The sequence below is a fragment of the Maylandia zebra genome, linkage group LG1 (assembly GCF_041146795.1).
Source record: "Maylandia zebra isolate NMK-2024a linkage group LG1, Mzebra_GT3a, whole genome shotgun sequence".
NCBI classification, from domain to species: Eukaryota; Metazoa; Chordata; class Actinopteri; order Cichliformes; family Cichlidae; genus Maylandia; species Maylandia zebra.
The window spans coordinates 8,141,961-8,263,856 of NC_135167.1; the positions used below are offsets into that span (position 1 = coordinate 8,141,961).

General features: G+C 40.4%; 7 protein-coding genes across 10 annotated transcripts in view; 5 read left to right on the forward strand and 2 right to left on the reverse strand.

The window, feature by feature from the left end:
• Window positions 1–28,674, forward strand: part of cskl (c-src tyrosine kinase-like) — a 51,164-nt gene extending 22,490 nt beyond the window's left edge. Inside the window, exons 1-13 of one of the 2 annotated variants that reach the window (XM_004539729.6) lie at window positions 6,931–6,951; window positions 7,381–7,464; window positions 12,482–12,595; window positions 13,334–13,446; window positions 16,801–17,020; window positions 23,304–23,397; window positions 23,896–23,961; window positions 24,075–24,174; window positions 24,368–24,458; window positions 24,993–25,066; window positions 25,606–25,801; window positions 26,791–26,877; window positions 27,206–28,674. In XM_004539729.6, coding sequence (XP_004539786.1) covers window positions 7,450–7,464; window positions 12,482–12,595; window positions 13,334–13,446; window positions 16,801–17,020; window positions 23,304–23,397; window positions 23,896–23,961; window positions 24,075–24,174; window positions 24,368–24,458; window positions 24,993–25,066; window positions 25,606–25,801; window positions 26,791–26,877; window positions 27,206–27,388 — 1,353 coding nt within the window. In that variant the 5' untranslated portion in view covers window positions 6,931–6,951; window positions 7,381–7,449 and the 3' untranslated portion in view covers window positions 27,389–28,674. Of the gene's footprint in view, window positions 1–6,930; window positions 6,952–7,380; window positions 7,465–12,481; window positions 12,596–13,333; window positions 13,447–16,800; window positions 17,021–23,303; window positions 23,398–23,895; window positions 23,962–24,074; window positions 24,175–24,367; window positions 24,459–24,992; window positions 25,067–25,605; window positions 25,802–26,790; window positions 26,878–27,205 lie in introns of those variants that run through there. The other variant, XM_004539728.3, reaches the window with a different exon arrangement.
• A 28,120-nt stretch (window positions 28,675–56,794) lies between these two features.
• Window positions 56,795–63,048, forward strand: cplx3b (complexin 3b). The gene is made up of 3 exons (XM_004539727.5): window positions 56,795–57,333; window positions 59,983–60,070; window positions 60,419–63,048. The coding sequence occupies exons 1-3, from the start codon at window positions 57,176–57,178 to the stop codon at window positions 60,641–60,643; spliced, it is 471 nt and encodes a 156-aa protein (XP_004539784.1). The 5' UTR covers window positions 56,795–57,175; the 3' UTR covers window positions 60,644–63,048.
• Window positions 63,049–66,949: 3,901 nt separating this feature from the next.
• LOC101463571 (growth arrest-specific protein 1) lies at window positions 66,950–70,384 on the forward strand. The gene has a single exon (XM_004539726.3). The coding sequence runs from the start codon at window positions 67,692–67,694 to the stop codon at window positions 68,439–68,441; it is 750 nt and encodes a 249-aa protein (XP_004539783.1). The 5' UTR covers window positions 66,950–67,691; the 3' UTR covers window positions 68,442–70,384.
• Window positions 70,385–73,513: 3,129 nt separating this feature from the next.
• Window positions 73,514–88,249, reverse strand: ulk3 (unc-51 like kinase 3). 3 transcript variants are annotated; one of them, XR_013093295.1, is made up of 18 exons: window positions 88,143–88,249; window positions 87,433–87,575; window positions 86,276–86,416; window positions 85,547–85,667; window positions 85,225–85,320; window positions 84,960–85,103; window positions 84,166–84,248; window positions 82,708–82,863; window positions 82,435–82,540; window positions 82,253–82,293; window positions 81,954–82,056; window positions 81,154–81,218; window positions 80,754–80,832; window positions 79,245–79,285; window positions 76,975–77,022; window positions 76,780–76,843; window positions 74,490–74,644; window positions 73,514–74,379 (listed from the first exon to the last, which is right to left on the reverse strand). XR_013093295.1 is itself a non-coding variant. In XM_004539725.4 (17 exons), exons 2-17 carry the CDS (start codon window positions 87,535–87,537, stop codon window positions 74,628–74,630), a joined length of 1,410 nt encoding a protein of 469 aa, XP_004539782.3. In that variant the 5' UTR covers window positions 87,538–87,575; window positions 88,143–88,249; the 3' UTR covers window positions 73,514–74,627. The 3 variants fall into 3 exon arrangements, 2 of the variants coding, with proteins under 2 accessions (XP_004539782.3, XP_076730610.1); XM_004539725.4 differs by having other exon boundaries at window positions 73,514–74,644; XM_076874495.1 differs by having other exon boundaries at window positions 73,514–74,644; window positions 87,433–87,617; window positions 88,143–88,184.
• Window positions 88,250–88,593: 344 nt separating this feature from the next.
• On the forward strand, window positions 88,594–101,316 carry tars3 (threonyl-tRNA synthetase 3). Its single transcript, XM_004539724.4, has 19 exons — window positions 88,594–88,924; window positions 89,194–89,280; window positions 89,390–89,577; window positions 89,768–89,891; window positions 90,137–90,261; window positions 91,485–91,602; window positions 91,687–91,751; window positions 91,875–91,953; window positions 92,668–92,814; window positions 94,029–94,127; window positions 96,551–96,717; window positions 96,848–97,010; window positions 97,162–97,299; window positions 97,714–97,791; window positions 97,906–98,006; window positions 98,472–98,576; window positions 99,230–99,302; window positions 99,431–99,545; window positions 100,817–101,316. Exons 1-19 carry the CDS (start codon window positions 88,601–88,603, stop codon window positions 100,963–100,965), a joined length of 2,445 nt encoding a protein of 814 aa, XP_004539781.2. The 5' UTR covers window positions 88,594–88,600; the 3' UTR covers window positions 100,966–101,316.
• Window positions 101,317–102,738: 1,422 nt separating this feature from the next.
• Window positions 102,739–107,405, forward strand: tm2d3 (TM2 domain containing 3). The gene is made up of 6 exons (XM_004539723.3): window positions 102,739–102,900; window positions 103,320–103,406; window positions 104,820–104,974; window positions 105,108–105,282; window positions 105,911–105,986; window positions 106,104–107,405. The coding sequence occupies exons 1-6, from the start codon at window positions 102,795–102,797 to the stop codon at window positions 106,267–106,269; spliced, it is 765 nt and encodes a 254-aa protein (XP_004539780.1). The 5' UTR covers window positions 102,739–102,794; the 3' UTR covers window positions 106,270–107,405.
• A 3,330-nt stretch (window positions 107,406–110,735) lies between these two features.
• larp6a (La ribonucleoprotein 6, translational regulator a) lies at window positions 110,736–116,417 on the reverse strand. Its single transcript, XM_004539722.5, has 3 exons — window positions 115,542–116,417; window positions 113,665–113,863; window positions 110,736–112,240 (listed from the first exon to the last, which is right to left on the reverse strand). Exons 1-3 carry the CDS (start codon window positions 116,375–116,377, stop codon window positions 111,146–111,148), a joined length of 2,130 nt encoding a protein of 709 aa, XP_004539779.1. The 5' UTR covers window positions 116,378–116,417; the 3' UTR covers window positions 110,736–111,145.
• Between the last annotated feature and the right edge of the window lie 5,479 nt (window positions 116,418–121,896).

The following is a 121,896-nucleotide window of genomic DNA, read 5'->3' on the forward strand; positions in this document are numbered from 1 at the left end:
CCTTTTAGTAAGACTACTAAGTAAAAAGCTGTTTTTGCAAAATATAGATTTTGTTTGGAGTCCTGCCAAAAGACGCAGAGTTTGCGCAGAGTTTGCGCAGCGTCGAAAACTAGCAGTTCCCAAGAACCAACACACAGCTGGAATTTAAAACATGCAATGCACTGAAAACACTTTGTGTTGTGAATGGAGCTTTCTTGGCACCAGATTGAATAGCATTACCTGACTAACCAGTCTTGGAATTCTTTGGGAATGTTGTTTACAAGTTTTATGTATAATGCTCTTCTTTGTTGAGTGTGATGGGAGCTGTGGCATAATGCTGTCTAAGTAAATAAAATTTCCCTCAGGATAGTTATTGGCTGTTTAACAGACAGAAATCTAGGTCAAGCTAAGTTGCCACCCCCAAGTCAAAAAAAAAAAAGAAGGGAAAAAAAAGACTTTAATAAGTTCCTGTAGAAGCATTACTGTTAGATTGTAATCTGTGGATGGCCTTGGGCCTGCTGTGGACTTGAGCTTGCATAACCCAAGGCTTTGTCACTGTAATTTTAGAAATCAACAACAGCAATCTCAGTTAAACACCAGCCTTCTCTGGTGATTTCTGTTTAAGCTCTTATTTATCCAGGAAAACTGACATGGCAGCAATCAGTTGAACATTCTCATAGTTGCAGGCAAATGATAGGTGTCTAGTAAACCAGTGCTGCATTTCTTGGACTGAGTCAAATAATAAGAGCTGGACTAGAACCATAAGCTTAATAGAGGTGGGAATCACCATACATCCCACGATACGATATTATCACAATACTTAACGCACGATACGATATTATTGCAATTTTTTAAAATATTTTGCGATATTCAGATTCTGTACATAAAGGTAAACTTTATCAATATTCATTTTATCTAATAACAAAGTCTCACACTCAGTCTTTCTCTCATTTCAGTTTTATTGTTGACAAACTGAACGGTTTGTATTACAGTCTAGTCCAACTTAACTGAATGCAACCATGTGGTACAATTATAGCTATTCTGAACTATGCAATTTATGAAAACTATGCAGCCCATTCAGCAACTGAAGAATTTGAAAGTAAATTAAAACAAAATATAATTTTACATTAAATAAAAAAGTTTTAAACTTAATTAAAATAAAACATGTTTTAAATTAAAATAAGTAAACTGTCATGTTTATTGCTGCCAAAAAACAAGTTAAACACATTTGGACAGTGAAGGAATGTCAGGATTCTTGCTCAGAAAAAGGAGCTGATCAACATGCTCTGAAGTCAGAGCATGTTCCAGTCCACAAAAACTTTTTTTGTAACAAAATATCGATTTCTGCTGTCCTTGTATCGATACATTATTAGCAAACAAAATATCACGATACTACACAGTATCGATTTTTTTCCCCCACCCCTAAAGCTTAATGGACAAGATTTTAGCTTGCGACCAAAGCAAAAATATGCTCTTGTAGCTTCCATGTTGGCACTGCCCAAAGAGGTTTTGGTCTTCCCCAAAAAGAAAATGACCAGGACTATATTTGTTTTTCAAGTTGGATATCAATTGTTCAAGCATAAAATATATTTTTGTTTATTAAATAATGAACAGTAACACAGACTCTGTATCTTAACTAAATGCCATCTAATTGTGCTTGCATACATACTTTTGCCTGGCCAGCTCATCCAAGAGACTCTATTGAATTCCCAGTACAGGATAGGCAATACACACAATCACTCCAATGTATCCTGGGTCTGCTATGGGATGTCCAGTAGGAAATGCCCAAAACACCCCACCTAGGAGGTCTTCAGGAGACATTGTTGTCAGATGCTTCAACATTGTCAGTTGGCTACTTTAGATGTTGTCTAATAGCAGTTCTACTCAGAGCCCCTTCTGAATGAGTGAACTGCTCACTATATTTCTAAAACCAAGCCAAGACACCTCTCAGAGGAATCTCATTTGTGCCCAGTTTTTTATATCCACTCTTTAGCCAAAGATCATAGCTATACAGTTTATATACATTTGGACAGGAACATTTTAGATTCTGTACATTATCAAAATAAATTTTAAATAAAACCACTCAGATGCAGTTGAAGTGCAGACGTTTAGCTTTAGTTCAGTGAGCTGAACAAAAAGATTGCATAAAAATATGAGAAACAAAATCATTTTTGAACACAATCCCATCAGGGGGCTATAATTAGAACAATTGGACAAATAAAATAACTGAAAATAAAATGTTAATTTTTTAAATACTTGGTTGAAAACTCTTTGCTGGCAATGACAGCCTGATGTCTTGAACTAATGGACATCACCAGATGCTGGGTTTCCTCCTTTTTAATGCTCTGTCAGGTCTTTACTGCAGCAGTTTGTTTGTGGTCTTTCTTTCTGATGTTTATTCTTAAACCAGTGAAATCATGCTTGGTTGGGTTAAAATCGGGTGACCTATTTCGCCATTCAAAAATATTCCACTTCTTTGCTTTAATAAACTCCCAGGTTGCTTTGGCTGTTGTTTTGGGTCATTGCCCATCTTTATTATAAAACTCCGCCCAATCAGTGTGACCGCACGTAGCTGATTTGATAAGACAATATGTCTCTGAACATGTCAGAATATCATCATTAAACACTAGTGTCTTCAGTGCCACTGGCCATGCACGCCCAAGCCATCACATTACCTCTGCTGTGCCTTACAGATGTGGTATGCTTTGGATCACAACTGATACAACTTAACTGATAATTAATGACATAACGTAGGAATTACCCACACCTGCCCATAAAATAGCCTTTGAGTCAATTGTCCAAATACTTTTGGTTCTTTAAAAAAAAAAAAATGGTGGCACATGTTAAGGAGCTCAAACTCCTAAAGCCTTCATCGGGTTTGAATGTGGATACCCTCAATTGAAAGCTGAGAGTCTACACATTATGTCCATGTCCATTAAATAACTCTAATTGAAATATCTTTCAGTAAATGGGTAAAAAAAGAAAAGAAAACTTGTGTCAGTGGTTAAATCAGTTCAAGTACCCTGAGGTTTTGCTCTCTGCAATCACTAAATAGTGATTTTAATCTTTTATATCTAGATGACACAAATTTCCCAGTATTCTAAGAACTGTGAATTCGAAAATGCACTTTAACTCCAACATTATTTTATGTCAGAATCAGTCTCTTGCATTTCACTTCTTATGAAATTATGCAATAGGAAAATTTCTATATTGGAACAAATTACAACTTCTTAAAGCAAATGAACCAAAAATGTGTTAAAATGAACCAATAACACAATTAGAGACCCTACGTCAGTGTTACATTTGTTTCAAAGGAAACATTTGTTAATTCTGTTTTGACATTTTTGGTCTTTTTCTCTCTCTTTTTTCTTTTTAATAAAATGAAGCAATAGATTATTTTGCAGTAACTGTCCTGTCCGCTGACGTGGGGGTGTATGAATCATCTTTTGTTACCGCTATCTCAGTTGTCTTTTTTTCAGAGCTGATTTGTGAAGTATAGACACCATATAATAAAAACCCAGTCCTGTCATAGTTTTTGATAGTTCTTTGTATCTGTGTTCTGTGGTGCGCTGAGCAACAGCTCTTCAGGAATCAGGTTGGGGGTGTATAGTACAGAAACAAGAGTTAACATCGCTGTATTCTCTGAGGTCATGGAAAATGCAGAAAGTTGTCTAAGAGCTTCGATGCACTGAAATATTAATGTGGTGAAACAAGATCATACAGGCATATTGTAGATGGGAGGCGAGCACTTAATTTCTTTAATCTACATCCACCAAAGTGCAGTAGGTTGCAGGAGCTGATATGAATCACAAAGGTTTAAAAAGAACAGGATGGCACACACAATGCAGGTTAGAATACAAACGACACATAAAATAAAACCATAACATTATTACTGGCATCTGGCACAGCAGAGAGAAAAGCAGCGCTGCATCAAAGCCTACTGTTACATCACTTGGTGTGTTGCCATAACACTCAGCTCCTGTCACACAACAGAAGACAATTAGGAGGAGGGGCGTGGAGAAAGAAGTGATTTGCATTCATGTGTGGTACATGTGGTACTTGGGGGGGTTGTGAGCCTGAATTAAAAATGTACTCTTTGATGTGATATTTGAACAGCCATACACTTGAACCATTTCTCTTTACAAGATTTTGTTGTTTGTGCTTATTGCTCATCTGGCCAGGATCATGGTTCATATTTACATCAGGCTAAAGGAAAACTGAAGGTTCACATTCCTAGGCTAGTCTGTTATGGATAAACATTTTAAGCAAAAATAAAAGCAAGGAAAAAAAAAAAAGTAATATTCACCGGGAATTGTTTAACTCACTTAAACTTTAAATTTATAAATGTATTGTGTATACTGTCTTGCTAAATTAATTTAACACAAATTTCAAGTGTGTTTGGTTTTTGGTTTTGGATTGGCTTTCTCTGGTTCCACAGCACATGAACACATTGGCTTTTTATCCAGTCCACTCTATACAAGGGCACGCACCAGGTAGAATTTCTTGCACAAAGTAATACTATGTTAATCAAAAATCCTGTTTCAGAGGAATCGAAGATGTTCCGTGTCTTGACATCTGATAAATCGTCACACTGTGCCAGAAATTGTAGCTGCTTACTCAAGCACACTTACCTATGTTTTTGTTTTTGTCTTGTTTTTAAATCGGATGCCATTGTCAGACTGAGCACAGTCTTGGGCTTTTACACAGATACTCAGCAAGAATACTGTACAGTATAATTGCACTCTCTGGACTGCCTTTCCCAGTATCAAACATGTATGTTGATGCAGGTATGTGTGTTAGAAATCTATAGTCTGCTCTGTGGGACAAAGTGTTGGTGTTATTGCTCAAATGTTTTCAGTAGAAAATTGAATTGACAAAGACAGAGGCCCTTATTGAGGACCACTTGATGAACTTATGGAGAGTGATGTGATCAGTGAAATGTTGAAGCTCTTGAATAGCTTGCAGCTATTCCTCAGCGCTGGAGCAAGATAAGAATAGCACTCACTTGTCTCCTTTCCATTGACTAGCAAGTGTGGCTGCTCTGTTCCAGCAGGGTTGCTTTAGATGTAAAGAATGGTAAAGGGAAAAGAAGTACCCTCTGGGTTCACAGGAGCAGCCTGGCCTTGGATATATTTGGCTCTGTCAGTTTGCATACTGCTCTGCAGTGGTCTGCAATTAGGCTGTTTCCTGTTTCAACACAGGATATGGTAGGGCTGTGAAGCTTTGCTATAGATGCTCTTAGGGAGAATGCCAGGCTCTTTGAAGGAGATGCATCATATTCATGGATCTAAAATTACACAGAGCTCTGTTATTTCACAAGTTGGGGGAATCGCCTGCTTATGCTCAGTGAAATATAATCCAAGTGAAAGCTGTAGGTTGTTTTTCATCAAGTCCATCTACAATACATAGAACAAGTCACAGTCCAATTTGAAGTGTTTTTTGTTGTTGTTGTTGTTTTTCCCCCAGTACTGACCTCTTTTAAATTGATTTTATTTTAAAGTTAGGTTTAGACCATTTAAAATTAGTCTAAAGATCAGCAGTGTAGACATGTTCACATTGGTATCCAAATACAGCCCTTTCCTGCCTCCATAAGAACCACTGGAAACTGTTCGTCAGCAACTTCCTCCTACTTACGCTCCACCCTCCCTGTTTCAACTTGCTGTTTTCTGGACTGGACGGAAGTAAGATGCTTGAATGGAGCCTACCGTGAGAGACCTGCACCTAGTGTTACTTCTGCTTCATTATAACAACGCTGTGTTGTGTAAGACTTTGTGCAGTAGAAAATTAAAAAAGTAATCTTTTAAAATGCAATGTGGCAGTTAGGGCTGGGCCATATCATACCTTTCACGGTAATACCGGTATAATGTTCGGCAACGATAAGAAAATGAAATATCGCGATAGGATATGGGTAAAACGCACATGCACAGTGCCTTTGTTTTCATATGCACATGGTGGAAAAAGCATGGCGGAGAATGAGAAGGGCGAAAGCGGATCGTTGAATGAAACGGATGAATCAGAATTGGTTTTTAAAAATGCTGCAACTTCAGTGGTGTGGAACTGGTTTGGCCAGCACTATTTTTGGTAGAGCATGCTAGCGGGCCGTCGTTATTACAGTGTTTTTTGGAAAATACGGCACACTTAAAATCAATCCTTTGATTTTTCTGAAAATCGACAGTGCCCTTTATAATCCCGTGTGCCTTATGTATGAATTCTGGTTGTGTTTACTGACCTCGAAACGATTTTATGTGGTACACGGCACTCGAAAATCTGTCAAATCTTTTAGTACGACTTTGCTAAACTACGAACCCGCACAGCTTGATGGATTGTCGGAGCATTACGGCTATATTAGGCAGGAGCCTCGCAGAGTGATACATACTGTGCTTCAACATATTACCGTGTTGTGCGTGTATAACCTCTTTTTAAGTTCTGTGGATATTATACATGGTTATGCTGAGGATATGTCGGCCAATTTCAACTGGAAATGCCTTTTGGTTAAACTGTCAGCAAGGAATTTGCATTTGCACTGTTAAATTTTTATTTAACTTTAATGCACATAAAAAACACCTGCTCGTTTAAGTGAAAATACTTTGATCGTTTTTTGGGGGTTTTTTTGCACTAATAAAGTTGAGGAGTTGTAAAGTATTTTGTCTAGTGTCAATTATATTGTCAGTTATATCGTTATCGCAAATTTTCAAATGTATATCGTGATAAATATTTTTGGTCATATCGCCCTGCTCTAGTGGCAGTTAAGCACTTTAATAAAATGCTTTCTTTTTTTTAGACAGTAAGTAAATTTATGATTGCTACTGTGCAATGATTGCATTTGGTTATTGTCTTAAAGCGGCAGTGGGTTCTGGGTTTGAATTAACCGAAGCCTTTGTGTGTTGACTTTGCATGTCCTCTCCATGTTTACAAGAGTTCTCCCCAGATACTCTGACTTCCTCCAACAGTCCAAAGGCATCCATGGGTTAGGTAAATTGGCATTTCTAAGTTGGTCAGACGTGAGCATGAGTGGTTGTCTGTTCATATTAACCCTGCGATGGATTGATGACCTGTCCAGTGTGTCCTGTTCTCTATAAGAGAATGGATAGATTGGCGTTTTACGTTATTTTAATCCTTTTTTTTTAATTTAAATCACATTCGCCCTAATCTCTACTAACACTTTGTAGCAGACACCATCCACTAATCTGTCAGCCATGCTAGCTGTAGAGTGATCAGATCAGTGCTAGAGTTGTTGGAACTGTTTCATTTGGGCTGATTAACCAGCCAGTGAGATATGCTTGTGACTTGCTTTTGTGGCTGTTTGTGTTCTTATTGTTATGACATACACTGTGATCATTCAGCAGTTTTTATATAATACATTTGTTGTCTTTCTAATGCCTTTATCTTTATGTCTTACAGCTCTCATGGTACTAGCTGAACAGTGACCGCTACCTGCCTGAGGACACCTGCTGCCAAATTCCCTTCATCATGTCTGGGATCCATGTAAGTGAAGAACATATTGCTTTTTTCCACCTTTGCTTGCACACTTTTTGTGTCCACGTGTAATAGAATTAAAAATCCTCTTCCTCTCTATATTTCAAAGAATCTGTTTGAAATGAAAACTCAAGATTCTCTCATTAGCATGTTTTAGTTGTTCTGGATGGTTACAAAGTCTATAAAAGCTTTAGATCTAACTCTTTTCCCAGTTATGAATCTAATACATTTGTTTTGGGTATCTGCTGGTATCACCCCAATACCAGTTTTACATTAATACACTGTACACTCCTGAGGAAGAGACCTTTTTTTATTTTATGTATCGGGCATATCAGGTTTCAGTTAAAACTGCTTTCCTAACTTTATCCAATTTAATGAATTGGTATTTTTCTTTAGTAAATTTTAGGTGAATAAAAATGAGAAACAATGGTTGACCCCATTTATTTGCTCTACTCTCAGTTCAGTGCAGCGAGTCTTCACTGCGTACTACTGTCATTTATGATTGCCATAGTTTCTTTTTACCCTGCTCTCACTGAGTGCACCTGCGCTCACTCACACGTGCATCACATGTGGAGTGGAGCTGACAAGATAGATGAAGTGAAATAATATTAATCACGCTGACAAGAGCACATTATGTAACTGAGTGCAGTAAAGGCTTCCCAACAAGTCTTAAAGTGAACATAACGATGACACATCATAATCGTCTGAGCTTTTCTGTCACATCAAGCAGCTGGCCCACAGGTTACAGTTCAGTCAAAAAACTAATGTAACCACACAAAAAAAAGCTGCTAATAATAATAATAATAATGGATACTTTATTGATCCCCATGGGGAAATTACTTGTTTTTCTCTGCATTTGACCCATTCACTCAGTGAAGCAGTGGGCAGCCCACTAAGCAGGCGCCCGGGGAGCAGTGTGTAGGGATGGTACCTTGCTCAGGGGTACCTCAGGGTAGCCGTTAAGTGGATTCGAACCGCCGACCTTCCGATCATGGGGCGACCACTTTACCTACTGAGCTATCCCTGCCCCTGCTAGCATAACATTGTGAAATACCACCAATACAGACATCTGATCTTCCAACAGCACTATTCTTACTTTAGATATAAATACATGTGCAACTCTTCCAAATAAGTTCCCGTGGTTTTGTTTACAAATCATTAAATTAATAATGCCTTTCTGTAAAGATAGAAAAGTTTCCTCACGTCTTCAGTTGCTGCATTACGTTTGCCCTCTGGAGGTTAATATGTCCAAGCAACAGTTGTCTGGTTTTGTTAATGTTGTTTAATGTGGATGACAAGCATCTCTCTCTCTAGATTAAGACAACACTGTAGCATACTCCTCCTTGATCTGCCAGAGGTTTCTTGATGCTGTGATCACAGCACTTTTTAAAACTTCAAGACTTTAACTTTTGTTTGATCCTTCTTCTATATTCTGTCTAATCGTAAACTGAAGCTTCCTATTAGCACAAAGCTGGAAGTTCAAATTGCACGTATCTGAGTTATACTGACAACTACTTTTAACTTCTCTTTTTCTTGTCAATATTTAAATAGTAGAATTTTATTTAGGAAGATTAAGAATTGCATTTTGCTTAACGCTTTAAATATGTAACCATCTTGTGAAATATAATTGCATCAGATGAATGAAATCTAGCTGATTATGCTTTTTTGCACTTATTAGCTTTTTTTAATGTTTTCTCAATCAGTCCAAGTTGTAGCTAATAATAGTTTCATTATTCTAGATATTTAAGCATCAAAATTCAAAGCTTTGCAGAAGTATAAATGTAAAGTCCTCTGTAAAGATTGACAATGTAAGGATGGGGGTGGAGACTGTAGAGGTGGAGTAAGCAAATACAATAAACTGACTTGTATATCGCCCAAGAGGTGAATTCGAGGTGGATGATCTACATCCTCTTCTCGAGCGCTTCCCTCTTAGGAAACAACACAAGGAAAACATGCTGCTGTTAAAAATATATGAACGCAACTTGGTGTTAAATTTAGCCGTAGTTTTCTTCCCCAGCTGTTTTGTGTGTTGCATGAGGCTATGTCTTAAATTACTTAAGAGCCGCAAGGAAATTTCCCCCAATGACACATTAGGTCTAGCAGAGCCTCAGTTTAATAAAGTTCTTTTCTTGATGTGACCACATGGAAATGAAGGCTATGGGAGATGCAATGGTTTTTGGGGGTTTTTCTGTGTCACGGCAGCCATCAAACTCGTAACGCTCTATTGACTGCGATAGACACATTCACAGCCTCCACTGCAAATAAAGCAGCTTGTTCAAGGGCTCTACTCGCTCACTCACACCTGCTGCTTTGTTCTCTGGCTTTGTCATTTCACGTTATTGAGGCATGATAGTGATCATACCGCTTTGCTGATCTAACAGTGCGAGCTGAATGCTCTGTTTTCCTTTCTTTTCTGTCATTTATATGTGATTCTTGCAGCTGTGGCTTTTAGACAAGTCAAGATTGATAGTGAGTGCAACTATATGGCAGAGCTTTAGCTGAGGTTCAAAGTCACTGCAGTGGAGTGAACAGGCAATAATTCTCACTGAAAGCACATTGTTTTGGGTACACACATACACAGGTATTTATTTTTTTCTCTCAGGGTTATTTTATCTCTAAGCAGGTACAGGTTTGGCAGGGCTATGCTGGGAATAAGCTGAGGTCAGCAGATTTAATAAACCTACTGTTTGGTATCTAGGAAGGAGATCTGCCTCATCCGGTTTTTGTTTTACAAGCATAAACAAAATTAACCCATGGAGTGGTAACTGAACTCTAAATGTCTGAAAATGGAAAAATATCAAGTTTGAAATGAGATTCTTGAATTTAAATGTCCTCCATGCTTGTTTGAGTAGCTTGAAACGGTCAACAACTCCCATCTCAACACTAGTTAAATTTATGCGATTAAATGGTGAAATTTCCTTTAAATTACACATTTAAATGCTTTTTAATGGTAGACATGTTTATCAAGCTGATGTCAATTGGCAATCTAAAAGAGAAATGTATTTAGAGAAGATCTGTTTTCATTTTTCATATATAATTTTTATATATGAAAGGCTGCAGTGAGGCCCAGTGTAATGTAAACATGGACTGATCATCCAAAGCTACTTTTGATTCCAAGAATTCAAATTTGGAGCTCGAAATGAGTGTCATAGGTCCCTTTTATTTCCTTTTAGCAGATCATCCAGAAAAATGCTTATTTGGATATCAAAGCAGAAAAACATTTTGGCTTTAGACACTTAGGTGTTATATAGGGTTTTATGCCCGTGATTCATGGGGAGGGTACTACCATTACACAAATAAAGTTGCTGCTTTATACAGTTACTGCTTCTATCTGATATGTTATTGCAGTCTTAACATTTTTGTCAAGATTCAAATAACTACCTTGGGGTGCATTATCTCTGCCTTTCAAGTGTGCAATATCGAGCACAGCTCAGCCCAGACAAATTATTGCTTACTATCTATGCCACACCTTTTGTTCATGCACAACATTTAACGTTTAATTTTTAGATTAATAAACTCTTTTAATGACTGAACAGTGGCTCAGTGTTTAGCACAGTAATCTCCCAAGTAGGGATGGGTATCGTTTAGGTTTTATCTGATACCGGTGCCAAATCGGTACTTTTGAAACGGTGCCGGTGCTCAAACCGGTGCTTAAAGAATGGAGAACACAAAATTGGTCCAAAAACCTCTCATGTTCAGCTGTTTTTTTTGTAAAAAGATAACAATGTTAGCCTTTTCTGCAGCTATGGGGCATATATGGCATCACTCTTGGCTGGAAGCAGTGCTTAAACAATGGAAAAAACACAAACTTTGTCCAAAAACCTCTCATGTTTAACTGTTTTCCACTTTTTCTTTGGTCATTTTAGCCTTTTTGGCCAGGGTGAAGGGAGTATCTGCCATCAAACAAGAAGACAGCTGCATGTAGCTATGATGATGTTTGCTAGTTCACCTTACATGCATTAATGTAATAACGTGGTTAGCCTACTCAACGTAAATTACACACGAACAACATTTAGCTACTCACGCAGAGAAGAACGGCTGCTGCTGCCATCATCATCCGTCATCATTTCTGCTACACTGGCAGGGCTAGGGGCCAGGACTCTATTCTTCGTGTTTTTGGGGGATGTTGCATAACAGGCAACCCACCCGCAGTAGATGCGCTCGTGTGAGGTCTCGCAGCAAGATATCAAATACGGCGCATTTCTGGGCTTTTAAAAAAACGCTATGCATCACCAGGTGTTTCATCGGATTTGAGGTGTTACCTCCTTTGACAGTATCACAGTATCAGCTTAAAGCACTTGTTGCAGGCTGCTGAGTTTGCATATTTTGCTGTGAAGTACAGCCAGACTTTTGACCGCTTCGGCTTGGACATTTTTAATCTGTAGCTCTGCTCTAAAAGAACGTACGTACCTGGGCCCGCCTACTATTCTCGGAAACGTAAAATGATTGGCTAGAAGTGTATCACAGCTCAGGAAAAAAAAGCACCGAAATAAAGCACCGAAATGTGCGCTGCTTTTCGGTCTGGTTACTACCGTTTATGTCAGAACCGGTGCCATCATGGCACCGGACACCGGTACCCATCCCTACTCCCAAGTTTCCATGAAAGCTCCAGTTTCTCTAAACATGGGGAAGAAAATTACTTGCTAGGTTAATGTTCATACTTCCTGTACTGCACCAGGAAACTACTGCAAAAAGTGTTACTTACGATTTTATTTGTTGAGGCCTTATTGGATTTGAACAGATTTAACACGGTCCTGAAAGATTTGAAAAGGGAAAACAAACAACATAAGAAGAAGAGTAAACTCTCTAAAGAAACATTCAGAATAAGGACTGTAATGCTGGCAGGCTTTGGTTTTAATAAGTGGATCCTAGTCTCATAACACTGTGATTAGGACTTGTTCTCTCCCTCCCCAATTGCCTCTCCACCTCTAAACTCTTTTATTGTGTTCTGTAATTTGTTTCATTTAGCTCCTTATGAGTTACACCTCTAGATAATGTTGGTTCCTCTGTGTTTTCTATAATCTAGGTACCATGGTCGACTGGCACAGAGTGTGTAGCCAAGTATAACTTTCAGACTGCCAATGAACAGGACTTACCCTTCTGTAAAGGAGACGTACTGACCATCATCGGAGTCACCAGGGTAAGAAAACAAGTGCCTTGAATATGGTTGTTCTAACTAAACCCACAGAGCTGCCATCCTAGCAATTATTATTCAGTGAATAAGTTACTGTTTAAGCTGTTTCTGTTTCTTCATGGGTTTTCACAGTTAATAGGGTTGGGGTTTTTTTGGATTGTTCACCAATGATTGGACTTGTAAAATGTTCTCTGTATGTTAAAAACAATATACAGATGTATGCAGAGATGTAAAAGGACATGGATTTGTCTTCATTCTTGAAATGTCAGCAACAGTACCTATAACAGGATTTGTGCAGTATTTCATGAGACAATCCTAGTTTTTTGTACTTTAAGTCAGAAGACAAGACAACCAAAAGTTTTGTCCCTAACAAAGTAGTTAGTTTATTCATTTGTATGACAAATGACAAGACAAATAAAGAGCTACATTTAAAAAAAAAAGTGTATCAGCTTTTAAAAAGGTGCAATGAACTTAATCCTATCAAACAGCTTTATTGCTTCAGTTGGTGGGTTTCCTTTTAGCTAGAGGCACTCGCTGGTTTCTGTTGATGCAACAGCTTGTGCCCACAAATATCTGATGGGGCTGAAGTGGATTTTGGCTTTTATTCTCTACTGTGTCTTTCTGTGTTGTGTTATCTCTAAGGTACAGAAGTGTTCCTTACCCACAAAATGACTTGGTATAAAAATGGTACCCCGCCTTAGTTATGGTATTTCAGCTGTGTTGTGGTGTGTTCGACTGTTTCAGGATCCAAACTGGTACAGAGCAAGGAACCAGGTGGGCAGAGAGGGCACCATCCCAGCTAACTATGTCCAGAAAAGGGAAGGCGTCAAGTCAGGAGGGAAACTCAGTCTTATGCCGTGAGTACTAGAATGGATAATCCCAGTTAAACTGTCATGTCTGTGTGTTTGTGGTGTTTTGCATTTATTTTTAAGACCATACAAACATTTTTTTAATGCAATGTAAGAGGATAAAATACTTTTTTTTTTTTTTTTTTTTTTTTTGTAGGATTGCAGAACTGTTTCATTCTGAAATAACATTTTAGGAAACTACCAAAGTTCTCCAGGATTGCGACAGAATACAGTTATAATCAAAATACTAATGGTCTGTGTCTTGTATCTCAGACATCTTTATGTATGAACAAGTTGTTATAGCCCGATTCACTTTTGTCTCCTGCTGTGAGAGGGAGAAATTAGTCTTGACTTCAAAAGATGAAAATTCCCTGTCTTCTGTTGTCTGTGTCAGACACCCATAGAGGCTACAGCCAGCTGTGCACTAGATTTGAGTGACATTTCGGGCTCTTTGAAAATGCAGCTATTCAAAACGAGGAAAACATAACGAGAGGCATATTCAAATGAAAGGAGACAGGAAAGCTGAGCTGCTGCAACCGAGCTATGAGCTATAAGATGTTGAAAGCTGTGAGAGCTGTCAGACCATTTGTGTTTACTCTTGAGATGGTAATAAACAAGTCTTAAAACTTTGCAAAGCAGAAGAAAGTTCTTAATTTCAGTAGGAAGTACATGAATTGCAAGAAGAGAATGGTAAGTTGGACCTCAAAGTTGTGGTTTTTTGTAATGGGCATAGTTAAGTTAATTAAGTCAAAGATAAAGTACAGATTGTATTTCAGTTTCTCAGTGTTTCCAGTATTGGAAGTATCTAATTTTCTTTGACAGTAAGGAGTTATATACATAAGCTGCTCATTTATTTCCTTGTACCTTTCAAACCTCGTGCAGCAACAATGAACTCTTCTCGTGCTCCTAGAAGGAAATCATTAACACAATAAAGGTGTCAGCTGCGGATAGAAAGTGAAATGCAGTCTTGTCAGCATTGCATGTGTAGCTCAAACTATTCTTAGTGATATGTTCTTAAAATGTTGGCAGGAAACATTTATATAGACTTTTGACCCTCTTTGTCTCCCTTCATCAACTGCTGCTGAAAGCGTTGACCTCTCTATTTGCCACCTCATACCGTCTGTTCACACCATTTTAAATTCGGTTACTGTGTCATTCAGCTCAGGCATGTTTTGTGTGTGATATTAGGAGGCCCGGTGGTGCAGTAACTTAAAATGAGCCTTGTGCAGCTACAAGGGATTTGTGTGCACACAACAACACTGATTATTAAAGGCTAACGTGGGGAACAGCTGTAATTAATCTGTAGCTCAGAATGAATTTAATGAAACTTGTTTTCAGCCATAACCAAATGTCCTTCTCAGAGTTGCTTTTCTAAAAGAAAGGAGGAAAGAAGAAGAGGGTGCTATGAAACTAACTCACTGCTCTTTGACTCCCAAATATTCAGCATGCTTTCACATCCTGACCTTCTGCTCTAATTGCTGCCTTTGAGATCACTGCATAGTTCAGTGTTTTAACTCAAGTCATCAGAAGTCGTTTCTCTGTATCCTGCAGGGACTTTTGGATTTTTTTATGAATCATCAGCAAATGTCTCGGAGAGGACCTCTCCCTCTCTTCTGGGTTACGTAAGGGTTCATCTGTGGTTTTCTGCTTTAACGTTCACCCGTATCGGTTGATACTCGGCTGTAGATACAGCGCTTGCCTCCTTTACTTGACTCTGCTCCATCTACTGCCCTCATGTGGCAGATATCTGACCCATGTAACCAAACCACCCTAAAGAAAGCTGGCGTATTCATCTGCGCTGTCCTACTCATTCCTTCCAAGTTGTGCTGAACATGTTGTTCACTTTTATTTCAATATGATGTCATTTCTGAAAACTGCGGTTAATTTCTGGAGACAAAGCAGCAAGTGTGTGTCTACCACTGGGCTTTGTGTTACTGGGGCCATCCACTCTTGGCGCCTGCTCTCGGATTATTGGGAGTTAAAGAGCTTCTCTCCATCGGAGAAGCTCCCTATTCTGATCTAATCAACTCGAGCCATGTTAAGCAGCTTTACCACAAGGGCCTCTGCTGTCTGAGGAGACCAAGTGGAGTGATTGAAGAGGAGGAGGGCGTGACAGAGGCAGCCACAGGAAAGTGGGCTAAATCATTCATAGTTGTTAATTACCACCCATTGACCAGCCAGTGCCGATAAGGAGACTTTGTCCTTTGCAATTCTTGGTGGCTAATGTGACCTTTCATACAAATAGTGGCAGAAATCAGCAGGGTACATGGGATACCCCCCTGTGTTTATGCTTAATACCACAGATCAATAGCCATGAATGGAAGGAAATTCAGAATACTGAAATAGGGTGTTAGCTTTTGTTGTAGGAAACTGAAATGTATCTAACAAAGATTAAAAAACATTTACCATTTAAGCTCGATGGAGGATGCATTATCATTTAAAAGCAACAGCAGTGTGAAAAAATTCTGTTTTTGTAACAGATGATTGTAAAGATGGTGGTTGAGTAGATCAAAGTGTGTGATCTTGCTGTCTAATCCGTCCTTCAGTAGCATATAGATGCCTCCTATCAAGCCATATGGCGAGGTTGATGCTCGTTGTGTAACAGTTAGCTTCTAAATCAGGAAGCAAGCGTTTCTTTGTTGCCACAACCAACAGAATTGTGATCGGCTTTTTAACTTAACAGGAGGTGGAGTTGGTTTTTGATCTCCCTCCTTTTCGCTACAGCGGGTGGTGAAAGTTCAATCCGTCTCTTGGTCTCTCTGACCGCAGTCGGGAATGGGTGACTTGGTTTTATCCTGCTCCCCGCCTTGTCTGAGCAGCTTTTGCATTTTCCTGTTATTGCAGTGCCTGTATGTCAGTTTCCGACTCTGCCCCAGGCTTTGTGTATGTGTGTGTGCGCATGCATGCGTGCGTGCGTTTTAGCACCATGTTTCCTGTTGTTTGGGTTCAGGTACTTTTTCACTGACTCCCCAAGATCAGACAGCCTCGCCCCTTCACCATTCAAGCTGAACAGGGTGGAAGTGCTGCTGTCGGCTTCCCATTACTGCCCCCCTCTTGTTTTTCACTTCTCATTTCAGAGGAATGCTGTGGGCCATGATACATGGAATTTGGTACCTCTGTATGGTTGAAATTTAGTTGTTTTCTTCTCTCTCTCTTTTTGGAGATATATTCTTAAAAAACGGCACAAGTTGAGTTTCTGTACATAGATCAAACAACGTCATTGTTACATAAACACTCTGTGTGCGGCCATAAAACACTTCCAGTCAATCCTGTGTGTCCTTTTTGTCTGACATAATCTCTCTCCCTCTTCCCTCTTTGTCTCCTCACGTCCTTCATTCCCACCCCTCTCTTCACTCTCTCCAGCTGGTTTCATGGGAAGATAACTCGGGAGCAGGCCGAGCGGCTCCTCTACCCTCCAGAGACGGGTTTATTCCTGGTGAGGGAAAGCACCAACTATCCTGGAGATTACACCCTGTGTGTCAGCTGTGATGGCAAGGTGGAGCACTACCGCATCATCTACCACAACGGCAAACTCACCATCGACGAGGAAGAGTATTTTGAGAACCTCATGCAGCTGGTGGAGGTGAGGAAGGATGGAGAGCATATAGCTGTTATTTGTAGTCTAATTTTGTTGACAGAACACCTTTAATAGTACTACTGGCATTCAGTTTGGCAGTAAAAAAACGATGAATGCCTTCTCATAATCATCATCATCATTTCCAGCTGGTTTTTGTTTTTAAGAGCCGAAAGACTTGAGGCATTTAACTGAACGTCAAAGAGAGCGATTTGTAAGAAAATGAAACTTTAAATGTCACCTTGTTTTAATGTTCCAGTGCATACTTCCTCTATCCTGAAGGTCACAGAGAGTTACGCTACATTTTATTTAGGTAGCTCAAATTAAGTAGTATCGATCCTTAAAATAACTGTTACAGTAAAAAAGTTGGTGATTTTACAAAGTTTATTCCATCTTAGGTTTTCTTCAGAAAGGGTGGCGCCATAGTTTAGCAACTAACACATGTGCCTGACACATGAAAGATCCCAGTTTGAGACCAGGAGAGGAACTAAATCTCCTCCTGTGGGAGGGTTGCGTTAGGAAGGTCATCTGGTGGAAAAAATCTGCCAAATCAAACATGTGCTACATCTGCTGTGGTGACCCCTTGTGAATAAGGGAGCAGCCGAAACAAGCAGAGTTTCTTCAGTAAAACTGAAGAGCAGCAGGAAAACAAACCTACTTGTTTTGTTTTGGTTTTTTTTGTTTTCCCCTTAAAAGGTTGTTATATAATTCCTATGAGAATTTATATTTCTGTTTGTTTCAGGCCAACTGTTTATCCTCTCAGATATGCTTCGTCTGTCTATCAAAGGTGTTTTAGATCTTAACACAGTTAACACTGTACGAGAGACTTGTTTCTAGTCTATTACAGAGCTAAAAGCCTCTTATATCACGTATTTTCTACAGTTAAATATTGTATCTCATTGTCCATTAGGCCACACTAGGGCTGCTCGATTATGGCAAAAATGATAATCACAATTATTTTCACTGAAATTGAGATCTCGATTATTTGACGATATTTATTTAACCCTTTAAGACCTACTATAGAACCAAGTCCGCCAGAGCTTATATATATATATATATATATATATATATATATATTTTTTTTTTTTTTTTTTTTTTTTTATACATGCTGTAGTGCCATTTCTGGGAGCATTTCAAGTTACTATACATCAATACAACTGTTATAGCCCATAATTTAATAATATGTATGCATTAAGTCCATAGTAACTACATTAATTGCATAAAAGTGCAATAAACTACAAAAAAAATAAATTGAAAATCGTTTTTGTTACATATATTTCTACTTGGAGAAATTTAAGAGGCTTATCCCTCAAAACTTTAAATACAAAAAAGTTGCAAAAAATAGTTTACAACAACAGGAAATTTATTTTGAGTGTCTTCATAGTTTTATTTTTGAGATACACCAATTTTTATATACTGCAGGAAAAACGAAAAACAATCCCATGATGCAAATTTGCAAAGAAAACAGCAGGTGCATCAAAATAAACTATTTCCAGCAGTGTAATTCGAGTTCTAAGCATCCCAGCAACTATTCAGAAAAGTCAAACATGACTTATAAAAACACCAGTATAGGCTTTTAAGGCCTACAAGTAAAAAACTACATTTTCCGCGAAAATGACATCACGTCCGGTTTAGGGCAGGAAATGGCGGACATGCGACAGTTCGTGCTGACGTCTGTTTCACTGTGGGAAGTGGCAACGCGTGTTTCTGTAATATTATGACCGAGGACAAGCTGATGGCATAAGATGTAAGTACTACAACTCCGGTTTCATATACAAAACAAATTATTGCGCTAGCTTACACGGTTCAGGTTCTACAGGGATTTAAAAATAGTTAAACAAAACTGAACGTGCGGCTCTTTAAAGGGTTAACAATAAGAATGTATTGAATAATGACTTTAAAAAATAATATAAAATAGTGTGCAACACCACTGAAGTCTTTTTTTTACCTCTCTTTTCAACCAACAGCAGTCACTCTCCTCTCCAAATAACTTCTGCTTAGCTTTCCGAGCTTCCCTCGGGTCCTCTTAATCAGCGGTCTCCAACCTTTTTTGCGCCACGGACCGGTTTATGCCCGACAATATTTTCACGGACCGGCCTTTAAGGTGTCGCGGATAAATGCAACAAAATAAAACTAGTACCGGTACCGAAAAAAAGAAGAGTTATTCATAACACACGTGAAAAGACCAAGGAAAACCGAGTTAACGATCAAAACGATAACAAAATAACGCTGAAAACCGATAAAAACCCTGAAACCATACATTTCACACCTGAGCCTCAACTCTCACGGCCCGGTACCAAACGACTCACGGACCAAGGCCCAGGGGTTGGGGACCGCTGCTCTTAATTGTTGTGACGCATGTTCGAAATGCAGAGAGGTGCGCTGGATTTGCCACACGGAGCAGCGTGAGAGTAAAGCACGAGGGAGGGGCTAATAATCGGCTCAGTCATTTTTAATGATCGTTGAAAGCCCAGATCGTAATCGTGATTAAAATTCGATTAATTGAGCAGCCCTAGGTCACCCAATGATCCCATCACATTCCCCTAGCATTTGTGACAGTCAGTCAGTTGCATTAAAAGCTGATTATCTTACATTACACCTGCAGTCTTTGGTTATTGATTATTTTTTATTTGTTTGGTAAAAAGGAAAATGTAAACCTGTTTGAATCAACAAAAAAGTTGTTTTGTTTTTTTATTAGGAGTAAACAATTGGAATCCATCTTCTAAACTGCATGGCACGACAGCTAATAGAAATAAGTTGTGGTAGTTATATGGTGATAAATGATGCAGCAGTTTGATTACATAACTCTGTAAAGGACACACATGCTGAATATCTCTGTGGACTTCTCCCAAAACTCTGACTCAAGTACGTATCCTTCAAAAAGCTGTCTGATCCTCTCACTCCCTGACTGCTCTCTGTAAGCTGGTTCAGAGGAAGGACGGAGTGTGGAAAGGGGAAGACGGGGAGACATGATGATAGAAACGGAGAGGGAGCGAGATAATGGCCTTTCATCCTCTTAGATAAAGAGAAGAGCTGGATTGGCGGCTATCACACTTTTAATTGGGCCTCATCTTTTTTGCCTTGTGGGGCGTTGGAAGTGGACAGGCAGGAATGTGCCAGCTGGCAACGAGACCATCTACATCCCCAGCGCATTCTTGTTATCAGCCACCCACAATCTCTCTCTCTCACACACACTCTCCAACACACACTCACCCTCCGGGCTCAGTTCAGCCTCTACTTCCTTTCTCCACCTCCCTCCCTCCTCCTTTCTTTCTGTCTTTGTGTTCCCTGGTGGATACCTGGCATATTGCTTTCTGTCCTCCTCCTCCTCTCATCTCCGTATCTTCCTTTCGCCCTCCACTGTCTCCGTCTCCCTGCTTTACCCTGCTATGTTTTTTTCTTTCGGTATCTCTTTACATCTTTATTCTGTAGCCTGTCTGCATTCCCTTGTCTCTTCTTTCTCTATAATTGCGCATGATAGAATTCCTTACATTCTTGTGTGTTTTTCCGGCTCGCTCGGTGTTCCTCTGCTCTGTTATTCTTCATATAGACCTACACATCAAATGCTGGCAGACCTCTGTCTTCAGTCAGCGCATCCTCTGATGCACGTGGTTTTTAAAAATAACAAAACAAAACAAAAACAAAAGCAAAGCTCGCTCCATATGGTATTTTTAGGGGTGTAATTGCACAGTCAAAGTATTGTCTGTTAGGGTGCTCACTGGCTGTTTCAACTCTGTGATCACACCTTTCTCTGCTAATTACACATGGGAAGATTGTGATTTAGCCACTTGTGCTCTAAAAACACATTGTCATGCATTCTAAGATTGCATTTCAGTGATTATTTGTTACATAAGCAATGCTAATTAAGGTCCGTTCAGGGCTGTCTTTTTCAAGATCATATAGGCAACGCTTCAGAAATGATAAATAATGACCTGATAAATGCTATACATAATCTAAATGCATCATTTGTGTATAACTGTGGCTATTTTACATGTGCAGTTAATTTGTCTTCAGCCTTCCTTCACCATGCTGCCCCCTGGTGGTTATAATCATATCTTACAGTCTATAGTCATCACATCAGTCCACAGTTGTGTAACAGTGGTCACAAAGAGGTTTCATGATTTATGTAACTTCTGCTATCACTTAAGGAGGCACTGATTTCTTTTCACATGATTTTTTTTTTTGCCTTTGCAATTCAACGCAGATGGTCTTTATTTCTTTACTTGCCGTGACAAACAGGGTCCTTGCCTTTGTAATACTATCCTAAATTGATAAGCAGATATGGACTGGGATTAGATTATTTTGTTGTCTTTATAAGGATGAACTGTAAAGTGTAATATGGTCCCACAAATGTGTCTGCATACACGTTTCCATTTGGACAGACAGCAGAGAGGCGTTTTCACCCATGTCAGGTCTGCTGCCATGCAGTCTTCCAAAACCTATCTGCACATCGCTGGAAGCAGATGATGTATGCGTCTGCTGAAAGGCGATTGGTTGACAAGTGGGCCAGAATAGGGAAGGGAGTGACAGAAGAGTTCATCTTGAATGAGAGGACTGTGGAAAAAAATCTTAAAAGATCAGAAATACAGTATAAAAAGTAGAGACAGCAGCTGCAGTGGACACTTGTCACTGTCATTGTCACTTCAGCTGTTTATATGTTATAACCTCACTCTTCTCCGTGGCTGGCAGACAGACCAACCATGCCAGAGTGGCCCAAAGACCGGTTGTACCACATACTTTGCACGCTGCCTCCATCTGACAGCAGAGCTCTCTGTAGGTAGACGAGTCATCCCTGTATTGTCAGCTTGGTGCAAATGCACCAGCCCTCTCACCCTCCTCCTTGTTCCCACAGTAAATGCTCCCCAGGAACCTCACCTTTACACTAATACTGACAGTGTCCAGCAGAGGTTTAAACATTTCCCAAGTGTGATCTTTTCATCACAGTGTGTCTGACTTTAAAGTGTAGATTTTTATTCCTTTGTGTTTTTTGTTTGTTTGTTTTTTAACTGACTTCTGTTGATAGTTACTTTTCTGTAGTGTAGTGATTATTTAAGCATTTTATATAGTAGCCAAAGCTGCAGGGGATGTAATTTTATAAGTGACTTGCCCTCCGTATTGTTGTCCCTTGATCTGTCCACATCTGAAGTAGCTTAAAGAGACTACACCTTATGCTTTTTCTTATTTTGTTTTACAATGGTGGATGCTCATATCATATTAAACATGTTCAAAGTTTCCAGTAACAAACAAGTCTACTAATGGGTCTGCATGATGTCAGTAAGGGCTGATATCCATAATTTGGTCATCTCAGACACGCAACTCAGGCTGTGAGCATAGGAGACCCACCCACAAACTTTACCAAAGGACAGCCAATCAAAAGAAATCTGTCTTAAAGGGAAGGAAGCTAAAATGTTTTACACAGTGGATGAGTCTCTGTGTAACATGAGTAGGAATCGTTTCAAATGGAAATGCAGTGAAAGACACATAAAAGACCTTTAGTAAGTTTAGACATAGTGGATCATCTGTCTCTTCAACTACACGAATTTAAAGAAAAAAAATAGAGCTTTTAAAGTAATAAAACTTTATTCTGGTGGATTTTTTTGGTTTGTTTTAGAGCTGGAAAAAGGGCAAATCTGAAAATGTACTCATGTCTTTTGTAACTGGAGCTGATTAGAAACACACACTGCTTTAATAGAGTACTTCTGACTGGAGCTGGAGTTAAATTTTACAGAGCAGCAGAAGCAGCCCTTAAACTTCAGGCGAACACCTTACTGTGTTTTCTCGCTTTGTACTCTGCTGTAAATCCTCCCAACTTTGCTGCTCCTGTTTTATTCCATCTTTCATATGGAAATGAGGCCGGGATTCTGTCGTCCCTCAAGACGAGCCTCCTCGTCTTTAACAAAGATGCATGTTGATAAAAGGTAAACCTGTCATGCTGTACCTGTTTGGTGGATGGAGCCTCCTCTCATAAAATCTGACAACACAGCTTGAATCTTCTTTTCATCGCTACCGTCACATTTTTCTGCAGAGGGTGGCCCCGAACATCAGCCTCTCTTTTGTTTTGCATATCAAAAGCTTGTATATAGACTCAACAGTATGAAGTAATCCAAGAACATCCGTATCGGATCATTCAGCTAGGTACAGTGGCACAGTACAGTATATACTGCTGACCTAAATTCAGGGAAAACCTTTTGAGAGAGTATTTTCTTTGTAACTTTTAACACTTGAAGCATACATACTTTTTTTTTCTTTATGCATGGAGATTGTATTTAATTCTCAAACTTTCTCTCTCCAGCACTACACCAAAGACGCTGATGGCCTTTGTACCAGGCTGATTAAACCGAAGTTGATGGAGGGAACAGTGGCAGCGCAAGACGAATTCTCTAGGAGTAAGAGCACACAGAGCTCATTACACAGCCCTACAGGGACACTGGCACCAATACACACAGGGACACTTTGTTATGCTTGTCTTTATATGCCACATTAACCTCACAGTATCAGATGCATGAACACACACACACAGTGTACAGAGAAATCCTGCGTCTCCTACGAGCTTTAATAGCATTAATCAACTGAGGGTGGTTAATCTTTGTGTGGCTGGGAACGACTGCTGGGCTTCACCGGCTCTCAAGGTCAATCTCCAGCTCTGTCTGTCTTTATTTACCCTCACATACCCATCTGACCCAGCTAATTCTTACACTAGAGAAATGCAAAGATTAATTCTCCTGCTTAAAGGATATACATCATTGTCAAAGTTATTTTAACAAGAAAATAGCTGCTGTAACTGCAAAGTCATGAACAGAGGATTTTTTTCATAACGCCTTTTTGGAATAATATTATTACTTACATTATGATTGCAGAGTGTCATTAACGTCCTCTTTTGGCAGGTGGCTGGGCCTTGAACAGAAAAGAGTTGAAACTCCTCCAGACCATTGGCAAAGGGGAGTTTGGGGGTAAGAACCAAATTTAAACAGGATATTTTCATATTTCATTTTCATTTCTCACATCAGGCCAAGGTCACCTTGGAGAATGTACTAAAACTTTGTCCCCTCTGTGTCCTTGTCAGATGTGATGGTAGGAGACTACAGAGGGACCAAGGTGGCGGTCAAGTGCATCAAAAATGACGCTACAGCACAGGCTTTCATCGCTGAGGCTTCTGTCATGACGTAAGATCCGCAGCTATTGCTTTTTGTACTTCACACCACCACAGATGTTTCTGTCTGCAGACATGTTTCTTCATCAAATATTAGGTCATCCTTTGTCATTTTTGTGGGTAGAAGTTGACCATGATTTTTAAAAAATATTTTACTGCATGCTTACCGCATATTTTTTTCCCCCTCTGTTTCTGTGTTTCGACAGGCAACTGAGGCACAACAACCTGGTGCAGTTGCTAGGGGTAATCGTGGAGGAGAGGGGCAGTCTCTACATCGTCACAGAATACATGGCTAAGGTCAGCCCAAGTGCTCTTTTATGACAAGTTCTAAAACTGGAAATGGTACATGCTCGCATTAACCCTCTGCGATTTAAACGCTAGTTCAGTACATTAGGAGAATAAAACACAGTCAAAACCACGCTAATGAAACAGTTGTTAGCCTTGCTTAGCATAAAGACAGGAGACACTGGAAAACACCTGACCTGACCCCATTCAGCGGGTACAAAAAGATTTATATCTTGTTTGTTTCATCTGCAGAGGGGGTTACAGGTTGTGCACTAGAGGAGGCATTTGCTTCTAAGCCAAGAAATGATGACGACTGTGACCTCATGTAAAACAGCAAATGGATTTTTAAAACACTTGTTATTGTACAGATGAAACAAATGTTTCCCCTTATTAAAAAAAAATACTTTGACATGTTTTCTTTTTTCGCACGGGGTCGTCGATTTGGTTTTTACTCAGGCTATTCATGCTAAAAAATGTACCTACACAGTTTTCTGTGAGACTTTCTTGAATGTAAGCATTGTGTTAATAATCCAAACTGCACCACAGGGCAGCCTAGTGGACTACCTGCGCTCTCGAGGGCGGACTGTTCTCGGTGGAGACTGCTTACTCAAGTTCTCACTGTGAGTCTCTTTCAAGCAATTATTTAAAGAATTATTTAAAAGAACATTTTTAAACTGCTCTTTTCGGGATCTGAAACTAAATCACTGCCACTTTAACCCTCTGCGTTCTTACTGAACTTCAGGAGAAAAGTGTCATAGCAGTAACATGAACGTTGTTTGCTGCAACTCATACATCCTTATTTATTTTAATTTAATAATTATCTAGCTAATATTGTTATCTAAAGCAAGCTAAGTCCATTGTGATCAGTACAAAGAATGAGTGTAAGCTTTCAGATGAGCATTATTATATGTTTGTCTCAAATTAATCAGTTGAAGTTTCATTTTTCTGTGCCAGCCTTGTAAGTTTTGAAATAACTTACAGTAGTGAAAAAACATTTTGGAGCATTTACATCTGAAACTAAATTGAAAATCATAATGGCTTAGTTTTCCCTCTAGCCAAGCTAATTTTCCTGACAAGGGCAGGTGATAAAAGTAAAATCCTCAACCACCTATTGCCCTATATTAGTTAGCCAGTTCTCACTCATCCTCTTTCCTGGCAGTGACGTGTGTGAAGCTATGGAGTACCTGGAGGCCAATAACTTCGTCCACAGAGACCTGGCGGCTCGCAATGTGCTGGTTTCTGACGATAACATCGCCAAGGTCAGCGACTTCGGCCTCACCAAGGAGGCATCCTCCATACAGGACACTGCCAAGCTGCCCGTCAAATGGACATCCCCAGAAGCACTAAGAGAGAAGGTGATGGGATGAGACAGGGTTGATGTTGCTGACTCGACTCTTAATTGATCTGAATAAGGGCGGTTTATTTAAAATGGATTAAAAAGGGGAGGCTGCAGGATATCAGTTTATTTGAATGAGAGTGCCAGTCCAAGACAGTCTTTTAAATAGTGGTATAATCTTGATCCCGGGTCTAGCAAGTTCATTAATAGTGTGTTTGTCTGCCCTAAAAGTATTTAAAGAGGCCAGTTTAACAAAGAGTGGTGTTTAGTGGCTCATAAACAGTTTTCCTGCTGGAGAGTAAAAGCAAGCCCAAAGGTTTTCTCAACATCTTAATCGAATCATCTGTCAAGCTGCCCAGAATTTCTGCCCAGATAAAGTAACTCTGGGCACCCAGAGCCTGACAGCAAAGAGTGTATGACTGTTGAACAAGCTGCAAATATGGGGGGGAAAAATAATTATTCAGCTCTATTTCCAACAAAGTTAGGACAATGTGTAAACAAATTCACTGAAATGTTAATGAATTAAGGCCTGAGTTTAACTGAAAATGTTGAGAATGAGAAATGTTTCTGAATTTGATGCCAACATCTTAATGTTGGTTTAAAAAAACACAGACGGTGTGTGTGTGTGTGTGTGTGTGTGTGTGTGTGTGTGTGTGTATATGCGAGGGTCAAGGCAGCAGACCAAAATATAATGGCTGTGGCAGCAGTGCAGTGGAAATGGACAGTTATAGAGTGGAAATCTTTATATTTAAAATGAAAATGAGGGACTGTCTATAAAAATGTCAGCAATTCCTTAAGTTTAAGCAGTCCTTTTGTTAATGCCCTTGAATTAAAGTTGAAAGTGTGCACTTCAGTCACATCTTGATTGTTTGGTTTAAAATCCACCGTGGGGGTGCATGTACTGTACGACCTGGTTTTGTTGGTCTGGAGGGAGGCGCAAGCCTGATCTGCTTTCTGAATGCCTTTATGTATAATGTATGAATTTCGGCTTCTCTCTTAATCCAACAGAGGTTTTCCACTAAGTCAGACGTTTGGAGTTATGGGATCCTACTGTGGGAGATCTACTCCTTTGGGCGTGTGCCTTATCCTAGAATTGTAAGTACCTTTATGGGATTTTCTGTGGCTCGCTGACGTCTGACATACACCAGCAGATGGCAGGCTTTATTGCCTGAACCATTTATTTATTTTTGTGCAAGATCAGTGTAACTGCTGGTTCTCTGTGTTGGCCTCATTCATGCCATGAAACAACTGAAGCAGGTGATGTGTCACCGGTTGATACGTTCGCATTTTTAGTTATTTTTAGTTATTCTTGTTATGTAGTTACCTTTGCCTGGAATATTGCATCACCTTTGAGTCCATTGCATCAGTTTGACTGATCAAAATGTTGAGCTAATGTCAGCATTTCTTTGTCTGTGTCTCTCAGCCGTTGAAAGAAGTGGTGCCTCGGGTAGAGAAAGGGTACAAGATGGATGCCCCAGACGGCTGCCCCGCCGTGGTGTACGACCTGATGAAGCAGTGCTGGACCTTGGATCCCGTGATGCGGCCCTCCTTCCGCATGCTGAGGGAGAAGCTCCAGCATATCAGAGCCAAGGAGCTCTACCTGTGAAGAGGAGGTGCTTGTGGGGGGTACCGGGGGAAGAGGACGGGGGCGAGATGCAGCCCAGCACAGCTGTAAAGTGGGAGGAGGAGAAGGAGAAGAGGGACCACAGCACTTTCCTCCTACCTGCCAAGCCTCTTGACCTGTGGGACTGCTACGCTGTGCCCCCTCCCCCGACCTCCACCGTCCACCAGCCGTCCTCTGCTTTCACACTAGGACTGTTTTCCTGTTTGTGTTGTATAGCTTTTGCCAGACAATTTCCTCTTCTCGCGATGGGCCGCTTCTCTTTCCTCCTCCTACACCTGCCACTGCTCACTCACTCTCCCTTCTCTTTGTCACTTGGTCCAAATTGCTCTTCTTCTATGTGAAAGTTCCCTTTTGTTTCTTTGTATTTCCTCCCCTCCTCCTCCTCTCCTGAACATGGCATTAACTGGAGGGGAGGCTGGCCTTTTCCTCCACGTTTGTCAGGTGCTCTTTTCTTCTCCAGTCCACCCCACTCGATCATTCCCAGATTCCCATATCACCATGTGGCTTTGCATGCCTTTCAGCCCAACTCTGTCATTCCTTCCTTGCATCCCTCCTTGCTTTCCCTCGGCCTTGTTGTCAGGTGTGGGGCCTTCGCTCTGTGCCAAAGTGCCTCCAGTCTACAGAGCTCCAGACTTCCCTCCAACACTTCTTTTGATTGGACTGTTATGGTTTCAATTTTTATTTTTTAAACAAAATCTTTTTTTATTGCTTTCTATGTTCCAGAGGTTATGAAACTGTTTGGTTTTTTTTTAAGTGGCATCTCCTTCACCTCCACCATCTTTACATCAGACTTTTTTTTTTTTTTTTTTGGTTTTTGCTTTGTTAATCCAAGCGTCCATGAAGCGCACGAGAATAGGAAGTGAGGAGACTTGGAGGGGGCCAGTGTCATGTTCATCCTTCCTTAAAGACCGCCCAGAGGAGCGGTAGGTGGGTGGTTGGGTGGCAGGGCAATAACAGGAGAAGAAGGGGGAGAGGCAGTTCACAAACATGGTTGATTCATCATACGTGGGCTTGTTTTTATATCAAAATATATTTAAAGGATTAAAAAAAAAAAAGAACAAGGAAAAACTGACTTGGACAGAGTTAAAAAAGGACGCTTTTCAGAAGCCAGGAGCAACTTGCCGTTAGGGATGTTCAGTGTCTCTGTGAATGCTAGGGTCGGGGTGGTGCATGCCGTGTGTGAGAGGCCTTGGGTTCAACTGTCAGTGCTTTCAATGTTCATTGTTTTATTATGCTATCATAATTATGAATAAATCATTCCATCTGAACAGTGTGGAAACACCTGCATAATTATATCTAAGTGTGTGTGTGTGTGTGAGAGAGAGAGAGAGCATATTTTAGAAGGAGGAGTGCTGTCTTACTGTACAAGCACCTCCCCACCTCTATGAATGTGTGGTTTTTGGATTTGACAAGCGCCAAATTTCAGGGTTGAAAATAAAGCAAATGCTAAAATGCCCCAAAAAAAACTGCAATTCCTCTGTTGGCCACTAGAGGCTGGCTCCAAAGTAAATTCCACCAGACAAAATTAACATGTTTACATCCCGGTACAATAAAGCCACATGGGCACTGCGCTATTAATGGTTCTAAAAAAAGAAGGGGGGGGTTTCCACATCATGATCACAGTCCTTAGTGGAAATATTACTAAATCCTGTTTTCGTTTTCTCGACTTTCGTGGTTTATTCTCCAGGGAGTATGAGCTGTGTGAATCTATATTTAAATTACTTTTGGTTGCTGTTTTGCCATTTTCCTTTTGTCTCTGCCGATAACGAGGAAATCCCTTGATCCCAATTAAAGAGACATTTAAATCCACACTCGGCTTTCTGCATTGTAATGCCCTTCAGTGAGTTGCAAAGTAAATGTGAAGGGTTAAAGATGTCTAACAGGATGAAAAATGCTTATTTTCCCTTGTAAAAGGAATAATATCAAAACACAACAATAGAAAAGAGTTCTTTGATATAACCGTTCAACTCTTTACCTTTTTTGTGATGCAGATCAGAAAGCAAAACGACTGATCTAGAGGAGTGTTTTATACCTGCAGCTATAAATAATCCTCATGTGATCATTCTTTGATAGTACTGCTACAAACAGATGGGGTTTGTCATCAAGGTGTGAAGGAGTGTCAGCTGAGTTGTTCCCAGTGCTGCCTTCACTGTGCCTCCTCTGCTCTTTGGAGAGGGCCCAGTTGTCCCCAGTACAGTGACCTATAGGCTGAAACGGGACCAAGAGTTCAGTGGACTGGCCATCTGTGTGGTGCTTTCACTTTTAGCTCATTTGAATCTCATCCATCCGCCTGCTTCTCAATCTTCCGCTGCAGGAGCAGACAGTTGTTTGGGTCGCATTTTCATGTGAATCCTATGAATTTTAATGGCAGTGACAGGGCGGTAACAATAGGCTGGTTACGTAAGCACGGCAGTTTGTGCTCGTGGCCAAGACTGTACTGCTGTCAGGACTCATCGCGCCAGCTCCAATTTACCATCCTGCCATGGCTGCACAAGACTGGCCTTTTTCAGAAGCCAACCCTGCAAAAAAAAAAAAAAAATCCTAAAGTAGCTCTGCTATTGGTGAAAATTACAGCTCATTAGGGAATTGGGGGAGGATTTCTAGATGTCATCTGACTGCCAGAAGTCACCACCAGGAGGCATCCTACAGTCTGAGATCCCAAGGGAGCTGAAAAGGAGCAGCGCAGAGCTTTCAGCTCAGATTTAATTGCAGTGCTGAAGGAGGCACTCAAGATATCAAACGAGAGATTTTCTCAATCCATGTCAAAGGTCAGAAGCAGCTGCATCCTTTAATGACGTTTGGATTCTTAATGAGACGCCATTTGCTGTCGCAGCTCATCTGCTTCCACCTCATTATACCCTATTTGTTTTTTTTTCTTTAATATTACAGTAAACTATTGTGCGATTATTAAAGTATATTTTAAAATGTAAAGCCCAGCTTGAAGTGTCACAGTGACAGGAGCTTGTGGTTATAGCAGTGACGGTTAATGCACTGCTCTCACATCTGGAAGCCTCAGTCTTTGGTTCACACTTAAGTAATCCTGACAACCGCACAGCTCCTCGTTCTTAGCAGGCACAAGCACGGGGGTTGATGTGTTAATCAGCTTTCGATAAGTTATGGATCTGTGCTACTGGCAGCAGCCAGGCACAACTCTACTGACAGTGTAATCTGATTACACCAACACAGTTTTTGGGAGGGAAGGATGAGGAAGATGCTCAGGGCTCTGCACATGTTTTTGTGCAGTTGGCATGTGCATTGTGTGGTCCCTCCCCCACACGTCAAGCTGGACCTGACAGACTTACATGCGTGACAGAATGAGGGTGAGGTGGGGGGTGTAACTTCACATACAGGCAGCACATAAACATTAAGCTTGTATCATGTGCTGTTTATGGGTTTCACGATGGAAGGGTTCTTCAAGCCCCCGGTTCGGTTGCATAGCTTGGATTACTCTGCAGTTTTTTAATGAGTACTTTCGCAGGGCCTGTATGCAGATGGGCCACCTCCGCTGTAGTTAACCTTTAATACCCTGAAGCAGCTGGAGGTTGCAAAATTTGCACTTCAGTAGGCTACACCATGACAGAAGTGAGTCATCGGACTTTTCCCCTGCCAAACACATGACATTACTTTAATTTAAAAAAAAACAAGCTAAACTTGGTCTGAACCAGACGTTAATGATGCAGGTGTGTTTTGTTAACTTTGGAGTGAGCCAGGCTAAATTGAAGTAGCTGACTGATGCCTTAGGCTTTGTATTGGCACCCAGACATGACTGCTGTACAATTTTCTCATCTTAACTCTCAGCAAGAAAGTGTCTTAACCTAAATGTTGAACTGTTCTATTAAAGATTGTTGTCAGTGATGCAGCAGACTGTAGGGGGGGACATTTGGATGCCCCTTAATTACTGACTCTAGGACTCAAGGGGGTTTATTGTGCAGCTCAAGCACTGTCACCAAGTGTGGGAGTTCTTTATTTTCACACTGTTTTAGTGACAAGGAGCGGGCATTGAGCTGACAGCTGATGAAGGAAATGATATTGACATTATCAGGCCAACATGTGGCTGGCTGTGTCAAATGTGGCCTCAGTGACAGAAATCTTTTCACATGGACACATCCCTTGGTCACATCACATGTCTTTTTCTGTCTGGCTTTGTGCCCCTCACCACTTCGCTAAAAAGCCTAAAAACACGCTGCTTCCTGCTGCAATTAGCTTCTATTTAGGGACTGACAAGGATGTTAACATTTCAAACACTGATAGCACTTTTCTGTCCTTGTGTGTGATGCTGTATTCTGGACCTTGTTCTGTATCACTGCAGAGTAGGGTCACGGTTGTTTTTAGCAGTCTGAATCACTCCCCTCTTGGCCATATGCAACATATGTTCTTTACTCCACTGCATGCTCTGTTTGCTGTGAGATCAGCAGTCATGTCTGCATTGTAAATGTTGACATTCTTCTTTGCATCTTTCGGTTTGTGTTAAGTGTGGCACTGAAGCTTCATTTAACTCTGTCACATCAAGAGCTCATTGAATTATTCGTGTCTGAGTGCAGCAGGCATGACATCAGAAACGGAACTACTCATGAGCACAGCCAGCGAAAGCTCATGTACACCATGACAGAAGGGAGCGTGATCTCAGATGTCAGAGAGTGTCATCAGGACATCCTCTGCTGAAAAGGGAGCTCTTTAGCTATGAATTAACCCAGGCATAAAAAGAATTTGGTACAGAACGATGAGCAGACACATCAATTAAGCACTTTAATCTTTAGTTTTATGTTTATTTTCCCATCAATTTGAAATGTATATTAATAGATATCCATGAGTGTTCATTGGCCTCTATGTAAGATGTAATGGTTTTTGGTAAAAGATCCCATTCAAAAACATTTTTGATACTATATGGGTGGAAAAATTCACAGTTCTTGTTCTGTGTTTAAAAACACTCCATCAGTGTGTGTTGCAATGGTAGATACCTTTATAAAAGTACCATAAGTTACAGGTCCAAAGCACAAAGGGGTCCAAATCTTGCATATTTTAATTCACATTACTTATTTTTCTAGCACTATGATGCTCCATAATTTCAGTAGTATTCTTTAAAAAACATCATATTTTCTTTTATGAGGATCATTATCACGGGGCGTACTTTCATGTGAAAAAGAGTTTTAACAGGGCTCTATGCAGACCTGTGAAAAATTAAGCACACCCTTGCTGAATTAAGAGGGTAAAGAAGCAGTCAGGCAGTGCTAATCAAATGCACTTGATTCATTAATCATTAGCAAGTGTGATCACCTTTTTGGCAATTTGCTGGTCTGGCTCATTCCGGTGTGTGCTTAAAGAGTGGCACGGGGATGGACATCCCAGCAAATTCACCATAAGATAAAACTGAGCAAAGCACAAAGAAATATCGGGAGAAGTGCAGGGTTCAGTATGAGCACGGCAGTGGAGGGGTGATGATTTATGGATGATTTCAACCACAGGACCTGGCCACCTTGAGCAGAATTTTGGTCCCAGGCTAATTTTTCTAGTGACAAATCTTGTCCACATAATGACATAAAATCAATATATTCAAACTTAAATATTATGAATATAATAGAAACAGCATTGATGATTACCTTTTAACTGATCAGGCAGCTTTAAGTCCTTTAAACAGTCGGATGCAATAAAAATGTAGTGAAAAGCTGGCTATCAAGGAGGGGCAGCAGATGAGGCACATAAGGCTCATAGTCTCAATCCATACTGGCAGGAATTGACAGTAATCTCTGCCATGTTCCTTATCTTAGCATAGAGTTTTGGGCTGATATGAACATCTTTATTTGGATAGTAATGATAGAGGTCCAATATAAGAGTCTGAATCTTAGTGTGACAGGCTGTTCAGTCGTTGTTATAGTTTTGTCAGTTGAAAACCCCTAAAATGTCAACCTGCTGGTGGTGCTAGAGGAAAAGTCAGGATTTTAACCAGGATTAATTCCACTTCCCCGGAACTGTCCATCCAGTGGTTGCTGAGATATTTCAGTTTGGACCAAAGTGCATCTAAGACTGACAGCGACATTCACAGAGCCACGCTTCTTCTATCATAGTGATGCAAAAGACATGAGGTACAAGTGCCGTCCAGATCACATTTTCACAGTAGACTCTGATATCATATTTATAAAGTCATCGGTTCCAAAGCATCCAGACTCTGATCTTTATTTTTTCAGTTTATAATGCAGCCTGGATGAAGGGGGTTTGAGTCCTGGTGCTGTCCTGCTGCTAATCATAGCTCAGGCTGTGGGCCACATGATGTTCTGGGGAGCTTGGTGTATTGGGACAGATAACGCGCAGGATCTGGGTCCAACAGCGGACCTGGTGGGTGAGAGCGAAGCAGTTTTGTAATGACGGTCCAACGTGAACCACTGTGTGTCCTCTTGTGTCTCATCGTCATTGTATCTCACTGTGGGACTCGGTGATGGCTCACAGGCGGAGCGAGACTGTGGAAGGAGGATAACAACCACAATCAGAGGAGAGCTTTGCCTGCTGAGCTACATGAAAAACAGTCCCTCCTGCATGTAACGTAACACCGGCCTGCTTTCTGAGCCTCCTCTTTAAATAACCCAATGGTTGCCCTGCAGTGTTGGCTGACATGTTCATTTGACTTTGTGAAATATCAAGGTTCCCTGAGTCGCAGAGAACATGTTTTCTGCATCGCTTGTCAGCATGAATTTACATTTTGCTCTTGACATTTCACCTCCTCGTGCCCTGGGCCTGCGGCCTGCTGGTTACCAGCCATGGGGGGGAATGTGCCAACACACATCCCAACAAGAAGAGGGTGAAGGGCCTTCTGGCCCTTGTGAGGAGTCATCATATAATCTGTGGTAACGTTCCTACCTGTATTATTCTCTCTTCTGCTGTAAATCTGCAGCGAATAAATGAGGAAAAGCATTAAATCTGGACAAAGATGAAAACACTATGCTACAATCAAAACTGATAGGTGGAGAAAAGGTTACATTTAACAATTTTAATGCTCTTTTTAAAGCTGCTCCAATCAGTGTTTTCATACTAACAATCCATCAAATGAATGTAAGATATTTTACTCACCAAAACAATATGAAATTATCACTCAGCTTTGCAGTGGTCTCTCAGCCCCTGGAGCTTTTTAATCAATTTAAAGTCTCTGCATCTTTTCAAAGCATTTAAATTCATTGTAAAGTTTTGTCTTTTGTGTTTCACTGGCATTTTCTTTGCAAAAGTCAACCAACTAGTCAAGACTGCTAAACATGTAGATATAGTGAATTTCAAGCAGACTACACTGAGCTGTAAATACAGAACTGTTAAGTCCTTAAAGTGAGTGAGTGAATTGAACTTTTTTTATACTCGGCCTTGGTTTATCTGCCTGTTCTGGATTATTGGAACTTTTCACCTGCGTATTTGTTCAATTTTATTTTAATTAGATTTTTCTAATGCATACGTTTAAATAATTAACTTAGTTTTATTGGGATCATTACTTTAAATATGCTGTGTCAGGGCTTTGATTGTTGTGGATGTGTGATCTCCAAGTTTAGCTAGCAACAGGTCGCCATGCCAAAGAGTCGTGTAGCGATTAATCACTTCCAGAAATTAAAAAAAATAAAAAATACAAAAAATACAAAAGAACAAACAAGTATTTCCATGTCTGTGAAGTTCTTTGAGCACAGGTTAAAAAATTAAAATGAAAAAAAGGCATTTTACAGTCTTAAAGAAAATACTAATTTTGTTTCTTTTCAATCAGCTCAAGCTAAAATTAAGTAATGCTGACTTACCTTGACAGTTCACGTAACTCATCCTGTATGCGTTCCTAATTAAATTAAGGTGCGACCCTCAAAAAAGAAAGTTATTAAACTCATCATCTCTAATTTTACTAAAAAATTTTAAGTATCATAACCATTTTTGTACGTAAACTAATTATATTTTAAAGTGTAAAGTCCACAGTCGCTCATTTACATAAATTTATCTGGCACCACTTTTGATAATTGATAATACATTTGACTTTAATCAATCAGGGGTGTTCAGAGGGGGAGAGGGGCAGGTCTCACTGTGAAAGCGCATGCTCATTGGCGAATTTAATTTTTCAGACCTGGAAGCAATGTCCGTGTAGTAGTCCTGCTCACCATTAATGCGGTAGTACAAGAGCTGCTGGAAACTGGAGTTATGGCTAGTTTGCTTAGTGATTTGCACAAATAAGAAAAGGTCCTATTTGAGATGTAATGTATTGAAATATTAGTGGGACTGCAGAACCAAAACAAATCAAGGCCTCACAATAATCACTATATCGCGTCAACATAAACATACTGCAAAATGTTTCAACTCCTGCAAGAGAAAGAGGAGACATACTAAAATTAGACCTTTTCTCATCCCAGTGTGCCGGCTCAGTCGGTAAACATGAACAAACGGAGTCTAGTTTGCTTGACGTCACCTCACAGGATTTATGGGTTTTGAAGTTCAAATAGTTTCCACGGACGGCTCGTTGCCATTTGGAGACGCTAGTGTGCAAAGTTTGCTGGTTCAGCTTGAAAGACTCTTCTCTCCTGACAGCCTGGCGCCTGGCAGATGATGTGAGGTTTGATGAATCCTCACAGAGTGAGTCAGAGCTATAGTCTGACATTTGCTGTCATTCAGAAGTAGGAGTTTGTTATCACTTTTTATAGACGAGGAGCAGGCTGGGTGGCAGGCTGCCTGAGCAGATGACGTCTTTGTCTACCATTTGCAGTGGGTGTACTTGACAAACAAGGCACAGCACCTTTCTATACAAAAAAAAAAACCCTGTAAGGAACACACAGGATCTACGAGGCACTAATAGGTGCACACTAGTTTCCAAACAGGATTTACAAATAGAATTATTGACTTGTAAATATTAAGCCAGCCATAAAAACATAACTATATATAGCCTAATAGCCTATGTTGACATGCCTGGTGTGACAGTTGCAGAGATGTAATGGATAAACTGAAAAGGAGACGTCTGAACATTTCCTGTCTCGAAAATGAATGCTGTGTCTTTCGGGTTTTCCACCCTCACAAATGACCCAGGCTTTGTTTCTGTGACTTTGTGAGCACCCACAGAAGACAAACTATAAACTATTGTGACACATGAGGATCTGCAGCCAACCGCAAGTAATGTTAAGGTTCACAAAATGCCTGGGAGACTGCAAATAAAACCGTCCAGTCAAAGGCTTGTCACAACTGTATGTTCACAGTTATATTACTGGATTTCTTGGGTGGATGTTTGTAATTTAAGGCCTGCCTTTAGGTCAGGGAGGACATCGGCTCAGTCCTGCAGCAATGTGTATGAAATACCCTCCACTGTTTTCTTCCAAAGCTTGAAAAATGTTAGCGTTTAGGGGAAAAAACCTTTGGCAACTAGACTGATTTTCCTTTGTTTGTGATTACAAATGCATGCTTTTCAACATTTTAAGAAGAGGCCAATTGCCATGTGCGCTCTCAGAGCTCCCACCTTGTCTCACCATTTATCCACGAGGGTGACCACACACACCGTCTGAATTTTACTCCTGCAGCCTGGCAAGGAGGGAAGGGGGAGGAGAGACACAGATGAGGACTGAAAGCCTGTGCAGTGCTGTTAGCCAGATCCTCCTAGAAGCACAGGAGCTAATGAATGCAGCCAGAAGTCAGTGTGTGGCTCAGCAGCTGCAGCTCTACAGCACACACTACCTCACAGAAATGGCTCTGAAAATGAAAATAAAAGAGGAAAATGAGGAATGGCTCACCAAGTAAAACAAATGACCAGAGATGTGTGTTGGATACAAGGAGAACATTCTTCCACGTTTATAGGCAGGAAAATGTCTGTAAATAACTCTCTCTCTGTGTTTGTGTGTGTGTTTCCTGCTCTGTGTGTGAGTGACATAACAGCCCCTCTACGGTGGGCACGAATGACTCCGGGCTGCTCCAAGCACATTCACATTAATTAAATTGATGCATTGTGGCAACTCACATGTGAACAGACATGTATAATCACGTAGCCGCGTCAAAGCAAGCTGCTAGCAAGCTCATATGTTCTCCATGTTTTGGGTTGTTTTTTTTAAAACAAGTAAAAGATGGTATGCAGGAGCCTTTTTCTCAAGAGATCATATGGATAATTTGCCTGCTCTGTTCTCTTGTATACTTTACCTCAAATATAAAGTGCACTCGGGGCAGCGCTTGACCCTCCCACTTTGCCCCGTTGTGTTCTTCATTTAATGGATCACTGCTTCAGTGGTATTGCTGTTGTATTCCTGTGCCGATTTGTGGGTCTCACACTGTAGTTTTCTGCGGCTTTATTTAAGGATGTGTTGTGTGGACACTGTAATAATGTGAGCATTAGAAAGCATCTATTTATTATCATGCTGTTGATCATCATAGCATGCTGCTACCTCTGCCTTTTTCTATCTGTGTGTGTGTGTGTGTGTGTGTGTGTGTGTGTGTGTGTGTGTGTGTGTGTGTGTGTGTGTGTGTGTGTGTGTGTGTGTGTGCGCATCTACATTATCTGTCTGGTAGCTTTTGCATAATTGTATGATTATAGCCACCCTCATCACTTTGTGAACTGCAGTAATTATGATTGCAATTATTGTGCAGCATTTTGGGAATCTTCTATGCACATCCTCATTATTGAGAACCAAAACAAACAATAAATACCCAACATTTTCTCTTCTCTAGGGCTGAAACTGACAGTTTAACAAAATAAAGGACAATTTTCATTATCAATGACTCTGTAGGCTGCCTTCTTGATTAGCAGACTGATTGTTTAATTTATAAAACATCATAAAATTGTGCAAAATGCCCTCGACAAACACCAAGAATTCCACCATTAAAAAATCAGCCAAATCCCTAAATCCATCCATCCATCTTCATCCGCTTTATCCGGGGCCGGGTCGTGGGGGCAGCAGCAGCCTAAGCAGAGAAGCCCAGACCTCCCTCTCCCCAGCCACCTCCTCCAGCTTATCCGGTGAGACATGCCCGGAACACCAACCCCAGGAGGCGCCCAGGAGGCATCCTTGTCAGATGCCTGAACCACCTCAGCTGGCTCCTTTCGATGTGGAGGAGCAGCGGCTCTACTCTGAGCCCCTCCCAGATGGCCGAACTTCTCGCCCTATCTCTAAGGGAGAGGCCAGCCACCCTTCGGAGGAAGCTCATTTCTGCCGCTTGTATCCACGATCTCGTTCTTTCGGTCACTACCCACAGCTCGTGGCCATAGGTGAGGGTAGGGACGTAGATCGACCGGTAAATTGAGAGCTTCGCTTTTACACTCAGCTCCCTCTTCACCACGACGGACCGGTGCAGCGTCCGCATCACTGCAGCTGCAGCCCCAATCCGTCTGTCGATCTCCGGCTCCCTTCTACCATCACTTGCGAACAAGACCCCGAGATACTTGAACTCCTCCACTTGGGGAAGGAACTCATCCCCGACCCGGAGTGGGCACTCCACCCTTTTCCGGCTGAGAACCATGGCCTCAGATTTGGAGGTGCTGATCCTCATTCCTGCTGCTTCACACTCGGCTGCGAACCGCTCCAGTGCGAGCTGAAGGCCCTCACCCGATGAAGCCAACAGAACCACATCATCCATGAAAAGCAGAGATGAGATTCTGAGGCCACCGAAGTGAAAGCCCTCTGCCACTTGGCTGCGCCTAGAAATTCTGTCCATAAAAATTATGAACAGAATCGGTGACAAAGGGCAGACACCCCATACTCCCGCAGCACCTCCCACAGGACACCCCGAGGGACACTGTCAAATGCCTCCTCCAAGTCCACAAAACACATGTAGACTGGTTGGGCAAACTCCCATGCACCCTCAAGTATCCTGGAGAGGATAAAGAGCTGGTCCAGTGTTCCGCGACCAGGACGAAAACCGCATTGTTCCTCCTGTATCTGAGGTTCGACTAGCGGACGAACTCTCCTTTCCAGCACCCTGGCATAGACTTTCCCAGGGAGGCTGAGGAGTGTGATCCCCCTGTAGTTGGAACACACCCTCCGGTCCCCCTTCTTGAAGATGGGGACCACCACCCCGGTCTGCCAGTCCAGGTGTACTGCCCCTGATCTCCACGCAACATTGTAGAGGTGTGTCAACCAGGACAGCCCTACAACGTCCAGAGCCTTCAGGAACTCGGGGCGGACCTCATCAACACCAGGGGCTCTGCCACCAAGGAGTTGTTTAACTGCCTCAGTGACCTCGCCCTCGGAAATTGGCGGGTCATTCCCCTCATCCCCAGACTCTGCTTCCTCCTCGGAAGACGTGTTAGTGGGATTAAGGAGGTCCTCGAAGTATTCCTTCCACTGCCAGACAATTTTCTCAGTCGAAGTCAGCAGCGCTCCGCCAGCACTATACACAGTGCAGGTAGAGCGCCGCTTTCCCCTCCTGAGACACCTGACGGTTTGCCAGAATCTCTTCGAGGCAGTCCGAAAGTCTTTTTCCATGGCCTCTCCGAACTCCTCCCACACCCGAGTTTTTGCTTCAGCCACTGCCCGAGCCGCATTCCGTTTGGCCTGTCGATACCTGTCGGCTGCCTCCGGAGTCCCACAGGCTAACCAAGCCTGATAGGACTCCTTCTTCAGCCTGGTGGCTCCCTTCACCTCTGGTGTCCACCATTTGGTTCAGGGCAGGCACCACGGCAGGCACCAACCACCCTGCGGCCACAGCTCAATGCAGCAGCTTCGGCAATGGAGACGCTGAACATGGTCCATTCGGACTCAATGTCCCCAGTCTCCCTCGGAATGCTGTTGAAGCTCTGCCGGAGGTGTGCGTTGAAGATCTCGTGGACTGGGGCCTCTGCTAGACGTTCCCAGCACACCCTCACTACGCGTTTAGGTGCACCAGGTCTGTCCAGCGTCCTCCCCCGCCACCTGATCCAACTCACCACCAGGTGGTGATCAGTTGACAGCTCAGCCCCTCTCTTTACCCGAGTGTCCAGAACATATGGTCACAGGTCTGGTGATACGATTACAAAATCGATCATCGACCTGCGGCCTAGAGCGTCTTGGTGCCACATGCACTTATGGACACTCTTATGTTCGAACAAGGTGTTTGTTATGGCCAAACTGTGATTTGCACAGAAGTCCAATAAAAAAACACACCACTCGGGTTCAGATCAGGGAGGCCGTTCCTCCCAATCACGCCCCTCCAGGTCTCGCTGTCATTACACATGAGCACTGAAGTCTCCCAGCAGGACAACAGAGTCTCCAGGTGGAGCACCTTCCAGCACCCCACCCAGGGACTCTAAGAAGGCTGGGTACTCTGAACTGCCACTCGGCGCATAAGCGCAGATGACAGTCAGGACCCGTTCCCCGACCATAAGGCGCAGGGAACAAACCCTCTCATCCACCGGGAAAAACCCCAACGTACCGGCAGCAAGCCGAGGGGATATTAAAATACCCACCCCAGACCGCCGCCTCTCACCAGGGGCAACTCCAGACTGAGACAGAGTCCAGCCCCTCTCCAGGAGACTGGTTCCAGAGCCAAAGCCATGCGTAGAGGTGAGCCCGACTATATCTAGCCGGTACCTCTCAACCTCACGCACTAATTCAGGCTCCTTCCCCACCAGAGAGGTGACATTCCATGTCCCAATTGCCAGTCTTAGCAGCCGGGGATCAGTCCGCCAGGGCCTCCGCTCCTGGCTGCCGCCCGGCACGCAATGCACCCGACCCCTATGGCGCCTCCTGCGGGTGGTGGGCCTGCGGGAGGATGGGCCAATTTCCCCTTTTCGGGCTGTGCCCGGCCAGGCCCCATGGACTAAGGCCCGGCCACCAGACGCTCGCCCTCGGGCACCCTCCCCGGGCCTGGCTCCCGGTAACCCTATCCTGGGCAGGGTAAACTGTTCCCTCGATGTTTTCTTCTGAATCGCTCTTTGTCTGGTCCCTCACCCAGGATCAATTTGCCATGGGAGACCCTACCAGGGGCAAAAGCCCCCAGACAACCCCTGGGTAGCCCCTGGGATCCCTGGGACACACAAAACCCTCCACCACGATAAGGTAGCGATTCACGGAGAGGGAATCCCTAAATATTAAACAAAATTGTGAAAAAAAATAAATGAGGCCATAATCAAAATTATTTCAGATTTGTTGTAATGTCAGTCACTAATTAATTAATTGCTAATTGTTTCAGCTCACTAAGTACTGATTGCTCTCCCGGTCTTGGTGTGATTACTGTGACTCTCTGCCATTCGACCCCTGTGACCTCGGTCGACGAGTACATTTTACCTAAGATTTACACTCAACCACTGCTGCTCCTGAAACCTGATCCCAGTTTTACATCATCACTTTTGTGTTGAGTGACATTTTGGTCACGTGACTCAAGAGTTTATTCCTGTCCAGCTATCTGTAATATTATCCTATTATGACATTATGTGAGTCGCGCAGTGAGACGTGATACTCCAAATGTGATCAAATCCATGTTGTACATTCAAATTTTATTCAAGGTCGCTCACTGACTCCTTTACTCTCATTAGTGTTGCATTAGCAGTGTGTTTACCCTGGTCTGTGCTTTAATATTTCCCCACTCCACTGAGATTTGGCTTCAAAAGCTCGCCTTCTGCCTGAGTCCAAACTAGATTACTCATCAGCCCCCCCACACAGACGTAGGCAGTGATGTCTTGCGTGACTCACGTGGCTCCCAAGAATGTTCATTTTAACCCTACGCTGGCTAAAGGAGGGGGGAGTGTTAGTTGTGACCTCAGTGTAAGTTGGAAGGAGCGAGATGAAAAAGGTTCACAAGGTTGGAAGTGATGCACTTTACCTGAAAACCCATTATTAATGATTAAAGTGAACCAATTACTACTTCCATATTCATACATTGACACTTAGAGCTGCCAAGTCCTCGTCTCATGGCCACTTTCCAACTACATTAGAGAGCACTCATAAGGATTAAAGGGGAATTCATACATGTTTCCCAGTTGAGGTTTTTTCACAATCTACCTGTGAAAATATTTTTTCATGGAGTCCACAGGGCTTCGTGAGTCTAAAAATCTGTGAATCCTTTTTTCACAGTCCAGCCCTCGTGTCAGCTACAAACTGTTGCTTTTACTCCACCATGATCCTCTTAAAACAGATCATGTCATCTTTTACCTCTTCTCCTAGCTCATATCCTTTCTTGACAGGTTGAATCACCACCCTGGCACATCAGCAGCCAAAATAGATCCTTACTCACTGGAAGCTGTTGCAGAAACATTACTTCAGCCATCAAATTTTGTGCTTTTGGATACAAGAACAATTTGTATCCTGAAGGAGGATGGCAGGAGATTGGTCAAATGTTTATCTTTAGACTTGGGGATGAATTTGGAGAAAAATGTCAAGAAAGAGACACACAAAGCGCTTCCATCATCTCTCATAACATGTGACAAGAAAAGCTGTGAAAGCACGGCTGTCAATCATGTTACATATAGCAGCTCTGTGCATACATGCCTCAGAATCCCTTTTTTTTAGCATACAAATGACACATATCTATCAATCAAAAAATGACAACTTTTAAGCCTGAAATGCTGCTTCTGCAAAAAACTAAAATTAAAGATACTTAAAAAGGTTTATGGGTATCCAGTGTGCCTCGTAGCTGTCTGTTCAAGCTGACCAATCTAAAGTTCAAAATGCAGCCATGTCAAGTTCCCTGTGCTGTACTGCAAGTATACAATGCCTATATTAGATGCGGCCCTGCTCCTTGGTGAATCACAGAGACGTTATGTTAGACATCTGTGATGCACAGTGCAAAACTACAAACCTGCCCTTTATATCAAGAAAGAAACTTTTGAAATCTCTTCAGATTTCAAAGCAGCATCTTATAATTTTACCGGGGAATAATCTCCTGCTCCTTTTTAGCCATCTTCTTACTTTGTTTACATGATTTGTGTGTTTGTTGTCATGAAAAGTGTTTTGTTCACTTTTGTATTATTCACTGATACAGTCGGTGTTAATAAAGCATTTTCTTTTTTCCCTGTTGTTTATATAACTGCTGTGTGATGCATCAGCCAGGTGTGCACTGGAGTGCATGGACTGTGACAGGTCTCGTGGTTAGCGGGGACAAGTCGTGACGGACACCACTGGCTTGGAGAGAAATCTATGCAGCCTACCTATGCAGTCACTTGGCATGGAGGCCATAGCTTTGGTGGGATCCATGACACCCAGAAATGCTAACGTCTTCAGGCAGCCTGTCACATAAATCCAACGTTCGGCCCTGACTCCTGAGATGTCAGCGGCCTACTTCAGCAACTAACCTTACCTTCACCTTCAGCTGTGATGGGTGCAGTGACGCTCTGATTGAGCTGGAGTTGATTGAATTCAGCTGAGGTTTCACAGGAGGAGAGGGTGAGACGTTAGTGCTCCAGCAGCGATGGAGATGATGAGTTTGCCTTTGGGGTGAGGGCTTGATTCAGTAGAGCATGTGAGCTGTTTTCAGTGGGTTTCATCAAAGCCAGCCTCATGTTGTTGGAGTGGAGGGGTGGAGGATTGGGCAGATTCATTTACCAATAGACGGGATCTTATGTAACTATTCCTTGTGCTGTTCTGGGTGAGCTGTTATAGAGAAACCTTGCTCGGATGTCAGAGGAGGGCAAAATTCAGTGCTAGAATAACTTTTCTATGAGCAACATTTTAGAGGGTCACATGAACGACTGGTTGGTGGAGTTTTTTTTTTTAACCCACTAGAAAGCACATCACCTAACATAACATATGGTTATCAACTTTCTCTGTTAAGCTGACTTTCTGCTTTGGGTTCTGTGCACACTCACGTAAAAAATGATGATTCATGCATCGCATGACTCTTCTTGTACACAGGATGGTCCCTAGGAGTCCAGCCCATTGGTGCAGCCTGCTCCAATCAGAGGCGTTATCAGATGTTGATAAAAATGTTGAAACAAATAAAAACTGACGAAGAGCATGAAAAATGTAACAGAAAAATGCAAATGGTCCATGTTGTTACCATGGTGATTTAACAAAGTCTCTTCATGATACAGAAAACTTTAAGCTCAGCAAAGCTCACTAAGCCATCAAGATTCTGTGAATTCCCCCCCCCCCCCGAAAAGAATACACAAACAAAAAAAGCAAGGCAGGATTTAAGCTATGTACAGTCCTTTGAGATGTAAGTTTATTTCTGAGACAGCTGCAAAGGTATATTCTTTAATAAATGAATGACAGACAAGACAGGTGTTTAATAAACCTCCTTAGGGCCCACATTCACTTAAAATAGTGTGTTTTATCAAAATACCCCACAGGAAATGCAGGATTTAAATATTTAAATTTCTCCTTGTAAGGGAACAGCCTTGAATAAAACAGTTGACAATAAATCACTTACTCTGGTCTGTGGACATTCAATAATAACTCTGACATTGCAAAGATTACTCATAGTGAAAGTATTTTAATGACCATAGTTATGTTCACTACTGAGGGACTGGCAGAGGAAGAGGACTCTGTGGTCTCTCTATCCTCTTCATTTCTGCTCTCTTTGCCATCATCCCTTGACCGGTAGTAACAGATGGCTACCCTTCTCTGAGCCTGCTTCTCCCAGAGGTCTCTTCCTGTTAGAAGTGAGTTTTTCTTTACAGCTGTCGCCAAGTGCTTCTCATAGGGGATCATTTGATGTTTGGGGCGTTTCTCTAATATTGTGGGGTCTTTACCTCACTATATACTATATAAACTGTTGTAATGAACTGGCACTACATAAATTGAACTAAAATGAAACTGATTTATAATTGCACTGGTCACTAAATGATGTCACAATGGACCAAAAATAGAGTACATAGAAAAGTGCAGCATAACCTAGCAGGACAATTCATGCCCCATTATTGATGCAAGCTACTACATGGTACTTAAAAGCAAGCAAAGCAAACTGACTGCACTTTATGTAACAGTGTCACTGATATCAAACTTTTGCAGAAAGCAAATTTTCCAAAATTCATGTAGAAGACTCACTTGAAAGTGTGCTGCATTTGATATTCAAGAAAATCAGTTTCAAGATAATAGAAAAATAATGGTCTTCCTACTCTATTTGTACTTCTTCTAATTATAGGTCAAAATAACACAAGTCTAATTATCACACTTATTGTGGTGCAAGTCAAAGCAATTATATCTGCTGTACTTTCCTGAAAGTCTGGTCTTTTGGCACATCTAGCAAATCTTTTTGAAAAACAACAGCAGCTGATTAATTTGTCAGCAGGTCTATAACCTATGTATATAGTCTGTTGTTTATCTGTACAGTCGTCCAAGAACCTTTGCAGACAGAGGAACAGAGGAAGTGACAGGATGAGGACGATTTAGCTCCACCTCCGCCCACCATAGTGCATGTGCACACAGACACGCACACTGACTCATACTCCCTCCTCACATGGGGAACAACATAGCTTCTCATTAAATCACTGCGTGTGCGTATTTCGTGTTTACAGATATGAGGCCTCTACGGATAACTAGGATTCAGAAGCAGCGATGTGTGAGGGCCGAGATCAGATGAGGTCATCAGGGATGGCGAGCTTAGAGGGGTCTGTCCTGAGCTGTGTGAGGAAGTCAGTGGTGTTTGTTTATTAGAGGAGCAGAGAGGGAGGGGGAGAGGATGCTCTTAGTTGGAGCATATATTAGGATGGCGACATTTTACATTTGACTGCTGATAGAAAAGAAAATGTTTAGGGTCACAATTCTGCAAAGTGATGACAAAATTTCCTTTTTTTTTCCTCCGTAGAAACAAACTATTTATAGCACATACAGTAAGACAGAGAGCTGTTATCGTGTGAATACACATGTCATCACATATAGGCATTTTCCGCCTCCACTCTTATCTGTCCTAACTCCATCATTGCAGTGGTTCAGATGCTCATAGATTGGCCATGTCCACTGGGAGCATGTAAACATGAGCACTTGAAAGCTTCCAGTGAATGGACAGACAGAGGCTACACGCAAAGGCAAACAATCATACGCACTTGGGCAGTGAGGATGTATTAGTGGAAGCTGGGTCAGTGTGGCAGACAGTGTGAGCTGTAGAGGCTCTGAGCATTGAATCTTTGCCATAAGGATCTCAAAAAGTCCAGAAAATTGCTTTCTTTCCCGAGGCAGATGCTTTGTCCTCTGCCTCGCTCTTCTTCTTTTTTTCTGTCTGAATCCTAAAATTTTGTGTGAGCCTAAGTAACACCAGACCTGAGTGCAGGTTTTCTGAGGTTGAACTGTAAGAGTTGTTGATCTCTCTGTAAACACACCGAGACTGTGTTTATTTGAATATAAAAACAGTTCCACTGTGGCTCTTGTGCATGTGACTCTGGCTGGGAAACGTCATCATGTCAGTGACAGCAAAGCCTTCATGTATGTGTGAGCGTGTGTTTGCGAGAGAAATAGCAGAGAGAGACATGTGTTACAGACTTGGGGGTCATAACTCCTGTCATAACTTCTCATTGTGTGGGTTGGGGAGGGGTGTTATGTAACGGAGAGAAATGGATGCATGTAGCCGTCATGGCAGCGCATGCGGGGACTGGGTAAATTTATGTGTCTGTGTGTACATCGGAATACTAACACCTCCCTCATAGCTGCTGCAGCTAGATGATGTTGTTGAGAAGTGTTTGCCTCTGTGACTACTTTGAAGTCTGCCTGTCTGTCAGTGTATGTGTGAGAGAAAGAGAAACAAAGCTGGAACTGTGCAGCACACTGAAAACACATGGAGTGCTTCAGGGAGACCTCAGGGTCACAACAAGATGACAAGATGTATGGAAAAGCTACGGCACGATGCATCACAGGGGATATAAAGTATGCACACAGCAGGCTATATAATGTGTAATGAGTCTGCTGAGGATTGTACTGTGGGTTTGTAGAACCTTTTTGCAGACGGAAACCACACTAATGACATGAAATCAAGGAACACCAAGTTTTAATGGTTAATATTAGGTAGAAAATTAATGCAAATAGGTAGAAATGAAAGAAAGTTTAATCAGATGACATTGGTGTTTCATTTGCACCTGGAATTAACATGCAATCTGTAATTGCTAATACAGTGTCGTGAATATTGTTTGTGCTATTATGCAAAATTTGCTTTGTTTTGTGTTTTTTTTTTTTTCACCCCAGTGTCAGTCAACGTTATTCCTACTACCTGTAGCTTTATGAGGAAAAAGTGCCGATTAAGTGATTGTGAGACTGATTCTGTGCCGTCTGACAACTTGTCTGGCAATTGCATCCCAGTACATTTGCATGCATTTACACCTTCTAGATCCAGATGTATTGTCTGAGTTCGGAAAGCTTTATTTCCCAGAATTTGCCAGTAACAGAGAAACTTGTAGTACATAAGACTTATGATGCATACTAATTATATATATAAATATTTCCACAATACTAAGAGAGTAATAAGGTAATAGTTAGCTACAAAGCTGTCTCCATTCCTGTGTGTCATCAGTCTCTTCTCATGTTTTAGCATTCTTCAATGAGCCAAAGCCACAACAGTGATTTTGTGTTTATTTAAGGCTGTTGTTCCCTTTTTTCCCAGCTGTAATTTTCTTTGATGCTTCCTAGATTTTTCCATCACACAATTTGAGGGGGTTTTTTTTATAAGTGTTTGGGAATCACAATAATTTTTCATACATAACCCTGCCCCTCAATTGTTGGCAGCTCAAAATTAATTCGACAACTAATTGACAAGCAGTTTCATGCCCAGGTAAGGACTGTTTCTTGTAATTTCATGACAAATGATGCAAACATGATATCTGAAATTGGTTCAAAGTGTTGAATTTGTATTTGTCTTTGTTTACCCAAAGTGATGTTAGTGGAAGTGAGAGAGACTAACTGAATAAACTAAATAAATCTGTCAGAGAGAGAATGCAAACACTTCAGGAGTGGCCAAATCAATAATGTGTTACATTCTTAAAAAGAAGAAATGCACTGGCAAACTCAGCAACACCAAAGATAAGAAAATCTGCCCTCCAGCTTTAAACTGGACCTCGTATGCTTTGCTATGTTTCAGAGACATTTATACCCAACACAGTAGAGTGATGGAGTCCACAAACTGACTGTTCCTTTGTTAACAGCTCGGCCAACCTTGGGAAGGAGGCAACTCCTCATGTTGAACAGTCAGACTGTTCAGAAGTCTATGAAAAATTTCCTAAAACTCCCTTGACCTTTGATCTCAGTAAACACTTTCCTGACAGATTTATGGTCTCAATTCTTAGTTTTAAATCTTAGTGACTGAAACACACTGCTCACTTTGGGAGTTATGGTTCATATTAAAGTCAAAAGGAAACAACAAAGCACGGCGTCCTTTATCCTTCAGGGGTCCATTTTGCAATTGACAAGTTGCTATTGTATGGTTGTGAGTCTCTTAATTAAATCTGGTAACAGCATAAATTAATCCCAGACAAACTCCACTGACACAGAAGAACATTTATCACATATAAGATAATTCAACTGGGTTTTAGCGCTTTAACACTGCTAACTGGCATCTAACTAATACTTTTGGAAAGTTATTAAGTACGTTTCAATTAAAGAAGTAAATATATTTGAAGATTATTGACTTCCTTACTAAGACACTAAGAAGAAAATCCTTTCAAAGCTTTAAAACCTCAAACTCAACATGAAATGTTGATAGCTTATGTGTACTTTGAGGACCTTTCCCCTAAAAATACCATTTACACAAACACAAGATTATGTGCAGTATATTAATAGTACAGTATATTAAGTTGCAAATGTCAGGAAACAATTTGTTGTCAAAATGACTTCTAGGGTGAGTTTCAGTCACTCCTCCCTGCTCCTTCTTCTTTGACCTTCACCCATCTTCAGCCACCTCATCAGCCATTTTTCTTCCATCCTCATCTCACTCTTCTTACTTACCCAGCCCATGCTCCTCTGCCCCGTTCACCCTCACACTGCCGATTGTTTGCATCTATTCATGAAAGAGAATTTTCCGGTTTTCTCATTCCATTTAAGCTCAGCCAGCACTAACCCATTGTGCTCTGATGTTCCTCTCAGGCAAGAGGTCTAAATCAGGCAGGGGAGACGAGGGAAGGGGGAGGGATGGAGGAAGGATGGTAGGGATTTGAAGGAGCGGTGGGGTTGAGGAAAGGGGAAGGAGGAGGGGTGGATAAGAAGGACGGGTTAGTAGAGGGGAACGAGAGTGAGTAAGGCAAGTGTGTGAGAGCAGCAAAGGAGAGGTGTAAAGAAGCATGAGAGGAAAGAAAACGGAAATAAGTAGAGACATTACAGCGCCTGAGCAGGCTTAGCAGCCAGCCATATGCTCATAATGTGAACTCAGAGCTGACCTGTGATCTTTGCTGCTTGCCATCTTCTCTCTCTCTGTCTCTAACATCACTTTTAAAATGGCTACTTTCCTTATGTAACATGCTAATATCTGAGTTTTACTTAGCATTTCATCTTCACTTTAAGTTTATATAAGAACTGAACAACTAAGGGTCATTTTAACTGCAATTAAATATGGATACAAATTCTGACATTTTTTTTAATTATCTGATGCACGACTCGGCCTACTCGGTAGCCAAGCAAGGCAATAAAGCCGCTATGCTTATAAGGTTTAAAGCCAGCAGAGCTACTTATACTAATACAAGTTCATGCATTTGAATGCAAAGACTTGGAGCATGCTAATGTTAATACTAGTCGGTGCATATATAGAGATAGGGGTTGCATTTGATGTGGGTTTAAACAGGTTGGCAGCAGTTAAAAGCACAGCACAGGGATGAAACAACACTTGTTCAAACATGACTTGTGTGTGTGTTAAGAAATGTACTGCAGGCCACGTGCAAGGAAGAAAAAAAAAAGTTCCAAAACTTCACCAATAAAAAAACAAAAACTGTCTCCGATTTCAATTTTAGACTGTCTTTTAGAGAACCACATGTGTACCTCAGATTACACCACAGACCTCAGATTTGTGCAGATTTGTGCAGACTTTCATCTTGAGGATCATCACTGGAGACCACACAGAAGTGTCTTCAAGATCCCACAGTGCTTAAGCCTGTGAGGCAGTTCATGAGATCAGTAGTGTGATCAGAAGCATTTTCTTGTTTCTTTTTTGTTTTTTCACACTGAGTCTCACTGTAATAACCTGAGATGTCTATGAGAACATTTGGTACACTCTGTCACGTGCGTCAGCAGTGATCCAGATGGTCTGTCGTGGCAAAGAGAGAGGTGAGCATGAAAGAGAAAATAGCAATCCCCTATCTTTACCTAAGGTCATGAGCTGTGGATAGTGAAAGAAAGACTGAGACTACAGATAGAAGCAGTGTAAATAAGCTTCCTGATGGTGAGGTCTTCAGAGTACAGCCGCTACTCCACCACAGCAAAAGGAGCTAGCTGAGGTGGTTCAGGTATCTAACTAGGATGCCTTACTAGGATGCCTGATTGATTGATAAATAGATAGATAGCTAGACAGATAGATAGATATAGGGTTAGGGTCATCACCAATAATGACTTAGACCTTGGACTGACTAACATGCAATATAAGAGGTATGAACACCAAATAGTAATAGTAATAGGGATTCTATGGCTTTTTGCGAAAAAAAAGTACAGCCAGAGTTTTTGTGGACTGGCTAGATATTCAGAGGCACCCTGACAGCTATTTCTTTGGCAGAATTGCTTTTTAGGAGGTTTTGGTGCCTCTCTTAGACGGGTGAGAACAGGTGAGAGTTTCCACTGTCAGAGTTGCAATTATGTTTGACGTCCTGTTTTTAACTCTCTATTGTCATTAGGTGAGGCTGTTTAAGCAGATGGTGTTCTCAGCAGCATCGGCTGAAATACTTTGGCATTGTCTTTGTATCGAAAGGGTTTCAGCTTTTATATGTCTGCAAAAGACATACTTTTTCATAACAGTAATCACAATGATTTACACACTCCCTGTGATAAATTATCTTCCTAATTTTCAAATGTGCTTGCAGTTTTGGAGGCAGCTGCACACATTTTGAGTCCTTTTTTCTGTTCACACTCAATTTCACAACCTATTTCAGTTTGAATCCTCTGAACATTTGTGTTTCATCTTTCTCACTTTTGATCTGCGCCTCCTTCTGCTGTGAATTCTGTCACCGAGTGTGTCTCTTAGCGGCTTCTTTTCACACTTTAAACCACGCCAGTATGTAATGAGAATTCCAGCCTTGGTTCCTGCTTTCAGCTTTTCGTAATCAATATACAGCATTTTCCTTCTCTCTGAATGACTCATTTCCTGGCCATTGTGCCCATGCAAACGTATTCATGTTAAATTCGAAGGGACTCTATGAAATCTACTGAACGCACAAAGAATACTTTGTCACGAGGTCGAAATGCAAGCAGGGAGCACACATCCGCTGATTTGAATGATTTCATTCACATTCACACAACATGGCACATCCTGGTAATGTGAGTAAAACTGTAAGAAAAAAAATACTTGAAGCTGACTTACGGAATGATTTTTATAATAATATCTTGCTCACTGATGGTAAAACATGCTTGGAAAGCATCTAAGTAGGCCATTTCTTCTCACTTACCCTTTGCGGTTTGTGGTATTGTTACAAGCAGGTATGAGATCGATATGAACCCATGGAGGGTGTGTCAGCTCGAGTTTGGTCTCGAATATTTCTGTCATCCTACTTGGACCAGTCCATCTCTTTTGAGGTGTTTGAAACTTAGAAAAAATCTCCATCGCTTTCCAAAAACTGTGTCCCAATTACCCTGGATAATCCACAGACTTCCCTGTCAACCCTTTCCATCTGAACTACTTTCTACTGAAGAAACAGTCTCTCTGAAAATGGTTGGCAATCTGTTCTGTGGCTCATCCAATCTAGCTGAGGCACAGTTTCTGGAAAGAGATATTTCATTGAAATTTTTAAGGCAATATTTTTGTTGTTGTTGTTTTTTGTTTTTTTGCAAGCCCCACAAACAAAATTCCATCTGCTTCCACTGTATTTGGGAAAAGGCAGAAATCCCAGAGGGAGATATCTATCTCTGACAACCTGAGCAAATAAAATCCAAATTTTCTGCCTGGCTGAACTGATACAGATCGGGCTCTGTGTAGATTTAAGCATCAAGTTTAAATGGTTTCTTAAAAGGCCATAATATTCATGTCATGTGGAAGTAGTTGATGTTAGCTGTTGGGACAGCTGCCATGCTGACATGTGGTGTAGTTCAACACCTTCTAGACAGCCTGCAGTGCATCAAACCACCTCCCCTGGGGTGACTTGCTTTTCCACCATATGATTCCATGATTCTGCGACCCCCACTTGTCTGTTTTGATTTCTGGTCCACCCCTGATGCAGGTAGAACAAAAACAAATTCTTGCAAATAGTGTCAGATGCTTGCTTGATACAAAAAAAAATAGTTTTGTCACTGAGCACACAGAGCACTTTGCACTTCTAATGGGATTAGCGTGATATTTGTCATCTCACGAGGGGGGCACCACATACACACTAACACGCCCACAGCTTTCTTTAAGACAGGCCTCCGAGTAACTTGCTAATGGCGTCATCTCTGCCTGTGTGCATTTAAAAACTCCCTGAATGTGCATATTGTCTGCTGCAGGGCACATTCGTTTGATGAGTCTAATCCCTTGTCTGGAGAAACAAAGGTGTAACACTCGGCTGCTGAGGATCAGTGAGCGTGAGTGATGGTGTACATAAGCCCATCTCTCCCAATCCCACACAGCCTCCTAATCCTGAAAGATCAAGTGTAACCAGACTGGAAGTGTGACTGGGTGGAAGCCAGCGTGATGCTTTCGGTTATGTTCACTCGCACCGTGATCACGACAATCACATTATGTCACGCCTGTCTAACCTTTTCTTACTGCTGCCTGAAATTTTCTTCTTATTTGTAATGAAAGACCAAATACTATCCCTACTCCACATTCATTTTACTAAAGTGTTTTTTCTTTGCTATAGACTTTACTATATGGACTTTGTACCACAGATGTTTGAGCAACGTGTGCAACCACGCATGAATTTTACGGTAAACATCTGTGTAGAGGCTATGCATGCATTTATGCGTACATATATAAAGCATGTATGCTTCAAATATGTCTTACAAAGACCTTGGGGATTGATTTCCATTGTACAATGAAACATCAGTCAAATCTGAGTAGGCAGTAATACGAACTGAGCACCGGCAGGAGCCAGGGAGCATTAACATGAGTCTATTTTTAAATCAGGAACTGTGAGTAATGTTGTTTTCCTCCATTTGACTAAGAGTGTTTCATTTCAATCCCACATGCTCTTATTTAACAAATACAGCTGATTAAGTCCTTCTTAATGTTTCTATTTTCTAAGTGAAGGCTTGATAACAGCCTCTGATTTGAGCTATTTTTACTGAAACAGCAACCACATTTTTGCTTCCTTTTGTTTTCAAGAGAATTTTGACAGGATTCAGTGTTGATATAGTTTGGCTTTTCTTTAGTGCTAATATTCTCTCCAGTTTGCTTAAGTTGCAGGACACAGCGCTTAAAAAAATTCATGAACATTTGTAGATCGTGTATATACTCCAAGTATGAATAAACAATAATATCTACATGCAGCTATACAGGTTTTCTGGATAACAATATATATGCTGACACACCTTTTGCTATGGAATCTTCTGAACTTCTGTCAGTTCTCTCAGTAGAATAAACTGAACTGTTGACCACTACATTGAGGCGGTCCTGAGGTTGAATCTCTTACCACTGTTGTCTCTAGTGGGACTTTCCATGCTACAGTCACAGAAGAGACAACAGTAGTGGGAGACCATATTTGACTTGCAGTTTTATTACCTTATTTATTATTTTTATTACATAAAATAATCCCGAATCTATGAAATCTGTTGACACAGAAATGATCATTAAATAGAAATTCACATTAACTTCTTGCATTCAGAGTCCAGCCCCAATGTCATAGATTTAAAACAGAAATATGGATACTCTGCTACAAATAGTGGCACAGCTGCTGCAGGACAGTGGTTCAACTACAAAATGACATAACCTCGCTTTTATAAAGAAATATAACCTGAATGCAATCAGTTGGCAATCAACTGAGTCTCGTATTGCAAAGAGATGTGTCACAGACAAGTTACACTCATCTGCACAGACTGACTCAGATTGGTTACAGTGTGCTGGAAAATCTTTCTGCATTTATAAATTAGATGGCAGCTATTTGTAGACCTTCACCAATCTGTGTGAGAATGAGTCCAGACAGTCTGAGCTGGAGCGAGACTGTTTGGATACAGGTTGCCTCCCACTAAGTGACCTCTGCAATTGTCACTTAAAAGTGTTCACCAAGAGGTTAAGGGCCTTGTATGCTCAGTCTCAGTCTCAAATTCAATGCAATCAAAAAGCAACCACTAATTTTTGCTAGTCGCCAGAAGGTTGCCATCCTATTTTTACTCTAGTGTGACTGAGCCATTATGGTCACAACAAATCAATATGAAGTTGCTGTGAATGATCACATTCAAACTACAACAAAACATTAATTTGAATTAGTGTTTTTTTCATGTTTTGACCTTCACAGTCACCAGCTTTCAACCCACTACATGAACACCTATGAGAGATTCTGGACTGATGTGTTTAACACCTCCACACATTGGAAAGCTGGTGGTCTATACTCTCAGTAGGCTTGCTTTTTGGGGGCCTCTATTTCTGCGTTATAACTGCTTTGGCTGGTAGATTGCAGGATACCTCGGGTATCAGCATTAAAGATAATATGGGACATTTGGTAACCCAACGCCTTAATGAGACGCTTTATGATTGTGTTTCCTTCAATTTGTACTTGTCTGTAGTTTCATCAGTAATCGAACCGTCTAGGGCAAAATAGTGCTTTGCTGTGATTTGAGCTACATGCTATCAAATCAGTTCTGGACCCAGAAAAATCATCATTAATAACCAACAAACTAGCATTGGAATTATGAATTACTGGAATTCATAGCGCTTTGTAAACCAAAATTGAGAGCTGACACGGAGTGAAAAGCAGCCACATACCTCAATTCAGAATCACCAATAAACCCAATGTGTTTTTGGACAATGGCAGGTAGCCAAAGCTGACTGAACTGCAAACTGAAGAGGAGCACAGAAATACCACAAACATAGCACAGGACAACATAGAAAATACTGGAAAAACTGTCTCTCTGTGTCTTCATAACTTGGGTGATAGCAGTGATGACAGAGCATCACAAGTATGGTGTGAAAACAGCTGGTGTATTTCTCATAATTTGTTGTACTTGCCAATAAACACGCCGCCTCGGCTCTTTTTTTTTCACGCTGCTGTGATTGTTCTGTGAAGCTCAGCCACCACATGTCCTCAAGAGAGGGATGTAGTCAATCTTTACAGAAATGTAAGAGTTTAAGCATTGAGCTATGTATGTCATATATGTTATCTTGGATTAAAACCTCCTGCTAGAGCACCTGTAGTCAGGGCTAAGTAATAATCCAGAAAAAAAGTGATTGGGACCTGCACTTGGAACAGATCCCTTGGGTTTGAATATCAAAAGCCAAAGGATATAAATTGATGTTGAAACATGCTGGCTAGGCAAATTCTTTCTTCTTATTCAATTTCACAGAGATTACAGTTTTGATCTTATTCACTATGTTACGTTTCAATCTATTCACCAATGGCAGCTTTGAAGTTAGGGGGAGATTTTAAGCAAGGCAGGTATAGGCTAACAGGGCCTTGCTAAGCCTGTGACAAAAAGACACTGAGACGGGCTCTGTCTCTCCTGATCCACAGGGATGGGGAAAGTAGGCCAGGCTCGGTGTCAGACTGCTGCGAGGATCAGGACACTGGAGTTGTTGACTTGTGATCAAAGTTGCTTTTCACACTTTGGATGTCAAGAATCTCACAGGAAGAGAGATTTAAAGCATCCCTCACACACATGTAGGTCATATTTTTAGAAATGAGGCTTTCTAGTTGAGTGCTACGTCATCTCCAGTAACCTCAAGAAGCAGCCAGCCTTTCACTAAAACGCATTATCTGCTCATGGAAGTTAAACTATTTACCCCGCCTGCCCCATCAAAGACACACTAACACAGCCAAACAAGCACAAAATACTGACATTACAACCTCACTTGCAAGACGTTGGATCAGTACAGTACTGTTCTGTATTACTGTGATGCAATGGAGACAAATTTACCAACTCTAGTCCACAAGTAGAATGGATATTTACAAGGGTGCTGAATCTGCCCATGCAACGTACACAGACTCATCTTGTTGGAAATGGAGCCTATTCATGTGCAGCAGACAGAGAGGACTCATCATTTCTAAGCAATTAGACCAACAAACCAAGCTAATGCCGTGGGTTAACAGACAACCATCCCACTAATTTGCAATTAATACTCTGTTTGTCTGCTGACAAACTCTGTAGTAGGCTCTAGCGCGCAGATGACCCTGACAGAGACCAAGGCACCAAAACAGCCAGGAGATACTGTGGCTCGTCACGTGTTGTTTGTCCCCCCACACCCCCTCCGGAAAGCTGTCTGAATCCATTGCAAGTTATAATCAGACGGCGAATCACGGGATCCCGCGCAGCCCACGGTGCCGACGCGCGCTGTGCAAGCGCACACCGAGTCCGGCGGTGCTTGGGATTGGGTGGAGGGAGTGGTGGCTGCGGACGGAGTCACAGGATTGGTAGAGTTCAGCGCCAAAGTTGTTGACTCATAGCTGAGCAGCTCCTCTCCATCCTTCTCGGCACGGAGCTGTCCAGGGCCAGTGGTGCTGAAATTCTCGGTCTTCGACGCATCGTCGGAATTATTTTCTACTTTTTACGCTTTGACTGCTCTTAGTCATCCTTTGAAAGTTACAAGTCTCATACTCGTTTAAACGGCACTTGGTTGATATCTGCCCATCATCGCTCTGCCCAAGAGCGCATCGCAACTTCAACTTCTTAACCGAACAAATCGAGGACTCTCCAAAGCGCAACTATGGCTTTCATGGTAAAACACGTGGTGGGAGGACAGCTGAAGAACCTGACAGGAGGACTGACGGAGGAGAAATCCGAAGGGGAGAAATCAGACGCCGCCGCGCAGGGAATGACTCAAGAGGAATTTGAACAATATCAGCAACAGTTAGAGGAGGAAAAGTAAGCCAATGATTGAAGTTTCTGATTGTAAAGTTGTGATGAAAAAAGCCTGTGTGTCGGGGGTGAGGGGGTGGAAACGTGGCATGCTTAAACAGTGTGTTTTTCTGTGTAAATAGCAGAAAGCCCCCAGTGCGCCGCGCGCTTTTTTTACGCACCAGTGCAATAATATGAACACTCCACGCGCAGCTGCTCCTCTCGCCCAGGGAGCTCTCCGTCTCTTTGCTTCGGCAAAAATGTGTAGCGCCGTCTTTAATTTGGGATTCCTGGAATCATTCTTCCACGGAAATGTCTACAGGGATTCGTGCCTGTGGCAAAAAATGTTCCTAATGCTGTGCGTGCGGCTGAATAATGGAGCGGACTGTGTGGTAATTAAAGTGGTGATTATTAGAGGGCAAATAACCAACAATAATACAAATTAGTTTCGGCTTTTAACCGACTCTCATCATCGTCATTATAATCATACAGAAGTAACTATTCAAAATGACAGTGATTTAAAGCCAGGGGATGCCTGCAAAAATATGTCAAATATTGCCTTTGACTTAAATTGTTGTAATTCACTTGATTTTTTTTCACTTTATATCATTTCAATCTTTCCCTTATCACCTTCACCTCACCTTCCAAAGTTCATTCTTTACACGCTGTTTTATTATTATATTTATCATGTAGTTTAATTTCAGAGTGCACTAGGTGAGAATATAAGGCAACAACAAGGTCATTTGGCAGAGTTCACCCAGGAGACAGCAACTCACTATTGATTAGTGTGATCCTCAGAGCAGAACTCCACGTCATATAATAAGCTACTATAAATAATCCAGGATAGGGATTCAGATCTGGTTTTTGCAGAAAAACAAGACAAATAAACCTGATTTTATTGGTTTCTGTCTGCAAGTTTGTTCAGAACCCAAACAGCACTACATACTGTCCTGTTGTTAAAAGGAAATTATCCAAATGTATCGTCCTCATCATTTAACACGTCTATCCAAAGTGTTTCACTGTACCATGGGCAGACATTTTCAAAATGAGTGGGAGGTGAAGTCCTAACTCTAGCAGTATTAACACTTAGCTCAGCCCACTGAGCTCCATAGGAGGCATGACGAGATGCTTAATGCTCTTCCGTCATAATGTGACCTTCTTCGGAGGCGAGTTATTAGTCAGAGGTGCTGAACACGAGCATAGGTCACTGAGAAGCTCGTTCTGCTCAGAATGAAGCAGAATATGGTTTGTGAGGGTGGGTTGGCGATGCTGACGTGTCACATACACACATTTTATTACCCTCAACGCGAAGACCACAGAGACGACCCCGGTCATCTGATGCCCTTGAGAAAGAAAGGCACAAAGCCCCGGTCATTGGTTGCAAGTGAGCACCACATGGCCCCTTGGTGTTTGGCCTACTCACGTTGATATGAAGTGAACTCAGGCTCACATGGACGCCTCCATGAATGCTGCAACGCCACATAAAACGACCTTCCCCTGACACATTGGGTACAGACACTTTTTGAACCATGCCGCTGGTCTTGGAGTGTCCCTCTGCTTTTAGATGATGCTGCTGATCTAATCCTTTTAGGCATGCAATGCAGCCTCTTTCACTGTAGCTTTGCTTTGATTAAAATCATCCACAATGTTTGTGTTTGTATTGCTTTTTGTTTCTGTAATCATGCTATGCTCAACCTTGGGCTGTACACACAAAATTGTAAAGGATTATATCTGTTGACTCATAATTTGTAAGAGGCATATCAGCTGATTTAGCAAATGATGGGGGACAATTACGAATTACACTAAAGCCATAAATATTCCAGTGACACTGAATGGCAAAGGCATTGCCAGGAGCCTACAGCCTGCCCTCTGCTGGAGGCCTCATACACTGTATAATGGACTGTTTTTAAGAGTTTTAAGAGACAAATCTAAGTAGGCTAAAAGACATTTGATATGGCCCAACATTCAGTTTCACCAAGATAAGTATTTTTAAATGTCTCAGTACTTCCTATGTATTTGGTTTAACTACCTGTTTTGCAGAGTAACTCACTCTTTTCAGGTTTTCCTTTACAGACTTAAGGTATTTAACATGAATGAGGCTCATCAGGCAGACCATGCTGTACCGCTTAAGTTAGTAAGTACAGGACAGACTGACAGCATGTGAGTGGTAATGAGTGCAGATCTATTAGTCCACAACCTGAGAAAACTGAAATCCCTCAGAGGAAAGCCGGACTGTCAGGATGCTGCATCTGGGGTTTATAAGCATAAGCAAAACATGTCTTGCTTTTCTCCCCATGGCGGCACTGCTGCTGCTCCACCTTCTGTTCGCTGTATGCCCTGTAGTTAGCGTTAGGAGGACACGGGGTAACGCTAGGCTCCAAGGCCTCCATGATTCAGATTCAGCAGAAGCCTTATGTTTATTTTACAGCTGAGATGCAACTTCACTTGACTTTAGAGAAGTACCAGATTTATTTTACGGCATATTTGGTTTGTAATATTTGGTGCGATACCCACTGCAAAAGTAAAGATCTTGGAGTTAACATTTGCATTTTCTATGTCTCATTTAAATAAAAGCGCATATTAAAAATGTATATATTTATATAGTCACCTCTGGTTGGAACCTAAGCTTCACTTTTTCAATTGTGCCCCCAAAATATTTTTCGTCCTCTCTTGCAGAAAAGAACGAGAAGCTCATTACGCTCAGAAGAAAGCTGAGCGAGCCACAGTTAGAACTCATTTTCGGGAAAAGTACAGACTACCAAAGGTAAATTAACTGAAATATCCAATAATCTAAAGAAAGTAAAGATAATCCTCCCCTTTAAAATCTGTATCGTGAATAGGCAATAGGAATAATAGTACTATGTTAATACTACTTTTAATCAATTGCTGAGTAATGTTCTTTCTTATTGGAATATTTAAGTGTTACTGATTCATTAATTTCATGATGTAAGGTGACCTTGAGCATCATTATTACTTCTTATTATTTGACAGAAGATCACATATTCTTATGCTTTCCAAGCCATGGAAGAGCTTGTCCTTTCTCTTGTTGGTCCTGGTGGACATGGCTATACGTCAGATATATATTATCTTTGTCCATGTGTGTCCACCTCAGAATGAGATGGATGAGACCCAAATCCAGCAGGCAGGGGACGATGTGGTGCTGCCCACAGAGCTTGCCAAGATGATCGCCGAGGACAACGAGGAGGAAGCACACAAGCAGTCGGTGCTGGGCCAGCTGTCCAACATCCAGAATGTGGACATCGACCAGCTGAAAGACAAAGCCCAGGCCACACTGGAAGACCTCAAAAAGCAGACGGAGAATTGCAGTCTGATGTGATCTGGCCAACTCCAAGCCCAGGAGATTAGAGTTTTTCTTGTACAAATATTTTCAGAGGCAGAGCTGCTCCGGGGGTAGACATTTTCTCATTGCTGTAGTGGAATGTCAGTTGGCAGAGCCACATATTAACAGTTTTTTCTGGTCGTGCAAAGTTAAACAGAAGCCTTATAGTACGATATCTTGGCTACATCTTACAAACCTACAATACAATTCTAGCCACAATGACAACCAGGTGAAACGGCTTAATTTGTTTGCCTTTTGACTTCCCGATATCTTAAAAGGTCATGAATGCCATGAATATTTTTACATAAATTGCCAATTAGCCAAAAATGTGGCTCCTCTCACTGAGATTTAGCCAATTAAAATAGCTCTGCCCTTAGAGCAGTTTCACCTCTGAGAAAGGTTTTTCCAGTGTATTAAATCCTTTACTCCCTATAACCTCCCCAGCTCTCTGTACCTCATGTGACCTGTGATAACACAATGTGATTCTGCAGCAGAGGTCGCAGGTGTGTATGTGTGTGTGTGTGCAGGATTTTCTTGCTTCCAAACACACAGCAACTGATTTCAGTGATGAACACGTGCACTTTCAATAAGCGCATCAGTGAGATCAGCTGCTTCATTGGAATGAAAGCACACATAAACAAAGCTGACACTGATTGCTGTGTTATGTTAAATTTGGGGGAGTTGATGTAGGTAAAATAAAATAAAAGCTCGCTCTGTTTATTTTTCATGTACAAATGCACAACATGGTAGAAATGGGCTGATCTTGGTCAAAAGTAGCTTGCTAATGTTGCTGCATCAGTTTTAAATATTCTCATAGACATATCATTTAGATTTTTCTGTACTTCAGTGTGCCTTGGATGTCCGTACAAGGTTGTCTTCTTTTGAGCTCCGAAATCTAAAAGCTACTTTTTACAAAGACGAGCCTTATTGATTTTTTTTTTATTTTTGGAAGAAGTTTCAATTTTTTTCTTTTCTTCTTTCCTGTTCGATTAAAAACCATTAATAATTACCAAGCAAGCACAGATGATGTCTTGCTGAAAGTCCAGATAGTTTTGCTACGTGTAATTCATGTGTTCCCAAATTTAACCTAGCATCAATATCAACTATACTGGAAGTATTTCTGCACATATGCTGCATTTATAGGTTAAAAGAATAAAAGCTGCTCAGTTAGAAGAAATGTAAATGCTTTACAAGTTGTATGCCAAAGCCTGTGTTGATAACACTCTGACCAACATTAAGGAAAAGGCACAAATATGTCCAGATGTGTAACGACAGTGTGTGTGTGTATAAATCCAAATACAGAGTCCGCATTCAAGTATTTATGTTCTGTTAGATGTACAGGTATCTGTTTGCCTATACTGTCAACAGCGAGTCATTCTGTTTCCATCAACTCACCGGGTCTTGCAGTGTTGTCAACCATCAGGTGACCTTTGACCTGTCCTCCATCTCATTGACCCCTCCGTCTCAGTAGTGCTCTTTCGTGCTGGTGGATTTCGTGTTGTTTAGCCAGTGTGATGCGTCAAGTGGTGTCTTTGTAAAACAGAAAAAAAAAACTCACCCTATAGCCGGGAGTGCTCATCGTAGTGTTACAGAGCACTCAGTCAGTGTGGGCTTACTGTGGTATTGTTGATTAATAGCCAAGTGTGAAGGTAGGGGTGACATTAGGGAGGATGCTGTTGATGTTATGTTACATTCATATATGCTACATTTTGCCAGTGTTCAGTTTATGTAGCAGTGGTGATGAAGGTGATGTTGGCTTGATCTCACATCTGTCCCCGATCTCATTCCTTTTATGGTTCTACGGCCAAAAACTTTTTTTCCCCGCTTTGTGTTACTTAATATTTTTCTTTTAAGTTTAAACTGTGGCCAAAAAGATTTTGTTAATTTACTGTATGAGTTTTAATTTCCTCACTGTAGGTGCCACACTACTACTGAATGAAAGCGGAGGCAACATTTTTTCACTACAGTGATTATTTTCATCTGTTAGATACACAATTATATATATATATATCTATATATTCAGAATATTTCAATAATACGAAGAAGAAGAAAAGTTGCAATAAGTCCTTTTATAAACAGAGCTACTAGAATATGTCATGTTTCATCATGAGACGATATTCATGGGGGGAAATGAAGCCATAAAGCAAAACTCTTTGCTTTGTATGAGTGTTTGTGACTTGAAATAATAATTCAATAACTCAATAATAATAACAATATACACATATATATGATTTCTGTGGTGTCATTCTGTGGTCCAGATTTTTCAGGAAATGGCTACCATGACACGCAGTTTTTCTCCTTTGACCTTTTTGTTTTCTTTCATTGTATCTCTGTCATTCTGTTGGAAAGTATTTCAGTGACTTCTGCGTTTTAACTGCAATAAATTTTTTTATTATATTCTATTTATTAATTGAATTCATTTCTACTGTGTTTGAGTTTAAATGGCTTCGAGGTTTAGTGTGTCGTTTGTGCATGTTGTTAAATGTGCAGCAGCTTGAACACCAGGGGGCGATAAAAACACACTCACAATTACAGATTTGTTCATGAGGGAGGCTTCTGGGTGAGCCCCATAGATTGTGACTGACAAGTCAAAGCCGGGCTGTATTAACTAGTATTAGCGTTAAAACTAGTATTAAAAGATGTTAAGAACAGAATGTAATATTTCAAATGAATCTAAAAAACATCCTCATTATCTCTGGCAGCAGTGTGCTGACCGAATGAGTCAAGTAATCCACACATGAAAGAGGAAAGTTTAAAGGAAAAACCCGAACAAATAAGTGGAGAAACACAATGAATGCATTCACATATGCACCAGTTCACAGCATGCATACACACAGTAATAATTTTTAGCTCAGGGATGATTCTCTATGTGAATGCTATGAATGCAGTCATGACTTTGAAATAGGGTCCAAGCACTTAAAGCAGGAGCTTCAATCTTAAAAACTACTCAAACAGACACTGTTTCAACAGGAACAGCGACTACTGTCCATTCATCCCTGTAGCAAAGACAGTAAGTATCCGAGGACTCAGAAGCTACTTTTAACAGCTATTTGGAAGGGGGTTACCATAACAGGTAACTCTGCTTATTTGATTTGGATGCCCTTCCTGACCCAGCCCCGATGGGATTTGGGGTCAGGTCCTACCACGATTGAACTAGGGAGCTTTTCCTTGTTAGCAAATGTGTAAACTACCATATTATGGAGTCACTCTTCAAGTGATTGAGAAATGTCACTGTAATCAGACTGTCATCAAGAATAATCCGTTGACAGATTCATGGAGGGAACTCTATATTGTGGTTGAGGGCATACACACATCAGAGAGTTCAAAGGTGCAAAATCCACAAGACAAAGGATGGCAAAGATGGGGGAAAATGTAGAGTCAAATGGGCATACTGCATATTCCAAAGAGTGAGTGAGTGGATGGTGTGCACCTGAGAACTGCTACAGTCATGGAATCTGGTGGCTCTGATATCCTGTGGGGGGCTTTTTAATGGCATGGTTTGCGTTTACTTTGTCCTCTTACAAGGAAGGGTCACTGCAGGTCAATAAATGGGTGCTCTGAGGATTTTAGCAAAAATTACATTTCAGACTGGTGATGTATCCAGTGTGTACCCTGTATGTCATCCTATTACAGATGAGATAGACTCAAGTTCACCTGTGACCCTTGACTCTTGACCCTGAACTGGAAAAGCAGTTAAGAAGATCTAAAAAGGTGGATGTAAGGATGGATGGTCGTTTTTGGTGAGGTATTATTATTATTATTATTATTACATATATACTATTATTTTTGTTCACTTCCTTCATTTTAGAAAGCGCCTTAGTATAAATTTATATACTAAAACTAGTGTAGTTGATCATGTTTACTAATCATGAATACTGTTAAAAGGCATTACCATTCATATCATTAGATTAAATCAAATCAAATCAAATCAAATCAAATCACTTTTATTGTCACATCACATGTGCAGGCACACTGGCACAGCACATGCGAGTGAAATTCTTGTGTGCGAGCCCCACAAGCAACAGAGATGTGCAAACACAACAACACAAACGAGCAAAATACAAGAATGGCCAACCTGAAACTAATAAATATATGTACAATATATAATAGTGTATGCATTTCTGGATGTGTATACTAAATATTTTCCTACGTGTGTGTGTGTGTGTGTGTGTGTGTGTGTGTGTGTGTGTGTGTGTGTATACACATTTTTACAAATTAAATAGTAAAAAAATAAATAAATTAATAATAATAATAATAATAATAATAATAATAATAAAATATATAAAATATACAGAGTTGAACATGTGCAAAACAAGTGGCATTTATATACAGTGTGGAGTGCATAATGTTGAAGTTCCAGTAGTGAAGCTGAGGTGTCTATGACGTGTTCAGCAGTCTGATGGCCTGGTGGAAGAAGCTGTCTCTCAGTCTGCTGGTACGGGACCGGATGCTGCAGAACCTCCTTCCTGATGGAAGCAGTCTGAACAGTTTATGGCTGGGGTGACTGGAGTCCTTGATGATCCTCCCTGCTTTCCTCAGGCAGCGCTTCCTGTAGATGTCTTGGAGGGAGGGAAGCTCACCTCCAATTATCAATTATTATAAAAATAGAATTATAAATTAGAATTTAATTATATTGCACTATATAATTGATAATAACCCATAACTCATTTGATTATTCCTATTTACACCTAAAAATTTTCTATGCTATATTATATATTTGTTAATGATTACCAGTTGTTGTTGTTGTCGCCATCGTCGTTGTCGTCGTTGTTGTTGTGTAGGTAAGGTTTCATTAGCTCAGATTGGCGCTGCAGTTGGAAGTGTTGAAATATTTGAACTTCAAACATATGCCTTCAATCTGGCTTTTGACTGAGTGTTCTTTTCAAGAAGTTACTTTGTTTTTATTACCTCATTGTGTCTAAGTTGTAGGTTTATTTGATTTTTAATGCTTTCATTTTAACTGCTCTCATCACAGCATTTTTCACAGATTAGAGCCGGCTTGTTCCCGTACATTGTGTTTTATTTTATTTATTATTTGTATTGCTCTTAATTTAACTGACATACTTTTACTTTAAAGAATATTTTCTTTATGTTATTTCCATGATGTTTTATCTTTTTAGTTTATTTTGAGTGGCTTTCACTTATTATACTCTGTTAATCATCTGTGAGACACAGTGAACTGCAGTGATTTGCATGAAAAGTGATATGCAAATAAAGTTTTTTTAATTGACTGATCTCATATATATGCACTAGCTGTCTTTTTGTGTGTTGATCTGCATGTTTTCTCTAAAATGTCTGCTCTTGTCCAAAACGTGATCAACTGGTTTTAGTGTATAAACCCAACAAAACAAAATTATATTTTAGCACTTACTTAGACTCGTTTTAAGTAATAATTGCCAGTTACAGCTTTATAAATTTCATCCAAACTTTAATTTAACACTAAAATAAATTAAAGTAAGTTAAACTAAAGTTTAAAAAGCCCCAAATTTACTATTTAAAGTGTTACTTGCAGCTCCAGTGCTGACTCTGTCCCTGTTAAAGACACAGAGCTACAATAATTACCAGAATGCTATCAGTTCTTTTGCATTCTTGCAGATTTCAGGTTGGGCACCCATCTGCTCTGTGTGGTTTGTGCAAAACTGGCACAGCCCCTCTGTGAGGGCAGACCTGAAGCTGGAAAAGCTCGTTTCCATTTCAATGGCAGGAACGCCTGGGCTATTGGTAGTTTTCAAGTGTGGTGTGAAAGGGAATAGCTGTAAAATATATTGATGCTGAACCCCTCTCTATTGATAGGCTGCAGTGCGTGAACAATCTTCAGGCTGGAAAGACACTGGGCCACCGCATGGCCAATCTGACACAATTAGGGTGAAACGGGCCAGAAAATACTATTCTCTCCCTTTCTCCTCTATCAATCGAGGCTTAAAAAACTCTGCAGAATGGGGAGACGAGGGAGGGAGACAATTAGCGAGAACCTTTAAGTGAAAATCCTCATCGGCGAGGAAGCCATCACTGAGGTTTCTCCTTGCTCCGGAGAAACAGATTTGTTTTTCTTCGCTGAAATTTGGAGCAGTGAAGTTGCAGATGTGAGCTTCTTGCAAAGGAATGCATTTTGCAAGCTCCCCCTGCCTGCCTCCCCCTTTCACTTATGTTTTGCTACAGGAGGACCACACAGATCCTGGGTTTCATACAAGGAAAATTATAAACAGTTTCATCCAGCCTATCTCGTCATATACTGAGAGGATTTGTGCTCAGAGCTGTGCTGCTGTGGGCCTGGAAATGGGTCCCACGGCTGACTCCTCAGTGACGACCAATCGGTGGCCAGGATTGTAAATGAGAGAAGGAGGGGGAAAGGCGCGACTTTTTCTTTCTTTTTTTTCGTGGAGGAGGGGTGTTGTGGGGAAATGCTCGGCGGACCGTGAAGCGTAACAGCCAGAAGAAGGACAAAGACGCACATAGCGGGACAAAATGGGACTGAGAGAAATAGCTCTCAACTAAAAAAAACAAAAAAAAAACAAGTTTGGAATGAATGCGTGGATGGATGTTAAAAGTAGTAGCGCTGGGAAGAATCGAAACTAGCAATGGCAGGAGAGTTCTAGTGTAATATCTGAGTTGTGTACATTAATTGTAGTTAGAGTTGTAAACTTTAGATAGCCCAATGGCGCGTTTCAGTGGCCACCTCAGATTTGCACCGGTGATGCGGAGACAGACTGCACTTTGGAGTTTGGATTTCTCGTCTTTGAACGGACATGCTTCCCGAATTGACTTTTCCGTTTCTTGCAACTACGCGTGGTGAATCCCCTGAGTCAGATCTTGACTTCTACTGTTGCAAATCTCACCGGGAGGAGCCAAACTCATCCAAGGTGCAAAAGTGAGTGGAGAATTTTTGAAAGAGCTGCGGTGTTAACAGGTTGTCTGTTGCGAAAACTCTCGGATGAAAAGAAAACTTGTATGAACTTCAGTGTGAAAGTTTCTGTGCCTGAGTCGCTCTGATCCTAATGTGCTGGTGGAGAAAGTGCACGTCACCGAACTACAACTCCATCCAAGCATGAAATGTTGGTGCAGCGCCCTGGCACTTCTCCCGTGGGTGCTGGTGGCCTTGGATGCACAGCTAATATGCTGGCAGGCGCTTCTCCGGTGCCACGACGAACCCGAGTGCGAACTTGCATACAATCAATACATGACAGCATGTGAAGGTAACATCAAAGGAACTAGAAAGCAATGCCCCAGCCACTGCATCAGCGCGCTGATAAGGCTGAATCACACCCGCAGTGGGCCAGATCTGGAGACCTGCGACTGCGCTCAAGATCTGGACTGCCTCAACGCCAAGCGGGCCATAGAGCCGTGCCTGCCCCGAAGACACCCGAAGGACGCCGGAGGTATAGGGTGCATGGAGGCCCGGCAGCGCTGCGAGGAAGACAGCAACTGCCACACCTCCCTGGCAGCCTACATGTCATACTGCGGGCAGCTGTTCAATGGCCGGAAGTGCTCCTCCAGGTGTAAAGCCACCATTCAGCAGATGCTGTTCATCCCAAACGGCATGCTTCTGAACCGCTGCATTTGCGATGGAGTGGAGAGGCCTTTGTGTGAAGTGGTCAAGGAGAACATGAGCAAACTTTGCTCCATAGGAGACCACAGCGTTGTTTCAGACCCGACTAAAGGTTATGAAGATCCAAACAAAAACAATTACCCTAAAAATGACAAAAAGGTGGATTTTAGTGAAAACTCCTCTGCTTCTCAGAGCTTATCCAGAGGCGTGTTGCCCTTGTTTCTTCTTACAGCACGGATATTATACTGAGGGGATGGGTATTTTTACAGTTTTATGAATAAAATGTACTGTACAAAAGCAAAATTATCCCGTATTTAATTTAATAAGGACTTGGTAACTTTCTCAAAGACACTTGAGCAGGCGATGCTTTGCTGGCAGAGGACTTGAATTCAGGTCTGCAGGATGAGAAAGGTTATTTTTTCGTCCCTGGGCCCCTCAAACTTCTCGTGCTAGTTTCATGGTGACAGACAGCACTGTAATGGTTTGTGTAAAATTTCCACAACCTTAGTAATTCTCCATGCACATCTCACTCAGGAAGTATTTCCTTTCGATTTGTATACTGTACATGCTCCTTTTAGTTTTCCGAGTTAAAATTCCCCACCAGTTTAAGTTAAAAGAAAGCTTTTGTCAAAAATATCAAAAACATTTTCATGTAGCAGTGAGAGGAAATTAACCAGACCGTATTTTGTTGAAGCGCACGGCCACTTTGTTTGCCCTCAAACAGCTCCTGTTTATTTGGTTTGCTTTCAATGGTACTTGAAGTGTGGCCTTATTAAGACCTTGGACAAACATTGGATCCATCCAGTCTCTATTTGCTCTGCTCTCTATTTCAGGGGCCTTTTCATTGTTGCAACAGCCACACTTCAAATATTTGTAGGAACAGTGAGAGGACAGGCAAGGGTGTGTGATCAAGTACTTAAATTAACTGAAGCGCCTCTCCAGCACTCTGTCTTGTTCCCCTCCCCCATTTGAGATTGTGTTATTGAACTTTTCCTGAGACCACCCTCACCCCCTTCTTCCTCCATTCTACTGCCTACCCCATTTGAGGCCTCTAAGGAGACCCCTATCTTTATTACTGCTTTCACACTGCTGCTACACTCCAGGAACAACTGCCAGCTGCTGGAGTGAACAAGTCAACGTACAACATTTACAGTTTGTCCACAAGACTGCTCACATCTACAGGTGGTCTGACAGTGCTTTGCTTTCTTTTTCCAAAGCACAATGTTGGATTTAAGCCACATATATGTAACAAACTGTGCAAGTTAAGGATGAGTAAGTCAAACTCTGCTGAACAAAACACCTAAAGTAACACCAAGCAACACTAAAGCAGCAATGCAGTAAATGGTAAACAAAACATCAAGAAGTAGTCTTGATGTTCACTGTGAGCAAACATAGTTATAATTCCTTATTTTATGTCACACAGGTTGGCTTGAAGTTGAAAGTGTTTCTTCATTTTGTCAGGATACATTTGTCAGGATACTTTTAAATTAAATGTTTTACCCAGCTATTTTCTAAATGACACACACACACACACAGATAAACTCAAGTTAATAATATGAGATTTTTACAACTTTTACATTTTCATGTTGGGGATCCTTTCCTCAGTAATTGTACTTTGAAGTCTTTTGTGTGTTTCGAGGCTAAAAACGTCAGAGCAAAACATCACATTCATATTTGTACTTGCACACATTGCTTTGAACAGCTGCTGCGTGGTTGATTTTACCTGTTTGCAGGTCCAGGGACTGAAACCAGCAGATTTTCAGTCTGACTTCTTACTTCCACGTTATGCTGAAAAAGGGGAAAATTAAAAACAAAGTTTTTGTTAGTTTTGATCACTTTTTCTGAAGCTGCCAGTTTGTGTCTTTGCCACTTGAAATGCAGTCTTAAACAATGAATGTTAAGTGTTAAATTATGAAGCTATAGTATGAAGAATGTGTATATATTTTACCGTCATATGCAGTAAAACAAGTGTCGCTTAAATGCTTTTAATATAAACAAATGTAGCTCAAAGTTTGTTCACAAAACCTGTTTTTTGGATGTAGTTTTCAATGTTTCCTCTCATTTTTTGGGAATATAGCAGTAAACACTTCAGCACGTCTTCCTTCCTCCAAACTGGAGGATGCGTTTTATAATACATATATGACCTAATGTAGCCCAAGAATAAAAAGGAATAAATAATGTTGAACTTTTAACCAATGTGTGCTTGATTTTTACATCATTTCCCTGTAATATTTTGGTGATCGTACATTACCTCAAAGTCAGTGGAGCATTCATGACTGTATGTGCATATTTAATGATAATATTTTTTTAAAAGTAGTGTAGAGGATCCATGCGGTAGTTTTCAACCCATTCATCTTACACACAAAAGATCTGTGGTCCAACACTCAGAGGAAACAAACTCAGTCTCAGGGGCTCACAAGCTAATGTACTTAATGCTAGTCCCAAAGCTGGATAAAAGGGAAAAGGAAGGGCATCCGGCATAAAATCAGTGCCAAATCAAACATGCAGATTCATCCGTTGTGGCAACCCCTTGGGAAATAAGGGCGCATCCAAAAGTGTCTAGATATTTCAGTGGTATATGTGGCATGAGCTAAATCTGCATATAATGTGTAAACCTTCACATACTAGCACTTATTATATTTTAATCATATTTCTTCACATTAAATTTTCACTATAAAATAGTTATATGACGTTAGCATTTTGGGTTCCTGGAAACAGTCATTCTCAAGTCAGCTAAGGGACTGAGTGGGTTTGTTTTGTCAGTATTGCTTTCAGTACTGGATCCTGTGTTAATTTTACCTTTTGTTTATTTGAAATGGGCGGTAATGGTCAGGTTGTAAGAGTTAGGAAGTTCTGAAGAGTACTATATTGCATTTCAAACACATGAGTCATAGTTACGTAGATGTAAAGCACAAAACCTTTAAAATGAAAAAGGTAGAGAAAAGCAGATAAGCCGATACTGGAAAGATTTAATCATATACCTTCAAACTTTCCCAGTGTCAGTGTGACTTTGCTAATGACCGAAAATATAATGAACTACTTCAGAGCAAGCCACCATTTGGTGCTTCCTCCACAGTTACTGAGGTATTTGCAAGTCGTTAACAAACTGTGAAATGATCATTAGCATTAGCAGTTAGGTGTGAGCTGAGCTGCACACCTGTTCTGCAAATGTTACTTTAGGCATGTCCAAATGGTACAAGCAGTCGGACAAACAAAAAAGGAATAAACTGAGGAGTAACGTTTTTCCACTATACTTGCGTGAAAAAAAACAGACCTACATTTGTTGAGTAATTACGTTTTGGAAGTTTGTTACTTGAGCTAACAGGTGGCAAATTTCAGTAACATCTCCAAGCCTGGAGAGAACTTCTATACAGCCTTTACTGATTTTTTCTTTTTTTCTTTTGTAAACCACAGGAATTCTCAAGTAGGTCCAACTGTCTGCTGCAAGATAGAGAAACAATGCAGCCTACAGCTACAATATAGCACGACTCCATCTCATGTAGTTAGACTGTCTTTGGTTCAGTCTGTCTTAACCACTGCCATGCATCTTAAAAGTCCTCCAAAAAAAAAAACCCACCCTGTCCCCCCAATTCTGGGAGCAAAGTCAAAACAAACATGCACAGAGGAGCCTTGGGGATTGTGTGTGGAGGAGAATGGGGGGTGGGGTTACAGAGGGAGCAGTGTGCTGGAGCCCATTTTCTAAATTATCTTTATTCAACATTTCTTTAAAACAAACCCCCCTGTTCCCCCAACTCCAAAGTGGGGTGACCCATGGATTTGGGAGGTTCTTATGTCACACGCATACAATGTTCCATTCATGACAGCCATGGAGCCATAGCAACTAGCCGACCTGCTCTCTATGTAGAGGGATGATGGAGTCAAGGTCACCCAGCTCCTTAGGGACCAGAACATACAAACCCCTCTTTATAGGCAACAGTGATACCAGCACTACTCGTGTGTAGCTTTAACAGTACCAAAAGAAAAAGAGAGGGAGGAAGGGAATATGGAGACTGATCGAAGCCACAATGCTGTAGGTCGTGGTTTAGGAGAGGAGGATCGGTGATGTTTTGGAGGAGGGGTTGTGGGATAAGTTTTCCATCTAAAAAGCTCCCATTCTGGGCTGCATTACTGTAAGGTTATTCAGCAGACTTTTTAAGAAGGCAATATAAATTGGCAGTACTCCCAGAAACAACAAAGCAAGCACAAGGGTCAAAATTGCATCCAAAGTTTTCCTGGCAGCAACATGCTCGCGCTATGATTAAAGCAAAGAAACTGAGCCAACACCACGGGCACCGACAGCCAATTACAGCCCCCTCCATAGCACAGCCACAAACTCATCACCCAATGGTTCTTCATCCCGTTGCTTCGGGGCCATGCTGTTTCTGCTCTAACCATACGGTCTGGTACTGATTTACACCTGGCATGACCAGGTGATTGTTATTAGCTAAATGAGAGCACAGAAAACAAACATTAATCTGAGTCCTGGTTTTGAAGACCGCTCGTAAACCTATGACAACCACAGCTGCAGTTTTTTAAGATATCAAAATACATCTCTTTCCGATTTTCACAAAACTTTGTCTTTTGATCTACTGATCCAGTTTTTAAATGGGCAATTTAATATTGGAAATAAGTTGGAAAAAGCGAACGTGACAGAAATAAAAAAAGAATAATCAAAGAACTGTGGAAATCAAAATATCTTGGCTTTTAGAGTTTAGCATAAATGAAAAACACACACACACAGATTCATGCATTTCCATTAATGGAGCAGTACTGTGTTTCACTGGAAACTGCATGGTAAACACATCTTTCAAACTCCGAACTTTCACTTTGTAAGACAGGCCTTGTTTTCCCCCCAAAGAGGCAAAAATCTTATTTTGGGGGTGAGTGGGACAATCATTTTACTTTTCCAAAAAAGATAACAGTAAGCCAAAGCTTCACAGAATAAAAATGTGGATCTATCATGTTAGGTCTTCAACTGACATAATTTTGTGAAAAAACCTGGACGTAGCATTCTTGGCAAAAGAGATTATGCAGATGAAATAAATTCCTCACCATTCTCCAGTTTTTGTGACATTTTATTGAATCCGTTATCTCATCTCATGAATCATATTATTAACAAGTATTCTTACTTTTCCCTTCCCTGCCTCCCTGTCTCCACCCCTCGTGGACACGAGCCAGCTGTTTCTACAGAGCGCACTTCCAGATGATGACGGTGGTGAGGAACCAGGAGCGCTGTTCACACGAAGACAAATAAATCTTTGCAAAGATTCTGAAAAATGAGTGTTTGCGACGTGCTGCTGACAAAACTTCAGACTGCACAATTTTTAAAGATTGTGATTTTATTTTGAGACAGAACTGTCATTTGTGATTTGTCATTTAATAAATACATATTAAAATTCACACTGTATAAAGAAATTAAATAATGAAACAGTACAGCAGAATGAAAATCTTGCAAACAAACATACAGTATAATATTTTTGATAATTGTATTAAAGCTCCCTTTTGGAATATTCAAATAAATGAAATCTAAACGGTCCGTGAAGACCTACAACAGCGAGGATCATTGGCTTGCCACCATCTATTAAGTTTTTTACCGTTTCACAGAGGCCCAGTTATGAAGGCTTTACTTGAACTCCACAACTCAGTGTATCCCTCAAATCTAAAGCCAGTGCCAAACCTAAGAAAATGCATGTCTAGTGTAAATAAGGCAGAGGCCGCACCTCTCCAGTTTTCCCCTCATAGCGGTGGAGAGAACTCCATCAGTGGAGAGAGCATGGTGAGCCTGTGGTTCACCCACAGTAAAGGCAGTGGGGGGAAAAGGGGGGTGCGGAGTAGTATGTAGCTGTTTGTACAGGCCTCTATATCATATATCGTACACATCATCTATACTATTTGCTGAAAATGCTTTTGAAACATCTGTATTTTCAGTTTTTCGCAGGTTTAGTTAAACTTCAAATACATTTGAATGTTCTACACCAAACCAAAATGCAACAGTGCCAGTTGCGTGTTGCCGTGACAGTGTTGTATTGTCATACAAGCTGTCCACCATTTACATATCAATGGTGTGTCAGTAGGAGGGGATTCGGGCTAAGCAGGGCAACAACAGTGTAAAGAACAGGGAACTTTCACATTCAGCAGTGTGCAAATCCAAAATTCAAGAGTTTCTTACCAGCCAACTTTTTTTTTCCTGAAAAATAATAAACAGAAGTTCACTACCTGTCCAATCATTTCATGTAAAAACTTTACAGCATCAGCCAAAACATTGACCACATTTGGCTGGCAAGTGCAATATCCCACCCAGATAGTGTACTCAGTTGGTTAGGATGTGGTGTGATTTGGCTACAGCAGAAAGCTGGTCAGGTGAAGGCTCTGTGTCCAACCTGTACACTGACAGACAGCCGAGGAGTTCCAGTCTTCCCACGGTGGCTGTCCTGTTTACTGCAAACAGCAGGCTGAGAAGACAGAAATGTGTCAAGCTCCACTTTTTCAAGATTACAACACATTTCCTACAACATTTGAAATAATTATTCTCTAAGGGTTCGGTAAACACATCTGGCATCCAAAAAGATGAAGAATATTTTCCAGAGTTGCTTAGGAAACTTTTATGTTATTCATTTCGACTGATTAAAGGAAAACAGTGTGTTAGACTAAACATCTTCAACATTTTTATAAAAACAACTCTTTATAAACATTTAAAGTTTATTTATAAATTAATTATCTAACTTAATGCGCGTTTGTGTTACTACCTATGAGCTTAAATGTGATGTCTTTCTCCTTCTCCTGCTGTGTACAGAAGTGCACATCAGCAGCCCAGGTGTTCTGTCTGTGCCACTGCATAATTAGCAATCACCGTTACACTACGTAGATATCACTTCATCAATCAGTTTTCTGAATCTAAATTCAATTGTGAAACTTTAATGAAAGTACAGGCAGATTAAAGACCAGCTAATGTCCGAATTGACTGCATCAGATATTCAAGTCCTCACATGCGTCTCTGTTAGGTAATACTTAGGAGAGTCCAGGGCTGCAGTGCATGTGTGAAAAGTGCTTTAGTGTGTCGTCTCCTGTCCACTCTCCAGCATAGACAGACTGGCATCCCACCAAATAGTATATGTAGTTTGCAGTATATGTATACTCTTCTTGTGATTTTAATACTGATGTTATAGCAGTGACAGAAACTAATAATCATCTGCATTTAGAATAAAATGTACTCTATGCTTATTAGGCCTGCATCAGAATTCTGGCATGATCCCCATGTTTCAGATTTTTCCATGAAAATCCAATTGCTTATACTTGTTTGTGTATTTTTTTTTTCTTGCTGACATTTTCTGCATCAGGGTAACAAAAGAAGCTTTGAATTATTTTCTATAACAATCTTCTTCTGAGGTGTTACAGCTCTAAGCCAACTCATCTTTGAACAAAGCCAGTACAAACAGCCACTGACACTGATAAAATATAATTAATTTTGTAAACACACTAAATCGTGACCTTGGAGGAGATGCGAGTCCTCTTTTATTGTTTGTTGCTGCATGAGCCAAACAGAACATGTCCAGTCCTTTTCCATAAATAAACCTTTATGTAAATGGAGTTATCAGATATTCATCTGCCAAGACCTTCATTTCTATCCCCTGCTGGGCTACACTGATCATGCATATGATGCCAGTTTAAATATTCAGGGCTCCAGGCTTGTAAGGGAAAGGTGCTGTACATGGACTACCAAGACAGTCTGACATGTGATTTTTTAGAGGAGTTTAGAGATCTCAGTTCTCAGCAAAAGTTGGTTATGCTTATGTTGGTGTAGTCTAAGGTCACCAGACAGACTTGGGCGTAGCTGCGACCCTCTCTACTACAGCTACTGTTGGATTAGTGCCAGCCAGGCTGACTGTGGTGTGGTTTTATTAAAATAACACCAGCAGAATAAGAAGCCACATTCTTCATGAAACTTAAACGGCCTCTACAGTCATCAGTTGCCTTCCCCCGTTCCTGTCTTTTTTTCTTTTTTAAATTCATAACTCCCCAGGAATCCCTAGCGGAGAACAGGATATTGTCCCGACTTTAAGTATTTACTATCCATCTAGGAGCAGAGCTTAGAAAATATGAGGAATTAGGTTTTGTCTACAAAGGTTACCACTACAGAAATTTGCAGATATTAAAACTTAACTTTGTGGAGACGTTTGACATGTAGCGACACAAAAGGAACAAAAAGCAACCCTTAAATAGAAGTTTCGAGTTTAGATTTTTTAAAGTTATTATTTTTTTCTTTGAATATGTCTCACTTTCACAATATAGGCTATACGGGAGGACAGGGCTGCATGGAAATAAAATGAAAGAGTCAGGGAGCCCAGCAGGGCGGCCAGAGCAGCAACAGAATGGCTCATATTTTACTAGTGGAAAAAACTTCAGTGAAAGGACATTTCATTGCAACTTGAGATGTGTGTTCCTCACCTACAGCAACTTCCACCACATCCCCTCACTAACACTACATATACTGTAGCTACTTATCAGAATGGCTGCAAGGTAAAATCAAAAAAGTAAAAACACATTTAAGGGCAAAGTAATGATTACACAACACAACAGGGAGACTCACAACTTCTGACGGATTCTGCGAGAGATTCTCGATCCAGAGAAACGTCCCTTTGAGTCTCCTGCATCTGAAAAATTAACAAAACATGTATCTTAAGATCCTTGCCTCTGTTTTTTTTGTAAATCAAATGTTTTCTCATACAGTCTGGGGTCTTTCTTCTCCTTCACTTGAATGTACGCTGAAGGAGTGCATGCTTACCTTAATATGCTTTTTGAGGTATTCAGCTCTGCTCATGAGGCTTTTAATCTGATGAGATACAAAATTCCAATAAATTTGGTAACAGATACACAGTTACAACACAGGCACAGTGGCTTTCATTTTAAACATGTTTTCTACTCAGGATTTTAACTGTGCCTGCAGCATGAATCCAGAAGCAAGGCTGACTAGTTAAAATATAATCCATCCCATAGTAGATGAGATAACAGATTGTACAGATATTCATAGTTCCTAGACTTCAGTGATCCCCCTTTTCTCTGGTTTTTAATAAAAAGTCTTCTTTGTTATCAAAAGGCTGTAAAACAAAACACATTAGTACAACCCTCAGCTGTAGTTTGTGGTTACATAACACTAGTAATTCTCAGACAGCTTCCAGTATGACCATATAGTCTAATTTTTTACATTTTATTGTGACTTAATTGCCTTTAAGTGAAGTATACAGATGGTTAATTGTTTTTTGTTGTGTATTATGTATTTTATTTATTATTTACTCTACACTGTGCTGTTTTTGTGCATAAAACAAACAAACAAACAATAAATTCTGGATGCATGTTGGCAAAACCTGAATTAAATCAGATCAAACCAATCATCTCTGCAACTTAGTATTTCTATTTTTTGAAAAGATTTCATATGGCACACACGTGCAAGCGGTAACTGCTGTCATCACAAGGCTCGAGGATGCTCTTTACTGTGGTAATCAGTCCTTTGGTGATCATGAAGGTTTTTGGCTGCACCTAATACCTAGTTGTACCCCCACTTTGTCACAATTTAAAGCCAGCTCTCTCAGGTCTTACTGAAGTAACATCTGAGGATCGTAATGACGGGAGACCTAAATTGATGACGTCCATAATGTCCCTTTAAAACACCAATCTTTGGAGCCAAATAATCATTCTGACCACAGGTTTTTAGTATCCGGCTCTGACCCCAACCTTATGTAGCCACAAAACTTTAATCACAATCCCTTTAATCACCAACTACAATAAATGTGGAACAAATCTACACGGGTAAGCAAAGTATATGGGGCATGCTGATAACTTGCAGAAATTTTATTACCAACAAAGGCTACAAGACAAAGAGATCCCATGTATGCTCAGCCATAATGACACTATGTCAACATACACTAGCTAGATCCAAGCTATGACTCACTACTGAGAAGCCAGAATATTGAATTACAGCTTTGAGAGACCAAAGTGTGCTCAACAGTAGATATGAACGCACATGGAGGCCAGCCATGGCAGCATGTGTTGGCTTTTTTAGGTTCTCACATACACACATGCTTTCAATCTAATACCCCAAACTCGCCTCCCTAATGCTGCATTAGATTATTACAGCCGCAGCTGAATTTACTTAAGACAAGCACCCATAAAACTTCAAATAGGGAGGTCTACACGGCTCATTCAATCCCCCCCCCCCCCTTTTTTTTTGGCTTTGTTGTTGAAATATGGCTGTCTGTTGTTGGATCAGTTTCTGGATTAACAATCTTCACAAAAACAAAAGACTCCGGAGCTTTACCAACAGACATACACAACACCTCATCAATGCAAGAATCCAGGATCCTAATTCCTCAAAGTTACAGTAAGCAATCTTACAGGATTGCAGAATTTAGGGTTTTATTCAGCTTCGTTGAGGATGTTGGAAAAACATGGCTATTATTCCCCCAGGTTCTCGCAAGTGTAAGAAGATTAGAAATAAATAAATGGATGCTGACCTTCTTGACATTTTAGATTCATCACATCCCCACATTTTTAAAAACATTTCATTTTTAGCTGACTGACTTTAAAGTTGACATTACTCTTTTGCAACAGAGGCTTTCCAGCCTCTACAGTAACTGAAGTGGATTAGAAAAAACAATAGTCTATGAATGAGACATCTAGCTAAATTTTAGCAAAGTTTTTAAATTGTAAAACCAAAAAAAAAGCACCATAAAGCTTTATGTAACTGATAATTTGTCAGTATGTGTACCTCTGCAAGAGTGGTCACGTGACACACTGGTAATACAAGATATCCAATTATCTACGTGGACAGTGATCTATGGGTATGTTACAGGAACTATAGATGATGAATTATATTATTTGTTCTTTACCAAAAAACAAAACAAAAACAAAATCGTATTTGATGAGTGGAAAAAATGCTTGCAGGTTATGTGATGGAGTGTGTATTGTGGAAGGTGATCAGCTGAGGGCTCAGTGGAGGTAGGAGATTGTCGTTCCTACTGTGAGCACTGAACCAGAATCCCTTCCTCACACACTCACCTCGCTGTGGAGCAGCTCCCTCCTGCGGCCCTGGGGCTCGGCTGGCTCACCAAGAGGAGAAAAAAAAAGACATAAGAATAATGAGGAAAATAATGAGGAGATGAAGGGAGGAGAGAAGTCCAATACCTAATTACTTAGTTTGTTCTGGGAGAGGTCAACTACAAGACTGGATTTCACTAGTGAGGTTCAAGATGGGATGGTTTCTAATGTAGGCCAGTGTTTTCACCAACTACCATCCAAAAGAGAAGACTCACAGAAAATGGAGAGAGATGAGCAGTAAAAAGAGGAGTCTGTGGTAGTTAGGCATGATGAAAAGCTGTGTGGCAAAGAGCTCCTAGACAGTCAAAGAACCAATCTTTTCCCCCGACTATACTCCTCATGGTATCCTCTGCCACAACAAGGCTCCCTGACACTGGAGAGAGAAGGTGGTTGGGACTGCATTCACCAACCAACTAAACCAGTATAGCATAACAAATCTAAAAAAAAAAAGAAAAAAAAAAAGCTATCAGCGTTATTCTACACGTGTAAAAATTTTCTTCAGACAGCTTTAGAAACTAATATCCATTTCAAGTGAAAAAGTAACAGTATTTTTTAATTGACCAGATTTGTTTCAAAAGCAGTATCTGAATGCTTAGAGCTCTTGTCTATTAGAAAGATAATAGTTTTTGTTTGTTTCCAGTGTGTAAACACAAATAAGTGAAGTGTTCTGTCTGAATGGGAAGCAGATGGCAAGGCTTTCATACCACACACAGGGTGCTGGCACGGGTCTCATCCCAGCTCAAAGCCACATCTGGATCACTCTATTCCACCTCTTCCATTGGGCTGATCTTCCAGATGAGCTCATGAACCCAGCCTAATGGACGCCAGGCCACAGACAGAGTCACTGGAGTCTCTTCTGTTACTCTGTCTGTCATACTAAGTGTCCCCATCTCTCTCCAAGTCTGTGGTTTCACAGTCTCTTGTCTTTCACCCTTTCAGATTACCTTTCACTCTCCCCCGGTCACCCTTTCTTTGCATCCACCTCTCTAAAAGACCCTTTGTCATGTTTAGTATCTTTTCTTATTCTAGTTAAATTACTCTTTATTCACTCTCCAACGTCTTTCCCTTGAGGATCATTTTTCCTTAGCTATTTCTTGACCTAGCTATAGCCTCAACTCTAACTGAATTTCCTGAACTCTGAGTCCTAGCCTACTCATTATTACCCCACTTTACATAACTCTAAGTGCCAAGCTGCCTTTTAAAATTATTTTTCTTCAAAATCTTTCTTATTTTTCTCTCTCTAGTACCAAATATTTGCAAACACACGAACAAAGCTGCTACAGTCTCAGTGTGCAGAGAAAGTACCAGATAGAGGACTACAAGATGGTTTCATTGTCTTTGGTGACACTTCAGCATTCCCTATGCTTTAGCACTTTAGCTTACCTTAAGAACCGGTGAAGTGGCTCAGCAACCAACATCTATAAAAATCTGAATAACTGATGTTATAACGAAAGAAATGTATTTGTCTACCTGCTAGTCCCAACAGTAGTTCTCCTAAACACTGCTGGTACATATCCAGTGCCTCAAGGTCATCTGATCCACTCTCCTCCTATACAGGAAAGTTAGGCAGAAATTATTTAAGCCAGTATATCAAGTAACTAAAAACTAACTAGCACCACTACTACTACTACACAATTTATTCCCTTCTTGTTGGCTGCTGAAACAACAGACACAAAACTGAAAAAACAAACAAACATTTGTTTGGTTCACAAATGAGCTTAAAAGATGTGGTTTGGATATCAATCTAAGAGAAGGGTTTGGTTTTTTACTCTTCCACTTAGGTCTTATTCTCCATTATATTGCCTTTACTTCACTTTGCCTTTATGTGTAACTACAGTGATGTCATCATCCCGCAATAAACCCATCTAACCTTAGCAATGGCAGTAGAGGCCATCTCCAAAGCAGCTAGCAGACGTGGCTGATCTTTAGACATTTCTGCAAATGAAGAAAAACAGAAAACTACTTTGCATTGCTGTTGAATTTAGATGGACACACAGCAGAACTCATTCTACTGAAACATATGCAGAACTTTGAAATTAGCATGAAATATTGATGCATCTTATGACAAACTGTATTGTGGACACAGTGGTTTAGTTATATATTTGAGTAATTGTTTGAGCTTCAGACTGAAGAAGCTTCTCGATGAGAGGTAAAACGTCTTCAAGAAACCTAAATAAGTCCAGACACTTTTCTTTCCAAGCTCTTTAGACTACGATGACCTGGATGACTGAAAACCTTCACAGACATTTCACCTCCAGGACAAAGAGAAATGAACATTTTTTTCCTTCTAATACTGATTAAAGTTTTACATGTTTCATCTTTGCATGTTTGCTATTCTACAAAAACCCATTTTGAAGTAAACATCCAATTATTTGATCTAAGTTAAAAGAAAAATGATACACAGTGTGTGGCTAAACAAGGCTCAAGTTTGATTCATAGTGCAGCACTAAGTGAACCTGGACTTCACAGACATGTTGCTTGAATGAAGGCTGCAAAGACTGGTGTGTGGCCTTGGTAATAATGTGTGGTGTAAACATAGGATATTGATTAACAAGCACAGTGCTTATGTAAAACAAAATACAGCAGGCTACATCCAGCTTGGGAGCCATGTGGTGCCTCAGCCTCTGCCCGGAGATGTATGTTTTTTATTTTTATTTTTTGTTTCTTTACCTCGGAGGATGTCCCTGGAAGTCCGCGCCTGCTCGAAGCTCAGCCTGTTGTCCGAAGCTACCAGGGCTTTCAGCTCCTCAGCTCTGGACACATACTGCCTGACCTGTGGAAAGGCCGCTTACATTGATTTAACTTAATTACATCAACCACAACATATGGTTCTCATGCTCTCTATACACACATATGGTTTTCATAAAGAAGAATTCATTACAAGTGAGAGCCACTGGATTATAGGGAAAAAAGCAACTGAAAATAGAGGGCAATCCACATGTGAATGTGAGGACTGTTTTCAGGCCTACCTTTTGCCTGAGGGCCTCTTTACGTTGACAATTTGTTTCATCTAGGGAGGGCAAAGAAAAGAGATGTGTTGGTTTTTCATTTATTGAGTTTCCTTTGCCAGTTTATTGTGCTGGAACAAAGACAGTGCATCATAGTGGGCCTTAAGTCATAGACAGGATATTATGGTGGTTGTTGCTCTTACAATAAATAGCAGGGACAAAGTGCTCAAGAGCACTGCAGTAAAGCGAGAGTGCTGCAGACCTCTCCCCCTCCTGGTCCTTCTGAACGGCCTGTAGGACCAGCTTTTTCTGGAAAGAAGAAACAGAAAGTGGTATTACTGATTGGAAACGGATACAAACGTCTATTCATTAACACCACACAGCGAAAGTATGTTTACAGACCTACAAACGCATGTATAAAAGTCAGTCACATACAAAATATTTCTTGAAAATCTGGAATAATCCTAGTCTCTTACCGCTTTCACTATACTTTCTGCAGTTGGCATGTGCTCCATATCCACAAAAGGGTGGGTAAAGAACTCTGCAAAGGTAATCCGGGCATCTGGATTTCTCTCCAGCAGCCGCAACAGAAGGTCTCTGCAGTCCTTGGATACCCTGGCCCCGGGAGGGAGCTGATACAAAACACAACCTTATTGCATTGCATCCAATCGGCATGGTGATACAAGGAAAAAGGACAGCACATTGTTACCACAGACCCTCTGGTCTCACGTTGCTACTTTCTGTCAAAAGATGACCTTTAAACTCTCTGTGTGAATCCCTGGATAATGGGCCATGTGCTAATGCAATCAATTAAGTCTAAGACTAATGTCTGATTCAAGAATCCTAGTGTTTTGAAAGTCCTCCAACATTAAAGTGCACGGATCGCGGATGCCCCAGTAGCCCATCACGTACAAAGGCTGGACAGAGGGTTTCATTACTGTCATGGGACCTTTGCTGCACGTCATTCCGCCCCTCTTTCCCCTTTTCTTGTCTCCATTAAAGAAAGGGTAAAACAAGCACATGTTTTCTTGATAATTCTTCCAATCTTAAGCCTAATGTGGTTTGCGCATGTGGCAAAAAATAGGACAAAGACACAAATAGAGTTATTAGTTACTAAGCCATTTAATTAATTATCTCTCTCTGTCTCTTTTTTAAGAGATCACAAGCCCTTGTTTTCTGTATGTAAACACAGTTTTCAGTCCCAGACTGCCCTCTTAAATCAGTATTTGTCAAACTCTGGAGTAGACCACAGAATCACTGCAGGAGAGGACAAATGAGAAGAGTAAAAGTATGGAATGAAGCTAAGAGAGGATAACATTTATTTAGGGAATAAACAAACAGCTTATGCTGCTGTCTTGATGTTTATTTCACTCAAATTCATCTAGTATCTTTTATTATTTCTCATCATTTAAAAGTTCATGTTCTTCAGCTTCCTAGAAGAGACATTTCAGATTGTCTTGAATGTTGTAGGTGATTTAAGAGGACCAGTCATGTTTCAGTAGAGCTTCAATTGCTGGTTCCTCTTGAGTGGAATAGTTTGCCATCTAGTGGTTAAATCCAGTACATGGGAGAAAAATACTTGCAACTGTTGTGTTTTCTACACAGGCCACCTACAGCATATTTCAGATTTACTGTTAGGAAATTATTACTATGCTATCTAATTTGAAGAAGATGTAATGATACATATCAATCTGGAAAACCTGATCAACCCCAATATACTATGGAGATACTGTACAAATGTAACAAAATGAAATGCTTAAATTTGTGCCTTTGCATACTGACGAGCAATTTTTATAAACATAAGAAACATAACTATAGCATTCAGCAGGATTTCTACATCCATAGTTGGAATAGTCATTGTCATTTGCACATTTGCTCATAACCAGTGCAATTCAAGTTTTTCTAACACATTCACCAGATTGCTCATAACTTACTTCAATAGGTTGGTTGCTCCTGATCTTCTCCTCTAATTCAGCATATGACTTTGATGCAAATGGTGCTCTGCCAAACAATGCCTCTGTGTGCACAAAAACAATGGGCAGTAGATTATTACAAAAGAATAATTATGCAATAATTACTGAGTACTTCATAATAAAAAAAATAAAGAAAGTGATTCAACTGAGCAATCTTAATAAACTCTTGCACACAGATACACAGATAGACAGACAGATAGACAGATAGATATTAAAACAATCAACAACTTGAATGTTGGATTTTATTGAAAAATTCTGTGCAAATGAAAAATTAAATTAATTCTACTTAGCTTTTCTAAAAAGCACATAATATAAAATATTCTTTTCATTTTGCACTGTACAGTGTCACACCGATAGCACACGTTACTGCTGTGTGCTATTACAATATTATTGCACAATTACTGCACTAAAAACCCATAAAGGGCTCTTCACCACTCTGTCACTTGATGATTAATAGTTCAATTCTACTTTTAGCCTACTGAGTGAGCTCTTTCAAGCCTGCAGGGTCAGTCAGCTGATTAGCCTTTTATTGCTGGAAAAGGAGTGGTGTCAAGATATTATAAATTACTGTCAGAAGTGAGACACACAACATGGCACAGGACAGATTACACCAGATTCTGTGTACCCAGAACCACATTAGTTGCCAAGATGTCTAACACAAATGCATTACAAGTGACAAATGAAGCAAAGTATTCTTCATGTTGATGGCATTTCACATTCACAAGAGATAAAATATGTGAACACGCAGTACTTGCCATAGAGAATAACTCCTACAGACCACAGATCCACCCTGGAGTCATACTGCCGACGGCACACCATCTCAGGAGCCATGTAGAGAGGAGAACCTCTCAGGACACTCTGCTCGTCCCATGGGGACATGTATTGTGCAAAACCAAAATCTGTGGGCAAATTAGGAAGTAAATTACATCTGAAACTATCTGTTTATTCTCTACCAGTTGGCATGTTTACAGTAAAACATTAGCTTCCCGTGCTTGTTGTTTAGTGAGTGCATGTGATCACCTGCTAGTTTCAGGATAGAGCCGCTGAGCAGAATATTCTGGGGTTTCAAATCCAGGTGTGAGATATTTCGCTCATGAAGAAACTGGAGGGCACAAGCTGTTTTTGTGGACAGATGTAATAGCTCAGGATAGAATATGAATGCAATTTTATTCCACAAACAAGTATGCACAGCTGAAAAAGTTTTCGAATTGGATTTAATTTCCAGACTTCCTAAAACGGGTATGTAAAAACCTGCTTCATGCTGATTGCTTTCAAACAAGTCTCTCATCAAAAACATTCACATAAAACTTCAGCAATATTGTTTGAAATGGGAATCACCCACCAATCTGCTGCAGGAAGCGCCGAGTCACACTCTCAGGTAAAATCCTGCGACTGCGAATGAAGCAGGAGAGATCGCCACCAGAACACCATTCAAGAATCAAGTAAATATTTTCAGCATCCCACTGATGAAAAAGAAAAGTTCAGACACTGAGGGACAGAGTCGAAGCAAGAGTATTAGTTTTATTTCACATTTATTTCGTTAATATCTTTCTTAATGTTTTAAAAACATAAATATCAGCTAAAAAAGAAGAAAACAGGAAAAAAACATATAAACAAGAGAGAAATTATATAAAAAATTTATATAGAAAATTATATAGAAAGTGATATCCAAACAATTAATGTAGAAAAAGGTGCAAATATAGTAAACACAATATTGTAAATAACAAAATGTTTTAAAACAATTTATTATTTAATCTGGGAAAAGTTTATATAATAATATGGGTCTAGTGCCTTTCTGTTCCTTTTTCCTATTTTATTGATTTTTTTAAGTACCACAAATATTATTTACAGTATTTTTTTATTTTTATTTTGGGAGATTGCTGCAACTGGTCCAGGGTGTATCCTGCTTCTCACCCTACAACAGCTGGGAGAAGCTCCCGCCCTTATATTCCTGAACTAGATGAACAGTTATTAAAAAGCCAGACAGATAATATGGGACACAAAACTCTGCTCATCAAAAAAAAAACCTTGCATAAGTACCAGCTATACTAAAACACATGTATGAGCTAACCTGGAAGTCTTTCAGCTGCACTATATGAGGATGGCGCACAGTCTTTAGGATTTCAATCTCTGTGAGCAGATTTTCTGTGGAAGCCTTGTTAAGAGTCTTCTTTCCAACTACTTTAACTGCAACCACCTCTCGACTGTTCCCCTGCAAAACAAACAAACAAACAAACAAAAAAAGGTTTTAACAGGACTGCATAGTCATTTGAGAAATCAAGTACGCTCCATGACTAAAAAGTCCACAGAACCAACTTCAGCAGCAATGACTTGTGACCGTTTTCTGCATGACTACAGTTTCTCACATTATGGAAGAATTTTGGCCCACTCTCCTTTACAGTGTAGTTTTAGTTAACTGAAGTTTGTAGAAATTAATTTATATTCAGCTCTCTTAAGGTCTTGCCACGCTTTTAAATCGGGTTGAGCTCTGGACATTAACTGGACCATTCCAAAATCTTGCTTCTTTTCTTTTTCAACCATTCGTGACCAAATTAAGACAATGCTTTAACTATCAGTCAAATAGCCTCGCATTTTACTCTACAATATTGGTGCCGAGATCCTGTGGCTGAAAAACAAGCCCAAATTACCACTCCACTAATGTTGTTGACAGTTGGCAGGTGTTTGTGTTGATATGCTGTATTTTTGCTAAGTAGGGGCTGTACATTATAGCCAAACATCTCCACTATGGCTTTGTCTGTCCAAAGGACATTGTTTCAGAAGTCTTTTGATTTGTTATGTGCCATGTTGATTTGAGAGATAAGAACTTTTCTCCTGATAACCCCTCTTAGCAAGCCATATTATTCCGCCTTTTTCTAACTTTACCATCATGAACTTGAACATTTAACATGCTAGCTGAGGCTTTTGGAGTTAGGCTAGGCCTCTGTTAGGCTAGGACTCGGAGTTCAGGAAATTCAGTTAGAGTTGAGGTGACCACTTCTAAAAAATCTCAGCTTTTTTAGAAGTTGTCACACTTGCAGATGATCAATTAATCAAATGCGCAGGGTTGCATGGACACCTGTCTAAACTTTCTTTTTGACATTATTATGCATAGTGCATAACATACTCTGTGTGAGCCTTAAATGCAGAAAGAATTAGGAATGTAAAATGTGTGGTATATAATCAAAATGACTAATAATACCCACATTTACATATCACAGATTAACTCACCTTCCTGTAGGCTTTGTAGACTGTAGCATATGTACCACTGCCCAGCCGCTCTGTGAGAATAAAGTCTGACAGTTTTGGAGGAGCAAAGCTGGAAGTTGATGCCATGTTGCCACCAGCATGAGATTCTCCCACACAGATCTAAGCTGGAATTTAAGATCGATATGCTGCCTGTTAATACCAAATACCTAATTTTAACCAGCACGAAGAGAAGGAAGGGAAAGTCGTCAGTCTGACCACAGCCATATCGCTTCAAAACTATTGCAATAAAGCGTATTTCAAATATTCTATCAAATACATGTTTATAGTATAAACATTTTATTGAGTTGGCGTCACTTATTCTTCTCTATCCAGGCAGGCAAATCAATAGTTTGGTGAAGACTATAGCTTCAGTTTACTTTCGGTTGTTGTATCCTGAATTCATGCCGAATTTCAGACAGGCTAATGAATGCTCGTCTAGCAAGTATTTATCATCCTAATACACAAAAGAACCGTAAACAGTTTTTTTTCTTTAAAAGTGCACACATTCCTGTTTACCCTGTTAGCTTCAGAAGTTCTAGCAAGCTAACTTAGCACTTTTACATTATGCTAGTATGTACACAGCCACTAGATGTACTCGAAGTAAACCAATGCCCGGATTAAACACAGAGTATATACAGGTTTCCTGGTTCACACAAAAATAACAAATGGACCAGGAAATATCTGTCACGAACCTGTAGGCCAGCCGCAGCATATGAATGAGGAAAGTACTGTTTACATCCCTGCTGTTAGACTGTCTCATGCTGTACAGCAGCTGACGTCAACACGTATTAAAAATATGTTACTGCCTCCTAGTGTTGATACTCCGTTACTGCAAGTCAAGGGAGCGATGGCTTTCTATGAAAAAGTCGTTTTTGATAGCGGTTTAGTATACTAGGAAATTAGAATTGTAACACCCACAAAAATATTACTCACTTCTCGAGGAGATCAGTTAAAAGATCTGCTTAAAACTGAATAAATCCTTTTTTTTAACCTAGTATTAATGTAAAACATGTAAAACTCTATATCAAATCTAATTTGGTTAGAGATAGATCATTTTTTTGGTTTGTCCTTTTACCACAATTTGGAGTCGAGGCTTTTATTTTCTATAAAAGCTCAGCGGAAGTCAGCTGTCATTGGTGGTCATTTAAAGATGGCGGAGTGCTTGGCTGCACGTTTGGCCGCCCAGGAGGAGCAAATTTTGCTCCTCACCAGGGAAATATCCACGCTCCGGGATGGACTGGGTCAAGGTCTAGACGCCGCCGGTCTCGCGGTGGTCTCTCCGGAGCTGGAGAACCTGCGGACGGAGAATGAGAAGCTCAGGTATCGGCTGCTGCACCTCCGGCGGGGTCTTCAGGCGGAGTTGGAGCTGGAGGAGGCGCGGGGCAAGAGGCAACAAGGAGCCAAGTGTGACAAAGCTCCGCAGAAAAATACCACCAAACCTCAGCAGACAAACAACCGAGCTGACAATAACAAGGTAATTATACAGACCGGTGTAGTTTAAATCGGGTTTTTTTGTAATATGAGTAAGCTGTGAGCCGTAGTAGTCCTGTGTCGTTATGAGTAGCGGGCCTCTGTCCCGTGAAATGGCAAGCTATGCTACCCCATTTCCAGAAATAGCAACCCTAGTCAAGCCCATGTGTTTGCACTCTTTAAGCGGTGAATAGGCTGATAATGTGGCTTGGCAGAAATCGTGATAAGAGGACATTGCAGGTTTGAAGAAGCACACTCTTTTCTGATTAACAGGTGGCAACTGTGAGTACAAAAACAGGTGATGGGAACAAGAAAGGGAAGAAACACGACAAGGTGCAAGGAGATGGAGGCATGAAAGAGGTGCTGATCACAGGACCTGCAAGTTATCCTGTTCATCCAAACGCTGATACCAAAGTGTGGACAATTTCTTGACTTCGATTGTTTTTATTTTATTTTTTATCTGCTTCAGCTGAGTCCCTGGCCTGAATACATTGCAGAGCGTCTCAGTCTTTATGAGGAACTAAAGAGAGAGAGCGATGCCCTGCAGTCAAAAAAAGCTGCAGACCGTAAGCCCATTACAGTGGAGCTCCCAGATGGGAGAAAGGTGGAGGGCAAAGCTTGGGTCACTACTCCATATCAGCTGGCCTGTAATATCAGGTTAGTACCACTGATTTCATCACTAATAATCAGCTAATAATTGTGTTACTTAATGTGGGTATTTACTAATAATAACAACAGAGAATGTTGCCTCTGTGTTCTTTATGCTTTTTTTCTGCAAATATTCTTAATTCTCATGCTTTATCATAATGAGAGAAACCGCTGACACAGATTTGCATTTGTCTTTCAGTCAGGGTCTTGCTGACAATGCTGTGATTTCTCGGGTAAATGGGGAACTGTGGGATCTGGACAGGCCTCTTGAGCAGGACTGCTCACTTGAGATCTTGCGCTTTGACAATGAGGACGCTCAGGCTGTGAGTACTCTTAAACCTTTAAAGTTGTCAATAATTATTTAATATTGTTTGTAAATACAGATTTTGGCGGGACACAACATAAATGCACTGCAAATCAGTTTCTGAGATCATTCAATGAATTTTATTCTTAAATATTTTCAATATTGTACAAAACAAACTTATGAGGGCATCCATAAACATACACTGAGTTACTGTAACTACTTTTTTTTTTTCTCACAAGAATGTTAATGTTATTTAATCCCTAGGTGTATTGGCATTCCAGTGCTCACATCCTGGGGGAGGCAATGGAGCGCTTTTATGGGGGTTGTTTATGTTATGGACCTCCCATAGAAAACGGTTTCTACTACGACATGTTCCTGGATGGACAAAAGTGAGCAAGTATTGCCATTAATAGCTCAATATTTCCATACATTTTTTTGTATTCGAGTTTGAATGTTCTGGTATGGCATTTTGGCATTAATCATGCCAATAATCATCATTATTCATGTGTATGCATTTGAGATTTTTATTATAGACTGGTGGTCCACAGCATCCTCATGTCAGACTTGACTAACCTTGAGTCCCTTAATATAAGGAGCTTGAAATGAAAAGCGGCTAGACTTCTTTGAGTTTCTTGAAGACGTTTCACCTCTCACCTGAGAAGCTGCTTCAGTTCTAAGACCAGTTGGTGGAGAGTTCCAGATTTTAAGCGCTATTGGGAGTTGTCCCTTAAGAGGATTGTTGGCCCAGTATTGATCATGTGCCTAATCACATGAGCCAAGGTGTGGGTCATTATCAGCAGAGGTTGCAGGTGAAACCACTGCGAGACCTTGCCTCACCCTATCATGTGACTAATTGAGATCAATTGACACAAGATGTGAGTGGGCGTCTGGGAAGGGATCTCAAAACTGGATTATAGGTTACAGACGGTTGGTGTCATAAGCCACCCCCTCTGTTCAAGGATGGTTGTTCACAGTGGACATAGATGGCTTCTTTCACTCCTCTTTTACACAATCTGTCTTTGTCCAAAATGAAAACATTGGCATCCTCAAAGGAGTGATCTTTATCCTTCAGATGCAGATGTACAGCTGAGTCTTGTCCTGTTGAGGTGGCTCTTCTTGTTGTGCCATGGGTTTATAGAGTGGCTGTTTGGTTTCTCCAATGTAGAGGTCTGAGCACTCCTTGCTGCACTGCACAGCATATACACTATGTTGTTTAGTATGTGTTTGGGTGTTTTGTCCTTGGGATGAACCTGTTTTTGTGCGTGCGTGCGTGCGTGCGTGCGTGCGTGTGTGCCTTCATTTTCCCTTCTGGCTTAGAGGAAACGTTTTCTGCCTGGTGTTGCAGGGTCCTGATTACTCAGTTTGTGTTCGAGAGGGGGGTTTCTGGTAAACATCAATGCTGCACTCCTCAATGCATTCTCCTCAATGTGCACATCGAGGAGTCCTTTGTATCTTCCCAGATGAACTTAATTTTCCCATCTACTGACTTGATGTGAGCTGTGATGGTTTCTACTTCTTGGGTTTTGATTTTGACCCACATGTCATCCAGATTACTGTGCCAGTTGGCTGTCCCTTTCCCTAGAGTCCTTTTTAATATGTTTGCTGTTTCCAGAGGTGTGTCCAGCATGGAGTTTGGGGACCTGGAATCTTTATGTAAAGCTGTGGTGAAGGAAAAACAGCCCTTTGAGAGACTTGAAGTCAGCAAGGAGACACTACTAAAAATGTTTAAGGTGAGTGAAAGAGTTAAGACTGGTGTCTTCTGCTTCTGCTTAGACTTATATATCTTACTAACCCCAACCGTTTCCATCTTCCAGTACAACAAATTTAAATGCCGCATTCTCAATGAGAAAGTCACCACCCCAACTACTACAGTCTATAGGTAAGATGTTTATTTTTAACTTGAACTGCTGTGTTTTTGAAATGTCCACTGGGTTACTGTTATTATTTTTAAAGTTTTATTTTCTTGTAATGCTAACTGTTGTAAGTCACAATTCTTTGATAGATGTGGACCCTTGATTGACCTGTGCAGAGGTCCACATGTCAGACATACAGGCAAGATCAAGGCCATGAAGATCTACAAGGTATTTCCAACTCCATATTTTTGTTCTTGGACTCTAGTAGAGATCTTTGCATGCTTCACAGTTAAAAATAAGATCTGAGATTGTCTGAGATCAACCAAGCCTTTCCCTTCAAGTCCGTTTTCATCTAACTCACAGTTTTGTAAAGAACAGAAGGTTTTAACAGCAAAATCTTTATGCCCAAGATGACTATAGCAAGAATACACCCTCTACAGCATCACACTGGTGCTGTGTTCCAGATACCTTGGAACTGGGATGTCAGAACTTGTTAGCGGATTCCAGAAAAAAGCGAGGAAAATCAAGATTTGTTTTTGTTCTTAGTAAGGTAGAGCAATGCAGCACTATGCTGCTGCACATTCGTAGCTGGAACCCGATCAATGCTCTGGGTAAGTCGCAAATAAATAACAGTGACTGTATAGATTAAGTTTTACTACCCTTTATGGGCAGTCCTGCCATCTTGGCTTGATAGCTCTGGGCTGCTGAGTCTGCTCTGACTTTCTGAGTAGGAAATTGGACTTGAGAGGGCGCTTTAGAATCAAATTCCAACTGGGAATATAGAATGCACTATTTAGGTGCAAAGTAGGAAAAAAATCCTGTCTGACACCAAAGATTTGGAGGGATTACTTGTATGCAAACTGTAGGGATTTTTCAAAATGTTGTCATAGGCTTAAGCACCTAACAAACTGAGTCAAAAAGCATTTTTAATTCTGTCATCAGAACTCTTCCACCTACTGGGAGGGACGCTCTGACATGGAGACTCTGCAGAGGCTCTATGGGATATCCTTCCCAGACTCAAAGATGTTGAAGGAATGGGAACGTTTTCAGGAGGAGGCCAAGAACAGAGACCATCGCAAGATTGGAAAAGTGAGTCATTGTAGGCAGTAGTGTTTTAGCATGCCTAGTTGACTCAGGCCTAAAACCAAATCCTAAACCCAGTACTAAGTGCAATTTAATTTGTAATTATGTAATGTGATGGCAAACAGATCCACTTTCAGGTTTTTGTAGAAGTTTTTCTTCACTAGTTTGTTTCGGTGGTTCTATAGACGTGTCAAAACACTGAAACAAACCTGGACCAACACTACAAGCATTAACTGTGAACATGCACACAAGAAATGGGAAATGAAATGCATTTATTTGACAGGTTGAAGAGGAGTTCTCTTGTTATGTAATCCAGCAAGCAGAACTCAATGCCAAACCGATTTCTCAGCTTCTCTATATTTTCAGTGCCATACAAGACTGATCGAATGTGAGGTTTCTCACTTGAAAACCAGATCGCCTGTTGCTGCTATGTACCAGCTGAGGGCACTGTGTTTCCTCACATTGGCACATTCAGAACAAGTGTGAGTGAGTCATCAGAGCGCCCCAGCTGGTTACCCAGCATGGGAGACACAGACGGCAACACCTCAATCAGCACTTATTACAACGCAGTTTCCATATTAAACACAAGCTATAAGGCTGTCAAAGCCAGTTGGAGGGAGGCGGCAAAAGTGACATGTTGTGTTTAAAGACGGTGTTCGGTGGTATTTTTCTAATTTGACCCCCCCCCCCCCCCCCCCCCCCCCCTTTTTTTTATTTTTATAGTTCAGCATGGACCCAGTACATTTTAAATCTCTTACTACAGTCTATTCTTGTAATGCAGTAGCTGGTCTTAATGTGTTAATTTAACAAAACTCTTCAAATATGTTTTGGCACACATAGAGATGAGGGTGTGTATCTGTGTGTGTTTTCATAAGAAACCATTCCTTTAATCCTTTGCATGATTTGAATTTCAAATTGGTCTGTAATTGGGGTCTTTCTAGAAGTAAGTGCCAAGAAACTGAAATCTCACAGCCTCTTTTCAAAGGAAAGTGCAAAGTTTATTGTCATTAATACAATATTTATTCAATTGGATTTAACAGTGCTTACCATAGTGATTAAATTGTGTCTTAAGTCTTTTTGATAAAAGTTTATTCTGTTCTCTTGTTAGGTTGTGGGCAGTCATTCACTGACAGATGGTCTGCTGTGCATGGAGTTTATTCCTGGCTGTACCTGCAGATAATGATGATATGAAATCATTTTTATAATTGTCTGCTTCACAGGACCAAGAGCTCTTCTTCTTCCATGATCTCAGCCCAGGCAGTTGTTTCTTCATGCCACGGGGAGCTTACATCTACCACACACTGACAGAATTCATCAGGGTAGGAGATACAGCCAAATGCTTATTTTATCTCCAATATCTTTATCATTTTGAGAAAATGTTATAGGAACATTCAGATAATATTAACTGAATATCAGTATTACAAGCTCAGTAGATGTGAAGCAGTGTTTAAGGTCAATGCTTGGATCATTACTGTTTGTGTATAATTGTATGCCTCAGATCCAGAGTATTCATATATACATTGTTTTCATATTACACTGTGTCGACTTTTAGGATCGTTTGTCTCAGTAAAGTTTTGGTTGGAAGGACTTTACTGAACCACAGAAACCCTTACAATCATTTTACAGTCCATGACGACTGTGCTTTGCATTTTCAGAGTAGCAATCGTGATTGCCTTCTCAATGGCTTGCAGACCACTCGCTGTGACTTTTCCAATCACAGAAGCTCAAAAATAAGTAGCGTAACTGTTAGGTCTGCACTTTGCAGGCCCCACTGGTTTAGAGACTTATTCCCATGAACAAAGCAAGACGGAGCTCGATCCATTTTAACTTGCAAGGGGAGCAGATTGGACCAGGGTCTTGGAGCTGCAAGCTCCTCACCTGGTCCCAGACAACTCCAAAGAGCCAGCCTCCCCTGCAGCCTTTTATTAACTCTGTGGTCACACAAACATCTCATTAATCATGCAACAGATAAAACACTCACATGTGAACATGTGTCATGTGTGTCTGCAAAAGAGAACATCTGATGTGTGTCTATGAGCATGTGATGTGATCGGTGATGTGTGTCTGTGTAGGAAACAGAAGTCAGCATTCATGCTAAAGATCTAATCGTCCTGTTAACGATCTAATCATCTTGCACAATGACAATCATATTTATCCACAATTCTCTAACAGTAACACCAAGTGAAAAGCTTTGTTCAGCTTTGTTCATCAATACCTCAGAGCTTCAGAAAACTTTGGTTGGACCCTGACAGTGCGTAATCTGAAATGTGGCCTGGTCCTTATGAAGGCCCTTTTACCTAAATATAGGTCAAACTGAATGGTACATAAACTCTTTAATTCTGAACATTTTGGGAAGATGTGTGAAATGCAAATAAAAATAGAATACAGTCTTTTGCAAGCCCGTATTGTATTCACAATATATCATTGACGACATATCCAATTGTTAAATTGAGACCTCCTTACTATTTCATGAAAAATATTTGCTCAATTTAAATTTAAGCAACAAGTGTCAAAAGGTGGGAAAACAAAGTGGTCAAAAAAAGAGCTGGGTGAATATTTTGCAACTAGTTAACTGACAACAGTAAGAGAATCTTGGAGCAACAGAGTTCCTCAGAAGTAAACAATTTCAAAATGATTTTCTCCAACAACAAATTGCAAAGACTTTGAGTATCTAATCTGCAGCGCATAATATCAGAAGATTGAGTCTGTTAGTCTGGAGACTTTTCTGTATGCAAGGGACTGAGGCATGTTGATACCATCAAATTCAAAATGAGACAGTATTTTTTTTTTTTTTTTTTTTTTTTGAAAGTGGTACGTTTTCTCAGTTTCTACATTGTACTACCATACAGATAGTTGGGTTTTGTTTAAATTTTACACAGCTTCCCAACATTTTGGAATTGGGGTTGTACATTTAGTTGAAGATAATAGCTGTATCCAGTCCTCTCTGCACATGTTGTCAAAGTAGGAAAATTAATAGTACTTTTGAAGCTGCAGATTCTCTACATTTGGAAGTTCTCAAAAGGTCTTTAAAGTTCAGTCTTCAGATTTCAGCGTAACTTCAACTGCTCAGACAAGTTCACTGACTCTACAGGAACTTGTCTCCGTGGTGTATTTGGAAAGACATGCTAACATCTTGAAGACTTTCGCAGCACACACCCCCAAACCAAGCCATGCCAAGACAAACTCATACATTGCACAGACAGGGTGTAAGATCATTATCACATCACTTATAGCTGTTAAAACTGCAGAGAAAATTATACCAGCATGCTATGCATTTCCCTTTCCAAGATCTCACCAAAACATTTAATAGTCAGAAGTTACTTTGCAGGGAACCCAGCTCATATTTATAGACAACAAGTGCTGACTTTGACTGAAGTGTCATGAGTATTTCAGTACATGCACTCATTTATTTCCAGGTTTTGAAATTCTCCATTTTCTGGTAAATAATACTAGGAAAGCTGGGTGAGCAAGCATTTTCTTTTTCAGCAACTTCCTTTTTGGTATTCACAGTTTTGCACATTGACAGAAATTCTTCCAGTTAGTGTCTTTGTACTGTTGGCTGCTAAACAGCTCAACAGCCTGTTAAATGTTTTGCTTAATGGCAACAAATGGATAAATACAGCCCACACAATGTGATTTCCATTGTTGCAGCTTAAGGTTGCATGCCAGAAGTCATGATTCAGTTGAGTACCTGTGCAGCCTAAATGGTGTGTTTAGCCAATGTGGTTTGTTGTTTTTCTAGGATGAGTACTGGAGAAGAGGCTTTCAGGAAGTAGCCTCCCCCAACATTTATAACAGCAAACTGTGGGAGACATCTGGCCACTGGCAGCACTACAGCGAAAATATGTTCTCCTTCTCCGTGGAAGATGACATATTTGCTCTGAAGCCAATGAACTGCCCCGGGCACTGGTAAATGTAGAGCTCTCAGGAAAGAAATACTGTTTTTTTTTTTTTTTTTTTGTTTTCCTTCTCAATTTGTATATCAAAATCGCACACATTACTTCATACATATAAGTAATTTAATTTGGTTTTCCTGCAGTCTGATGTTCAGCCACAGGCCTCGCTCATGGCGAGAGCTTCCGCTGAGGCTGGCAGATTTTGGGGTCCTACACAGAAACGAGTTGTCAGGAACACTAACCGGGCTGACCAGAGTGCGCCGTTTCCAGCAAGATGACGCTCACATTTTCTGCACAATGGATCAGGTCACAACATCAGTAGTTTTTAACATTTCTGTGGGATGTTTTTTTGCTTCTAACAAGATGTGAAAAACATCTTTTAAAAACACGTACCTGCTTATTATGAGTCATTTCCTAAATGCTGAGTCATATGTGTATATATGTTTTTTTCAAACAGATCGAGTCAGAGATGAAGGGCTGTCTGGACTTCCTCCGCTGTGTTTACGATGTATTTGGATTCTCATTCCAGCTTCACCTCTCCACTCGCCCAGACAAGTATTTGGGTGACATTGCTGTGTGGAATCAAGCTGAGAAGGTAAACTGTGTCATGAGTCACAGTTTAAGTAGTTAATCGTGTGAAAAAGGGAAATCCAACTACTGAATTATAAATCTAAAGGGATAGCAGAGATTTAAGCAAATAAAAGCTCATGTTGACACAGAACTACTCTGGATGATAGTATCGGTCTCCTGCCATGTAATTATGCAGTAGTAGTGTCAAATCTGTGAAGTTTCATGATTGTCTGTGGGTGGTGTGTTGTCAAAAAAAGACATTACTCATTTTCTTGGCTTGATTCCTTCGGGTGTCCAGCTATAAATTGCATAAGAGCACCAATTAAAACTGAACTCTATACCCAAGTATGGACTTTACTGTAGTTCTACTTGGCGTGATTTACAGTAATTGCCTTGTATTGTTTAAAGTACATGCTAACCTCTACCTCATACTTGACAGCAATTGGAAAACAGCCTGAATGAGTTTGGAGAGCCATGGAGACTGAACCCTGGTGACGGTGCTTTTTATGGACCCAAGGTTCTGAATGAATCTTTTTATTTCATTTTTTTTAAACTCCTTCCAAACACTGGCTCAGTTTGAATTTCCTTCTGTGGTCTGGAAAGAAGTATAATTCTTTCTGTGTTATTGCAGATTGACATTAAGATCAAAGATGCTATTGGACGTTACCACCAGTGTGCAACCATTCAGCTGGACTTCCAGCTGCCCATCCGCTTCAATCTGACCTTTGTGGGGTGAGTCACCTAATAAAAATATTGACACACTGCTGAGTCTGTGTGCTTTACAGCGCCAAGGATTACGCATTAAGCCCCTCCTGGATAAGATGTCTCAGCCTGTGCTGCTCTATGCAAATCTGAACTCATTGTGCAGGTGGCAGGCTATAGACTCACAGGGAACTTCAATTAATATACACACCATGGGGAAAATTATACACGTGCTGTGCAGCAATAGACAGCAGGCAGTGCATGGATAAATGGTGTTTATAGTTGTATAGACGTCTGTGTCAGAAAAGTATTGTCTCTGGAAAGACAATGGGAAGGTATGAGAATGATTGCAGGGTTAATAATAAAAGAGTGCTTGACATTAAAACCAGTTTGAGCTGCTAAGTCAGTGTGTATATAACAATACATCAAAATGTTTTTATTCAACCATATTTAACATAAGTGTTTTTATTTTTGTTTCTTTTGCTACAATTACAGAAAAGATGGGGATGACAAATCCAGACCAGTCATTATCCATCGTGCCATTTTAGGCTCAGTGGAAAGGATGATTGCCATTCTGACAGAGAACTATGCAGGGAAATGGTAATGTGTTGTTTTGGTTACTTTTGTATTCAACACCCATTATTTTTGGTACTTTCTGTCACAATAGTGGATGCTCATATTAAACAAGGTTAAAATTTTAAATGGCAGTCCTGGTGAGCCAGCAGTTCAGTCTTCAAGCATTCAGTTGTCCTGTGGTGATCCCAGGCACACATCTGGCTGTAAGACCAGAAGCCCCACCTACCTGATGTTCAAACCAGCTATTTGTGAGATTGGGCCAATCTGGAGAGAGCTGTCTAAAAAGGAGGCAAAGGAGCTAAAACTGCTTATTTCAGGCAAATGATGATCATGAAGCCCAATTTTAGTTATGCAAAGCTATTTTACTAGAGTTCAAAATAGAGATGGCAATAAGCACAATGGGCCTACTAAAACTACTAACATACAGTGCTATTATGACCCACTGCTTTGATCTTTCTTTTATTTAGAAATATGTTTTGGTCTTTATAATTATTGTAGGCATCTTGGCTTACTATAAAATTCTACCTGTATTGTCACTAACAGCTCTCCAACTATGGCATGATTTTTACCTCCTCAGATCATGATTTTAGCTCCTTTTTGTTGAGGAAACGGATCATGTCATGTTTCTATCGTTCACTATGTGAAAGTTGTAATACCCATGTTTCACCCTCCACCAGGCCTCTGTGGCTCTCTCCACGTCAGGTGATGTTAGTACCTGTCAACCCATCCTGTGAGGATTACGCAAAGAAGGTATGACTTCCCCATTGTGGCCTTAGTCTCTGATTATTTCTTTCTTGTAATGCAGTAGTTAATGACAATAAGTATGGAAAGTTCTTGAAATGTACTGAACATTAACAAATACAATTTCTACATGTCAGGTGTGTAAGCAGTTTACAGAAGCTGGTTTTATGGCAGATGCTGATCTGGACTCCAGCTGCCTTCTAAACAAGAAAATCCGCAATGCTCAGCTGGCACAGTATAACTTCATTCTTGGTGAGGAAAAATAAAACCCCCAAGTTAGATCATTAAGTAACAAACTGTACAAAGGTGTGGTCTATAACAGGTAAATGAGGATGCTTGTACATTTGTAGTGAGTGAAAACGATGTGTCCATAGTTTAACACGATACAAAGTAAATTAAATTCTCCACAGTTCTTTGGATTTAGGCTATGTCAGTGTCTTCTGTCTCTTCATGTTTTCCCAAACTGAATCACTAATGTTGGTTCTGAGCCCTGTGGGGGCCAGGCCATCTGCTGCAGGACTCATTGTTCTTCTGGTCAGGAAAAGTGGTTCTTTGACAGAATTCCTGAGGTCATAGTCTTGCTTCAGAATGAATTTGTGATGATCAGATCCTGCTTAATGGATAAGAATTCAAATAAAATGCCTGAAACTTTACTGTTCAAGTGCTAGAGACTTATGTGAGGGAGGTGCAGGGCATGTATGAGCACAGTGAGACCTTGGTGAGGTGTGCAGTAGGAGTAGGACAGATGTGTTTAAGATTGAGTGTGGGATTACATCAGGGATCAGCTCTGAGGCCCTTCTTGTTGTTATTGGTGATGGACATTTTATCAAATGAGGTCAGGCAGGAGTTTGACCTTTGTAACAGTAAAGATGCAAGGAAAGTAGAGGTAGTGAAGGGGGATGTGTTTAAATATCTGGGGTCAACTATTCAAAGCAATGGACAATACATAATACAAGTGAAGAAGAAAGTGCTGGCAGAGTTGAGGGAGTCGAGGGTCAGGGGTGATTTGTGGAAGGATATGTTTACAAGATGTTAGTGAGAGCTGCCATTTTGTGTGGTTTGGAGATGGTGGCCCAAAAAAAAAAGATAGGAAGCTAAGCTGGAGGCAGTCGAGTCAAGATTTCAAGTGGGAGTGACCAGGATGGACAAGATTAGAAATGTGTACAACAAAGGAACAGCTCAAATTGAACGGTTTGGAAAGAAAGTTAAAGATTGAAGGTTAAGATGATTTGGACATTCTCAGAGGAGGGATAGTGGATACATTATCAAAGGGTGTTTGAATATGGAGCTAACAGGAAGGAGAAAAGAGGTGTGTCACAGAAGATTTTTGGATGTAGTGAAGGAAGAGAATAAGTGAAAATCTGTCAAAGTCATCAAAATAAACATTCTTAATTGATTGATTAGAAGCCAAACAGACCTCCAAGCTGGTTAACCACCAACAGCTGACAAATTCAGCACGCAAAGTGGGAGTGTGTGGTGAAACTTGGCCCGTGTAAAGTTGTTGTTGTCTTGTGTCTTGGCAGTGGTTGGAGAGAAGGAGAAGATGACTAACAGTGTCAATGTGCGCACAAGGGACAACAAAGTCCACGGAGAACTACCGGTGTCCGAGGTGATGGCACGCCTGACCCTGCTCAAACAGTCTCGCTGTCAAAATGCAGAAGAGGAGTTCTGATCTAGGCACAGCTTGGATTTTAATACTTCAAACATGAAACGGCAACAAGGGACACAAGATGGTTTTTGGGAAAGTGCAGACAAAATAAACTGATACTCTGTAAGTGGATGTAATGACTGGGCCTGCACAACTACTCTGCAGTGCTCTTGTGATCGTCAGTGAACGGGGGAAAACTGTAGGTAGCGTGGGTTTGAAATTATGTCAAGGTAATCTAAGTGTATCTCAAGAAAAGTTACTCAATAACTTAAGGAAACGACGTGAAGACATGAAAGTTGTGTGAATTTTACACTAATCTATTTTCACCAAGATCTGCCTGGAAATTCAGGAATAATAATAAAAAAATTCTCCAAATGTGGGTGCTTTGTTTCTTTATTTTCACAACAGAAGATGTTAATCTTTAAGTAGTTTGATATCATGACAAACTACAATAGGTTTATTTTGTAGAGACAGTCTTCACATTTTTGTTAATTTTCTTTTACTTTTTTTAATGCTTCATCAGTTTATTTGTTCCAAAGTAATAACTATTGATCATGCTGTTGCTTTGGAATGAAGCCTGTAGATTAATAGGTGGCAATAATGGGAATTCCAGCTGTTATTGTGTAATAAGCAAGACTGAGCCAGCTCCTCATACAGCATGTAATAACAAATCAGGAACATACCAGTGTCAGGTGGTAAAATTTATTTTACCCATGGTTTTCCTCACTGTTTTCTAACAACTCACAGCATGCAGAACAATGTGATAGACTCGCCAGAAAGGTGATTTCCATAAAAAGTTAAGAATTTATAAAACAGAACGGACCAAAATGTTGCTAAAACATGCACCAGGGGTAGCAAGATGAAGACGGGAAAGGTTTTTGCTGCATCAATCTTAATGGGAAAGGTTCAAACTTTTATTATAGCACATTTCTGTTTAGCTTTAGTTCTATTCTAGTTTTACACTAAGGTCACAAGATCAGTTAGTTTTGAAGATTACTGTAACTATTTCAAGGCTTGTTTTTATTTTATCGGTATGATGCAGTAACAAGGTTGAAGTTAAAATGGCTGGATTTCTTTATAGATTATGATATAAATGTGATGTTTAATAATATTTTATGTTTTTAATGTTTGTTTTATACGTTTGGTAACAGGACTGCAAATCGGTCCTAGTATTTGTATTTTCTTAGAAAAGGATGCTAGCAGTGTAATTCCAGAGACTTTTGAATAATAAAATGTAGATGTATAGATAAAGGCAGCAAACCCTGAAATTAATTTGTCTGCTTTTGGTAATATACATAACAGGGTCACTTTAATTGGACACATTGACACAGTTCAAAGAGGACTGACCTTTTTCAAATTCTTTTTCAAGATTTTCAAATTCATGGGTTGGCAGAAAATGTCCTGCATTTATGGAATGGCATTAATACACAATGTATTTTGTCATGGGTAAAGGATTAAACTAATGCAGTCCTCTATCAAACACCATATATATGAAATTTAATATGATTTCCGTTGCATGTTCACAGCTTTAACTAAATAACCAAAGAACCTGATAATAGTTTTGCTTTTTTCTTTTTACTTTTTTTTTTTTACATTAAAGTGGCTCTTCTTCTTCTTCTTAGTCTTTTTTTCCCCTATTGCCTAACCTTTAATTTGTATTAGAATGACCTCAAACGAAAAATATTTTCAGATCTTATTTGGGGTTTTATTTTAGTGATTTTTGTTAATTTAAAACAAAGAAAGAAAACAAAACAAAAACTGCTCTATCTCCGTGCTTGAAACTATCAGAGGACTATTAGCACTCCAGTTTCCTACATGACGTGAATGCAGCTCTCTTTAGCTCTGCGGTAACAATGGCTAGTGTCTGTCAGATTTGGAGACCGGACAGAGGACGGTGCCTTAAAAGCTACGGAATTATCGCTGTATTGTTTATGGACCTTATGTTACAGTGTGTTAACGGTATGCTTACAATAATACACTTATAGATCTCGCTTTGGTCGTTACCTTTCCCCAACTGAATTAGCATGAGGTGGTTAGCTAGCAAGTTAGCATAACACTGGTTTATTTAGCTAGGTAGCAATGAAAACATTGGCTGTAGTGAGCAACACGGATTCAACATTTATTTTACAAAAACACCTTTTGTTAATTGTGTCGTATGCAAGTTAAGCTATGACAATTAACAGTTCATTGTTTATGCTAATTTGTAGCATGACAGAACATGTCAGCGAGTAGCTTCTGTGTAGTAGCTTCCTAAAATTATTGTAAAGCAATAATTAGCACGTTTTATTAAAAGAAAAACCAGTGTCTCTAGCTGCTTACGCGTGTTTAGACTTCTAATTTCTGTTCAACCATATATGACCTGTCCGCTTTGTTGTCAGGTTCCCTGAGCACAACTAATGTTGAGACCCACTACACAAGAGATGGACCTTTCATCACTAGCCCGGTGGTCCCCGATGCAGCCTCAGGTAAATATCAAAATTAAACATACTGACTGTAACGTTATTTATTTAACTGTTTTTTTTTTTTTTATTAATAATGAATTTATATATTGTGTGGTTTTTAGTTTACTGTTTGTAAACTAAAAAACAGATTGACTAAGGGCCGCATTCACAACGGTTACTATTAGAGTTTCCTGAACTCCAAATTTAAATCTTTGAGTGTGAGTTTTTGAATAGTAGTCCAAAATGAAGCTAGAAAAACAAGTCCTCGCTTGGTTCAAATAGAAATTGAGGATTCATTTGTATAAAGAAGTTATGTGACAAGATGTGACTTGTACATCAAGCGGACGTTCTGTTTAATATTTTTTATAGCACTTAACAACAAAGAAATGCGGCTCTATTAAGCAGTAAGCAAGCTCAGTTTTCCATTAATAACCTGTTAACCAGGACTTTCAGTTCATGCCTCATGAATTGAACTCAAACCCCTTTCTTTAGAGGGATGAAGGCTGTTCTAGGGCAAAAAGCATGGCACACCTGTCACAGGTTGATGCTGGATTATTTGAAATGTATTTTAAAGGTAACATTTTCTTAAAGATATTGGTAAGATTTCATTGTAGCACTGCTGCTATTGATTTTGCTCATACATCAGGATTATTTATCAATTCCCTAATTCAGTCTTATTTGTAAGGGGGGGAAAGGGTAGACCTAGACACTTTTTAGCATCTATACAACATTATTATTTCTGAGTCTGAACACAGGATGGAAACAGCATGAGACTTGGGGGTGCTGAGTTGTGCTGTAACATAGCAGCACTGATTAAAAAAACAAAAAAAAAACCAACCAAGCTTGGAGAAATACAATTGCGATGGACTTGACATATTTGAAGTTGGTTATTTCCCATGCTTGAGCATCACTATAAATTTGTATTTCCTGTATGTAATGAGATTGTAAACTGCAGGTTTTTACATATATTTAAGAATGTCCATGTTATCTGGGAACCTGAATAAAATGCAGTGCAAAATCAGAGTAATACTGCCTACTTCAGACACAATTAATTTCCATTGTCTAAGTATTGCATGTTTTTTTTTCTTTGTTAACCTGCATATCATTAAGTAAAGTCTTGATCTCAACCAGAATTTGTTAAGTTAATTGCTTTTCAACAACAGCAGCAACAGTTTTCCTTTACTGCCCAGCATGCAGCTATAATGTAGCAATCAAGACTAAATAGCTTTGCTCAAGGACTCTTTAATGGCCTGCCCTCTTTGAAAGCGGAGTATTTTTAATTTTGCCGCCACAGTCTGTTATCACAAGTCACAGCCTGTTGCCACCACCAGCAGCCAGATTTAATGAAAGCCTGCTTACTTTGCACAAAATATTTATTATTCATGCTTGAAAATGTCTTAAAATAGATAATGCAACTTTGTGGTGGACTTTTTGTAGTGTTTCCTGCAGATGAAGACACATCCAAATGTCCTAGTGGGGGTTTGTGTCACCGCCTGCCAGCTCATTGCATTCAATGCGATTACCATCTCAAGTGCACATATGGCAAACCAACTTTATTTACCTGTAGACCCAAAAAAGGCGTTCACTGCATAGTGAGTAATATTGTCAAATATTCTTGTCTGTAGTAATTCTGTACCATCTTTATCTGTTTGTTAAGAGGGTTAGTAAGGCTTCAATTTGGGAATTGCTGTGTAGTGAAATTTATTTTCTTCTTTGTATTTACAGGGAGAGTCTGGACAGCAGCAAACCAATTTTTCTCTCAATATCACCTGTCAGTTCTGTTGGCAGCTGGACCCTTCCCAGTATCGCTGCACAAACTCCACCAATTGTATGACAGTCTCTTGCCCACGCAAGCGCTACAATGCCACCTGTGATGTCTTAGATCATGTACATTGCTTAGGTATGATCAAGGATCCACTATAAAGCCTAATTAGGTTCTAAAGTCGTCAGTTAAAGTCATGCAGTCTAGAGCAGCAACTGTTTTGTCCACAGCATGAAGTTAAACTGGTTTTCATTCATGGTTGCTATTAAAGGAAAACTCCTATTCAGTCAGGACAATGTTAGTCAAAGTATGATTGTTATTTCATCTGCAGTAGAGCTATGTTTGGGTTTTGTCTAGAGAGCCCTTATGGTTGCTTGGCCATTTTTGGAAACCGCACAGGCAGGTAGAGCAGCAGAGCAGGACCTCTTCACAGAATAAAACATCTGTGACAGCAGACATTTAAGTCAGAAACACCATAAAGTGAAGAAGCTGTGGTTGGGGTGGGTTGCAAAGCTACTTGCAGACACAGCAGCATTTGTATGCAGGCTGAAGCTGCTTAAATAGGATAGCCCCATATGCGAATTATCAGCAGGATGGAAACACATCAGCGGATGTGAGCTGGGATTAAGATCAGCTGATTGGCGAGGATTTATTTAAATTTCCACATGACATTTTTGATGTAATGTTTGTTGTATTTTCAGTCAGCTTGTTTAAATTTTGCTTGTTTGTGCATGAAAGCATTCACTATGTCTTCACTTCTTTTTAGGTAAAAGACGTTTTCCAAAACGTTTATTTTGTAACTGGACTGGTGGATACAAATGGTCAACAGCATTAGCACTCAGGTAAAACTGACAGTAATATTAAAACCATTACAACAAGCTTAAATAATGGAAATGTAAAGACACGTTATTGATTAGGATATGTGATGAAACTTATTTTTTTTCTGGTTCCTTCCATAGCATTACACTTGGTGGTTTTGGAGCGGACCGGTTTTACCTGGGCCAGTGGAGAGAGGGTCTGGGCAAACTGTTCAGCTTTGGAGGCCTAGGCATTTGGACTTTGATTGACGTCCTTCTAATAGGGGTTGGTTATGTAGGACCTGTTGACGGTTCTCTCTATATCTGAAGCAAAGCCCTGGGGACATGGCTGGCTTTGCTCTTCACACTGCTTCACTCTCAAAGGACTGAAGAGCTGAGATGCTGTGTTCTTAGCACATTTGGCTGGCTAAGCTCGCTGTGTAACACATCTTCATCCCATCTGCTAACAAGCAGGAAGTGTTTTCTTCATCACACAAATGATGATTCTACCCACACAACCATCAGATTGATCCCAATCATTCTGCGTCCATGTCCTGTTGAGATTGCGCAGATGGTGCTGTGCAGGAGTATAAGGAACCGGTAATTACCTCTGTCCAGTTTCTTTGACTTAACTAGTGGTTAGGCTCTGTCTTGCTGATAGGTACCTGTGGTTTCCTGTGGAGCAACGCTTTTCCATTGGAGTTGTGCATTGCTTCTCTCTTATTGCAAGTTAAATGCTTTAATAGGGGTCAAATGGTAACCATGGCCATGCAGAATTTTATAGTGTCACCACACAAAGGACAAATTGAAAGGTGATATTTATATCCTGAAAGTATGAATGTGCAGAAGGGATTTAAGGCGTTTTTTTTTTTTTATTGATTGTCATTTCAGTGGACAACCTGAACAGTTATTTCAGCATGTACTTTATTTCTTCACCTACATTCATTCAGCAGTGCAGGTCACACCTGTAAGAACACTCTCCAAACAGGGGTACATTTTATTTTATAAAAGTTCATATGTTTAATAAATGAAAGCTACTATAGTCTCACAACAGCATTGGGTAGTAAACCACAAGGAAGTAGTGTAACTGTCTCTTCCTGCAGCATGTAGTTGGATTTCAGTTGCAGAACAGATAACAATCGGTGTATGATTGTGTTTGTGATAAATATTGAAACGCTTGAAATGTGCTGCAATAGCAAACTCGGCTCCTTGTGATTTCCGTGTTGGAGATATCCTCTGCATTTAAGTGGCAATTTTCTGTGAAATCGTCATCATCCTTTACAGAAGTCTGTGTACTAACACTGTAAAATCTTTTAATTCACCCACATTATGTAAATATGTTTTATGTGTCAATTTAAGTTGGTTTTTTTTCCTCTGTAAGGGCACTGTAAATTTTGTTTTTTAGTTAAGAAAATAAAATTGTGAAATATTTGTTTATCAAATGTACACAGCACTGCTAACCAATTCACTGTGCATGTGTGTTTTTTAAATGTATTTATAGTGTATGGTAACACCAGAGAATTTTGAAAGGAAAAATAAGAGGTGAATATTGTCAGTTGAAGGGCCACACAAATATACTGACATACTCAGTTGATTACAGCAGAACTACAATTACTTGAACAGGACAGTTTCTTTATATCTATATATATATAATTAAACAGTGAAAGGTGCCAGTAACCTTCATTACCCACAGGTTTGTGACACCAGGAGGGTAATGCAGTGGCCAGGCAATGTTCCCCTTTTAATAAAATATCATTAAAGAGCCCATAAACAAGGCACTGAATAGCTGCAGGGGACTGTAGCTAAAATGTTTATCCAGAGGGTAATGGTTAGTTCAGTTAATGCATTAGGCTGTAATTCTAAAATTGATATAAATATATATGCAACCACGTTACATAACAAGGTTTGAAAAAAAATGAAAGAAAGGGGAAAAAAACCCAAACATTTCCTTTCTAGCAGGTTCTTGGGCTTTGATACGACTTTTCCAATTGGTTGCTTTGCTGAGCGTTATAAATTTACTCCACCCTAATTCTAGTTCCCCAGTTTTTACTCCACCCACTCGTAGTCACTACAGCTCCCTCCCACAGACTGATGTAAGTGTTTGTCATCTTCTCTGAGTTGAGGAGGAGACGTCTAGTGATTATTTCTTCTTGGAGAGCTGTAATTTAAACACCAACCAGAGGCTTTTCAACTCTGCATCCATAATATACTCTTGATAATATTTGTTCCTACTGACTGCTCCAGCCTTACCTCAGTTTGAATCATGCTGTACTGTTACATACTCACATTAATGGATTTATCTGGACTGTGAACTTGATGGGTACAATTAGTCAGTGGGTTTAGCATAGATAGGTAATGGTGTAAATGTGTGCAATATGACTACATGACTATATGGTATAGGCTTTTAAAACCATGTAAAATAACTAGCAATGCAATGATGGAGTAATTCAGCAGTATACTGCTTAATTCACAGTGGTGTTACATAAAGTTATACAATACTTAATACATATGAAAAGCTGTGAAGTTTTATTCTTTAACAAATGTACTCTCCACATCCTTCTAATTCTCTCAAGTCCTAAATAAATAGCGTAATGACCTTACTAAATAATTTTATTCATATGTAACTGCACACTGCCCAATTACAAATAATGGCCCCTGTGATAGTTGGTTTTTCTATTATCTGTCTTTATCCTATTTGGTGTAAGTATGAAACTCTCCCTAATGGTTATTATAGAGAATCATCATATGAGAATAATAGTTTAATCTTGTGGTACTTTTCTCAAACAGTCATTATTCTCACTGCTAACATTAACAGTTACATGGAGTTGAGCCAAAATATTATCTGTTTAAGGCAGACAGTATCACGACTTCCTAATTTTGAATTGCTAATCATGCAAAGAGAACAAAAGTTTATTCATCCCTCTCTTACGCAACCCCACTTAGTCCCATTGCATCTCTGAATTTTAGAGCATAGTCCCTGAACCTCTGCATCCAACACTTGTGTCCTCCCATTGTGCTTACTCCTACAGGAAATAAGATTTCTAACAAAAACGTGGATCGACAGAATGATGCAACCACATGAATTTAAAAGTCGTAACAGCTCTACGAGCATCCAACAGCACGGTCCCTTCTTTCATATCTAAATGGTTGCTCAGAACTATTGGAAACCGCCTGAGGACAAGGCACAAATTACATTGCTCATAAAAAGTAATACCCACCATTGTATCTTTTCATTTGGCTTTGCAACAACATGGGATCACAATGGAGTAATTAGTTTTATACAAATGAGCAGAGATGATTTATCTGTGCAAAAGGGAAAACAAAGCTCTGAAATATCTGAATTGAGGACAAACAATTGGTTTTGGCCTCCTTTGTTCTGATATTTTACTATTGTGGTAGGAAGTTGTTTTTGTAGTCATTGAGTGGCTAGCAATTTTCAAATACATAAAATCTGTATGTAAAATGCAGAAAAGGAACATCTGCAGGAAAAATGTAACTGTATAAGGAAAGCAACATGGACATGCTTCTCCATAGCAGACCCTGAAAGGCTTGTAAAAGAATGTTTACATAAACTGAGCAAACAGACAAAATCAGGGGGGGGGGGGGGGGGGGACCATGCTGCAGTGTACAAAGAAGACAGATGTGATATTCCCCAGCAGACAACACCAATCACCAAGCCAAATTTAGACAGGAATGTACTAAAACAATGATCCTGTCCAATAGTCACTTCAGAATCCAAACCTCTAATTAAGATGCTGCGGAAAGACTCGAGAACAGCCGTTCACTTGCAGTCGCTGTGCGACCTGACAGAGTTAAGTGTATGAATGGTATGTGTATGAAAGGTTGTCTTAATCTAAATTCAATGGATAGTTTGCATATTACCATAGCAAGATACAATAAATGATCAGTAGTCTAGTAAGTACATGTTGCATTTTTTAAAATAATCCCCCCATGTTTCCTTTTCTCAGATGGTTTGTTATATATCCATCCAATGATAAAGTCATAGGATCAAATAATCCAAAAAATGTCATCATCCTCCCATCTGTGCAATTCATTTAAAAAACAAAAAAAAAAAACCAACAACTTGAATGAGCCAATTTTGCTTTCCAAGTTTGGAATAGCTTCTACAGTCTGGGCACAGTAACAACATCTCACTTAATCCTGCTCACATATTGAAGTCAAAAATAAGATTAGTCGTGTTCATTTGAAATGACCAAAAGTAATGTCACAAAAAGAACTCAGGCAGAGTGCATATTTAGTGATTTATTTGTACAATAGGAATTGCAGTGTACAAATACCCCATCTCAGATGTAAAGGCAAGAACATAAGAGCATCTATTCTGGCCGACCTGAAAATCCCTCAAACCTCATTGTGGGCTTAGACTGATGAAAACATGGCAAGGAGAAGTAAAACTTAAAAAAAAAAAAAAAAAAAAAAAAAAAAATAAGCAGCAACAATCAAGCAGCTAACTGCTGAACATGTATAGGGATAAGGAGAACCTTTCCAACCAAGTGTACCAAAAATAAAAATAAAACAAATTTACAAAAATAATGTCCAATTTGAACATTCCAATCTTCGTGGCAGTGGAGCAATTATGGCCTCAGTTTAAGTAGTTTGTAAAAATGGAACTCACATTAGACAGACACAGAAAAGGCATATGGCGATATCTCTATCAAGTCCATGTGCCTGTGAGACTTACACATTTATACGCCATCCACAAACAAGATCTTTTTTTTTCCTTTTTTAAACACATACAAGAGGACAAGACAATCCCCCCCCCCCCCCCCCCCAACTTAAAAAAAAAAAAAAAAAGAAAAAAGAAAAAAGTAAAAGAAAAAAAAAAGTAAAAGAAAAAAAAATTGAATCCTTTCCCCCAGGTTACCCCAAGTAGAACAAGCTCTCATACAATGGAGGTGGCATGGTTCACGTCAGTGGTGTATTCAAAGTTCTCTCTCAAAACAATATTAATTTACATTCACTCAAATTTCCATTAGTAAATCACTAATGTTACCATGGTAACTCAAAATGTTGTATAAAAATATAACAAAGACTCAAAACTGATGCACTAAAAAAAAAAATTATATATCTACACAGTCTGAAATGTGGGGTGGGGCTTGAGCAACATGGCCAAGAACTGTTTAAACTTCCAATATCTCATTTTATTTCTGGGGGGGGTCAGCGAATACATAATGAGGCTCCACATATCAAGTCTGAGTAGCAGCAGTCTTTCCCCTCTCAATCGCCACACAGTGAAAGCCACGAGTTCCATCAGGACCCCTTGGCAGCCTCATTACTCCTGGCGGCAGGCCATCAGCATTCTGGATCTTTCTACCCAGCATCGGGCTGCCGACAGGGCTGCTTTCCTGTGATGCCACCTGCTTCCGCCGCTGAACCCACGGGCTCCCTGAAGGTGTGAGGCTACTGTCTGAGGAGTAATCTGCCCAACGACGTCCAGACTCAGGGCTCAGTCTACCCTCAACAGCTAAGGGAGACTTGTGGGAATGAGGAGATTTGCGCTGAGAACACGGGCTAGCACGAGGGCTAGACCAGGGGCTGTTACGTGGGGACATACTTGGACTCAGGTGATTATTCTGGAAGCTAATGCCTGCAGTGGTGGGGCTGAGCTTGTTGCACGACTGGGATTTTCTAGCCAATCTGGGAGATGTAGGGGTGCTCTCTGTCTCCGAAGAGCTGCAAGCAGAGTCGTCCCCATGATACTGAAGCTCTCGTACCCGGCTGTTTAGAGAGCGGCTTTTCCGCATCCCTCCTTCCTCACGAGGTCGTTCTTTTGGTACCTTCTTTTTAGGCGGCTTGGTGCCAATCAGAACCACTTTCAACCCCAGTAAACTGGGTCCTCCGTTCTCACTCCCTGCAGCTTCGTTGGCTTTAACAGCAGCCTCCACCTCCTCAAACTCCACAATGGCACATTCTTCAGTGCCCAGCTGAGCGTAGCGACCACTCAGCCTCTTCAGGTCAGCCGGCAGGTCCTTTCCAGGTTTCAAGACTCTAACAGAGGCAATGGCACCGTATGTTCCAAATGCTTTCAGTAACAGCTTCATCAGCTGCTCCTGTTGAGTGGCTCCTCCTTCAGCACTTCCATTATCCTTAGTGAGAGCAGCCAGCTCTGGCCACCTCTGCAAATCACTTAATAGTAGCATGCGGCTGGGCAGTGACTCGCTGGCAAAGACTGGTACTGCGGATTTACGTCGCACCTTACGCCCCTCATCATTCAGCTCAAGGATCTTTGAGTGTCTCAGAGCATAAGCAGTGGTTCTCCAGTCACGAGTTAAGTGTTTCACCTGGGGGAAAAAAAAACAAACAAACAACATCTTTGTTACAGTCATATACCCAGTGACCATCGGGTCACAATTTCAGTGAAACTACCTTTAATTATGAGTTATTAAGCTTCAGTAAAAATGGCCACGCTAACTTCAGTCTGTCACCAAGATAGACTAAGAATGTTTCACAGCTTCTTGTTAATCATACTTCCTAAATCTCTAATTATACCCATTAATTTAAGCCAAAAATTCTGACTTTACTATATTGCCCAAACTTATGTTTTAGCTCAGTGATTCTGAGCTCATGGTTGAATCAGATTAAATCAGCAAGTGCTCATCCCTTACTATAGTCAGTTTGCCATATAGTACATTCCAAACGTGTAGTGACTAGTACTCTGTTAAAGTATCTCACTATGCCTTAAACTGGTCTACAGCTGTCACTACCCAAGTACTGTACATTGCTTGATACTGCACCGAAGGAAAAATTAAACTGACTAGAGTAAGGAGTATGATGTTCTTTATCGTCTACCACATGTACTGTTGCACAGGTGTATACTTATTACATTAAAAAAAAAAACCAAAACAATGTCAATATGATCCTCTCAGGTACAAGTTTTGGATGTCATCAGGACAGTCCCACCCACCTGCTGTTCAAACTGTTTGCAAGAAGCAACCAGTCATGACAGTTTGCTTTTTCAGAACAGAGCCTGCACCAAGTGCAAGGCAAATAATTATTTTGAAGTGTAGCACTATTCTGTTTGAGTCTAAAAATATTGACCTGGAAAGATTTTTATTCATCAAATTCAGAATTTTTTTTTTTTTTTTTTTTTTAGAAAATGCACATCAATATTTTTCTTCTGGCCAATGTAATCTGTCAAGAGTTTATTCTATACAGAGATATTGAGTAGAGGGTAATAAATGTGTGAATGATCATGAATACAATCTAGGTTTAATCTGTGCAGACAGATCTAAAAAAAAAAAAAAAAAAAAAAAAAAAAAAGACAACACATCTGAATTGAGCTGAAATTAGCACAAGCTGTTGTGAATTAACGTGAGAATATCACCAAACAGCAACAGCTAGTCATGCTGACACTAGAAGCAGCCAGTCATTGTTATTCAGCTCTCACAAGCTTCTGTCACTAGGAGATAAAAATGACTTTCATCTTTAGCCATATTTCAATTCTAAGACTACCTTTTCTCTCAGCATTACTTAAAAGTTAATTTATTCATTGTGGTCAACTATAAATCACAATGTGCAACGCAACACACACTGGCTATAGTAATACAAGACATAATTCTGAGTCTCTAGTATAAAATTTAGTATGTGATGTGTATGTTTTAGCCAGCAGCAGAAGAGTATGTGTACTTTCCCACCTTAGTTTGATGTGTACTGAAATGAGACATTGCCGTGTTTCTAGACTACCTCAAAATTTTGCCACCGTTACCTTTTTGAAGGACGTGAGCAACTTGACGCTAACAAACCCGAGTTTGTTACGTCTGACATGTTTAAGCAGGAAGGCATCATGCTCCAAGTTTTCATCAGACAGGTAGTACTCAATCTGAGTAACCAACTTCTGGATAAGCTCTGGATCCGGGGGCTGCCAGCTCTCCTCCTCCAGTTCTCCTCCGCTGGTCCCGGCACCACTGTGTGTGGGAAGATAACGTGCATCATGGCCAGAGAACCTTTTTTAGTGCGTTACCGAAATAGCAGAATGTTTCATATCCTCAACCACCAACATTACAACTGTTACACATTTTACTTTCATTAATACAATAAGCCAGAGGCTTACAAGTTTTTGGCAGTAATACAATCTTATCCTGTCATTTCTTCAAACAACATGCTGGCATGAGAAGCGTTTGACCGTTTGCTTCCCTCCTTCCTGATTTTTCTTTCAGCAGTTGACAAGCTGCGTCTCTAGCCACAGTCACCATGCCTCAGTGCCAGACCTTTACACCAGTGTCCCACCAGTCCTGAAACTGCCAAGACCTCTCCATCTGAAGGCCAGAGACACAGGCTCTCCCTCCCACATAGAATATGGTGGTTCACCACATCAACTTCACACAGTTTACAAAAGCTGGTATCAACAGTGCATAACTGAAGCTTTGAGGCATAATTTGACAGCACCCTGACAGCTGCCGTAAAGCTGCACAGTCAGGTAGCCTTACAGATTAGAGTGAGGGTCTGAATGAAATTTTGTGGATGACTCATCACCTCCTCCAGCCTCCTCCCTCACACACCCTCGCTCAGCAGCTTTCCAGCCCACTGACCATACAGCTGGCACGAGCCCACATCTTCCCCAGGATGTCAGATAAAGCACGACAAGAATTTAGAAGAGAATACCTTCCTGCATTCCTCAAATAATAGGACGAGAGGCACGAGCAAAGACAACGCAAGAGATTATTCGATAGTTATACATTTATTTTCAAGTCACTCTACACAAGTTCTCTGGAGGAATGCAGGAGGAATATTAGACTAACAAACCAACAGCTTACATTTAACACGTCCTAAAAACGATTCCTAGACCTTAACCACTTAAAATACCAGCTGTGTGAAAAACGTGCTGTAAAGCAATAGCTTGCAGGCGTTACCGAGCCCTTTGTCACACAGGTCACACCTCAGTAGCTCCAAGTAAACAAATGCTTGGTATGAAGAAAGAGATTTATTTTCCCCTTTGGCCTTTCTACCACTGACTCACTCTTTGTGCATGTAGTTCAAGTAGGTACCTTATAGGCCAGAGGATAAAAATAGCAGGCCATGACGCAGGGGAATTAGATTAAAGTGAAGGTGCCATCCTTTATCTCTCCGTCTCAGGTGTCTAGCTTTATAGCTATGATGCTGCCTACTGGTGGTTAAACACTTCCAACCCAAAAGACAATAATAATAAATAATAATATCCCTCACCCGTGTCTGTGAGGATTTACACTCCCAATTGTAAGCATCTATTTTCATCTACTGCACTCGTTGCCGGGTTTTGTTGTGCCTGTGATGCACCTGTTGGAATTTGTGACATTTCTACAATAGCCTTTCATGTGAGTGGCATTCTTATACTGAAACAAAACAGTCCAACTGTGCCAAAGCTGCTCCCGTGCTGTAATCATCAGCTTAAGAATAAAATTCAGAGCACAAAGACACTCGTGGGGTTCCAGTAAGAACTAACACAGTCACTTGTTTTACTTCCAACCTTGCTGAACTTCCTTGGAGGGAACTGAACAAATAAACTAACAGGTTTCACATTAACGTGTAGGATAGGATTTAGTTAGTTTGAGTTTTCACAGCACTAGGCATTACGGTAATTAACTTAAAGTAGCAAATAACACAAACCTCGATTTGTCATGTCTTCCGATTTCGTCCTCGCTACAGCTACCTCCGAGGAAGTCAGCATTATTGGATGTCACTTCCTCGGGTTCCTCGTCCTCAGCCGCTTGAATGGCCACTGTTATCGTCACCGTCCCCATCTCCTGCGAGAGCTGGTCCACGGTAATTACCTCATCGATGCCCTGCTCCGCCGACGCATCCGAGGCGCATTCCGTTGAGTTCACACTGGGTACCCCCACGGACCCGCTCATATTCTTCGAATAAGTAAAGGTGGTTTCACCCGGTCCCTTCACGTCCACGATTTTAGCAGCAGCAGCAGCGCCTCTCTGGAAGCTTTTAATCTTACCCGACTCGAAGGCACAGACAGGATACTGGGCGCCCAAAGCTGCACGTCGCCTTTTCGGGCACAGGTGATGGCGGAGAAGGACCCAGGGGGCTCCGAAGACGCGCTCCACGGCTCGCCAGAGACCCCCTATCCAAATCAGACCCGACGAAGGGCCCTTAGGAGCAGCGGGGCTTGTAGCAGCCAGCGAGACGCAGTCTGGACCTGGTGAGACCGACGGTCTGGAGCCTCCTTGTGCTTCTGCTTCTGCTGCTGCTTTTACTTCCTCATATGTAAGAGGCTCTCTGCTTTTGAAACGAGCTCTGGGATTGGGCCGCTGTAGCGTCTCTTCGCACTCATTCCCAACCCACAAGCAAAAGCTGACACAAAGCCAAGAAGGAGGCAAGAGAAAGGAGAGGCAACGCATGAAGGCGTTCACCAAAGCGTACATGTTTTGATTTTTAGTTTCCCCCCCAGAGTGTTGCCTAAGTCTGCGAAAACGCGAACGTCCCGGCCACATGTCTCTAAGTAGGGGAGCAAATTCACGTGTTTCTAATTGGAAAATTGGCGTGCCAAGGACGAACCCCTCCGCTAACGCTGCTAATTGGATAATAGGGTTTTAGCGTGTAGTGGCAAGCAGGAGGCAAGTTTTACAGGTACATGTCCCCAAAGCAAGCAGGAAAGTTGAACAACAGTAGCCGCTCGGGAACGGTAGAGGCGGCAAGGGGTTAAAAGTACAGATAACTAAACGTTATATTTGTTTTATTCTGTTATACTTTATTCAAAAACGATGTATTCAAGATTTGTATGCAACTGGCCAAATGTACGGGCCCACTGAAATCCACCCTGAACTGGCAGTTTAAGGTTTAAAAAAACAGTTTTATGTTCTTGTTATAGATTTTTTTCCTGCTAAGTTATTGCAATATACTGTTTCGAAGCCATGTCAGGATTTTTACTTTTTGTTAAATTTTATTTGAAATAAGCCTCTGTCAGTGCGCCCCAGGGTGGCTGTGGCTACAATGTAGCTTGCCATCACCAGTGTGTGTGAATGGGTGGATGACTGAATGTGTAAAGCGCTTTGGGGTCCTCAGGGACTAGTAAAGCGCTATACAAATACAGGCCATTTACCATAAGTTAATCCAAAGAATATTAATTCCAAAAATGATTGCCAATATCAGTGACCATTGTTGATGTAAGTAAAAAAAAACAGTAAATATTTAACATTTTTATTTAAAATGTGTGCATTTCCTACCAAACCATACTTCTGTTGTAATTATTACTTTGCTTGCTCTTTAATGAAACTAGTAATATAAAAGTGAAACTTTTTGTTCTTTGACTTAGGCCCTGAGCCCTTAATAAGAATAAAGTATATTTTCAGAGTCACTGATTTCATTACTGTTATAGAGGAAATGTATGTAGGTGTCCAGCTGGAATATTATAATTATAATCATATGGTCACTTTTTTATAGGCTTTACCTGAGGTCCATTTTTGCAGCTAGCCATTGGCTTTCAGCTAATAACCCTGCAAATCACCCACATCGATGTCATGCAGCCCTGCGTGAAATATCTTTACTCCTCCCCACTGGCAAGCCAGGCTCACAGCTGGTGGGCAGTCTGACTCATTCTCTGCACCACATGCCATACAGTGCTCCAGTTTGTGTACAATGCAACATGGGGAGAGAAGGGGGGAAGGAGAGAGACAATGAGTGAGAGAAAGGAAAGAAAAGTTTGCCAACAAATAATCTAAAGCATTTAGTGTCTTATTGTATGCTTATCTGCTAGGATCAACTGAGAGAGCCTGCCAGTTTGTAGAAATACCCAGGATTGCATTTGTGTTTTCTGTCTTTTTCGGTTTGTAAATCTAGTGAATTAGAAAAGTTTTCTGTGAAACAGAAGTCAGAAAACACTGTTAGGGTGATTGTGTTCATGGTAAAAACCTCTAAATAATCCCGCAGTCCACTTCCTCTTAACTATAATTGTTCCTTGGCATACATAGCCACTTTCATTTCTTTTTTCAAACATCTGTTCATCTCTTTATAGTGTTTACAAAAAATTTACAATGAGGTACAAAAAAATCTTGTTTATGTGATTGGAGTGGCTCTGTATGATTCATCTGCATCTCATAACAAAAACAAAGTAAAAAAGAACTATGGGGAGTTTCAAAAATCAGAACTCTTTGATTGGAGGCCCCTTTTTTGTCCACATCTTACTCTTTCATCTTTCATCATGAGTATTTTCTACTTCTTGGACCAAGAAAACTGAACATTAACCATGAAAGAGGGAATTTAAAGAGTTTTTCACTCCTTTTTTCCCACTTTTTTGAGCTTTTCTGTTTTCAATTAGATTAGATTGCTTGTATAATCCCACTTGGGCATTTAAATTAGTCACAAACAGAGTATATAAAGTAATCTAATGCATACAAAGTCTGGAAACAATTTAAAAGATACAGACATATTTATAGATTTCAAAACTGCACAGTTATTAAAACAACATTAAGAGCATAACAATGAAATGACAAAATGTGCACTGCATAATAGCAGACTTGATATAAAACATGTTACTGAAATACCCCAGTGAACATATATGCCTTTAGCTAATTTTCTGAAGTCTGTATAATCAGCAAATCTCATGTGAGCGGGAAGAGCATTCCATAGGTCAGGTGCCATGGCCTCAAAAACCTGCATACCCACAGGCAGGTTTGTAAACCAGACAATAATTTTCTGGTATTCAGTTATAGAGTAATGAAAAGGAAAAGGTTCGGCTCTGGTAAGGAAGCAAATGTGCTGTCACCAGTGATTAATTGTCCAGCCTTTGATTTAAATCCAACCCAATATGGCATTGATTTTATAAGATAAAGCTTGAATTCCTGATGCTGTGTGAGTCCTTATTAACCAGTCATTAGGACTGAAACCTCTCAATTTTAGATTTTTACAGATTTACTTTCAGAAGACAAATGTTACCATATTATTAAAATATATCAATGTATTATGACCTCAAAGCAGAGGTCAGTCATGCTCATAACTTTCTATTAAAATCAAAAATTCACAGATCTGGTTCATTTTCTCACTGCACAAATTATGTATAAAGCAATAAAAAACCTGCTTCCTGACAATATTCTAAAACTGTTTTCTAAAAGGGAATGGGGATACAATTTGAGGGGGAATTAAATTTAAAACATCCTTGTATCTGTACAACATTAAAGAGTTTTTGCATCTCTGTGTGTGGAGTGAAGCTGTGGAACAGACTAGGTAAAGATATGAAGCAATGTCCGAGCATGGCACAGTTTAAAAAGAGGTTTAAGGATATGGTTTTTACAGGGTACAGGGAGGAGGTAGAGATTTGATAGGATGTTCTTGTCTAATATTTTCATGTGTGTGCGGGTGCACGGGTATGTTGGTATGGGTATATATATCTGTAGGTTGTGTATCCTTTGAGGTCTTACTGGGGTTATTGAAAATGTGTGTATGTGTATATACGTATGTATGGATAGATAGAAACATATATGTATATTATATATGAAAAATTTATAATAAAAAAACACATAACATATAATGTAATTGCAAGGAGGTATTTCTGTTGTCTATTGATTACTAGATAGTGGAAAAGGGGTGGGATTAAATAAGCTTGTGCTTCTTCCTGCTCCTTTTTGAACATGAAAGTTATTTGTAGTTGTGGTTGCTCGTTTTCCTTTTGTTTTGCTTTGTTTATTTGTCTCTTTTACTTCTATGTTGTTGTACTTTTTCAACATGTTCAAAATAAAGATCCAATCAATCAATCAATCAATCAATCAATCAATCAATCAATCAATCAATCAATCAATCAATCACTTTCTTTGACATTTCCTGTTTGGTCAGTGTTGTTTTGTCAGTTTCTGGGTTTCATTACTTTGGACTAAAACATCTCAACAGCTCTAGGATGGGTTATGATGAAATTTTGAACTGACATTACCCTAAAAACTTGTGTAACCCCATGACCTTTCCCCTAAATCTATGACATTTGGATCCACATTGCCTGTTCTTTATCTTTGTTGCTGGTGCTAATGTTACTATATTTATGTTAGCACAGCTGTGCAGCCTGACAGCCACTAGCAAATGTTTAAAAGCAAAGGAACCACTTAAAATGACTCATTTAATTCAGAGAAAGCTTTCAGATGGGCAGTATATCCACCTGAGTTTAAGATTCTTAAATAGAAAGAGTACCACTGTGAAAACCTTATTTGCTATTTTTGATGTTGCTGTCTTGTTGTTGTTTTAAGTATGTAAGGATGTACACTAATGCTCGTCTCTTTAGCAGACCCTGCCATTATTGGTATGATTTCACATGATCGAAAGAATGGTGCTGAACAACCAGGCAAATTTTCCCCTTCATGTTTCTATTTTACTTTCCTGTTTGAAGAAATGAGTCATGGTTGTAACCCTGCTAGTCCCCACTTATTCCAATCCACATGACAAATAAAGTGCTGTTTGGGCATGCATACATTAAAGTAATTCTTTCAGTTTTGTTACACTGTGTGTTTTCTCTTATTACACTTTTTTTTCAAACACTGACCTTGTTATGTAACATATAATGATACTGTGGATCATACAATCTGTCTGTAGGCAAAAAGACAGAATTACAGTTATACTTAAAGAAGCACAAGGAAATAAATGTTTAAAATGATTAACCCCTCATTGTCACGTTCATTTAATTTCACACAATCTGTGATGTGACATAAATCGTTTCAGCTATTAAGGGTTAACCAAAAATGTTTGCTAACCGATTTGAATGACAAGAAAAACTGACGCGAACTCAGTCACCCCGTTGCAATCTTTCTCTCTTTTTTTCTGTCTCTCTGTCTTTAACCCAAGTGTTCGCCCTACACTGTAACCATGTACACGCACATGGGGGTTGCTTTTTGTCCGTAGCAGGGAGGCAGATCGCTTCAATATGACTAAAGGGGATCTGTTATATATCCCCACAGCATGAGAAATGCAGGCATACACACACTTCTTTCTTTTTTCCTTTTGAATGTTTAGAAATGATGTTTGTATATCTAGATTTCATCTGTCAGTCAAGGCAAAGGCCACACTGTGCTTTTGCCAACAAATCAGCACTGATGGTACAATTACACTATATTTTGATTATTTGTTGTTTCATGATGAAAAAACACATCCCCCGAGGGTATACGTTTCTCTGGCAACCAACAATATATGTACCTTTTGCTGTGTTGTATGTCAGACCTATACAGAATGTGATATTTTCAGGTTCACATTTCAAATGTTTGAGGGCAAGCTGTACTCATTTCATATTTATGTGTGGACGTATCTACCTCTTTGATCTTTGTTAACTATAATTATAATCTTTTGTAGTTGTTTTTTGGCCAATTTAAACTTTTGATGTATTAACAAAATATGTAATGGCAGAAATTTGCAAAACAAAAATTTGGTGCTGTGTCTGTTTTCTGTCCAGGAAACAACAATCTGAATTAGAGCACCAAATATCTGTCTATATAGAGCTAAATTTAAATAGTACTTTGTCAATATGGCCTGCCACTCAAACTGTTCATCACCTCCCATCATATGTGTCAGCCTGTGCTTCATGAATAGACAATGACAGGCAGTGTGTGGGATGTCCCTTTTGATGAATCTGGACTTGTCTTCACTTAGCAACAGCTTATTACTGCCAGAGTAAAAAGGGCTGAAAATACATCATAATCTATTTTATGACAATTGTTGTTTTGGCAAGGCTGCTGACTAACCACCCCCTGGATTAAATGGTTCTTAGAGTGAAAAGACTGGTAAATCTATGGATAAAGACAAGGTGCAAAATACCCTCTGTTTACGATATTACAAGAATAAAACAAAAATATAACTTGTATTCCGACTTTGCTCTGTACTTTGTTGAAGCACCTTTGGCAACAATTATTGCATATGATGCAACGAGCTTTATATGCAAGAATGCACACCTATTTTGGGGCAGAACCTCTCAAACTCCATGTGGCTGGATGGGGAACAGCAGTGCACAGCCATTTTCAGATCTTTCACGAGATGTTCAATCAGG

Bases quoted from the DNA above. Each gene is read 5' to 3' on its own strand.
- tm2d3 (XM_004539723.3), top strand. From the start codon at position 102,795: ATGGCTAGTGTCTGTCAGATTTGGAGACCGGACAGAGGACGGTGCCTT. The intron at 102,901-103,319 runs GTATGCTTACAA...CTTTGTTGTCAG, and splicing joins TATGTTACAGTGTGTTAACG to GTTCCCTGAGCACAACTAAT. The intron at 105,987-106,103 runs GTAAAACTGACA...TTCCTTCCATAG, and splicing joins TCAACAGCATTAGCACTCAG to CATTACACTTGGTGGTTTTG.
- LOC101463571 (XM_004539726.3), top strand. From the start codon at position 67,692: ATGAAATGTTGGTGCAGCGCCCTGGCACTTCTCCCGTGGGTGCTGGTG.
- cplx3b (XM_004539727.5), top strand. From the start codon at position 57,176: ATGGCTTTCATGGTAAAACACGTGGTGGGAGGACAGCTGAAGAACCTG. The intron at 57,334-59,982 runs GTAAGCCAATGA...CCTCTCTTGCAG, and splicing joins CAACAGTTAGAGGAGGAAAA to AAAAGAACGAGAAGCTCATT. The intron at 60,071-60,418 runs GTAAATTAACTG...TGTCCACCTCAG, and splicing joins AAAAGTACAGACTACCAAAG to AATGAGATGGATGAGACCCA.
- tars3 (XM_004539724.4), top strand. From the start codon at position 88,601: ATGGCGGAGTGCTTGGCTGCACGTTTGGCCGCCCAGGAGGAGCAAATT. The intron at 92,815-94,028 runs GTGAGTCATTGT...TCTGCTTCACAG, and splicing joins ACCATCGCAAGATTGGAAAA to GACCAAGAGCTCTTCTTCTT. The intron at 97,792-97,905 runs GTTCTGAATGAA...GTGTTATTGCAG, and splicing joins GTGCTTTTTATGGACCCAAG to ATTGACATTAAGATCAAAGA.
- ulk3 (XM_004539725.4), bottom strand. From the start codon at position 87,537: ATGGCATCAACTTCCAGCTTTGCTCCTCCAAAACTGTCAGACTTTATT. The intron at 86,417-87,432 runs GTGAGTTAATCT...TTTGTTTTGCAG, and splicing joins TCTACAAAGCCTACAGGAAG to GGGAACAGTCGAGAGGTGGT. The intron at 82,541-82,707 runs GTAAGAGACTAG...TCTTCTTTCCAG, and splicing joins CAGAAAGTATAGTGAAAGCG to AAAAAGCTGGTCCTACAGGC.
- larp6a (XM_004539722.5), bottom strand. From the start codon at position 116,377: ATGTGGCCGGGACGTTCGCGTTTTCGCAGACTTAGGCAACACTCTGGG. The intron at 113,864-115,541 runs GTTTGTGTTATT...TCCCACACACAG, and splicing joins GGAAGACATGACAAATCGAG to TGGTGCCGGGACCAGCGGAG. The intron at 112,241-113,664 runs GTAACGGTGGCA...TTTTTCCCCCAG, and splicing joins TGCTCACGTCCTTCAAAAAG to GTGAAACACTTAACTCGTGA.